Raw genomic sequence first — 144,179 nt, forward strand, 5'->3', positions numbered from 1 at the left:
AGTTTATATATATATATATATATTAAATGTTTAATTTATATATATAAAACATGAAGTTAGTAATAAGTTTGTAAAAAGGTATAGGTTGCGTATTGCGAACGTATAGTCAGGTGTTCATACGTATGAAGGGTATTGAGAGCACATATTCATGATAGTTTGTTCGTAAAAATAGGTGCGGGCTCTATGTAAGACGAATACATATCGAAAAGTAATTAATTAGAATATAAAACAAGTATGATCATTCGAAGTATGAAAATGATCAGGTTTTAATACGATAAAAGTGACGGTTTATAACGGCAATGTGGTTTCGAAAGAAGACGAGTTTCCATATATGGAATACGTGGCGAGCTTTCTAAATAAAGGAAGTTGTAAAAAAACACAAGGCGTTACACACAATGTGGACACAATCGGTTTGACATCTATATGTTGCATGCTAGTTTATGTAATTTATGCCTTAATATACATTTTATGCCATGTTTGGATTGAGTCAAATTTCTATACATATGTTAGTAGAAAACTTGTATGCTCACCAATACTTTATGTGTTGACCGTTACTCTAATATATATCTCATGAAATTGATGTTGAGACATTTCAAGAAATATATTAGGATGAACTTAGAAACGCACTTAATTTCCTATGTTTTGTATTTCCTTTTGTTTGATTATGTTATGAACAGGTTGTTGTAATTTCTTTCAAATGTTGTACCTTTGAAATTAGTAATGAAATGAAATATCATTATTTAAAGTATTGTCACTACTAGTATGTTATGAAGTCTCAAGCAATCTCATTTCGTCTCGCTCCGATGTTTCCACCATCAGTTGGAGTGTGACAGGGACATCCATCTTGGAACCCGTGAAGCCAATTAATATGATGACATCACATCATTCGAAACCACTTCACCCCTAAAGGTTAGGGACATCTATCTTGAAACCCATTTGACCCATGCATATATTAATAATTAAAATAAATAAAAAAACATATTTTCATTAAATAAAAAAATAATTATATTAATTAAACATAAAAGAAAAAAATTACCTATATATTAAAATTAGAATAGAATGAATAGTAATATCACCTATATATTAAAATTAGAATGGAATGAATAGTAATATCACTAAGAGATTAGCAAATGTTATCGAGTCTGGTATTGATACCAAATTTATCAAACCGGTGTATTTTTTGTACCGGTTCAGCACCGGTATTCACCGGTTTTTACCCTCAAATACCGGTGGCGCATCAGTATCGACCGGTACCGAACTGTACCGTACCGTACCAGGTATATTCGTTACCGGTACCCACTTTTGGGGATTTCAGTAATGGTAATTTCGGTACCGGTTGGTACCGAGCTCATCAAATCCTGTAGCAACGCAACAATGCAAGTAATTGCAGCGTTTAGATTGTTTTTCATACACACAGTAAGTAAACTGTATTTCGTTTGAATGAGGTTTTATATACACAACAATTTATTTTGCTTTCCTTTTTGTCTTTTTCTGCAATGAATGAATTGTAGCATGTAAAATTAACTTGGATATTTAGAATATTGATAAGCAAATCGTATCAAATCCTGTAATCAAACCGGTATAGTATCGGTACCAAATTTACTATACCAAATCATTTTCGGTACCAATTTGGTACCCACCTTTTGGTGTTTTCAGAATCGTTACTTTCGGCTCCACACCGGTCTAGCACCATACCTGTATTTATTGATTTTTACCTTCAAATACCATATCATATTGTACCAAGCATTTTCGGTGCAGGTGCATAATTTCGATGATTTTCCGGATCGGTACTTTCGGTGTTGTTACCGGTACCGAGCTCCTCCATATTTTAACGTGTTAGCACCATAATAATTGAACTGAAAACCATCGAATTTCCAACATGTAGGACGTGTGGGTCCTATTATTATATATTAGATTATTTAAAATCGCTTTTTTTGGACGGAGTGACTATCCTTACCACGTCATTTTTATTTATGTTTTGATATTCGGTATCTGCTTGCCGTTGCTGACACGCCTTTTGTAGTCATTGGGTCCCGCCGCAACACGCGGGCGGAAAATCAACTAGTAAACTTAAAAACTAAAAAAAAACTAAAAGTTGCAAGGCCAAATCCCATTTTTTCACTATTTAATCTTTCTATACAAATAAATGAAAATCTTTTTTGGACACGTGTCGCTTTCTAGTGTTTTCTCACCTTATTTTCCTATTTATCTCTCATATTAAATAATAATAATAATTTTAAACAAAAATATTAGATAAGAAAATATTTAGATAAGGATAAACATTTGTTTTTATTATAACCATATTAAATAATAATAATATTTTTAAACAAAAAAATTATATAAGAATATAACCGATTATTTTTATTACGATTATATTAAATAATAATAATAATTTTTAACAAAAAATTAGTCAAGAATACATATTTAACAAAGTAAAATGTTATAATATAAGTAAATAGTACATCAATGTTCATTTTTAAAAAATAAATCTTGATGGCTATTTGTATTAACATATGAGATTATATTTTATTCAACACGTGCAATATACGAGTTTTTTTTTAAATATATCTTTTTATTATTTATTATATAAAATTATATTTATGCAACCCGTGTAATACACGAGATTTTAACCTAGTGAGTACATTGTAGCAAAATCGTCAAATACGACTCAGAAATATATTATGCGGCTTCATAAAAAAATGACATTGTGGTCGTTTGCTTCTTCCTGTATAGATAAACTTTGTAACTGTATATTGTATTACTAGCTTACAACCCCGTGTATTACACGGGATAAATGACGAAAAAAATATAAATTATAAACTTGTATATAATCCTTATTAATAAAATGACTTATTTAGATAAAATAGTAAAACAAAAGAACAGTTATATTTTCGCTATTCAAAATGATTTTCTAAGTTTTCACTTCTCTTTTGAGATACTATAATCCATTTTATTATGTCTTAAAAAGAAGTAACACTAAAAAATAAAAAAATAATGATAATAAAATTGTAAGTATTTTTAAAAATAATTATAAGTTATCAGGTTATGTTATGGTAAATGAATTGTAATTAAATTCTAAAATGTATATTAATGATATAATAAATACTTTGATATAAATACTATTTTTAGATATATGGATCATGAGACAAGATACGAATATCATCATTACATAGAAAATATTACATATTAAAAAATCATATTAAAAATAAAGTATACGTTTAAAAAAGTAGGACTAAAGTTTTTTAAACTATAAATTTGAGCGTCTACAACAACTTTTTTAATTAGTAGTTGACATTTAAATATTCAAATTAAAATTTTTATAATATTATATAATGTCTTTATTTAGCATGATGATAATGTCTTTAGTTGCGTAATACGATTGAAATTAAGTTTAATATTTAAAACTCAATGTTATTAGGAAGTTGGACCATTTTTTAAGATGAAAACATATTGATAGTAACATAAATTTAAAATTGGAAGAAAATTTTGAACACGTGTATTACACACGGCTTAAGGAAATATAATGTTATATACTTAATAACAAAAAAATAAAAAAAAATAATGTCTTTTAAAAACAATTTAGTGTTCGTTTTAAAGATAATTTGGTATTTTATTTAGATAATCCACTTGTAATTTTAGTCTTCTAAGTTATATACTATAAGTACTTGTACATGTCATTTGATACTTTATTAGTAATTATTGTTTATATCCAAATAATATATTTTATCTTAACAAATATATATGGTTAGGGTAAAATGAAAATTTCAATAAGTTGTGAGAACTTAGAGAACTTGGCCATACAAAAGGTTTTTTGAATTTTTTTTACAGGGGGTGTGAATGAGCGGTTAGAGACTCAGGACGCCAAACTTTTTGATTTTGGATTCAAATGGTTAAAACCAGTAAAACATAGGGGCTCAAAAAGTAATTTACTATTAATTAAATTTGAAGTTATACGTTTGATCTCTAACTATATTAAATAATATTATAATTATTATATCATTTGATACATTTGTATTTGTTATAGATAATTATTAATTAAATTTGAATTTATACGTTTATCTCTAACTATATTAATTAATATTATATTATATTTTGTGTATAAAAATTAATATGTAATACTATTATTAAAAGAGAGGAGGCACCAGAGAGTGACACGTGTACAAAAAGATTTTTGTTTATTAGTATAGGAAGATTGTAATTGATAATAATAAATACATCAACTATATATAGATATAATAGTTACATATAGAACCCTCTAGTATGATCTAATTTATAAACAGTATATAAACTGTCTAGTATTCCCTCGTAAGCTAAGGTCAGGACGCGAGCCTTAGCTTAGACCTAAGCCATAGAAATCTCTGTGAAGGCAATGACTTCGTAATCACGTCAGCAACAATCTGATCATCTGTCTTTATAAATTGTAACCGAAGTTTTCCTTGAGCAACCTTCTCCCGAATGAAGTGAAAATCAACTTCTACGTGCTTTGTACGCGCATGAAAAACAATATTCGTTGACAGATACGTGGCCTCTAAGTTGTCACACCCTAACATGGGAACTGAAGTCATTGGAACACATAATTCTCGCAACAGTGTTTCAAGCCAAGTGAGCTCAACAACATTATCTGCTAATGCCTTGTACTCGGATTTTGTAGATGACCGAGATATAGTTCATTATTTATGAGTAGACCATTAGATGGGATTTGACCCAAGATAGATGGCAAATCCCTTGGTAGATCGACGATCATCTGAGCATCCAACCCAATCTGCATCTGAAAAGGCTTGCAAAGCATTAAACGAAGCATTTGTATACGCATGTAAAAGCGACCTGGAGTCATCTTTAAGCCAAAGACCATAGTTCGAGGCACCCTGTAAGTAAGTAATGTAATATCCTTTTAACCACCGAAGATTAAGGGGCCTTTAGTAACACAATAAACTTGGTAATTATAAATTGTAAATTGTATTATTGTAATTGATAATGATAAATAATATATCAAGTACATATAGATATAATAGTTGCATGTAGAACCCTCTAGAATATGATCTAATATTTAAACTGTGTATAAACTATCTAATACGCATCATGTTCGCACACATTTCATCTCTTTTTAGTTTTGATTCTTGCCAACTTTGCCCGAAGAATTTTTTTTCTTTTTCCATCATTTTTAGGGACTTGCTATCGCCAAACTCTCCTTCCTTAAAACTTGCTAGACAACTTGCCACCTTTCTTCCCTTTTGGTTGTGGCATTGTTGATGTGGTGTCCTCGTTAAAATCGTCAATGTCTTGAATGTTGCTTCTAAAACCATTCTTAGAGCTTGTATAATTTCCCGACTCAAATGTTTTTGTTCTTAATTTGTTGGGAATGGACTTCAAACTCCAAACAAGGGGTTCCAATTTGGCATATTTTCTCACAACCTCTCATGCCGACAAATGGAGGAAACATTTGGCCGTCACGTTTTCTTGTAGTCATTTAGGGCCGCCTTGATAATATCAACATCCAGACTTCCACTTGGCCAATTTCTGAACTATATAAAGTTTAAAATAATAACTAATAACTTGCACACAACATATACAACATCAAAACAACAATGTATGAAATATTCTCTCTTGTACACCTAGCCTGCTCAAAGGGAGTCATGTGACACCAGAGAAAGTGTTTTGTTAGGCTTCTTTATGTAGAAGCATTTTTTTCTTTATATTGAGATGGCAAAAAAAAAAAAAAAAAAACAATTTCAAGTGTTTCTTCAAAAATTTTGTTTGCTTGCCATCTAATTATTGGATAATTAACCTTTGTCTAATTGTGGGAGTTGGTCATTGTACAACAACAATGAGCTAATGAAGGGTAATAAGTGTGGAACCATCCTATGTTGTTCTTGTTCATATCCAAATGTTGCCTCTCTTTTCTTTTGGTCATACCACATGACAACACATGTTTCCAGTTATGAAGCTTAATTAATAGGTTGCAGAGCTTAAAATTTTAAGGATAGAAGTTGTCCAGTCATTATCATAAAGCTCTAAACTAAACTTATTTATAGAGCTCAAGCCACTGAACTATTATTACGATCTTGAACTTGAATAATACTAGTGTTTATGTTTCTATAAAACTCCTACCTGACCCGAATCTAGGGCTGTTCAAAAAGCTCACGGCTTGGAGCTCGCTCGTTATGGCTCGATTTGAAACTGAGGCGAGCCGGCTCGGTTAGAGAGTGAGCCTAGCTCGGCTCGACTCGGCTCGTAATGAGCCATATTGACTCGGTTTGGCTTGCTTGGTAGCTCGGCTCGGCTTAGCTCATACTATTTTACTTGTAACAAATTTTTTTTATACATTATAATATATTACAAAAAATTGATTATTAGTGTAATTTGATATATATGACACATTTGAAGGTTGATTACCATGTTAATGAACTAATATTTTCGTTGAAATTTAAAACTTATTTTGTGTTGTTAGAACATAATTTTGGCTTGTAATGTATTAGATTGAACTTATTTTAGATATGTTCTTTTGAACTATTTAATCATATTTTAGACTACTGAATTATGAGAGCTGTGTATTAATTTTTCTTTTCACAATCGAGCCAAACCAAGCAAGCCAGCTCCTTTTAAAACCATGCCGAGCCCGAGCTTAATTTCAGCCCGGTTTCAAATCCAAGCCGAGCCGAGCCGAGCCAACTCGATTTATAATCTAACCAAGCCTGAGCTTGCCCTGGCTCGGCTCGGCTCATGAATAGCCCTATCCGAACCTAAGTATATGTTTTCAAGTTGTTAGATATCCTAACACCGAATATCAGTGACGCTATGACAAAGGATCTTTTCGCCGCTAAATTATATTATGCGATGCAAAATAAATGCAAGGACGTGGCATGCAACAACTTCAGAAATTCATAACCGCCCAAGTAGCCATTTTTGCGATTCTACAAGAACTTTGCAAGTGCATTTGATTCCCGAAAAGATCTATATTCACTGGGCTAGCCTTTCTTTTTCTGCTACCCAAAAAAGAATCAAGATCTTTGAGTATATGCCTTTCAATCAACTTGGTTTGTTGCTTTTTGAAAGGAGCATAAAATTGGCATTTGAGTGTGTCAAAACCATGCAACAATAAGAATATAACTTCATGGGTCATCTCTTCTATTGGAAAATCAGGCCCCAAATGGCCAAAAAAAGGAAGAAAAAAATCGGTTTTATGGAATAACCCTTCCAAGACTCTTATATATTTATCAATGAAAGCACACAAGATACGACGATACCATGACATCTCTATTTATACTAATACATAACTTGCTAACCAAAACTCTTAACCCTGCTCTAATACATAAACAAATCATAAATAAATCTCTAACCATTCTCTATATCAAAACATATAAACTCAACATTATTTCTCCTAGCCTTCGTATTGGTGAATCTTTCGAGATCTGTTGATCGAAAGATAAGGATTTAACACGAAAGATAAGGATCTTTCAAAAGGGAATCCTTCGTGTTCTTGAGTCTTTCGAGATCATTGTTCGAGAGTCAACAGTAATCCTTCGAGTACTGTTGATCCTTCGAACAAGATTATATCTTTCGATTGTGATCTGTTTATTGTTAACAACTTTCTGTGATTTCAGATCCTTCGACCAGGATCCTTCGGCTGTGTATCTTTCTTACTTAGCATTTATTTTGCTCATCTATCATGAATCCGAGTTGGTGGGGAAGTCCGGCTCCAGACAGTGGAAAATACATGAATACCAGTCAATCTCCATCATGGGCCGAATCTCCAGTTTCTATATCCTCACAAGCAAATGCCACTCCAGCTGGTCAATGGGCGTTTGTTTCAAATCAAACTCCGAGTATTCAAAGTCTTCTACTAAGCGAAAGTGAAACCGGAAGTTTGAACAGGCCTCCAAAGTTGATGCATCTTCATGAATATCCAGGATGGGTTGATCGTTTTCATACATACATTCTTGGTCAAAATACAGAGTTGTGGTTGCGGTTCATTACGGAATTCGATCAAACTATCGAGGTTGCTGCTTCTTCGACAGCTACATTTGCCGATCTTCCTGATGATCAAAAGAAGACGTATGACTTAGAAAAGAAAGCATACGCTATTCTCACTCAAGCACTGAGCAAGGATATTTATCATCAGTTCGTCAGTTTCAAGACTACGAAGAAGCTGTGGGATGCATTGAAGACAAGAGGAGTAGGTAATGAAGCCACACGTCAACTACGACGAGATCTACTGAAGAAAGAATTCGATGGCTTCACATGTATGGATAAGGAGTCCTTGGGAGATATGACAAGCCGTTTCTATCACCTACTTACTGAGCTGACCAACTTTGAAGTCACAACGACTCCAACAGAGGTGGTAAAGAAGTTTGCTGATGCATTGCCTCCTCAATGGAATAACTTCCTGGAAATCTTGAAGTACAATGGAACGTTGAGAACTACAAATATCAACGATTTCGTGCAGCTTCTGGAGAACAAGGATCAGGAAGAAACGTTGAAGGCAAAGAGAGTTGCAGTGCCACAGAATCCAGAGATGTATTATGGCACCTCCACTACTTCATCTGCAAAAGGCGGTTCACATGCTCCACTTCAAACGGCGTTTGTCACAAGCACGGATATGTATGGCAATCCAGTGCAAGTTCCTGTAAAGCCGCCTCCAACCACAGACCTGTATGGAAATCCAATACAACCTCCTCCTCCTCCTGCTCAACAACCTCAATATGCGTGTTATGGAGGAACATCATCTGCTGCAGGTCAACAATCAAAGTCAAGTACAGTACAGCTCGACACGTCAAGCTTCTCTAAAATCAGTGTAGAAGTAGCTAAGGAACACATGGAGCTGCTTAACACTGTAGTGAGCGCGTACTGTGGGTTGATAGAAGGTCAGATTGGAAACATTAATCTGACACAAGAAGATTACAGGCAGATTGATAAGGAAGAGATGGACTTGATGGATATCAAGTGGGCCTTTGCGAGTGCTGTGAGAAGAGCAAAGGATTGGATGGAAAGTACTGGCAGAACCAGCTTGGAAAGTAAGCGAGACACCAAGTATGGGTTCGATAAGCAAGCTGTTAAGTGCTTCAACTGTGGTGAACGGGGCCATTTTAAAAGGGAATGTACAAAGCCAGCACAGCACGGGAATCAAAATCCCTTCAGAAACCGAGGCAACCAGCAGAATCAGAACAGAAACACTGAGCGTTCATTGGTGCCTGCAAATAACCAAACCAACCGAGCACTTGCAGTTCAGGTGGATGAAGGTTGTGACTGGTCAATCAGGAGCATCACCACCCAACTGGATTGACCAGTGGTAGAGAATCTTCTGCCAGTGGTGGTGAATCGTCTGAAGATGAAGACTCTTCTGGTTATAGCAGGAGTGCTGATGAAGAATCATCCAATTCTGGTGATGATTATGTGGGTGAGACATCGAATGCAACAGTCAATGCAGATATTGATGAACTCTTGGAGGAAGATGCAGCAGAAACTCAAAGAAGATCTATTCTGGTGGATCAAGCTGCTTATACTTCGTCTTCTCTCCATTCAGCCTTTATGGCTAATGTCGACGGTTCATCAAGTCAGGTATGTGTCGATGAACCCACTGCTGTTATTTGTGATGAATGTGCTAGGTTGCATGCTAGATGTGCTGAAATGGAGAAAAGTATGTCTGAGTTGCAAGACAAACATGATGCTTTACAAGCTAGTTTGTTTGACTTGCAAGACAAACATACTACTGTGAATGAGAATTTGAGTGACTTGCAAAGTAAGCATGACGCTTTGCAAGAAAAATATGATGTGACCTTTCTCCACAATCAGAAATTGACTGTGGATCTCTCAAAATGCACAGAAGCCAACATGTTTCATGAAAACCATGAAAAAGAATTTAAGTCAATGATTGAAACATTAAAGAAAGATAAAACTGAATTGACAAAAATGGTTTCAAGAAAACAGACGGACATTAATTTGTATATCTCTCGTCTTGAAACGATGCAAAAAGAAATGGCTTGTGTGAAAACCGAAAGTGATGCGATCCGACTCAAGCTAGACAGTTATTTGAGTTCTAGCTATGTGTTAGATCACATCATTGACGTTCAGAAGGAAAAGAGAGATGTCACATGTATAGGCTACAAGAAGTGTCCACCACCAGTGAGACATAATTATGACGCCATGCCTGATGAAGAGGACAGGGTTTTCTTTGAACCTTCTGTGCCTCTAGATGTTAAGGAGTTTGCTGCAGGACTCGGATACCAAAAGGAAGTATCCTCAGATTCAGATGTGTCAGCAGATACATTTGTGAGTGCTGAACAGAATCAAGATCCTCCAGTTGTGATTGAGGATGCTGATTCGTCTGATGATGAATCTGACGATACTGTCCCAGCAAAGTCTGATGCGGTAGCCAAAAATGAGGACATACCTCTTGAGAATCACATTCTATGTGATCCCCCTGTCAAACCCGCTAAGACTGTTGCAACTGAGTCCTCGTCTGAGAAGGAGTCGGAGAGTGTGAATTTGCTGTACACTCTAGTTGGTGATGATAAAATTTACTCAGACAAAGATTTTCCCATTAAGAATGTTAATCAATCCTTAATCTGCAAAGTCTTTGAGAATTCGACGAGTAAGTTCTTGGGAAAGGCAGGACCTAAAGTTACAGTTACACAGTGTCCTCCTATTCCAAAGGCTGAAATTCGAAAACAATTTGGCAACAAGAAATTACCAACAGTGCCAACACAGCAAAATCACACCAAACCCAAAGGTAAAACACCGGCTCAAGCTAACAAGAAGCCGAACCAAAAGAAGAAGAAAAATGTTAACTTTGTGAAATCGACGGGAACGGACAAAATTGAAAAGTTTGAAAATCAATCTAACTTAGATTTTGTCAAGAAAGCTATTGTCGAGAAAAGAAATGAACCAAGCAGTTCAAAACCTAGTACCTCGGGTTCACAAAGTTCAACATCATCGGCTAGACGATCACATGATTCTTCGGGGTTTGTAGAACGAAGATCATGTTTTGAGTGTGGAATCATTGGGCACATTATTAGAAACTGCCCATATCTTCATAAGCAGAAAGGAAAGGTTGATGATCCCCGTGGCAAAACTGACCGTAAGCCAACTGTTTCCACAAAACAAGATCCCCGCCTTGTAAAAGAAAGGGAAAAGAAACAGAAACGCCAACAGGTCAAAAGGATTGAAAAAGCAATTAAAACCGATGTGGTTCAAAAACAATCTGTTGTTGTAAAACCAGAAAATTCTAAAACTTCAAATCAACAAGAAGTTAAAATTTTAAAGAAAAACACTGGTGAAACCAAACAGACTTGGAAACCTAAATCGGTTACTGAATCAGGGGGACCATCACAATTCACCAACCATCAAAGACAAGAAGTTATTGTCATTGATGAAAATGGAAGACCCAAGACCACAATGGCTTGGGTCCCCATCTCCAACTAATTCATTTGAGTTCATGTGCAGGGTACTTCAGGAGGAACTATCAGTAGTCATTGGATTGTTGATAGTGGGGCATCCAGGCACATGACGGGCGACATGAAGCTTCTCTACGACGTTAAATCTATTAGAGGAGGTTATGTTGCTTTTGCTGGAGATAAAGGTGGATACATTACAGGTGAAGGAATGATATCTAACGGGATTGTCAGCTTTGACAAGATCAATTTTGTGCAACAACTTGATCACAATCTTCTTAGTGTTTCTCAAATCTGTGACAAGAAGTTCTCAGTACACTTTGATGCTAATGGATGTTATGTGCTGAAACCCGGCTTCAAAATTCCAAAAGAATGGATTCTCTTGTCGGCTCCAAGGATAAATGATTTGTACGTCCTTGACATGAGCCAAGCTATTACTACGTCTGCACAAGCAACTTGTTTCGTTTCTAAAGCCACAGAAAAAGACACTATCTCTTGGCACAGACGAATGGGTCACATTCACTTACGAAAAATGAATCATTTGGTTTCAAATGAATTGGTGAATGGTGTTCCCCTCAAAAATTTCCATCTTCAAGACGTCTGTGTTTCGTGCCAGAAAGGAAAGCAAACAAAGAAGAAGCACCCTACAAAGAAGATCAACACAGTGGCAGTTCCTCTTGAACGTTTGCACATGGATTTGTTCGGTCCTGTCAAGCACAAGAGTATTCGGGGTGATCAATACTGCCTCGTGGTTACTGATGATTATTCAAGATTTTCTTGGGTTGCGTTCATGGCACACAAGAGTGAAACCTTTGGCATCATCAAAAACTTGATCATTCAGATTGAGAATTTGTATAAGTTGAAGGTTAGGCGGATACGTAGCGACAATGGTACTGAATTTAAAAATCATTCCATGACGGAGTTCTGCACTTCAAAGGGTATTCTTCATGAGTTTAGTGCAGCTTATACTCCTCAACAGAATGGTGTCGCTGAACGTAAGAACCGCACATTGATCGAGACTGCTAGGACAATGTTAGTAGAGTCGCAGCTACCCATTCCTTTCTGGACTGAAGCTGTGGCCTCTGCATGTTATACATTGAACCGAGTCCTTACAGTCAAAAGACACAACAAGACCTGCTTCGAGCTTCTTCAAAAACGGAAACCAGACTTGTCTTATCTAGAACCGTTTGGAGCTCCTTGCACGATCATCGATCCTAATGGAAAGTTTGGGGCAAGAGCAATTGATGGATACTTTCTTGGGTATGCCACCCCTAACTTACGAGTCTGGAATCTAGAGACTAAAAGGGTCGAGGAATGGTCTGAGGTCAGAGTACAAAGGCACACTTTGCCAGTCAAAAATCCGGGTCAACCTTGGATGTTTGAGTACGATGACTTCTTCAATTCGATCAATGTTGAAGCCGTTGAAGAAAATGCTGCGGCTAGGATGTTTTTCGAGAGTGACAATGCAACAGTTTCACCGGTGGTTCGTCCAATTCTTGTTAATCAAGAACCATCTTCTTCGGTGAACAATAATACTCTCAACAATGAGGATTTTCATGATGCAAACGAATTGAACGAATCTTCAGAGGATGATGAATTTCTAGATGCAGATCAAGAAGCTCCTACAACAGCAGTTCATGGTACTTCAGAGGGTACTCCTCCAGTGGATACACATAGAACAGCTGAGACTACTGCATCATCCTCTTCGTCAATTCCGGGTCTTGAATTGGTTGTTGATCTTAATCTTAACAACCTGGGTATAAATGTTCCAGTTCCAGATAATCCAGAAACAAGGATTCATAATACCCATCCTCAACAAAACATCATTGGAAATGTGCAAAGTGGCGTACAAACAAGAAACATGTTGCGAAACAACAACAATGCAGGCTTGTATGCAGCTATTCGAGAATCCGGGCAACAAAACGATTGGTCCTTCGCGTGTTATGTCTCACAAGAAGAACCAAGAACATGGAAAGAAGCATTGAAAGATAGCGCTTGGGTTGAAGCAATGCAGGAAGAACTGCAACAATTCCAGAAGCTGGGTGTCTGGAAGCTTGTAGAGAAACCTGCTGGATACAAGAAGATTGGTACCCGTTGGGTTTTCAAATGCAAAAAGGATGACCGCGGAGTTGTTATCCGAAACAAAGCTCGTTTAGTCGTTCAGGGTTTTCGTCAGATTGAAGGGATCGACTACAACGAAGTCTATGCACCTGTTGCACGTCTCGAAGCAATTCGAATCTTTCTAGCCTATGCGTCCTTCAAGGGATTCAAGGTCTATCAGATGGACGTGAAAAGTGCATTTTTACATGGTGTGGTTGAAGAAGAGGTGTACGTCGAACAGCCTCCAGGTTTTGAAGATTCTATCCATCCCGATCGGGTTTGGTTGCTCAACAAAGCTCTTTATGGTCTTCATCAAGCACCACGAGCTTGGTATGCAACCTTATCTCACTATCTGCTGGAGAACGGTTTTCGTAGAGGTCTTATCGACTGTACTCTTTTCATCAAGGAACAAGATGGAGATCTTCTTCTGGTACAGGTATACGTTGATGACATTATTTTTGGTTCTACTAATGATGTCTTGTGTAGGGAATTCGAGCGCATTATGCAGGATAAATTCGAGATGAGTGCTATGGGGGAAATGACCTTCTTTTTGGGCCTACAAGTACAACAAACGGAGTCTGGGATATTCATCCATCAGACTAAATATGTTGGTGACATCTTGAGCCGATTCCAGATGTCTGATGCAACGCCCATTGGTACCCCATTGCCAACTAATCACGGAATTACTCCAGACTTGAAGGGAGAAGCTGTTAGCCCTTCAATCTATCGCGCTATGATCGGATCTCTCATGTACCTCACAGCATCAAGGCCAGACATAATGTACCCAACGTGCCTGCTTGCTAGATATCAAGTTAACCCGAAGGCCTCACATCTTGCTGCTGTTAAAAGGATTTTTCGTTATTTGAAGGCGTACCCTGACACCGGTCTATGGTACCCTAGGGATAATAACTTTGAATTGGTAGCTTTCAGTGATTCTGATTTTGGCGGATGCAAAATCGACGGCAAGTCCACAACGGCTGGATGTCAGTTCTTAGGAAATCGCCTAGTTACATGGCAGTGCAAGAAGCAGACGTGTGTAGCTACATCAACATGCGAAGCTGAATACATTGCTGCCTCAAGTTGTTGCTCCCAAGTTCTTTGGATCCAACAACAGATGCGGGACTACGGTTTTGAATTCCTAACTACTCCTATTTACGTTGATAATTCTGCTGCTTTAGATATCACTAGAAATCCTGTGCAGCATTCCAAGACCAAACACATCGAAATCAAATATCACTTCATACGTGACTGCTTTGAGAAAAGGCTAATCGATGTTGTTAAGGTCCACACCGATGACCAACGTGCCGACTTATTTACCAAAGCTTTTGACAAATCTAGATTTGACTTCTTATTATTGGTAAACGGCATTAAGGTCAAGCAAGAGTAAAACCAACATCGGAAAATCATTTTTTTTTGTAAATATCTTTGTGTGTTTTTTAAATTTGTCTTAGTTTGTTGATTTTAGGGGGAGTAAATCCAAAAATCTGAAAATCCAAAAACATCGAAAAATTTCAAAAGCACAAAAACAATAGAAAAACAAAAATGAGTTTCCTGGCGAGCAAAAGAGAAAATGATAGTACATCAGTGGTCTATCCAAACCTTTTTAAACCTTAAATGAAAAACGATAAGCAGCTCTATATAAGATGTATCGGTAGGCTCACAATCATTTTAAAGTGTGCAGGGTGATATAAATCTTAATCGACTGAAGACCAGGTGGGAACCATTCATTGGCATATGGTCTTAGTACCGAAATTTCGTTTGATAGATTGCCGAGGTTCTGAGATATTCGGTCTTTATGCTGCTTATCATCTGGGTATCATGGTTGTATCTTTTACCGAAAAATAACGGGGACGCAAGTCTAGATCTTCCATGATACTATACATACGTGTACATATTACATACTGCATTCGACCTCAATAAGTGATAAACAATCACATGTCCATATCAAATAAGTGATAAAAATATCACATCTATCCGGGTGTCAAGTTCGTCTCTCTGCTGTACGGAAGTACTGACCTGTTCACGGACTTGCACCTGTGCCCTCATGCATATGAAAATTAAGTTCCTCATCAATAAGTGATTATATCACATAGGACTTGTTTTCAAATCAAAATAAGTGAGTATCTCACAATTTATACGGTCAAACAGATGATAATCGGTATACTCACCGGTAAGATGAACCCTCGTGCATACCTTGATACGGGAATGTGTCGTGATGTGGATGAACACCGGTCGGTAAGTATAAATCATACCTTAACGTATCCCCTAAACATGATTACATCTGATAAGTTGAGCTTAAGTGGACAACAATACCGATAATTGTTATAGGATGCTTATCTTAATGTTAACTAACTGAACAACAAGAGTGTTTTGGCATGACCGTACACTGATATGATTCTCTTACCCTCGAAACTCGCAAAAAGAATGTCTGTATATATTTATTTACTGCTTAATCTTTATTATTTCTTTTAAACAGTTTCGTCGTTTGGTGCATATCAGCACGACATTAGCGGTGATGTCGTTTGATAACACTCAAAGGACTTTAAATTGTTGTCTTTTAACTTTAGAAAAGCCAAAAAGATTTTATTTCTGCTTTATTTTCGATCGTACGATGTTGGAGCTCGAGTCTTCGTTACCTGAAACCTGACTGAAAACCGAAATGACTAAATCTTCATAAACGGTCAAAAATTTGCAGATTTTGAAAGTTAGAATTTAAAAATTGATAAATTTATTAAACTTTCAAACTGTCGGACGGTGTTTGATTATGACATGGTCTTTCGTGTGTCATTTGTTTATACTATATTCCAAGCAGTTGTTCTCATTATGCGTTTAGATTTCTTGCATGTGCAGATTCTAAAGGCTAGGAGAACATGGTCGATGACAAGCATTGGAATGAAGACACGACGAGAAGGCGCTCAAAAGATGAAGATGATCGAGTTGCCGCTGGCCATCATCAACACCACAAGGATCTCACTTCATAAAGATAAGGTCTTTTCACGAGCATAACTCAAGGGGGAGCTTATGTTAAGGGGGAGTTTGTCAACACACTTTCTACATGATACGGGTAGTTTGTTGATACACTCTCTGCTTTCAAGACGTGAAGACTTTGAAGATCCTCCGACATTGAAGACTTGAAAGGACATCAGAGTTTTGGTAACTCGAAGACCAAAGACCGTCGAAGTTCGAGACGCGTCTACAACTATGGAAGATAAAGACAAAGCTACAGCCAAGGGGGAGTTTGTTGGTGCACTTGTGTCTGTACTTTGTCTGTATTCGGTCTATATGTAACAATGTCCTGATTTGTGTTGTAAGTTGACCAAGTCAACCATCCTCCGGTTTGACTTGGACAACAGTTGAAAGATGTTCTGATCGAAGGATAGCCTCGAAGGATACACCTGATCCTTCGAGGTGATCGAAAGATATGGTTCGACCATGGTTCGACCATTAGACCTCGAAGGATGATCCTTCGAGGTCCATGCTGATCTTTCGTGTGAACTATGATCGATAGATGATCCTTCGGACCATCTATCAGATCCTTCGATCTGGCATCATAGGCTGGGTATATATATACCCATGCAATGTAAGTGTGAGTTAGTTCTGCCATTTGCACATCCGAGAGATAGAGAGTTTCTTTGAGAGCATTCTGTCGGAACTCACACACACACACACTTGAGAGTTTACATGTTAGATTTGTAAACATTGAGCTTGTAACCGAACCCTCATTGCATTAATACAAGTTGTGTTAATCGGTGAACTTGTGTGTTTGTTTCTCTACTTGCTACTAACTTGGTTTGCTTGCTAGCTTGGATTCCGCACTCGCTAGTAGGTTTGTATAACAAGGTTTAGGTTCGTAATCCTCCGCGAAAAGGGACCTACACTTTCTTTCTTTCTTTCTTTCTTTCTTTCTTTCTTTCTTTCTTTCTTTCTTTCTTTCTTGGTTTAACCCATTTCATCCTTTAACTTCTTTATTTCAGCCAAATAAACCCTTGAATTAGGATTAAATCCTTCACCCTCTCCATGGTTGCGCCTAGGCATGTCAATTTCAACTCATTTGCTTATGAATCAGTCAATTTGAGTTATTTTCTTTATTTCCAGAGAGTCAAAACACGTAAGATAAAAATATAATTTACCTTAAAAAGAAACAAGCAAAACATGTTAAAAGTAACCCACACTGTAATCTTATAAAATAATCTTCACAAAGTTAAATATCTTAAAATAATAGAACATTTTGTTTAAAGCATCTAGTTTTAGGGTATGTTTGGCAAAAGTAGCTGGTGGTTTGTGACTGGAAGCTGGTAGCTAGTGGCTGGAAGCTGGTAGCCGTAGCTTTTTAAATATATTTGGTGTTTCGCAGAGTAGCTGAAGCTTCTAATAAAATGACCAAAATAGACATAACTAAAAATTTAAAGAGTTTGTGCATTAAAAAGTTCATTATCTTTAGAGGTTAAAATAGTCATTTTTCCCTAAAAGCTTGTAGCTTCTTCTAAATGCTACTATTAGGAGCGTTTAACCAAAAGCTTCAAGCTCCTAACCTAAAAGCTTCAAGCTCCTTCAACCAAACAAGACTTTTTATTGAGTAGGAGCTTTTTCTTAAAAGCTTAAAGCTAGAAGCTCCTAAAAGCTCCATGCCAAACATACAATGTAACTCTTTTGACCCGACCTGTGTTCACCCCCACCTATTGATAATCTAGATCCGTTTTGCATTCAAGAAGCTTTATATGAAAGGAGTATCAATAAAGAAGCAAGTTTATACCAAACCTCTTTGACCCGACCCATGTTCACCCGCCCAATGGACAATCTGGATCTGTTTTGCATACATGAGGCATTATATAAAAGGGGAATATGCAGATCAATAAAGAAGCAAGTTTGATGAAGAAGCTAAGCGCGAGCAGGTCGATATTCCATGTCAATCTTTGTGGGGACTTTTTGAAAAAGGAAATTATTAGAAAAGAATGAATGAAAATGAAAGCTTGAGGCATTGAATTCCTTTCTTTATGTAAAAGCTGAGAATATATCTTTTATAAAACCTTTTTAAAACACAGGTAGGAATCTGGGAGATTCGATTTATTCGTTACAGATAACCACTTTTGAGTGTCGGGATCTGATCAGTAATCCGTTTGAGAGTAGCCTATGTAAACAGTAAACTGATTCCATTGGCGGACTCACCCTTTGGCCAAGGTGGGCGGCCGCACCCCTTGAAAAAGAAAATTAGTGTATCTTTTAGGCAAAAAACCCGACCGCATTCCTTGGAAAATATGGTTGAACACCTCATCCGCATCCCCAGCAAATTAGGGCTGGCAAATCGCGTCTTATCGGGTTTAACAGGTCTCTAGCGACACGTGTGACACAAGTATTAAACATGAATACAACTCGTTTCACTACTTTATATCTCATGTTTATAACACAGTTTTACGTTTTATGTATCAAGAAGAAGAAATGATGAATCCTAACATCATAATTATATTTATTTTTAAAAAGTAAAAAAATCACGCTGTGTACTTTTCCGTAAACAGGTCTAATCGTGTCTTATACAGGTATCTATTGCCAGCCCTACATCAAATAATTCCTGGGTCCGCCACTGACTGATTCTGATTATATCATTTCCCACAATTGTTTTTTAAACAGCAATTTGAAATACCCTTTAAGTGCTAAAATTGATGTTTGTAACCTAATGAAATGAGTCAGCATCCCCATATGTTAGGTACAGCCATGGTATGCAATATCATAGCATTTTTTTTCAGGAATGCACCACAGGTACAGCCATGGTATGCAATATCATAGCATTTTTTTTTTCAGGAATGCACTACAATGAAAGTATTTTTTATTGTAACTTTACACCACAAAAAGCTGAAACCATTTTTAAGGGGGCACTAGAAAAGCATTTCTTCTTTTTACACTAAATATAACTAGGTGACCACACACCATGGAAATAATTAGGTTTTGGTTTGTCATATATAACCTGTTTTATTAATCAGGTCGACCCATCAACCTGTTTAAAAATAGAAAAAATATATTTTATAAGGCCAACCTGTATAGATAAACAGGTTACGCGAGTCATGTTTGGGTTACACGATTATAAGTGTATCCACGTTATCAAAGATGGCATTTCCCTTTTTCTTTTAACTTCCGTTTGAAGTTCTATATGGCACACACACACACACACACACACACAAAGGTTAAGGCTCAAAACTCCAAATGGATTCTGCAAAAGGTTGAAAACTGTGAGAACATCAAAAGAACGCGTTAACTTAAATCCAATTAAGTCTGTTCACATGTGACTATTGGCGAAGGTTCAAATGAGAGATGTGAACGAATCAAACACGTGTAAAATCACACATAAGTTTATGGCTTATAACTTTCTTTTGTAATTACTTAATAAATAGAAAGGTTTGAGGGCACTAGATAATGTAAATAAGAATCAGATTCATATGAAGGAAGGATACACATGTAATCATTACACACTTGTGAAACAGATTAAAACAGCTAAAGTCTTAACCTAAAAGCCACTAATGACATTATCCTAAATTTAAAATCTAATTAATAACTTCCACTAATAAAAACTATGCAAATTAGTCATGGTCTTGAGCCAAACTTATTTCTTCGATTTTGCGAGTAGACATTCTACGCGAGTGTCTGATATGGCCTGAGGAGCGGAATGAGAGCACCACGGAGGTGGAGTGACATCACCTCGTTGGTAGACCCCACAAGGTTACCCCCTATGAACACTGCTGGCACAGGGGGGGAGTTGCAGCCCAGGTTCACAAGGGCCTTCTCAATCTCCCAACCATTCGGATCATGATCCAGCTCATGTACCAACGGCTCGACCCCAAGTTCTTGGAACAAAATGGTCACAGCGTAGCATAAGCAACACGTGCTCTTGCTAAAAACGACAATTCCGTTCTCTGATGTCAATGTTTGTATCTTGTCCATCTTATGAAACTACCTTAACAACCACAGTGTCACCAACCAAATTCTAAGGAGAGTTTGGGAGATGGGTTGAGGAGGGAGATATGAGATTTGGTTTACCTTTAGACTTCTCAGGCTACTTCTATTTATATAAAATAACAGGCAGCGTTTCAACTGTTTCCTCGAAACAAGAACATTCAAATGAGATATGCTTTTTATTTAGATGCTTGATAACTACTAAAGGTACTTTTATATATGGATACTTTTTCTCCTTTCCACACTCCAAGGAACAAGTACAACTTACATTCCTAATTAATTGTATTTGCATAAACCTTCATTTTAAACATATTATAAAAAACCTCCTAAATAATTATAATTTTAACAAAATAGATTATACCGGAGTATAATTATCATAATCATACTCGTCACACTAAGTATTTACAAATATGATAATAATAATAATTTTGGACAGAGAATTACCCGTTATGATCCGAGCCTGAGTTGATTAGTTATCCAAACAAACTTTAATTTGCTCGACGTGTGTAAGCTATGGACCATGACTTTGATTCCTGCATTTCTAAGGATCCCAATAAATAACCACAGAAGTCCACAAATAAACGTTAAGATTCTAAGACAGTTACATTTCTAAGAGATTCCTTTTATCATCTTAACTATATTCTCAGGGTCGAAAGATTTAGAATGAGATTGCTTTCGGTGGGCTATGATTCTTGATAACATGCCCACCAACTTGCATACATTCTATATAACACTTGTGACTCTTGTACGCGTGAGATTTTTTTCAAATATTTTTCTTCCAGTAATAATTTAATATAGAATCAAAACAACAAAAAAAAGGATCCATGAATTTTGATTTTCATAATTGACCTAAATAAGGAAAGCAGTTCCATCTATATATACAAACAGGAAAAGGGCATAGCAGGGCACGCATGATGAGTAACGGGTCAAAAAACGGGTTCATGTTGTAACATGCCATGTTATAACAAAGTTGAAATAGGACGGCTCGAACTTGGATTGACTTGCAAACAATGTTTTGACCATCTTTAAACTTGGTACAAAATAATTAATGCAGTAATTAAAACTTTACAAAAACAATATTGCTATAAGATCTAAATCTCTATATAAAACGATTTAAGAGGTTCCGTGCACTAAAAATAGACTTTACTCACTTTAGGCTACTTTCAACCAGTTTGACCCGTTTTAACTTTTTCCCTTCTAGTTCTAGCTAACTTTTTTTATTGGGTCATTTGACTCGTTGAAATAAAACACATCTTACAAGAAATACAAGCCTTCAGGATCCTAGAGGCCCGTTTTGAATTTGATCAGTTTATGGTTTCAAGATTATCCATTTTCCTCTCTAATAAAAGCTTTAATGTTATGATAGTTGAGACAATATCCATAGCTCCTAATAGAAGAATAATAACAAATAATAAGTAACATAGACATATAAGTTACTTCAATAATTTCATCATTTCAACTTAGTTAAACAATCAAATAGACAAAATTAAAGATCAAGAAACAAAGATAAATAAAAAATGATGAACTAAACAAAATTAAAAACAATAACCAAACAATGCAAAATTAACAGCAGCAGCTGCTTGGTGTGGACAGCCTGAAAATAATAAAAGTGACTTTTTTCTGAATGTGTGCCCATATGCATGGCTGCTTCTATTTTCATTTTTCAGCAAAGTATAGCCTCACATACCTCTGGGTAGGGCCATTAAGAAAAAAAAATTTGAAGAAGATTTTTGGGCCTGTCATGCTATACCATACATACAATCCTAAGACTTATATAGATGTGTCAATTTTGATCAACTCACTTATGAATAGATTTATTTGGGTTACATAAAAAACTAGCTATAAAGGGAACAAGTCAAACAAATTAGAACTTTAGAAGTCACTCACAATATATATTAATGCGTAGAATCTCATAAAGTGCTTAATTCAAAGATTAAGATTACTAAAGTAGTCATTCATTAATCATTATAGAAAACCCAAAATTTTGAAGAAAGTTTTGTCAGCTGACAAGCCCATTTCTGCATGTACTTAAAAACTGACCCATTCCAACCCAAACTCATCAAACCTCGTCACCGGACCCGCTCACCTTGCCGCCTCTAACATAGATCCTAACCTCTTGTAGTAGGTTTTATCAGTCAGATGCACATCTCTCACCAGAAAACGCATATAAGATACAAAGGACAGGTAAGGACTCATGGTGAGGGCTTGAATTTGACTATTGATATCCAAATTAACGATATTTAATATACGTAATTTGAACTTATAGATGAATTATTTACTTTTTGGAAAAGCTAATAAGTTAATAAGTCATTTAGAACAGGCACTATTTGAGGCTTTTTGAAATGAGTTATTGACTTATTGGATTTTTCAAAAAGTAAATAAGTCAATAAGCCATTTCCAAACTCAATCCTAAACACCCTCTTAGATGTAGGACACATAGGCACTATCGAATAATATTGCAGTAGTAAGATGGGCATTACGGTCCGTTTGCTTATAATAAGTTGATCTGGGTTGTGTACAGTTTTGTGAGAATCGATAGGCACTAGTCCGTCGTTGAGGTACCGACCAGCAATTAATCCGGATTAATAGGGATTAATCGGATTGGGATTTTCTTATGTACACACCCATTTTTATAATCCGGATTAATAGGGATTTAATCGGATTGGGATTTTCTTATGTACACACACATTTGTATATGTAACTGTTTTAAATAGACATGTTTTAACCACTTATTGACCCATTTTTTTAGTAACGGAAGGGAATTTATAAGGTTTGGTAGAAATTTGGCCGGAATCTGGCCAGAATTTGGTCGGAATAGGACCAGAGTTGACCGCCTAGCGATTAATCGGCAATGAAACTCCGATTAGTGATTAATATCCTACTAATCATAGCATAGACGGGATTTTTCCAACCATGGTTGTGTTGATCTCTAACGGGCCAGGAGGTTAAGAAAGGAAATGGATCAAACAAGCCTAATGGGTTAAAATTCATACGAAGGGTACTGTATTCAAATGCATAAGAATCTCTTAGTCATTTTACATTTAAAAGTTCGGTTGTTTCTGTATTAATACAACTTTAGCACCTCATATAGAAATCTTAAAGAAAAGGGTAAAAAAAATGTTTGTGGATCGGCCCAAACCGACTCGACCAAACTTAAAGAAAAGGGTAAAAAAATGTTTGTGCTCTGGCCGGTGGTCCTCCCTGCCCACCCCCAGGGCCGGCCATGCTTATTAATCCATATTGATGTTGCATGGAAGTATACCATGACAAAAAAAAAAGTAACATAAAGAGAAACCAAAAATATCTACAATAAGTATGTATCTTGAAGCCCAGGAAGTCAAAATCAACAAGTGTGACTCCTTTATGTACAGTCAAGAGAGCATGCATAAAACATCAGCTCTTATTAGGACACTTACAGTCATGTTATTCTAACATGATGTTGTGCTTAAAGCTAGTTACTTTTATTTTCTGATAATATATACTATACTAGCTAATTAAAACCAGATAGCTTTTGCTTCAATAAGCTTTTGTTTCAGTGATCCATCAACATGAAGAGAAATGACATCACGGGCCGAGCCTACATATTTACCACCTATAAACACTGCTGGGATAGCCGGATTACAACCTAGGCGTTGTAGAGCCCTCTCCATGTCAGCATCATGATCAACTTCATGAATTTCAGGACTCGCACCAAGTTCATAGAATAGTGTTTTAATACTATGGCACATGCAACATGAACTCTTGGTGAAGATAACTGCAGCTTTCTTAGATGCCAAATGGGTTACTCTATCCATTAACTATAAGTTGCTAAAATGATGGATCAAATGTAAGATGTTGTAGTAGACTTTGAAATATCATTGCCTCTTATATAGGGGATAGTGAGAAAGAAAAAAATAATACTATAGATGAAAAGTTCCTTTTGGATATTTATCTGGATAAGCACAATGCTCCTGAGATTTGTATGAATATAATTCATGCTATAAACAAGTTGACACATGGTATCTCTTCCTATGCAAGTCATATAATCATCGAAAAATATAAAGTAATCTGAGGTCGTGTTTCTTGCATATTATATATGTATTGGGTGATGAGAGGTGGAAAATTGGGGATATATTCTGTATATATAAATATTAAATTTCTTGAGGCAGACCTTAGGGAAGTAATCTTTTAAATTAAATTTCTTGAGGCAGACCTTAGGGAAATAATCTTTTAAAATAACACTGAGTCAATCCCTCAACATAGGGAATTTCTCACCAGCTATGCAGTTTTCGGTGATCGTCCCGTGTAAAATATCAGTGTCAAATATCGGTACTGTTATATCACCAACTTTCCCGATTTCAATACCTTTCTTCTTAGTTCTACCGTTTATCTTTCTTCTTATTGCTGCTCTTAATGTTTTAAGTCTTAATTGTTAGTGTTAAAGGTTAGTGTTTTTAGTCTTAATCACAGTGGCGAAGCTTGACCCGAACGACGCCGGGGGGGGGGGGGGGTCGAAAACGTATATACCCAAAAATTTCTATACTAAAACTACATATATAACACTACTGAGCGAAAAGTTCGAGGGGTCGCCCCCCCCCCCCCCCTCTTATACTTTGCCCCTACTTAATCAGTTCCTACTTGTTACAATTGTTAGTATTTGCAAGTTGCAAAAGGTTAATTTATTAGTAGTAGGAGAGTATACTGTATTTTAGTGTTAAATTGCTATATATATAAATTCTGCATGATATTTAAATTACCTATACCTCGCTAACCTATATCTCAAATATTGGCCATTGACCAATATCCGATTTTTACCGCATTAACTGCATAGCGCTCACCAGCACTATAGATTAGCTAAGTCAAAAAACAATATTAATAGACATGACTCAGTTCTAGTAATCAAGGTTTCTTATATGATCCGCATCAGCCAAATTTGGTTGTATTTGATCTTTTTGTTTTCAAATTCATCCTGTGAGTACTCATTGGATGTTTCTTTGTTGTTGACATGTGAAAAAGAGAATTTATCCTATTCCATTCCACTTTCTGCATCGGCCTCTGTCAATCAGAAGAGAAAAAAACGAACCCGAAGAGCCAATCACAAAAAAAAAAATAGTTAAAAAATAAAATCTAACATATGTTACAAAAAGAAGTGATTTGTTAACAAGCTAAAGTTTGAAGTAAATAATGGGACTCTATGGAAGGTATAGTAAGTAGCACGGGGTATGAACATGTTCAGTGGCGAAGCTTGAGATTTCCGACGGGTCGAAAACGTATATATCCAAAAGTTTCTATAGAACCGGGGGTCGAAAACCTATATACCCCTGCCCCTTCTAACCTGCACCACTGAACATGTTGACAAAGAAAATAGCAATCACCACCAACGACAACTTTAATTATGCAGTCACTATCCATTACAGTGGCGAAGCTTGAATTTTTTGGCCGGGGGGGCGAAAACGTATATACCCAAAAATTTCTATAGAACCGCGGGGGGGCGAAAACGTATATACCTACAAATTTCTATACGAAAACTACATATACAACACTACTGAGCGAAAAATTCGGGGGGGCGGGCGCCCCTCCCCGCCCCTCTTATCCTTCGCCCCTGCTATCCAATAAAATTTCTAGCGAATAAAAGGTTCTATTTCATTATTCTGGATGACGATTACTATTTAAGAAAGAGTAAAGATATTAAGAATTTTTAAAGTATTCTCTCCGAGAAAGATACGTACGGCTAATCGCAATGAGCCACCGACTCTTCTAGACAAGTGCTGATCTGTTAGTGTGTCACAGGTACTGAATATTGCTCACTTGTATCCATCCATAAGTAACCTTTTAGGTAGCGTTCGTTTCATGGAATGGAATGGAATGGAATTAGGAAGTTTTTCTTTGTAAAATTGATCTTGGTTGGGGGAGGGATGAATTTGAAATCCCATGAATTTCTTTAATCAATGAAATTTGTGACTATTTCAACATTCCATTCCATTCCTTCATTTGAGTGAAGGATTTCTAAGGAATGTTGAAATAGTCACAAATTTCATTGATTAAAGAAATTCATGGGATTTCAAATTCCTCTCTCCCCCAACCAAGATCAATTTTACAAAGAAAAACTTCCTAATTCCATTCCATTCCATTCCATGAAACGAACGCTACCTTATAGTTTAAAAACTTGAACTTAGAAAACAAGTGCAGATCATTAATATATTTGTACCATTACTAGTCATAACCAGCAACATTTTCGTTTTCATGGACAATAGATTTATGAAAAATAGGTGACACGCTGGCGTGTATTATTGATGTAAGAATAATATGATGTACATATCATTCCTGAAACGTCTTTTCCATGCTGATTTTCCATCTAGTGCTCAAGCATAGATGCAAAATCACACAAAGTGTACAGATACTACACACAAAGTGAGATGTGGAAAAAAGGAACCAATCAAATTGCAGCAAATGTATATTATCAAGCCATTGGTGTGTATATGTAATAAACGTATATAGCAACGTGGCTATGTGCATTCCAGTGACAAAATAATATTCTGCCTCGTATATTATTTTTCGGTTTTTTATCTGCCTAAATGCACCCAAATTAACTGGAGATCAATATCAATACAGGCCTTACACTACAAGAAAACAGGGCAATAGAGGCGACGCCTGTCGCCGCTAATGATCCAGATGGTCGCGGTAATAGCGGCGACATATCGTCGCTATTGTAACGCCGCTATTGATGGGACGCTATTGACCACATGTCGCTGCTATTGGTCCGTGTCGCCACTATTAGGATTCTAACTGTGAGAGAATAATGTGATGAGTGTAGCAACAGAAATTAAATGACTCTTCGCTTCGTTTCGAGCCAATTATGCAAATTCTTTCTGCAGAATATTACCACAGATAAAAGATTATTATGCTTGGTTATTAAGGCTGCCAAAAAAAGATGCCAGTATCTAATACTGTACTTGTACTGGACATGATATTATTTTTTTTTACAATAAATATAAAACATAAATTTGCATCATCTACCCCCATTTGATGGATTAAACTCATCATGTAAAAGCTAGTTTTTTACATTGGATGACACAAGTCCTAAAACAGGTATTGGTTTCTAAGTGTTTATAAAAATAGTACGCGAGATATTACTTCTTGTATATTAAAGCCGGCGGACCCAAGATATATTTTCCAGGAGTGCGAATGAGGGGTTTAATCAATTTTTCAAGGGTGTGATCGAGATTTTGCCCTATAAAATACACTAATATTTTTCAAGGGGTGGGCCCGCCCACCCAGACACCTAGGTCCGCCCCTGATTAAAGGTGTTCCTAACATTATTCATAAGTTAATGACCTGCAAACAAGTTAAAGGGAACTGTGAATCGACATTATTCAGTTAAACTTATGTAATTACAACCAATTCGATGCCTAAACATGAATAATTCACAATGAATCATTCGAACATGAAAGAAATTTTTGGGCACATTTTGTATAGTGTCTCTGAGCCTAATAAATAAAGTAAATAGTGTTAGGTATTTGTTGAGCGATTTACATAGGTTCATGATATTTTCCATGCACATCTACTTGATCAGAGAACTTATTTTAAAATTCTCCCTTTGGTGGTTGGGCACTTTTCACTTTCATCCTTTCACTTAGAATCTTACAATGAGAAAGGGGTGGTGTCTACCCAATTTGGAAAAACATCTTCCAGATCAGCAAATGCTATGTGATAGAAATACGAAAAAGAAAAATATTTATGTTATGTACATAGTTACCAAACTGTCCTTGCATTTATAACTGCATCAAGGAGCTTCTTAAATGCTCTATCAAGGTTAAAGATGTGTTTCTACACGATGCTGCCGTACATATCAATATACGGAAATACAACTTGTTATACGACACTATAGTAGTGATAGCGAACAGTTTGCGGAGCCAGATAAATGATAATATAGTATCTTATTTTAAAAAAGGAATCTCTCCTTTCCAATGTCAAAACCTACTATCTATATATAGCATAAGCAAGAGCTCAGTTTAGTCACACCAAAATCTAAACTTTCTCTTACCATATTTACTCTTGCTTTTCTGATTTTTTTATTGCTTTAACTTTAAGAGATGGCTATGGTTACAGCTTTGGTGAATGACAGGTCAGTGGTTATATTCAGTAAAAACTCTTGCTGCATGTGCCACACAATTAAGACACTGATAAGCAGTTTTGGAGCAAATCCCACTGTTTATGAGTTAGATGAGCATCCAAAGGGGCATCAGATAGAGAAAGAACTCAAGGGGTTAGGGTTTAAGCCAAGTGTCCCAGCTGTGTTCATAGGACAGAAGCTGATTGGTGGAGCCAACGAGATAATGGCACTTCATTTGAAGGGTCAGTTGGTGCCATTGTTACTTGGGGCTAATGCTATATGGGTTTAGTGAAACTTGTTCAAGAAGATGTTAGTATAGAGTTAAGAGTTATGTTAATACAACTACAGGAGCAGTTTGATGCTTCGGCAGTTGTTCGAGCAGGAAAGATGAGAGTTGTTTTTGGGCCGTCTTTTCCGTTGGTGTTCGTTTTCCTTTTTCTTCTTTTTTTGTCCATGACAATGTATGCATGTGCCAACTTCCACATGTAACTTCCTACTTTTTAAAGCAACAAGAGATGCAATGTAATTTCCTAATTTTGTTCATGCATTAACACTTTTTGTATCCATTTTCTGTTTTTCTAAATGGGGATTAATGCTAATTGCAAAAGATAATGTGAGACAAATAAAATGAAGTAATAACTTTGGTATGTATGTATCTTGTGTAAATTTACATCAAAGAGGGAACATGTATACATAGAAGGGGAAACCACCTCTATAGTAAATCCAAGGGCCCATCAGGGTACATACTAGGCTAATAACCTAATATATTAAAATAATCTAAATCTTTGAATAAATTGGTTTAGGAGGTTGTATATATTAAATATAGACTTTGGGATACTTGCAACCTAATTGGCTTGTTCAACCCATTTGACCCGTTTTGAGATATGAAAAACAACCCAAACCAATTAAACGATAGGTAAATGGATTGAACAGCTCCCAAATAAAATGGATTATATCCTGGAGGCACTTTCAGAGATCTTTTCCTCAACAATGCCACAAAAGCGTGCCATATATGGGCTTTTACTATCTTTCAGCTGATAATATGCCAACTCACACAGGACTGTTGAGAGGCACGAAATTACTCATTTCTGTAACTGATTCAATTTTTTAACCATTTATATGCAATTCAATTATCTCAACTATGGTTACGGTGATAAATTATTGGAAAAATTACATCTTTTGTCCTTTATCTTTATACCACTTTTCAGACGGTGTCCTTTTTAACGAATGTTGACAGGCGGTGTCCTTTACTAGGTATTTTGTTGCAAGTTTAGTCCTTTACTCCCAACCCAGTTAAAAAACCCTGTTAATTGTTGGGTGTAAAGGACTAAACTTGCAACAAAATACCTAGGTAAAGGACTAAACTTGCAACAAAATACCTAGCAAAGGACACCGCCTGTCAACAATTAACAGGGTTTTTTAACTGGGTTGGGTGTAAAGGACTAAACTTGCAACAAAATACCTAGTAAAGGACACCGCCTGTCAATATTCGTTAAAAAGGACACCGCCTGAAAAGTGGTATAAAGATAAAGGACAAAACTTGTAATTTTTCCTAAATTATTTAATGGATTGTCTTGTGGTCACTAACGAATAGCATACTCCCATGCTTAATTATAACTGAAGATTACACGCACAACCTGCAAGCTAATGATAACCATCACTAACTAAGTCGCTCAATCTGCTCTGTCCTTACGTTTGTATTTCTTTATGTTGTCTGTGTATTGGAGATAAAAGTGAAACAGACAAAAGTGCCTCCTAAATCATATAAAAACCTTGAACGGACAAAGAAGTGTTTGCAAGTGAACCCAACCCGACTCGCGGCCCATTTCGATTTGTACTAAAAGTGACATGCTTCAACTCAAACAAGATTTTTACCAATTACTCAGCCCACACCACCTGCCCATCTTGGCGCCTCTCAAATTTATACCTAGCAGGATCATTTTAGGACTGTCAGAGTGTCAGTAAATGTCAGATTTGTTTTCTTTTTGAACTTTGGGGAAGAAGCACTCACACCTCAGTATTTCTAGTTACATTATTACATGTCATTCATTGACAACTTGAAACAATATTTAAGATTGTTACGTGCGCGGGTCCGAGTAGGTGCCAATTCGAGATCGTGCAACCATGGGAAGAGTTCATGGAATGCAAAGTTATTTTAATTGTTTTCTTATTTTGGTTTAAATGTCTAATTTAGCATGTGGTGGGAATAATGGGAAATACTTGGCTGCCCATTATTGATTATCCCATGTAGTGTCATAGATTTAGGAGATGGTGGTTAGTGTCAGTATTGTTTGTTTTCGTTGTTTTTGTACTCCTTAAAAGGAGAAATGGTTTTTCATTAATAGGGGATCCAAGAAAATTATTCAAATATCCTTCCTAAATTGCTTTCTAGGTTTCTTCCTATTTTCTTTGGCCAATCAATTATTGGTTGGAACCACATCAAAGATCTACAAAAAAGCTGATTTAAATGTCATGTCCCTTCAGACATTTGAAGCTTGTTGAGAAGAATATCGTATGGAAACTAATTTATATATAGAAATAAAACCGTTTAATGGTAATTACTTATAAATTGAAGTAAGAGAAACAACAGACGAATAACCTACATTTGTTAACATTACAATTGGTATATAATCGCAAGTTGGACACAGATTAAAAAAACTAAAGCGCATCTCAGTAAATCACTTGCATAAAGCAAACATACCACTACTTGGTGACAGAAAACAACACATCACCAAAATGCCTATTAACATCATGATAACTAATGCTTAAATTTCACTAGTTTATTGCTGATTCTTATCCTAGATTTCGAGAATAGCTAACATGTTTTCATATGTATGTTATGCGTGCTGTCTAGCCACTTTTTCTTAAGAGGATTTTTTCATACGCGTGTTATGTGTGTTGTCTAGCCACTTTTCCTTAAGAGGAATTTTTCATACGCGTGTTATGTTATCTCACCCACATCTATAAAAGAATATATAAAGCATTGAGTCAGCATCCTTTGTCCTTTTCTGGAATTGGGAAAAGTGAGGGAATAACAAGCCCACCAGTCTAAAAAATCAAAAAAGAAACGTGATGCCAGGACTCGACTACGCATTCCTATTTACAACCTTATATTAACTTTATTTGATAAATACCAAATAACAAGTAGAAATGTAGATCTAGCTGTCATGTGTCCAAACCAATTGTTCTTATGAAAACTCAAACATAAAAATTTATACATCTATTAGCCAAAGAAATAGCTAGATTACTAACTTCATAACTTCCAAAGAACAACTTTGAGCAGCTACAGTTTCGCATACAAAAAAAAAACAAATGCCAATAAATGTAAAGGCAAAGATTAAAAGAAGAAGAAGAAGAAGAAGAAAGCCAGATATGTTTGATATATAGTGTGGTGTCTAGGTTAAATGAATTGTAGATATCATAAGTGTCCCTTAGCTTTATCTATGGCCAGTTCTACAAATTGATTCCAAACTTCAGAACCCAGCTCATCCTTTTCTTCTTTTATTTTGACCTTTGGAGCTGAATACCTAGTGAAATGTTAACTGCAATGATGTAACAGCTTGCATGTTGCCATGTTGGTACAAATGCAATAAAATGATGAGACCCTTCTTACTTTTGCTATTCTGATTCCTTAAACTAGTATAGTGTGTAGAGAAATTACTTAATGATAAGCACAATATTTTGATTAAACACTCAAAATCTATAAGAATATATTCACATCCATAACTTTTCATTCTACTTGTAAAAATGCCATCTGATTTAATCATCACAACTATATGCTTTATCACCCCTTAACTTATAAGCATGTCTATCATCCAAATATTTGTTCCTTCTTAACTTTCGGAAATTTAAATTAATCTATCTAGGTAAGTGGAGTCAAGGACTATCCCTTAGGTTCTTATAGAAGAAAAACAGCTTAACTAAGAATCAGTTGGTAATTGGTATCCCCATATAACAAAAGATATCAAGATTGAAGATCTTAAAAGATATCTATGGCCACCTTTAGAATATTATTCAATCAAATTGCAAGCTACCTCCTGTGGCATTCCATTTAAGATCAACACAAAAGGGTAATCTTGGAAATTACCTCGTATCCACCTTTTCCCTCCTTTATTGTCCTCTAGTTCAGCTATATATAGCCTCAATGGCAGTTCAAGTTCCTAAAAGCAAACCACTTACCATAAAACCATCTTACAGTTATCCATCAGAGAAAATGGCCGTTGTCACAAGATTGGTGAAAGATAGAGCAGTGGTTATATTCAGCAAGAGTTCTTGCTGTATATGCCACAGCATTAAGACGCTAATATGTAGCTTTGGGGCAAACCCAACTGTTTATGAGCTTGATGAACGCCCAGATGGTCAGCAAATTGAGAAGGAACTCATAGCCTTAGGGTGTAAGCCAAGTGTCCCAGCTGTTTTTATAGGACAGGAGCTCGTTGGTGGATCCAATGAGATCATGAGCCTGCATCTCAAAGGAAAGCTGGTCCCAATGCTCATTAAAGAGAGAGCTATATGGCTATAGTACAAATGCTATAGCCATAAACACAGCATTTTCTTAAGCTCCGGTGGTAGTCCGGTATACTTGCCAACAAATAGGAAAGTATGAATAAGAGAATAAACAGAAAGTCAAATGGCATTTTATCTAGCCATCGATGTATGATATATGTAATTTGTTTGGCCTTAACCCTTTTCTCGGTAAGGCATTACAAACATGAGAACGATAATGAATACGAATTACAGAATAAGTAGCAACTCAGATCGCATTTTGTGACATGCCATATATGATATGTAAATTTTACTTTATAATGATGTACATTCAAAATCCTTAATCGTTTGGCATTTCAGGTAAGATATTCCTAGCACTAAATCTCAAATTTAACTACCACAAAACAGCTCTAACTGACAAATTTTAACTGGAATATATTGATGTTTTCTAAACTTATGGCTACTTCATAAATTTTCCAAGTGAATCGTGCCTATCACTATCCACTATCCACCACTATCAAAAGAACAAAGATGAATCTACGTTTCCTTTCGATACTCAAGCAACTAAAACTCAAGTTAATAGCGTCCGTATAACAATTAACATAGAAATGAAGACACAAACTAACTATTTTGAAATGCACACAACAGCTATATGAAAATAAATGCAATTCAACAGATAAACACACACAAATGCGTTTAACCCACAGTAATACATGCACATTGGAAGCAGATAATACCTAAATAGTCTAGAATAAGGAGCGAGATACCTATTACAGGGATTGTCACATCGATGATGGAGATGGAGATCAATTCGATTTGAAAAGTTGATTCATGTCCACGGATGGTTTTTGTCTTTGGTGATATTAAAAAAACTTCTCCACTCAATTAATATATTAATTTTTTTTAATAGTATATATGAATCAACAATGGACATTAGTTTTTTTTAGAAGGACGACTTTCTTGTATTAGGCTACCATACTTTCCAAATTGGAGAGCCTTGTTGTCTCGCTCCTGTCAGACTATGTTGTCTTAACCGGGCTCACGCTGGCTTCAGAGTTTAGCTTGGGTGTTCCCCCAGAAAACCATACCGCCGACTGCCACTTGACAGCCGTTGTGTCACCACAAGAGCTAAACACTCTCTGACATAACACACAATAGGACAAAAACCCGGGTGGGTCAGATAGAACCCGACACCTCTACAAGGAGGCTAGGCTCTATCCATCATTGTCTGATCCACCAAAGTGACACAAGTGGGATTGAACTTGGGTCTCCGTTGGAGAACCCAAGCCTTCCTACCACTAGGCCACAAGCGGTGGATATAGACATTAGTTAGTGGCACAATCACATGATATTTTTATCAACTTCATGTACTCTTCACTGTCATGAGACTTTAACTCACCAATTTGTGATCGTTTTAAATAAAAATTCATATAATCTTATATGCTATGCTGAAAAAAGAGTCATGAGACATTAACTCGTCAATTTATGATCATTTTAGATACAAATTCATATCATCTTATATGCTTAAAAAATACAATTTTCTTCACTTAATCAAATTTTGACAATTTTTTTTATTTCACAAGTTCAACAACAACCGTACATAATATAATCCCACACATAGCAAAGTTATTGGTTGAGTTGTTGGGTTAATCGGTTCAGTTTAGGGATAACGGGTCGACACGTTATCGGGTCACGGGATAATGTGTTAGATTGTATTAATTTGCAAAGTGGAATGCATGGAATAATAAGTCTTCACGTATGGAGGTTGCATGGCTGGTTGTTGAAGACTAATTCATATGGGTTTTATGTTTAAGGTTTTATTTAATAATATTAATTAGATAAAATTTGTAAAAGGGTTGACCGAATTATATGGTAGTTGGTGGTGCACGTTGGAAGGTGGTCAGTAGCTTTTACCGATTCTTTAGGTTAATATTCTCACGTTGGTTTAAGTGTATGGCTATATATAGCCTAGTTGTTTAATGAATATGTACCCTTTTCTTTTATTATTGAATACAAGTCTGCAAGTTTCCTTCCTTCTTTGCAAGTTACATATCCCACACAAGTAATACATACATTCGTGAGTTTTTGTTTGAGTGTATAGCTAGTGTGTTGAGGGGCCTGTAACCAACATTTGGTATCAGAGCCTAGGGCTCGTAGGAAGCGGGTTTGAAGATCGGAGGAAGCCTCTGCCACCGGCGGGTGTGTCGGTCGGTGGAGGGCAGGCGTAAAAAAGGGTCTAGCCCGTCGTTGCGGGGCAAACGCAGCAGGAAAATGGGCTGTTTCGGGACAGCAGGTGGCTGTTCGGGACTGTGTTGCAGCGTTAGACGGAAGCGTTAAGGTGTTTCGGTAGGCCGTTGTTGTGGTAGACGTACCGGTTAAGACGACGGGGGTGACCGGTGATAAACACTTGTGTTTCGTGGCTGTTAGCGATGTTCAAAGGAAGAACGGGGCTGTTCGGTTGTTAGTTGCGGGTTTGCGCGGCTGGTATACAACCGGTGATAACAGTAGATGGTGAGAATGGTTGCCTTGATCGGCTTGGTTCGTGATAAGAGGAGACCGGCGTAGTGCGTGAAAAGCGGGCAGAATGGATCCGTCAAAGCAGGTGGCTTTGGATTCGCCTCGTTTTGCAAGGTGAGAAAACGTTAGAAGCGGGTGGCTTGTTTTCTTTGTCGGTGGAGAGCCTCTTGAACAAAGGTGATCGGAAAAAGGTAAAGAATGGAGAAAACACGGTGACATTATGGCGTTGGAGTTCAATCGGGTGGCTTTGGATGTGACCGGGGAGAGGTCGTTGATCCGTGATAAGTCGTGATGTTAGTGAACGGTTCCAGCGGGATGCCATGTTACATGTTACAAGTGTGGTGGTTTTTAATTCGGGCTGAACCGAGAAGGCTTTGGACGTGACCGAGGTGAAGGTCGGGTGTCCGGTAGAAGTCGGGATGGTTCGAGAAGAGATGGTGATTCGGGTGTCGTGAACGAGTGGTATGAACAAACCGATTAAGGGGGTGAATGTTGGGTTAATCGGTTCAGTTTAGGGATAACGGGTCGACACGTTATCGGGTCACGGGATAATGTGTTAGATTGTATTAATTTGCAAAGTGGAATGCATGGAATAATAAGTCTTCACGTATGGAGGTTGCATGGCTGGTTGTTGAAGACTAATTCATATGGGTTTTATGTTTAAGGTTTTATTTAATAATATTAATTAGATAAAATTTGTAAAAGGGTTGACCGAATTATATGGTAGTTGGTGGTGCACGTTGGAAGGTGGTCAGTAGCTTTTACCGATTCTTTAGGTTAATATTCTCACGTTGGTTTAAGTGTATGGCTATATATAGCCTAGTTGTTTAATGAATATGTACCCTTTTCTTTTATTATTGAATACAAGTCTGCAAGTTTCCTTCCTTCTTTGCAAGTTACATATCCCACACAAGTAATACATACATTCGTGAGTTTTTGTTTGAGTGTATAGCTAGTGTGTTGAGGGGCCTGTAACCAACATGAGTCTGGGGAGGGTGGGATGTAGGCAAGGCTTATCTCTATCGCAAGGAATAAAAAGACTACTTTGAATGACACCCCTAGCTCCAAAGACACATCCAACCATAAGAATCAAATGAAACATAAAAAGGCAAATAATTATAAAAAAAAAAACAAGATAACATAGGGTACTAAAAAGGTTCTTTTTAACGCTAACAAACAAGAAATATGCGAGAACGTGTAAAAGAAACATATTTAACAATATATAGACACACACACAAGCAAGCAATAACATGCCTAGGACACCAAAAAAAATTGAAAAACTAGGCTCCTAAGACAAGACTAACTGCTAGGATGCTCTCCACTTACACCATCCAACCTAGACATAGTGGGCTACATGACTATCTACCTCCCCATCTCTATCTCTGAACAAATGATCCTAAGTACTTGAACTTAGTTGCATGCGGGACCACTTGTTCCTCAATGGTGATCTAAGGTGGTGTTTGTTTTTTCAGAAAAAACCTCTTCTGGCCTCTTATGTCTGCGCCGCGCAGATCATGCGCAGACGTTTAGCTCTGCAGACCATTTGTTTTTTAGAAGACATTTCATTAAAAATTGTCTTCAAACCTCTGCGCGTCCTCTTCCCCACGCAGACATGGTCCAATGTCTTCTCACCTCTTCCAACCCTTCTAACCTCTTCTTCTTTCTCAAAACACAAACATCTCTTATCAAAACCCTAGCACCTCTCCTCCACCCCTCTCCTCCTCCCAGCCGTCACCTCCACCTCCTCCGCCACCACCTCCACCTCCTCCGCCACCACCTCCACCTTCTACTACAGATGTCTGCAAATGTGGTCCACAGACTGCAGACGTTTTACCTTTGAAAAAACAAACAACACCTAAGTGTCATTTTCATCGCCCGCGCCATTAAAGTCACAATAAAAGCACCAAGTCTTAGAGCGCCTAATCCTTAAACCTTTTTCCCTCCAAAGTTGCTTGCCACTCCTCTAACCTTGTATTCAGGCTCTGTTTACTTTCTGCAACTAATACAATATCATCCGTAAAAAGCAGGCACCACAAAACTGTCTCCTGAATTAACTTTGACAACTTATCCAAGACAACCGCAAAAAGAAAGACTCTTGGTGGAGTTCTACCTCCACGGAGAAAAAATCCGTATCTCCTACAGACGCACGAACAGTAGTTTTCCTAACATACATATCCCTAATTACGTCTATATACTTTTTAGTATTGGAGGAGCCCTATCCCACATCGAAAGAATAAGACCTTCCGGTTGTATTAATAAGATCTTGGGTTACTCCCTCTATCACCAATTGGTTTTAGAGTGGAACCCCATAGACTTCAATATGGTATCAGAGCCACGGCTCTATGTCAGCTCCGGTTAAGGCCACGTGTACACCTCTTGATAGACCAGGTTACACGTGCGGGAGGGTATTGGAGGAGCCCTATCCCACATCGAAAGAATAAGACCTTCCGGTTGTATTAATAAGATCTTGGGTTACTCCCTCTATCACCAATTGGTTTTAGAGTGGAACCCCATAGACTTCAATATTTAGAAACCCCTCTATCCTCCAAACTCTCACAAATTAGTCTGTGTGGCACATTGTCATATGCCTTTTTCAAGGTCTATGAACACCATGTGTAGATCTCGCTTCTTCTCCCAATACTTTCATCAATCTCCTTAAAATGTATTGGGTCGATGTAACCTTTTGAACATGTACTTTTGGGGTCTTGTAACTCTTAAAATTATTCGGTATCAATGATTACATTTTAATCACATAGTAGTTTGCTTAATTGAATGCTTGAAAACCTTTCGTACATCGCACCTCGCTTGGTTTCCGCTGCGGCGGGGTGTGACAGGGAATAAAAGCAATGTGTTTGGTTGATCAAGGTAATGGAATCACCAATTACATAAGACATTTCATTCCCTCAAATTCATTCCATCCACCCCCTTGTTTTTTTGCATCTCATTTCCTCTCTCACCCTCCACCAACACAGCCCACCACCATCACTACTCGCCACCCACCAGTGGCACTGCCACCGCCGACAACCATCACCACCACCGACTACCGCCACCCATCGTTGTTGGCACCCGCCACCACCTGTCGCTATCGCCCCCGCCACCGACATCACTACCACCACCCACCGACACCCCACCTCCGCAATCCACAACCCACTACCATTGCCCATCGCCAATTTTATTCCATCATCTTTTGCTTTTCGAGCCTACCAAACAACACAAGGTAATGATTCATTCCATTTTCACATGGTAACGAAACAAGACCATGATTTCATTCCTTTGTCCATTCCATTACCTCATATCAAACAAACCCTTAGCTATTCTGATTCTTTGCATAGCTGTTAAACTCGCATGGTGTGCAGAGAAATTCTTTGCATAGCTGTTAAACTCGCATGGTGTGAAGAACGAATTTTAATCAAGTCCATCCGAGAAGAAGAAACGGTTTTCGGGCCGGTATCGTTTTATTTATTTGTTTTAGTTTATAATGGGTCAAAACAGTTTATGTCTATATTATGTATTTGGGCCGGAGGCCAAGTCTAGTGGGTCGAACAATGTGTCAAGTCCGTTAGGTTAATGTAGCGATTAGAGAACAAGTGGGTTTGGGCCGAGAGTTTCATGAACCGGTACGTCAAAGTTAATAACCGCATGAGCGGTTATCATGGGAACGACACATCCCTTCGTTTGAAGCGTTGTGACTGTTGAGACGTATCCGTTCATCGAGTATAAAGCCGGCTGCAAATCCCCCTTTGTTCTTTGTTCGGTTCAGTTATTCAAGTTCCTGTATTTACAAGTGATTGTTATTCAAAGTTCAAGTTCGTTACAAGTTATATTCGGTTAGTTTCATTATCATTCACAAGTTAGTTTTGTTCGATTCATAATGATGCACTGTGATTATTGTGGGTTGTATGAAAACGATTGTGTGTGCGGTCACAACACCGTCCGTTCCGAATGGTCCTGGGTTTCCGATGACGATGATACCAACATTGGTATCAGAGCCAAAGGTTTAACAGGAAGCGGAAGGAGTTGTGATCAAGATGGGAACCGGGTTTGTGGAAACAAAGGAAAATCGGTGGAAACCGATCACGGTGAAGATGTTATTGTTCGTAGTGGAAAGTGCGGCCGGGCGGCGGAAGAGGATGAGTACGCGCAGGGGAAGCCAACCATGCGAACCGGGAAATCACCAACGAAGAAGTTTCCAAGGAAAGTGTTTCCAAAGGGTTTCGTGAAGAAGTCAGGTAAGAAATCAAATGCACCAGTGGGTAGACCGAGGAAACCGGGAGTCCGATGTTTCAAATGCAAGGAATTCGGTCATGTCGCATCGATTTGCCCAAGTAAGTATATCAAGTTATCACCGTTACCAATTGAAAGTGATTATGTTGTGAAAGATACTTACGGTGGCAAATGGGATTCAATATGGGTTGTTGATCCCACGTTCAAAATACATATGACGGGAAACCGGAATATGTTTAAGTGTTTCAAGAGACACTTTGGGGTTGTGACAAACGAAAGTAGGAAAGATTTTTCGTTTGTGCATGGAATAGGAGAAGTGAGAGTGCCGGTGGACGGCAAAGACAAGACGATCCCGTGCGTAAGTTATGCACCAAGTCTAGACAAGAATGTTCTAAGTCTAGAACAACTCTTGTTTCAAGGGATAGAAACGGTTACCATGGGGGATACGTGTGTGTTAAAGAAAATGTTTGGTTGTCGGTCGAAAGGGTTCGACATTTATGAGGACAAGTCGGAAGTCGACTTGGAACAAGATTATCTCAATGCGTTCTACGATAATCTTGGCATTGACAACGGCTACAAGAAGGAAAAGAAAGAATTCCAAGAATGTTTGGGTGAATACTACGAAAGGGAATTCGAGAAAGCAAGAAACAAGAAGAAAGTGTACGGTGAAAATTCAAAGGCTAGAAAGAAAGAAGTTGTGTATTCCAAGAAGGCGAAAAAGGCACTTTTGATCTACATCGAAGGCGAGAAAGATAACCCGCGTCAATCAAGAGAAACGCTTCGGGAACGAGCGTTAATTCTCTCACAACTCGAGGAGGACGTCGTTGAAAGAAACATGATTATGGAAAGTTGTGTGGAACCGGGAGATCTTATTACATTGCACGAGGAAATAAAGAAACACCAAAGGTTATTCGATGCACCGTTCGAAGAAGTCTTGGTTTGGTTCATTACGGATTTCCTCGGGATCGTATGTGAGAAAGCAATGCCGCCAGAACTGATCGATGGCCGAGACCTTAGTCTCATATTATTACACCGCATCGTGAAGCACAACGGAGGGTTCAAAGAAGTGATGGAGAAAAATATGTGGGACGTGATTGCGGCCAAATACGGTTACGAACCGGATGATGCATACGAGATGAAAGTCGCCTACATCTATTACTTGGAACTAGTCGAGTGGTACTTCGACTACATGAAGAAAGAACGTGAAAGAAAGGAAGATGGCATGGCTGGAAATTCAAGTAACAATTGCGGTTGGCTCGACGAATCAAGCGACGACGACGTGGTGGTCAAAATAGAGGTCACCAACAATCGCAAGGAGTGATCACGGCCGGAGACTCGGATGTTCTTGCTTAGGGCGGTGAATGAAGAACGAATTTTAATCAAGTCCATCCGAGAAGAAGAAACGGTTTTCGGGCCGGTATCGTTTTATTTATTTGTTTTAGTTTATAATGGGTCAAAACAGTTTATGTCTATATTATGTATTTGGGCCGGAGGCCAAGTCTAGTGGGTCGAACAATGTGTCAAGTCCGTTAGGTTAATGTAGCGATTAGAGAACAAGTGGGTTTGGGCCAAGAGTTTCATGAACCGGTACGTCAAAGTTAATAACCGCATGAGCGGTTATCATGGGAACGACACATCCCTTCGTTTGAAGCGTTGTGACTGTTGAGACGTATCCGTTCATCGAGTATAAAGCCGGCTGCAAATCCCCCTTTGTTCTTTGTTCGGTTCAGTTATTCAAGTTCCTGTATTTACAAGTGATTGTTATTCAAAGTTCAAGTTCGTTACAAGTTATATTCGGTTAGTTTCATTATCATTCACAAGTTAGTTTTGTTCGATTCATAATGATGCACTGTGATTATTGTGGGTTGTATGAAAACGATTGTGTGTGCGGTCACAACACCGTCCGTTCCGAATGGTCCTGGGTTTCCGATGACGATGATACCAACATGTTATGCGTGCTGTCTAGCCACTTTTCCTTAAGAGGAATTTTTCATGTGTATGTTATGTGTGCTGTCACTTTTCCTTAAGAGGGATTTTTCTTATCTCACCCACATCTATAAAAGAATATATAAAGCTTTGAGTCAGCATCCTTTTTCCTTTTCTGGAAGAGGGAAAAGTGAGGGAATAACAAGCCCACCAATCTAAAAAATCAAAAAAAGAAATATGATGCCAGGACTCGACTATGCATTCCTATTTATAACCTCATATAAATTTACTTTATTTGCTAAATAACAAGTAGAAATGTAGATCTAGCTGTCATGTGTGGATACCAACCGTTCTTATGAAAAGTCGAACATAAAAGTTCATACATCTATTAGCCAAAGAAATAGCAAGATCACTAATTTTATAACATGCAAAGGTTATATACAACTTTGAGCAGCTATAGTGTGACATACAAAAAAAAACAAATGGCAATGCATGTAAGACAAAAGATGATAAAAAAACAAGAAGAAGAAACTACTAAGGATTGTATGTTTAATATTGGTGTGGTGAAACGGTAGATACCCCTAAACAAGTATCCCTTAGCTTTATCTATGGCCAGTTTTACAAATTGATTCCAAAGTTCAGAACCCAGCTTATCCTTTTCTTCTTTTATTTTGACCTTTTCAGCCAAAGATACGTGGCGTAATCTAATACCAGAAAATAAGAAATGTGAATACCCTGCTGTACGGTTTTATACGTTATCCTTCCTTCGAATTAGATACCCTGCTGTATCGATCCCCATGATTCTGAATTAAAGAAAAAGATGGGAAGAGAAGAGATGTGAGAATATTAGAATATCGATAAATAAGATAGCCTAGGATTTTCTAGAGACATCAGAGTGCCTGCTGAAAAGGAATACAATGAATTGTAATCACCAATCGAATTGTTAAGCAAGTTCTCAAACATGATACTATTTTTGACTTGTGACTACTCATTGACATGTCAACTGCTATGATATAACAGCTTGCATGTTCCAATTTTGGTACAAATACAAAAGTCGATGAGACCCCTCTTACTTTAGCTATTCTTATTCCTTGTATAGCTGTTAAACTAGCATGGTGTGTGGAGAAATTACTTAATGATAAGCACAATATTTTGACTAAGCACAGGGCCGGTCCTACGTTTTTGCAGACCCTAAGCGAACTATAAAGTGGGGGCCCTAATTTCGCCTGACAAACTCTCCTCCAATCCCGACGCCATGGGTGATTACCCTTATATTTTTCGGCTAGTGATAGCCGATAGCCTAGAAATTGAAAGCAGGTTGCTATGGGAAATGAGAATGATGATTGCGGCTGTATTTTGGCGCTTTAGGCCGCTAAATAATGATGATTAGGTCGATGGTGGTTGTGTTGTAATAGCTGGAAATCAAGGCGAAATGGGCTTTTGAAACTTGGCCTTTTTTTTGCCAAACAATATTTATTTTAGACTCCTTCAATGAAAAGTTTTGAAATAAACGTATTTATTTGGGTCTAATACATATAACTCTATATAAAAACTTTCTAAAAATTTGTACGCCCTAATTTTTTGGTGGCCCTAGGCCCGTGCCTAGGTTACCAAGCCTATGTCTAAGCAGTACTCAAAGATAAAAATAAAATCCATAAGAATATATTCACATCCATAACTTTTCATTCTACTTGTAAAAATGCCATGTGATTTAATCATCACAATTATATGCTTTATCACCGTGCATATCTTTTATCCAAATGTGTGTTTCTTCTTAACTTTTGGCACAATGAGTAGACGTGCATCTAGGTTACTGGAGTCAAGGACTATCCCTTAGGTTCTTATAGAAGAAAAACAGCTTAACTAAGAATCAGTTGGTAATTGGTATCCCCATATAACAAAAGATATCAAGATTGAAGATCTTAAAAGATATCTATGGCCACCTTTAGAATATTATTCAATCAAATTGCAATCTAACTCCTGTGGCATTCCATTTAAGATAAACATAAAAGGGTAATCTTGGAAATTACCTAATACTACTCGTATCCACCTTTTCCCTCCTTTATTGTCCTCTAGTTCAGCTATATATAGCCTCAATGGCAGTTCAAATTCCTAAAAGCAAACCACTTACCATAAAACCATCTTACAGTTATCCATCAGAGAAAATGGCCGTTGTCACAAGATTGGTGAAAGATAGAGCAGTGGTTATATTCAGCAAGAGTTCTTGCTGTATATGCCACAGCATTAAGACGCTAATATGTAGCTTTGGGGCAAACCCAACTGTTTATGAGCTTGATGAACGCCCAGATGGTCAGCAAATTGAGAAGGAACTCATAGCCTTAGGGTGTACGCCATGTGTCCCAGCTGTTCTTATAGGACAGGAGCTCGTTGGTGGATCCAATGAGATCATGAGTCTGCATCTCAAAGGAATGCTGGTCCCAATGCTCATTAAAGAGAGAGCTATATGGCTATAGTACAAATGCTATAGCCATAAACAGAGCATTTTCTTAAGCTCCAGTGGTAGTCCGGTATACTTGCCAACAAATAGGAAAGTATGAATAAGAGAATAAACAGAAAGTCAAATGGCATTTTATCTAGCCATCGATGTATGATATATGTAATTTGTTTGGCCTTAACCCTTTTCTCGTTAAGGCATTACAAACATGAGAACGATAGTGAATACGATCACAGAATAAGTAGCAACTCAGATCGCATTTTGTAACAATGTACATTCAAAATCCTTAATCGTTTGGCATTTCAGGTAAGATATTCCTAGCACTAAATTTCAAATTTAACTACCACAAAACAGCTCTAACTGACAAATTTTAACTGGAATATATCATGTTTTCTAAACTTATGGCTACTTCATAAGTTTTCCAAGTGAATCCTGCCTATCACTATCCACTATCCACCACTATCAAAAGAACAAAGATGAATCTACGTTTCCTTTCGATACTCAAGCAACTAAAACTCAAGTTAAATAGCGTCCGTATAACAATTAACATAGAAATGAAGACACAAACTAACTATTTTGAAATGCATACAACAGCTATATGAAAATAAATGCAATTCAACAGATAAACACACACGAATACCGCAAGCGTTTAACCCACAGTAATACACGCACATTGGAAGCAGATAATACATAAATAGTCTAGAATAAGGAGCGAGATACCTATTACAGGGATTGTCACATCGATGATGGAGATGGAGATCAATTCGATTTGAAAAGTTGATTCATGTCCACGGACGGTTTTTGTCTTTTGGTGATATTAAAAAAACTTCTCCACTCAATTAATATATTAATTTTTTAATAGTATATATGAATCAACAATGGACATTAGTTTTTTTTAGATGGACGACTTTCTTGTATTAGGCTACCATACTCCCTAAATTAGAGAGCCCCGTTGTCTCATTCCTGTCAGACTATGTTGTCATAACCGGGCTCACGCTGGTTTCAGAGTTTAGCTCGGGCGTTCCCCTAGAAAACCATACCGCTGACTGCCACTTGACAGCCGTTGTGCCACCGCAAGAGCTAAACACTCTCTGACATAACACACGGTAGGACAAAAACCCGGGTGGGCTCAGATAGAACCCGACACCTCTACAAGGAGGCTAGGCTCTATCCATCATTGTCATTGTCTGATCCACCAAAGTGACACAAGTGGGATTGAACTTGGGTCTCCATTGGAGAACCCAAGCCTTCCTACCACTAGGCCACAAGCGGTGGATATAGACATTAGTTAGTGGCACAATCACATGACATTTTTATCAACTTCATGTACTCTTCACTGTCATGAGACTTCAACTCACCAATTTGTGATCGTTTTAAATAAAAATTCATATAATCTTATATGCTATGCTGAAAAAAGAGTCATGAGACATTAACTCGTCAATTTATGATCGTTTTAGATACAAATTCATATCATCTTATATGCTTAAAAAATACAATTTTCTTCACTTAATCAAATTTTGACATTTTTTTTTTATTTCACAAGTACAACAACAACAACCGTACATAATATAATCCCACACATAGCAAAGTTATTGGTTGAGTCTGGGAGGGTGGGATATAGGCAAGCCTTATCTCTATCCCAAGGAATAAAGAGACTACTTCCAGTGACACCCCTAGCTCCAAAGGCACTTCCAACCATAAGAATCAAATGAAAAATAAAAAGGCAAATAACTATAAAAAACAAGATAACATATGGTACTAAAAAAGTTCTTTTTAACGCTAACAAACAAGAAATATGTGAGAACACGTAAAAGAAACATATTTAACAATATATAGACACACAAGCCAGTAACATGCCTAGGTCACCAAAAAAAATTGAAAAACAAGGCTCCTAAGACAAGACTAACAACTAGGATGCTCTCCACTTACACTATCCAACCTGGACATAGTGCGCTACATGACTATCTACCTCCCCATCTCTATCTATGAACAAATGATCCTAAGTACTTGAACTTAGTTGCATGCGGGACCACTTGTTCCTCAATGGTGATCTAAGTGTCATTTTCATCGCCCGCGCCACTAAAGTCACAATAAAAGCACCAAGTCTTAGAGCGCCTAATCCTTAAACCTTTTTCCCTCCAAAGTTGCTTGCCACTCCTCTAACCTTGTATTCAGGCTCTGTTTACTTTCGGCAACTAATACAATATCATCCTTAAAAAGCAGGCACCACAAAACTGCCTCCTGAATTAACTTTGACAACTTATCCAAGACAACCGCAAAAAGAAAGACCCTTGGTAGAGCTCTACCTCCACGGGGAAGAAATCCGTATCTCCTACAGCCGCACGAACAGTAGTTTTAGTCCTAACATACATATCCCTAATTACGTCTATATACTTTTCAGAAACCCAATATCCTCCAAACTCTCACAAATTAGTCTGTGTGGCACATTGTCATATGCCTTTTTCAAGGTCTACGAACACCATGTGTAGATCTCGCTTCTTCTCCCAATACTTTTCATCAATCTCCTTAAAATGTATTGGGTCGATGTAACCTTTTGAACATGTACTTTTGGGGTCTTGTAACTCTTAAAACTATTCGGTATCAATGATTACGTTTTAATCACATAGTTGTTTGCTTAATTGAATGCTTGAAAACCTTTCGTACATCGCACCTCGCTTGGCTTCCGCTGCGGCAGGGTGTGACGGGGAATGAAAAAAAATGTGTTCGGTTGATCAAGGTAATGGAATCACCAATTACATAAGACATTTCATTCCCTCAAATTCATTCCATCCATCCCTTTGTTTTTTTGCATCTCATTTCCTCTCTCACCCTCCACCAACACAGCCCACCACCATCACTACTCGCCACCCACCAGTAGCACTACCACCGCCACCGTCGATAACCATCACCACCACCGACTATCGCCACCCATCGTTGTCGGCACCCCCACTACCTATCATTATCGCCCCCGCCACCGATATCACTACCACCACCACCCACCAACACCCCACCCCACCCCACCTCCGCCATCCACAACCCACTACCATCGCCCATCGCCGATTTTATACCATCATTTTTTCCTTTTCGTGCCTACCAAACAACACAAGGTAATGATTCATTCCATTTTCACATGGTAACTAAACAAGACCATGATTTCATTCCTTTGTCAATTCCATTACCTCATATCAAACAAACCCTTAGCTATTCTGATTCTTTGCTATTAGACAGTTTTTAAATATTAGATGGTATTTAATATTAATCATTGTATAGGGTATTGAATTGTAATATCAAACTCTATATATAGTGGTTATTATTGTATTCATTATTCATTCAATTCAATAATACAGATTTACTTTATTCTAACTTGGTATCACAGCCAGTTTTTTACCGAACCCTACTTGCCGTCAGCCTTAACCCTACCTGCCGTCAGCCTCTTCTTCTTTTTTTTCTCCGGCGGCTCAACCCCTTCTCTACCACCTGCACCAGCTATCCATGGCCACCCTCCCTCTATTTACTACTCGAGAGAAAACTAACCACAACTCCCATAAGTTTGCCTTCACTCTTACCCATACTAATTATGGGTATTGGAAGGCTATGGTTGAACCGTTTCTCATCTCAAACTCTCTGTTTGGGTATGTTGATGGCACTATTCCCTGTCCGGCGGCTAAAATATCCGAATCATCTTCCACCGATAACCCTAACCATGCTCGCTGGGTTGCGAACGATGCCCACGGTCGCATGCTAATTATCTCCACTGTTTCTGAATCCTCATTCCAGCATGTTCAAGGCAAAACTTCCCGCGAGGTTTGGCTCTCTCTTGAACGTGCCTATGCCCCGTAAACAGCTTCCCATGAATACACTCTAAAATCCCAGCTTCTTAAACTTACCATGAAGGGCGATGAAAAACCGGTTGATTATTTAAGTCATGCTCAGGAGTATGCTACAGCTTTTGCCAATATTGGTGAACCGATAAAGGACAAGGATCTGGTCATGTTTGCTATCTCGGGTCTTCGCGAAAAATATAATGGTTTGAAAAGTAACCTTTTGGCTCGCTCCCCTTCGGTCCAGTTTCAAGAATTACATGGCCTTCTCACCGACCATGATTACATGTTAAACAAGACCCATGACCCCACCTCCCCCCGGTTCCCCAAGCCTACAACACTACTGCCGGTGTCTCCCCTATTACCAACCTTCAATCTCAACTTCAAAATTTACAGCTTCTTGCCACCCAACTTGGCTACCACTTGCAGCCGGTTAACCCACCGGCTCCGCCCACATCTGTTCTTGGCCAACCCCCTCCTCAAGCATATTTTGCCCCGCGTTCCTTCAACAACAACCGCGGTTCTCGACGTGGCAACTCCCGTGGTAATTCTCGTGGCCAATCCAATAATTCTCGGGGGCGTGACAATGCATATCAGAACTGGCAGTTTGGTTGGGCTTCTACTCAGAACACTGTTTATGGTCATTGCAACCGGTGTGGTATTGGTCATCTACCAACCCAATGCCCCACCCAATCAGGCTCCTCTCGCTCTTCAAATCAGGCGAATTTTGCTACTTTTTCAGATGGCGGCTCGGCGTACGAAGCTTGGAAACCTGATACTGGGGCTAATGGTCATGCTTCTCCGGATTTAGCGAGTCTTGACAACTCTGAAGCGTATCACGGTAATGATTCTCTCCATGTTGGTGACGGTACTCCTTTACCCATTTTTCACATCGGTTCTAAAACCTTCTTTACACCTCATATAACGTTTAACCTTTCTAATATTTTGCATGTTCCTGCCCTTAAACAAAACCTACTTTCTGTGCAAAAATTCTGTTCTGATAATGACGTTTTCTTTGAATTTCACTCTTCCTTTTTTTTGTTGTGAAGGACGAGTCTACATGCACTACCCTCCTAACGGGTCCAAGTGAACAGGGTCTATACACAATTCGCCTACCTCACCTCAAATCACTTCCCAAAGTTGCTTTCACTGCTGTCAAAGAATCTTCCACCATCTGGCATCATCGACTTGGTCATCCCCACCGGCGTGTTTTGCAGTCTATTATTTCTAGTTATTCTTTACCTATTTCTACAAAACTTTCTTCTTGTTTATGTACTTCTTGTCAGTTGGGAAAATCATCTAAACTACCTTTAAAACTTTCTACTTTTCATAGTTCTAATATCTTTGATGTTTGGGGACCGTCTTCTACTTTATCTTTTGATGGTTATCGCTATTTTTTATTATGTGTGGATCATCATTCTCGTTACATGTGGTTTTACCCTTTAGCACAAAAATCAGATGTCTATTCCACTCTTAAAAACTTCATAACTATGGTTGAACGTCAATTTAACACTAAATTAAAAACTATTCAAACCGATTGGGGCGGTGAATTTCGCAACCTAACACCCTACGTTACTTCCCTTGGCATCATTCATCGGCGCTCTTGCCCTCACACTAGTGAACAAAACGGCATTGTCGAACGCCGTCATCGGCATGTTGTCGAAACCGGCCTTGCCCTCCTAGCCCACTCCAATCTTCCTCAACGTTTTTGGTCTTTTTCTTTTGAAACCGCTACGTATCTTATCAACCGTTTACCTTCTCGCACCTCTTCCAACACATCTCCTTTTCTTCATATTTTTCATCATAAACCCGATTATTCCTTTCTCCGTGTCTTTGGTTGTCAATGCTTCCCTTATCTTCGTCCCTACACCCGTCACAAAATCGACTTCCGCTCAACTCCTTGCATTTTCCTTGGTTATAGTCCTTTTCATCACGGTTACCGGTGCTTCGACCCGGTCACCGAACGTGTCTATGTGGCACGTCATGTTCGCTTCAATGAACATGTTCTTCCGTATCGTGACTCTCCACAACCCGCTCCTCCTCCACCCATCTATACCTCAATTTTTCCCCAACCACCACCCCACTCGACCCTTCACAGCCCGCTGCCACTTTTCAAAACTCCACTACGGCTGTTCCGCAATATGAGCAGCCTCCACAGTCTCAACCCGAGGTTGCCCCACCGCCTATCCCACCTCAGCCTCCAACCACTGGTGACCCTCAATCTATACCTCAGCCTATACCCCCTCCGCCACCTCCTCCTCCACCTCGGCCCCGCCCCTCCAATCTACGCCCTAACCCGAAACCTACTGATCGTTTCAGCCCTTCGGCCTATTATTCTCACACTTCCACTGATCCACTTATCGAATCTACTTCTTTCACCGTTGCTAACAAGTCACCGGAGTGGCGTCTTGCCATGAACGAGGAGTTTCAAGCACTTCATAAAAACGGGACATGGTCCTTGGTCCCTTGTGTCAATAATACTAACTTGGTTGATTGTAAGTGGGTATACAGGTTAAAACGAGATGCACAGGGAAACGTAACTCGCTATAAAGCTCGTCTTGTCGCCAAGGGGTTCCATCAACAACATGGTGTTGATTACCATGATACTTTTAGTCCGGTGGTGAAGCCTACTACTATTCGGGTGGTATTATCTCTTGCGGTTTCTCATAAATGGTGTATGCGACAATTAGACGTGCAGAATGCCTTTTTACATGGCACCTTGCAAGAAACGGTTTACATGAAACAACCCCCGGGCTTTGTTGATCCACAGCGGCCGAACCATGTTTGTCTCTTACACAAGTCCCTCTACGGGCTTAAACAAGCACCGCGGGCCTGGTTTACCCGGTTATCCACGGCACTTCAACAACTTGGTTTTCATGGTTCTAAAACTGATCCCTCTTTGTTCATTCTCAACTCACGGGGCTCAGTTGTGTATATTCTGGTCTATGTTGATGATATTATTATTACCGGGAACAACAACCAAGCTATAGATCATATTATCACTCGTCTCAGCTCAATGTTTGCCATCAAAGATCTCGGCCCCTTGCACTACTTTTTGGGCATTGAAGTTGTGCGTAGCGGGCTTGACCTTATTCTGTCTCAAAAGAAGTATATTTCGGATCTCTTACATCGCTCTGGCCTGTCTGACTGTAAACCGGTTTCTTCTCCGATGAGTTCTTCTCAGGTTCTTTTACCTAATGACAGTCCGTTATTCTCTGATTCAACCAAATACCGTCAAGTTGTTGGTGCCTTGCAATATGCCACATTAACACGTCCTGATATTGCCTTCTCGGTCAATAAAGTTTGTCAATTTATGCAAGCTCCATCTGAAAATCATTGGACAGTCGTTAAGCGTATTTTGCGGTATTTAAAAGGTACGGCTGACTTGGGCCTTCGGATCCGCCATCATACGGACTCGGTTCTTCATGCTTTTACCGATGCTCATTGGATCGACTCTGTCCAGGCCTATTCTGACTCTGATTGGGCTGGGTGTCCTGTCGATCGTCGATCCACGGGGGGATTCGTTGTCTATATTGGATCTAATCTTGTTTCATGGTCAGCCCGAAAACAACGCACTGTGTCTCGTTCATCTACCGAATCCGAGTATAAAGCCCTTGCGGATACCGTGGCAGAATCAATCTGGTTAAAGGCCCTTCTTCATGAACTTGGTGTTACTACAAAATCCTCACCTACACTTTGGTGTGACAATTTGGGAGCCACCTATCTTTCGGCAAATCCGGTTTTTCATGCCCGCACAAAACATGTTGAAGTTGATTTTCACTTTGTTCGTGAACAGGTGGCTCAGGGGGATCTAAGTGTTAAGTTCATCTCTACTAATGATCAAATAGCTGATGTGTTTACTAAGCCGTTGTCTTCTCAACGCTTCTTGTCTCTACGGTCCAAGTTGCAGAGAAATTACTTAATGAAAAGCACAATATTTTGACTAAGGGGTTGTTTGGCAACATCTGAATCAATAAGTGTTGAATGAATAAGAGGTCTGAATGGGTAAGAGGCTCTAAACCAATAAGTGTTGAACCAATAAACTGATGTTTGGTTGCACCTCTGAATGACGGTGTAAAATGACATTTTTACCCCTCTGAACTCCTTTGTAAAAATCAATATACCAATCTAACCAAACAATTAACAATCTATTTCTAATCATACATGTATATAATATATATAAAATAATACTAGGGGTTTAATCGATACTCTTATCAAATTTAACATGGTTCACATTCCAATATCACCAATTATCTCATGCTGCCTACCCTCTGTTACCAACTGATTTAACTGCAAAAATAGGTCCATAAAAAGATTAGATTGGTAGCAAGATGTTATGGATTAGGTTGCAATACTTCAAATAACATACCCAGCCGACAATATTAAGGCCTTTCTCTATGACCGAAGCATCGGTGGAGGGAGGAGGCCGGTGGATGGAGGAGCCGGTGGAGACGGAGGGCGGCGGAGTGGTGGAGGACGGCGGAGGAGAACGGAGGCTGTAAGGGCGCTGCGATGGAGGACTGTTGCGACGTGGATGGAGGGCGGCGAAGTTGTGGAGGAGAGGAGATGATGGCGGCTGTGAGGAGAAAGATGATGATGTTGGCTGTGGAGGAGAAAGATGATGTCTCTGTGTATTGAGGAGAAGAGGGGTTGTTTGTTTTGTTAGGGCAAGGGTATGGGTGTCCAATGTTTTATTCAGATGTGAAAAGTAGCTGAACCATTCAGAGCTGAATGGTTCCATTAAGAGGTGAAGTTTTTGTGAACCAAACAGCCTAGCCTCTGACCGATTCAGAGGCTTGCCTCTTAATAGAGCCATTCAGATGTAAACAAACAACCCCTAAGCAGTACTCAAAGATAAAAATAAAATCCATAAGAATATATTCACATCCATAACTTTTCATTCTACTTGTAAGAATGGCATGTGATTTAATCATCACAGTTATATTCTTTATCACCCTTATAAGCATATCTTTTATCCAAATATTTGTTTCTTCAAATATATATATAGGGGCAGGATTTAGGGAAAACAGTGAAAAGTGTGAAGGACTGTTAGTAAATGTCAAATTTATTTTCGTTTTAAACTTTGGGGAAGAAGCAATCTTACCTCAATATTCCTAACTACATTATTACATGTCATTCATTGACAACTTGAAACAATACTTAAGATCTACAAAAACCTGATTTAAATGTCCTTTCAGACATTTGAAGCTTGTTGAGAAATAAAACCTTTTGATGGTTATTACTTATAAATTGGAGTAAGAGAAACAATAGATGGATAACCTATGTTTGTTAACATTGCAATTGGTGTATAATCGCAAGTTGGACGCATTAGAAAACTGAAGTGCATCTCAGTAAATTACTTGCATAAAACAAATATACCACTACTTGGTACAGAAAACAAATTATAAGTGATGACATTATTTGATTACGATGAACTCTATATAAAGAATATGAACATATGTCTGTTAACATCTTCTTTTATGGTCCAAGTTGCAGGTCCAAAATGGTAGACATTTGAAGCTAGTTTCACTCAAACACCAAAATACCTATTAACATCATGATAACTGATGCTGAAATTTCACTAGTTTATTGCTGCTGATTCTGGTCCTGGATTCTTTTAGAATAGCTAAGTTGTTTGAGTGAAAAAAAGAAGAGTTAATTACTGTTTTCGTCCATTTGGTTTGTCAAAAATCACTATTTCAGTCCATTAGTTTAAAAATTGCGATTTCAGTCCCTGTGGTCTCACTTTCGTAACCATTTCAGTCCACCTCGTAACTATTTCAGTCCCTGTACTTAATAGAATAATGGATTGAAATGGTTACGAAAGTGAAACCACGGGGACTGAAATGGTTACGAAAGTGAAACCACAGGGACTGAAATCACAATTTTTAAACTAATGGACTGAAATAGTGATTTTTGACAAACCACAGGGACGAAAACAGTAATTAACTCAAAAAAGAAACTCTTGAATAACTAAACGTGTTTTCATAAGTATGTTATGCGTGCTGTCTAGCCACTTTTCCTTAAGAGGAATTTTTCATGTGTATGTTATGTGTGCTGTCACTTTTCCTTAAGAGGGATTTTTCTTATCTCACCCACATCTATAAAAGAATATATAAAGCTTTGAGTCAGCATCCTTTTTCCTTTTCTGGAAGAGGGAAAAGTGAGGGAATAACAAGCCCACCAATCTAAAAAATCAAAAAAAGAAACGTGATGCCAGGACTCGACTATGCATTCCTATTTATAACCTCATATACATTTACTTTATTTGATAAATAACAAGTAAGAAATGTAGATCTAGTTGTCAGGCATCGAAACCAACCGTTCTTATGAAAAGTCGAACATAACATTTTATACATCTATTAGCCAAAGAAATAGCAAGATCACTAATTTTATAACTTGCAAAGGTTATATACAACTTTGAGCAGCTATAGTGTGACATACAAAAAAAAAAAACAAATGGCAATGCATGTAAGACAAAAAATGATAAAAAAAAACAAGAAGAAGAAACTACTAAGGATTGTATGTTTAATATTGGTGTGGTGAAACGGTAGATACCCCTAAACAAGTGTCCCTTAGCTTTATCTATGGCCAGTTTTACAAATTGATTCCAAAGTTCAGAACCCAGCTTATCCTTTTCTTCTTTTATTTTGACCTTTTCAGCCAAAGATACGTGGCGTAATCTAATACCAGAAAATAAGAAATGTGAATACCCTGCTGTACGGTTTTATACGTTATCCTTCCTTCGAATTAGATACCCTGCTGTATCGATCCCCATGATTCTGAATTAAAGAAAAAGATGGGAAGAGAAGAGATGTGAGAATATTAGAATATCGATCGAAATAAGATAGCCTAGGATTTTCTAGAGAAATCAGAGTGCCTGCTGAAAAGGAATACAATGAATTGTAATCACCAATCGAATTGTTAAGCAAGTTCTCAAACATGATACTATTTTTGACTTGTGACTACTCATTGACATGTCAACTGCTATGATATAACAGCTTGCATGTTCCAATTTTGGTACAAATACAAAAGTCGATGAGACCGCTCTTACTTTAGCTATTCTTATTCCTTGTATAGTTGTTAAACTAGCATGGTGTGTGGAGAAATTACTTAATGATAAGCACAATATTTTGACTAAGCACAAGGCCGGTCCTACGTTTTTGCAGACCCTAAACTCTCCTCCAATCCCGATGCCATGGGTGATTACCCTTATATTTTTCGGCTAGTGATAGCCGATAGCCTAGAAATTGAAAGCAGGTTGCTATGGGAAATGGGAATGATGATTGCGGCTGTATTTTGGCGCTTTAGGCCGCTAAATAATGATGATTAGGTCGATGGTGGTTGTGTTGTAATAACTGGAAATCAAGGCGAAATGGGCTTTTGAAATTTGGCCTTTTTTTGCCAAACAATATTTATTTTAGACTCCTTCAATGAAAAGTTTTGAAATAAACGTATTTATTTGGGTCTAATACATATAACTCTATATAAAAACTTTCTAAAAATTTGTAGGCCCTAATTTTTTGGTGGCCCTAGGCCCGTGCCTAGGTTACCAAGCCTATGTCTAAGCAGTACTCAAAGATAAAAAAAAATAAAATCCATAAGAATATATTCACATCCATAACTTTTCATTCTACTTGTAAAAATGCCATGTGATTTAATCATCACAATTATATGCTTTATCACCGTGCATATCTTTTATCCAAATGTTTGTTTCTTCTTAACTTTTGGCACATTGAGTAGACGTGCATCTAGGTTACTGGAGTCAAGGACTATCCCTTAGGTTCTTATAGAAGAAAAACAGCTTAACTAAGAATCAGTTGGTAATTGGTATCCCCATATAACAAAAGATATCAAGATTGAAGATCTTAAAAGATATCTATGGCCACCTTTAGAATATTATTCAATCAAATTGCAAGCTACCTCCTGTGGCATTCCATTTAAGATCAACACAAAAGGGTAATCTTGGAAATTACCTCGTATCCACCTTTTCCCTCCTTTATTGTCCTCTAGTTCAGCTATATATAGCCTCAATGGCAGTTCAAGTTCCTAAAAGCAAACCACTTACCATAAAACCATCTTACAGTTATCCAGCAGAGAAAATGGCCGTTGTCACAAGATTGGTGAAAGATAGAGCAGTGGTTATATTCAGCAAGAGTTCTTGCTGTATATGCCACAGCATTAAGACGCTAATATGTAGCTTTGGGGCAAATCCAACTGTTTATGAGCTTGATGAACGCCCAGATGGTCAGCAAATTGAGAAGGAACTCATAGCCTTAGGGTGTAAGCCAAGTGTCCCAGCTGTTTTTATAGGACAGGAGCTCGTTGGTGGATCCAATGAGATCATGAGTCTGCATCTCAAAGGAATGCTGGTCCCAATGCTCATTAAAGAGAGAGCTATATGGCTATAGTACAAATGCTATAGCCATAAACAGAGCATTTTCTTAAGCTCCGGTGGTAGTCCGGTATACTTGCCAACAGATATGAAAGTATGAATAAGAGAATAAACAGAAAGTCAAATGGCATTTTATCTAGCCATGCGATGTATGATATATGTAACTTGTTTGGCCTTAACCCCTTTTATTGTTAAGGTGTTACAAACTTGAGAAGAATATATGATATGTAACTTTACTTTATAATGATGTACATTCAAAATCCTTAATGGTTTGGCATTTCAGGTAAGATCAATACCTACCACTAAATCTCAAATTTAACCACCACATAACAGATTTTAACTGGAATATATTCACGTTTTCTATACTTATGGTTAATTCATAAGTTTTCCAAACGAATCCTGCCTATCACTATCCACCACGATCAAATGAACATGTATGAATCTGCATTGTGCTCCTTTCGATACTGAAGCAACTACAACTCAAATTCAATAGCTTCGGAATAACAATCAACATAGAAATGAAGACACAAACTAACTATTTTGAAATGCACACAACAGCTGTTTGAAAATAAATGCAATTCGACAGATAAACACACACGAACACAGCAAGCGATTAACCCACAGCAATACACGCACATTGGATGCAGATAATACCTAAATAGTCTAGAATAAGGAGCGAGATACCTGTTATAGAGATTGGCACATCGATGTTGATCGAAGATGGAGATCAATTCGATTTGAAAACTTGATGCACGTCGTTTGACGGTTTTTGTCTTTTTGGTGGCAGTTGTATCACTGTATCATAGGAAATATAAATAAATAAACAACTACCATTTTCTCATTTTATATTTCAAAAACTTCTCAACTCAATTAATATATTAAATTTTTTTAAATAGTTTATATGCATCAACAATAGACATCACTGTCATGAGACATGAACTCACCAATCTGTGATCGTTTTAAATACAAATTCATATCATCTTATATGCTATGCTGAAAAAAGAGTCATGAGACATCAACTCGTCAATTTTTATCATTTTAGATACAAATTCATAACATCTTATATGCTTAAAAATATAATTTTCTTCACTTAATCAAATGTTGACAATTTTTTTTTATTTCACACATACAACAACAACAACCGTACCCAATATCCCACACATAGCAAAGCTATTGGCAGGGTCTAGAGAGGGTGGGATGTAGGCAAGCCTCATCTCTAGGGATAAAGAGACTGCTTCGAGTGAGACCCCTAGCTCCAAAGACACATCCAACCATAAGAGTCATATGAAACATAAAAAGGCAAATAGCTACTTGAAAAACAACAAGATACCATAGGATACTAAAAAAATTCTTTTTAAAGCTAACAAACAAGAAATATGTGAGAACGCATAAAAGAAACATATTTTACAATATATCGACACACAAGCAAGCGATAACATGCCTAGGCCACCAAAATAAACTGAAAAACTAGGCTACTATTACAAGACTCCAATACCCTAACATACCACTCTCCTAAAAGTCCTTAACCCTAATCCTACGTCTCCACGAACACCTATCCTCGACCATATCCTCATAGAGGTGCACGTCTATCAAATCCTACCTAATCCGCACCTCCCAAATTAGTTTCAATCTTACCTCTACTCCTCTTTCCCTCCATAGTAAGAGTTTCCACGGTTCTAACTATGCCCGTCGTTTGTCTCCTCCTAACATGTCCAAACCATCTCAACATCCTCTCCCGTATCTTATTTGATATACTAGCTACCCCTAATCTATCCCTAAAAACTTGATTTCTTATCATGTCCAACCTGGTGTAGCCACACATCCGCCTCAACATTCTAACTCTACTACCTCTTGTTTACGTGCTTGTGTTTTCTTGACCGCCCAACATTCTATTTCGTATAGCATAGCAGGTCGACACAATGCCATATGCCTTTTCAAGGTCTTTTAACACCATGTGTCGAACTCTCTTCTTTTCCATCAATCTCCTTAGAGTGTGTATAGCTTCCGTAGTTGATCGCCCTGGCATGAAACCAAATTGGTTTACGGTAATCTGAGTTTCTCTTCTAAGTCTAGTCTCAATTACCCTTTCTCATAAATTCACAGTATGGCCTAACAATTTAATCTCTCTGTAATTCCGTAGTTGATCAGAGAACTTATTTTAAAATTCTTCCTTTTTCATCACTTTGATGACTACCAAATCTATTCTTGGTTGTTGGGCACTTTTACTTTCTTCCTTTCACTTAGAATCTGGCAATGAAAAAGTAAAGGTGTATACCCAATTTGGAGAACATCTTCCAGATCAGCAGATGCTATGTGATAGAAATATGAAAAAGAAAATTATTTGTGTTATATACATAATTACCATACTGTCCTTGAATAAATAACAGCATCGAATAACTTCTTAAAGGCTCTATCAAGGCTAAAGATGTGTTTCTACATACAAGATGCTGCCGTGCGTATCAATATACGGAGATACAACTTGTTATACTACACTATATAGTTTTTTTTTTTTTTGAAAAAGAATCTCTCCTTTCCAATATCAAGACCTACTATCTATATATAGCATAAGCTAGAGCTCAGTTTATTCACAACAAAATCTAAACTTTCTCTTAACATATCTACTCTTGCTTTTCTGATTATTTATTGCTTCAAGAGATGGCTATGGTTACAGCTTTGGTGAATGAAAGGTCAGTGGTTATATTCAGTAAAAACTCTTGCTGCATGTGCCACACAATTAAGACACTGATAAGCAGTTTTGGAGCAAATCCCACTGTTTATGAGTTAGATGAGCATCCAAAGGGGCATCAGATAGAGAAAGAACTCAAAGGGTTAGGGTTTAAGCCAAGTGTCCCAGCTGTGTTCATAGGACAGAAGCTGATTGGTGGGGCCAACGAGATAATGGCACTTCATTTGAAGGGTCAGTTGGTGCCATTGTTACTCGGGGCTAATGCTATATGGCTTTAGTGAAACTTGTTCAAGAATATGTTAGTATAGAGTTAAGAGTTATGTTAATACAACTACAGGAGCAGTTTGATGCTTCTGCAGTTGTTAGAGCAGGAAAGATGGGAGTTGTTTTTGGACCATCTTTTCCGTTGGGGTTCTTTTTCCTTTTTTTTTGTCCATGACAATGTATGCATGCGCCAACCTCCACATGTAATTTCCTACTTTTTAACACTTTTTTTATCCAATTTCTGTTTTTTTAAGGGGAGTAATACTAATTGCAAATTATGTAATATGAGAGAAAAAATTAAGTAATAACTGTGGTATGTATCTTGTGAATATTTACATCAAAGAGGGAACATGTATACATAGAAGGGGAAACCATTTCTAAATTAAATTCTAGGGCCCATCAGGGTGCATGGGTTAATACCTAATATAATAAAATAGCCTAAATCTTTGAATAAATTGGTTTAGGAGGTTGTATGTATTAAACATAGACTTTGGGATACTTGCAGCCTAATTGACTTGTTCAACCCATTTGACCCGTTTTGAGATATGAAAAATAGCATAATGAACAGCTCCCAAATAAAATGGAACATATCCAGGAGGCTTTCAGATGTACTTACTTATCATTGCTATAATAAAAAAGCCAAGAATGCCACATCAGCATGCCACATATGGGTTTTTACTATCTTTCAGCTGATTATATGCCAACTAAGACAGAACTGTTGAGTGGTATTAAAAAAACTCCGTTCTGTAACTATATTTCAATTAATATATGCATTTCACTTCTCTCAATTATGGTTACTATGATAAATTATTCAATGGAGGTCTTATGGTCACTAACGAATAGCATGTTCCTATGCTTAATTATAACTGAAGATAACACGGACGACCTACAAGTTAGTGATAACCATCACTAAGTCACCCATTCTGCTCTGTCCTTACGTTGGTATTTCGTTATGTTGTCTGTGTGTTAGAGGTAAACTCTGTTATTTTCTGAAGAGTTAATTACTGTTTTCGTCCCTGTGGTTTGTCAAAAATCACTATTTCAGTCCATTAGTTTAAAAATTGCGATTTCAGTCCCTGTGGTTTCACTTTCGTAACCATTTCAGTCCCTGTGGTTTCACTTTTGTAACCATTTCAATCCATTATTCTGTTAAGTACAGGGACTAAAATGGTTACGAGGTGGACTGAAATGGTTACGAAAGTAAAACCACATGGACTGAAATCGCAATATTTAAACTAATGGTCTGAAATAATGATTTTTGACAAACCACAGGGACGAAAACAGTAATTAACTCTTTTCTGAATAATCCATCGATTTCAATGTCAAAAGAGTAGGGTACATATACAACAATACAGAGATAAACATAAGGAAACTAAATCTCCAAAACATGCAGAGATATACAAAAATAAATACAGAATAATACATAACATAATACAAATAATAATATCCGCTAATACGCCCCCGCAGTCGAAGCAGTAGCTGGCCAAATGCAAAGACTGACACGGGCTAACATGTTAAACTGATAACCAGCCCAAACACCCACGGATACCAATTCAAAATTTAGTGCTAAAACAGGTTTGTTGCTAGAGGATGGTTCGATTTACTGCAATCTTGTTGGAGCAATACAGCATTTGACATTTGACATTTACTAGACCGGGGATTACTTGCTTATGCACGCTCCTTGTGAATCACACTTCAATTTCCTAAAACGGATTTTAAGGTACATTAAAGATACGCTCGAAATATATAATATCTAAAGGTAAATTGGGTTAAATATATAATAGCTAAAAGTGAAATGGGCAAAAGGGCCTCCTAAGTCGTATAAAAACCTTGAACAGATATAATTATGGACAATGAAGCGTTTGCAGGTCAACCCAACCCGACTCGCGACCCATTTCGATTTGTATTAAAAAGTGACATGCTTCAACTCAAACAAGGTTTTGACATTTTACTCAGGCCGCACCATCTCGCCGCCCCTCAAATTTATACCTAGCGGGATCAGTTTAGAAGGACTGTCAGTAAATGTCAGGTTTGTTTTCTTTTTAAACTTTGAGGAAGAAGCAGTCTCACCACAGTATTTCTAATTACATAATTATATGTCATTCATTGACAACTTGAAACAATATTTAAGATCTACAAAAAGCTGAAATTTCACTAGTTTATTGCTGATTCTGATCCTAGATATTGAGAATAGCTAAGATGTTTGAGTGAAAAAAGAAACTCTTGAATGACTGAACGTGTTTTCATATGTATGTTATGTGCGCTGTCTAGCCACTTTTACTTAAGAGGACATTTTCATATGTGTGTTACATGTGCTGTCTAGCCACTTTTCCTTAAGAGGAATTTTTCTTATCTCACCCACATCTATAAAAAAGTATCAATAAGAATATATAAAGCTTTGAGTCGGAATCCTTTGTCCTTTTCTGGAAGTGGGAAAAGTGAGGGAATAACAAGCTTACCAATCTAAAAAATCAAAAACAAAACGTGATGCCGGGACTCGACTATGCATTCCTATATAGTATGTATAACCTCATATATACCATTCACTTTATTTGTAGATCTAGTTGTCAGGCATCGAAACCAACCGTTCTTATGAAAACTTAAACATAACATTTTATACATCTATTAGCCAAAGAAATAGCTAGATCAGTAATTTCATAACTTGCAAAGGTTATATACAACTTTGAGCAGCTACAGTGCGACATACAAAAAAATAAATGGCAATGCATGTAAGACAAAAGAGAATAGAAAAAACAAGAAGAAGAAACTAAGGATTGTATGTTTAATATTGGTGTGGTGAAACGGTAGATACCATGTAAGTCAGTGCCCCTAAACAAGTGTCCCTTAGCTTTATCTATGGCCAGTTTTACAAAATGATTCCAAATTTCTGAACTCAGCTCATCCTTTTCTTCTTTTATTTTGACCTTTCAGCTGAATATACGTGGCATAATGTAAAATCAGAAAATAAGAAATGTAAATACCCTGCTGTACGGTTTTATACATTATCGATTCCCATGATTCTGATTGAAAGAATAAGATAGGAAGAGAAGAGATGTGAGAATAATAGAACGTTGTTAGTCTGAAATAAGATAGACCTCGAATTTTCTAGAAAAAATCAGTGTGCCTGCTGAAAGGGAATACAATAAATTATAATGCTAATCAAATTATTAGGCAACCTCTTAGACATGATAGTATTTTTGACTTATGACTACTCAGTAAAATGTCAACTGCTATGATATAACAGCTTACTTTAGCTATTCTGATTCCTTGCATAGCTGTTAAACTAGCATGGTGTGTAGAGAATAACTTAATGATAAGCACAATATTGTGACAAAGCAGTGCTCAAAGATAAAAATAAAATCCGTAAGAATATATTCACGTCCATAACTTTTCATTCTACTTGTAAAAATGCCATGTGATTTAATCATCACAATTTTATGCTTTATCGCCCTTATAAGCATCTTTTATCCAAATATTCATTTCTACTTAACTTTCGGCAAGTTGAAAAAATCCAGGCCATTGGAGTCAAGCACTGTTCCTAAGGTTCTTATAGAAAAAAAAAAGCTTGAGTAAGAATCAGTTGGTAATTGGTATCCCCATATAACAAAAGATATCAAGATTGAAGATCTTAACAGATATCTAAGACCACCTTTAGAATATTATCCAATCAAATTGCAATCTACCTACTGTGACATTCCATTTGAGATCAACATAAAAGGGTAATCTTGGAAATTACCAGATACTACATGTATCCACCTTTTCCTCCTTTCGTGTCCTCTAGTTCAACTATATATAGCCTCAATGGCAGTTCAAGTTCCTAAAAGCAAACCTCTTAACCATAAAACCAGCTTACAGTTATCCAGCAGAGAAAATGGCCAATGTGACAAGATTGGTTAAAGATAAAGCAGTGGTTATATTCAGCAAGAGTTCTTGCTGTATATGCCACAGCATTAAGACGCTAATATGTAGCTTTGGGGCAAACCTAACTGTTTATGAGCTTGATGAACGCGCAGATGGTCAGCAAATTGAGAAGGAACTCATAGCCTTAGGGTGTAAGCCATGTGTCCCAGCTGTATTTATAGGACAGGAGCTCGTTGGTGGATCCAATGAGATCATGAGTCTGCATCTCAAAGGAAAGCTGGTCCCGATGCTCATTAAAGAGAAAGCTATATGGCTATAGTACAAAGACTATAGCTATAAACATAGTATTTTCTTAAGCTCTGGTATACTTGCCAACAACTACGAAAGTATGAATAAGAGAATAAGCAGAGAGTCAGATGGCATTTTATCTAGCCACGCGATGTATGATATTTGTAATTTGTTTGGCCTTAACCCTTTTTATGTTAAGGTGTTACAAACTTGAGAACAGTAATGAATACGAATCATAGATTAATTAGCAACTCATGGGCTCCTAAATCACATAAAAACCTTGAACAGATATAATTATGGACAAACAAGTGTTTACAAGTCAACCCAACCCAACTCCGACCCATTTCGATTTGTATTAAAAAGTGGCATGCTTCACTCATCTTGCCGTTTCTCAAATTAATACCTAGCGGGAGCCTTGGTTTTAAATTGCGTGATGCGCTCCGATGCGTTAGGTCCAATAATCTGATGCGTGATGCGCTCGCGCATCACGTATGCGATGCGCTTTTTATATAAAAAAATACTAAAAAATTAATTATACATAATAACAACTCTTAAAAACACACATAAGCTAAAAAAACACACAATAATAAGAAGATAAGAACTATGCTTTTTAGTCCAATCAAGCAGACAAAAATATATCTAGAACCACAAAAAAGAGTAGCAAGTAGCAACCATAATGGTCAAAATCAGACATACTAAGAGTCTGTAATTCTGTATCTAGATATTAGTTATAGATATTGGTCACAACTTCCTTCTTAAATGGTCTCTACTATCTCCTCTAATCAATAATCACCCTATCTTCATCACCAAGCACCGTTTCACCATCCTCACCATTGAACACTCCAACATCTTCTTCAATCTCATCATCTTCATCATATTTTCCCGCCCAAAAAAACCCTATTGTATCACCCAAACAGCCCAGCCCATAGCAAACTCTTTAAAAAAACAAAAAAAACAATATTGCACGCATCATAGCGCATTTTGCAATGGTCGCATTATGCGAAATTGTCGCAATATCACCGCATCATGTAAACGCAACGCGTTAGGTGTTGCGATGCGCTCTTACTAGCGCAACGGGCGCATCACGCATTATGCGCGCATTTTAAAACCAAGGGGGAGCGGTTTAGAAGGACTGTCAGTAAATGTCAGATCTGTTTTCTTTTTAAACTTTGGGGAAGAAGCAGTCTCAAGGCAGTATTTCTAATTACATTATTACATGTTATTCATTGACAACTTAAAACAATATTCTTGAGATCTACAAAAAGCGGATTTAAATGTCCCTTCAGACATTTGAAGCTTGTTGGGAAGAATATCTATGGAAACTAATTTATTTATAAATAAAAACTGTTTGATGCTAATTACTTATAAACTGAAGTAAGAGAAACAACAGATGGATAACCTACAATTGTTAACATTACAATTGGTATATAATCGCAAGCCGGACACAGATAAGAAACTAAAGTGTATCTAGCCGCTTTTCCTTAAGAGAAACAACACATCACCAAAATGCCTATTAACATCTGATAACTGATGCTGAAATTTCACTAGTTTATTGTTGATTCTGATCCTAGAATTTGAGAATAGCTAACATGTTTGAGTAAAACTAAGAAACTCTCGAATAACTGAACGTGTTTTCATATGTATGTTATGCGTGCTGTCTAGCCACTTTTCCTTAAGAGGATTTTTTCATATGTGTGTTATGTTTGCTATCTAGCCACTTTCCCTTAAGAGGAATTTGTCTTATCTCACACACATCTACAAAATGCATTAATAAGAATATATAAAGCTTTGAGTCAGCATCCTTTATCCTTTTCTGGAAGTGGGAAAAGTGAGGGAATAACAAGCCCACCAATCTAAAAATTCAAAAAAGAAATGTGATGCCGGGACTCGACTATGCATTTCTATTTATAACCTCATATGTACCATTTACTTTATTTGATTAATACCAAATAATATGTAGAAATGTAGATCTAGCTGTCATGTGTCGAAACCAATTGTTCTTTGAAAACTCAAACAAAAAAGTTTATACATATATTAGCCAAAGAAATAGCTAGATCGCTAACTTCAAAATTTTCAAAGGTTATATACAACTTTGAGCAGCTATAGTTTGACATACAAAAAAAAAACAAATGGCAATAAATGTAAGACAAAAGATTAAAAGAAGAAGAAGAAAGCCTTAGGATTATATGTTTAATATATGGTGTAGTGTCTAGGTTAAATGAATGGTAGATATCATGTAAGTAGCTGCCCCTAAGCAAGTGTCCCTTAGCTTTATCTATGGCCAGTTTTACAAATTGATTCCAAATTTCAGAACTCAGCTCATCCATTTCTTCTTTCATTTTGACCTTTTCAGCTGAATATACGTGGCATAATCTAATACCAGAAAATAGAAAATGTAAATACCCTGCTGTACGGTTTTATACATTATCCTTGGAACATATGATGAAAAAATGTATCAATACCCATGATTCTGATTTAAAGTAAAAGATGGGGAGAGAAGAGATGTGAGAATAATAGAATGTCGTTAGTCTGGAATAAGATAGACCTCGGATTTTCTAGAGAAATCAGAGTGCCTGCTGAAAAGGAATACGATGAATTATAATCACTAATCAAACTATTAAGCAACCTCTTAAACATGATAACAATTTTGACTTGAGACTACTCATTGAAATGTCAACTGCTACGATATAACAGCTTGCATGTTGGATGATGAGACCCCTATTACTTTAGCTATTCTGATTCCTTGCATAGCTGTTAAACTAGCATGGTGTGTAGAGAAATTACTTAATGATATGCACAATATCTTGACTAAGCACTCAAAGATATAAATAAAATCCATAAGAATATATTCACATCCATAACTTTTCATTCTACTTGTAAGAATGCCATGTGATTTAATCATCACAACTATATGCTTTATCACCCCTTATAAGCATGTCTATCATCCAAATATTTGTTCCTTCTTAACTTTCGGCGATTTTAATTAATCTATCTAGGTAAGTGGAGTCAAGGACTATCCCTTAGGTTCTTATAAAAGAAAAACAGCTTAACTAAGAATCAGTTGGTAATTGGTATCCCCATATAACAAAAGATATCAAGATTGAAGATCTTAAAAGATATCTATGGCCACCTTTAGAATATTATTCAATCAAATTGCAAGCTATCTCCTGTGGCATTCCGTTTAAGATCAACATAAAAGGGTAATCTTGGAAATTACCTCGTATCCACCTTTTCCCTCCTTTATTGTCCTCTAGTTCAGCTATATATAGCCTCAATGGCAGTTCAAGTTCCTAAAAGCAAACCACTTACCATAAAACCATCTTACAGTTATCCATCAGAGAAAATGGCCGTTGTCACAAGATTGGTGAAAGATAGAGCAGTGGTTATATTCAGCAAGAGTTCTTGCTGTATATGCCACAGCATTAAGACGCTAATATGTAGCTTTGGGGCAAACCCAACTGTTTATGAGCTTGATGAACGCGCAGGTGGTCAGCAAATTGAGAAGGAACTCATAGCCTTAGGGTGTAAGCCATGTGTCCCAGCTGTGTTTATAGGACAGGAGCTCGTTGGTGGATCCAATGAGATCATGAGTCTGCATCTCAAAGGAAAGCTGGTCCCACTGCTCATTAAAGAGAGAGCTATATGGCTATAGTACAAATCCTTCAGCCATAAACAGAGCATTTTCTTAAGCTCTGGTATACTTGCCAACAACTACGAAAGTATGAATAAGAGAATAAGAAACTCAGATAGCATTTTATCTAATGTGATATGCGATATGTGTAATTTGTTAGGCCTTAACCGTTTTTATGTTAAGGTTTAACAAACTTGAGTAGAACAATGAATAATAGCATAAGTAGTAACTCGGCTCGCATTTGTAACATGACATATATGATATGTAAACTATGGTGTCCACCTTTTCACTTTACAACAATGTGCGTCCAAATCCTAACTCGTTTCACATTTCAGATATAATCAATTGCTAGCACTAGATATCAAACTTAACCACCACAAAACAGCTCTAACTGACAGATTTTAACTGGAATATATTCATGTTTTCTAAACTTATGGCTAACTCATGAATTTTCCAAGTGAATCATGCCTATCAAAGGTGTTACAGACTTGAGAACGATAATGAATCATAGAATAATTAGTAACTCGGCTCACATTTCGTAACATGCCGTATATGAAATGCAAACTTTGGTGTCAAACCTTTTTACTTTACAAGTTATAACAATGTGCATCCAAATCCTTAATCGTTTCGCATTTCAGATACGATCTATAGCCAGCACTATATATCAAACTTAACCACCACAAAGCAGCTCTAATTGACAGATTTTAACTGGAATATATTCATGTTTTCTAAAGTTAGGGCTAATTCATGTATTTTCTATGTGAATCATGCCTATACCGTCCACCACGATCAAATGAACATATATAAATCTGAAACTCAAATTCAGTAGTGTCAAAATAACAATCAACATAGAAATGATGACTCAAACAAACTAATTTGAAAAGCACACAACTATATGAAGAAAATAAATGCAATTCGAGGGATAAAATACACTAACACAAACACAGCAAGAGATTAACACACAGTAATACACGCACATTGAAACCAGATGATACTTATTCACTTAACAACAATGTGCATCCAAATTCTTAATCGTTTCGCAGTTCATATATGATCAATAGCTAGCACTAAATATCAAACTTAGCCACCACATCACAGCTCTAACTGACAGATTTTAACTGGAAGAAAGTTTTCTAAACTTAGGGCTAATTCATGAATTTTCTAAGTGAATCATTGCCTATCGCTATCCATCACAATCAAATGAACATATATAATTAACAGTCAACATAGATACGAAGACGCAAACTAACTAATTTGAAATGCACACAACAGTTATATGAAAACAAATGCAATTCGACAGATAAACACACATACGAACACAGCACGCGATTAGCACACAGTAATACACGCACAATAGAAGCAGATAATACCTAAATAGTGTAGAATACGGAGCGATATACCTAGATTTGTTGCAGAGATTTGCACACCGATGATGAAGATGAAGATCAATTTGATTTTTGAAAATTTGTGCACGTTGATGAACGGTTATTTGCCTTTTTGGTGGTAGTTGTGTATGACGGATTTATTGTAATTATTATTGTTGTTGTTGCAACGTATATGGCCCAGCCCAAACATCGTCCTAAAGCCCATTTCTTTTTTTCAAATAAGCCGACTTCGTTTAATATGTTAAAACTAGTAATAAGACCCGTACGCGTTGCGGCGCGTGTACATCGCAAACGTCAAACGGATTAGTCCAAGCGTTATGTGATGTGCTAATCATATAATAATGTGCGTTTCGACGTAACTGACTGAACTCAATGTAACCTATAGGTGTGTTGCAATTGGATTAAAATGTAAAGCAAATCGAGTTTATACTGTACAATCATAACGTATTATATGCGACTCGACTAACTCGAATTTATACCATCAAGTCAAAACGTATTATATGTGACCCGATTCATATGTAGGAAACATACAAAATAAAGGCCGAAAGCGTATACCAAATTTACGTCAAAATGTAAAAAAACAAAGTTCAAAAGTTAAGAGGTCGGTATAAAGCATATGTGCCAAAAACGTAAAACACCATGATAATTTCTTGATATTGGATCAACATTTTAGTGTTTGAATGAAACATTGAATTGTTTGTTTGTTTGTTCCTTTTTAAAAACCTGATGCAACTCTATTGAAATGATGATATTGATATTTGTCAATTACGTGGGAAAATGAACTGATGGTATCCTGAAAGGTAAATAAGCAATGATGGTCTATGGTGTGATTATTTGTACAACTTGTCAGAAAAAAAAATCTATTAGTATATTTATAACACCCCGATCCAATAGCAGAGAATTTTTCAAGCACCCGCTGCATCGCGGCGGGATACCTTTCTAGTTTAAATATAAATTAAAACTAATGGGTGATAGTACATTTATATTATGGAATGATACCAATTGAATTTCTCTCACATCCTTGTGGCAATTCACGGATTGAATTCTGGTATTTAAAATTAAGTACTAAAATACGTTTTAGTTTTATCAATGTTGAATGCAATGTTTTAAAATCCTGTTTTTATACCGTACCGGATTTGATTCAGAAACGGTTTAACCAGGTGTATCGGACGGTTTAACCGGCAGGTTTGAACCGGTTTTTAAAACATTGGTTGAATGTTATATATGTAAAAAATACTACTAAAAAAGAAAACTTTCAGGAAAAACTGGTTTTTCCTTTTGTATCTCTTCAAGTGTGATATACAAATTTTTTAGGCTTTTATTTTTGTATATTACGAAAAGGTTAGGTCACTTGTCAGCCTTATTTGAGTAATGAAGGGACCATGTCTTTATCTCTTTCAGCTTGTCTAGCACTTTTCTTTTACCAAACCAAGTACCACACCTTCCCTTGAGCAACTTCCACCACAGACCAACCATTCGCTACCAACCCGAAATCACACCACCACCAAACCCATTCACGATTTCGACCACCAGAAATCAACAAATATTATAGAATTTTCCACGTAGAGAGAGAATGCGTGTGCAGCCATGGTACCGTACAAATCTGCATCAAAATCATCAGTGTTGTTACCTTCCTTACGGTGCTCTCTCAGCTCCTCCTTCAGTATCCTAGGCTAGTGAGGAACATCAACCAGGACGACAATGGTCGGTGCCAATTTCATCTACATTCAACAAACTGTTACAAATTTAAGAAGCTCCGGTGACGCCTTGTTGTTCTGGTCGTCGAGTTCGTTCCAGCCAAATATCAAATTCGTTGCCGTATGCCTTCTCTTTCGCTGGAGAAGTAGCGATGCCGATGGTTTCCTCCAACTCATGTAGAGTGCCATTAGGTTAAGTGTGTGTGAGAGATAAGTGTGAGAGAAATTAAAAAAAAAAGGAGGATGTACCGAGGCTAATAATCAAAGCAAAGTAGAAAGGTTAAAGTGTAAATTGTCGGTGGCAAAGGCCATCGACTTTGTACTTTAAGATAGATAGTAACTAGTAATATGATTCGCGGGCGATGGGCTGCGGACCCATTGCAAACATCGAATGGATTAGTCCAGAGGTTATGTGATTCGTTAACAATATGAAACCGCGCATTTTAACGTATCTGATTTAACTCGACATAACTTATATAAGCATTACATTTAGATCAAAGCATAAAGTAAACTGAATTTGAACCATATGCATTTATTTATTGTCTGACTCACACATAGGAATCGTACCCAAAAAAAAAAGAAAAGCATAAAAACGTGTATAAATAAAAAATTGACAAGCATAATCAAAAGAAATTAGTTAGAGCTTAAAATAAACCATAAAAGTACAAAAGAAAACACATTCACATCAATGGGAGAATATAAGTCTTTTGCAAAGAAAAATTGTACCTGTCGCGCGTTGCGACGGAGTCGAAACGTAGAGTAACTCGAATTTATATTGTTGAACACAAACATAATTTGACCTCACTCGTTTTGAAACAAAATTTGCGTTGAAACGTAGACCAATCAAAACGTACATAAAATAAACACAAAAATGTATTATATTTGACTTGATTCGTTTTGAAAAAAAATAGCCTCAAAACGTAGGCTAACTCGAATTTATACCTGCACGTACGTAAAAATACGGATGTAAAAAATTAGTTTTAAAAAAAGTAAAGGAACAAAAAAGGTAAACTCAAAATTCTAAAAACTTAAGAGGGTCAAAATGATATTTTATAAAGTTTTGAAACTAAATCACAAATTAGTTTTTTAAAATGGAAATTAACAATCAAATGCTAGCGACGAAAAATTGAATTAGTTAAAAGTTAACAGGTTAAAAATTTCGAGGGGTTATTATGCCAAGAAAAACTAGTAAAGAGTTAGGAATGCCATATGCAAAAGTTAAGGGGGTTTGACGAAAAAGCACACCGACATTATACTTTAAGATTATGTATAATGTATACATACATATATATATTTTTTTCAAATAAGCCGACTTCGTTTAATATGTTAAATATATATATACACACACACACACACATATATGGTCAGGATTTAGAGAAAACGTGAAAAGTGTGAGAACGGTTATGATCGTCCGATCAAAACAATCTATGGACTAGACTGGCGCGGTGGCGTTTTCGTAAATAACACTAATTCCATTATGGGAACGCGCTTCATTAAGTAAAAAGGGTCTTTAGACTTCTCTACACAAAACACCAAACTCATGAATAAAACGTCATTACGGGCCAAAACACATCCTATATAAACAAACATCTCAGACATTCACTAAAAACACCCCCGAACCACAAACACCAAATTTACTACTAAATACCACTCATCTTAGAACGCCAAAAAACCCAAAACATCAAACACACCAAACTCAAAACGCCATATTTACTATATATCAATCATCTTAGAAAACACCAAAAACTCAAACATCAAAGATTCCAATCGATGTTTCTTTTAGATACACTGTTTTCTTAGTAAAACGCCAAAAATAGCAAACATCGTTTATTGTTTATTCAATATTGTTCCACGCCAAGTTTCGCAGAATGCATTCTTAGCTGAGGGGGTGTAACACAATAACATTTTGCTGAATGAGATGGACAAATCTTCAAGAAAAAGATGCTGATGTTAGACTTATGTCATTTTCTGTGCTTTGTTCTTGATGAATATTTGAATGGCATGAAGAGACAGATGACACTAATGAGTGAGTTGAAGATAAAAATGAAGATAAAGATAAACTTCAAACTAAAAACTCACCTCATTTGTGCTTCCAAACGGCCACAAAAAAGCTACTTCAACAACAAAAAAACAAAATGAAGCATACCAAAGTCAAACTGCCAGTTAACATATTTCATAGAAGAAAGAGAGTGATGACAGTGAAGATTTGAAAGATGAATTGTTTCTATTTTTATTTTTTTGATTTTCTTTTTCTATTGTTTGTTATGTATTTTTCAGCTAAAAACAAAATACATTATTTTAATAAAAACGCCACACAGACAAAATGCTTGTGAAACGCCATCATGCCATAAACGCCAAAAACTCCCAAACTATAATAAAATTAATTTTAACAAGTATTATTAAAAACTCAAAAAAAAAAAAAAACTATGTAACACAATTAAAAAACGCCAAACTTGGAAGATGGCACGTCTATCACCCTAAACTCATAAAAAGCTGAACAAAAACAGTAAAAATACACATTGTAACTGAAAAGACGGTTACTTTATTAATATCATTTATTATAATAAAATCCCGCCTAAACTACGCGTCAAAAACATCCTATAAGAGAGACGTCTCTGCACAAACACCCAGAAACAACGCCATGTTTCCTAGAAACCAGTCACTTTAAAAACGCCAAAAAAATAGTTAAAAAACCACAGATGGGAAACCTCGTTTCTTCTATATTGAGTATTGTTCTGAATGAAGTTTCACTGAATGGATTCTTCTCTGATGTGGGTATCTCTATAAGCTTTTGCTGAATGAGATGGACAAATACTGAATAAAAAGAGACTGATGACACTGATATGTCATCATGTCACTTTGTTCTTGATGGATATATTGATGGCATGTAAGGATCAATACATTCGAGCAGACGTTGATCTTCAACATGTATGCCACTAAAAATAAGTTCTTCTAAAGACGGGCATTATGTAGGAAAATTAGCATCTAGGTAAGGTATTCAAAAAGGTTCAAAACGCCAAAAAAGTTCAAGAAGAAGAGGCTGATGACAGTGAAGATTTGAATGAGAAATTAGATTAGAATTTTAATTTTTTTTTCATTTTCTGTTGTTTGTTATCTAATTCTCTGTTGTTTATCATTTAATTCTCTACTAATAAAAAAATTGAGTATAAAACGCCAAAAACTACAAATACCAAAACACCTGATAGTATGAAAACTGGGAGAACGGATGCTATCAAAGCACGTTGTTGCTATATAAAACGTCAAAAAATGTCAAACAATGTATTATTGGAAAACAACACTAATTGACAGATGAAACTGAACGAAACAGTAACTGCAAAAGAGTAAAATGAAGAAACGGTAACATTATTGCTAAACATTTATTATATTAAAAGCCACTATAAGGGAAATTGAATTTATTTATCTTTTCAAAACACCATAATTGCATGTCACATTATAGGTCTGCATCCTACATGGCACAACAATTGATAAAAAAAAATACACATCAAGAAAATTACTGATGTTTTCTACCGCCAAAAACAAAAATCTACCTGGCCAAAAAAAATCTCATTATATAAGTACAACAGCTAAACAAAAGCTTCACACTCCACACATTCACTAAAAAACGCCACATCTTGTCTAAAACGCCATATAATTTAAAAAAAAAATGGTTCATGTTATTGCATGGAGGTTTGAGAGGTCAGAGGACGTTTCGTCATTAAATTCTCTGATAGAAGAAGGGTGAAAGTCAAAACAATCAAAGCCAAACTTAGTTAAAACGCCAAAAAATTTACTAGGCTCCTAATCTAAAAAAAACAATAAAAACGTCACGTATTTGTTAAACGCCAAAAAATGGAGAGGTGTTGTGAGACGCGTTTAAAAAAGAATATAAAAGGACAAAAAAGCCCCTCCGCCCTTCACTATGTCACGTGACACGTGTTACGCCAGGATCCGTTCTCACACTTTAGGGCGTTTTCTCCTGATCTCGTACCTATATATACACACACACACACACACACACACATAATATAAAGAGTAAATTACACTTTTCGTCCTTTATGTTTGTACCGGACTGCAACGGATAGCCTTTAACTTCAATAATTATAGTCACAATCCTTTATTTGGAAAACTCGTTACGTCTTTCGTCCTTTAGCACTAACTATGTTAAAAATTTTAGTTAAGTTTATTTGTATATGGGCACTTTGGTCTTTTTACCAATCTAATTAAAATTAAATTAAATTAAAATATATTATAAATAACAAACAGTCCCTACAAAATATCCATGGCAAAGAACAGACAGTCCCTCTTTTGTGGGGACAAAAGCAAGTCAAAGTTTCGCGCATCCAGATCTGGGCGATTTTCAACACCAAAATGTACAAATCTCTCCGGATTTCAAGCTTAACAATCAAATTCCATCAAAATCGAATGTGTATGAGGCGGATTAAAGCACTAATCTTAGTGAATCACAAATTAAAGCAAAAATAGAGACTGCAGGATGGAATTTCTCGGGTACGGCGATTAAATTCTCAAGTAATGCTGAAATTGAAGCTGCTATTCGAATTTTTGGTATCAAATCATCCACGGATCTGGTTTTTAAAATTGAAGCTGATGTGAGAAGCTGCAGAGTGAAACCTCTAAGCAGGATATGGATATTAATGTTCTCAAATCCTCTGGTGGTAAACAGTCTTCTTATGCTAAAGCTATATCAGGTACTCTATCTCAGCCTTCACTTGAACCTATTGTGTTTTGTCCTCTTACTATGCTGGAATCTAGAGAAAAGATAGTGCTTATAAAACTAGAGTATGTCGAGAAAGTTAAGCAGATATTCCAGAAGCATTTGTATGGATTTTTTGTAGGGACTGTTTGTTCTTTGGCATGGGTCAGGGTGAATTTGTATAAGATTGGGATATGGTCGTGGTGGTTGCGGAGGTTGGTTGAAGAGAAAGAGGGAGAAAGAGATGGTTGAGAGAAAAGATAAGGTTTTATATATAAGAAAGTGAAATTACCAATTTACTCACATGTGCAATGCACAGTTTTGACTTAACTTAAAAGTTTTAACCTTGTTAGTACAAAAGGACGAAAGATGTAACGAATTTTCCAAATAAATGACTGTAAGTGTAATTATTGAAAGTTAATGGCTATCCGTTGCAATCCGGTACAAACAGAAAGGACGAAAAGTGTAAGTTACCCTAAAATAAAAAAAATAAAAACTTCTTTTAACTTAATTTTAAAAAAAATCAAATTACTAAATTTTTTAAAATACATGTGCGTATGAAATCAACTAGACGTTAGTCAGCAGGACGATCATGATATATTTGAACGATATATTGTGGATTTTTATTGACGTGGATGTCATGTAGGTTGTATATCGTTGTGAGACAACTATGTCTCTTTTAAATAAAAACTCATGCCATCGTATATAATAATAGAATAATACTAATAATAATAATAATAATATTAAAAATAATAATTATTATTATCATCGTTATCCACACTAGTATTTATTTTTATTTTTTTTATTTTATTTATTTATTTATTTTTTTTTGACATTGGCATTAGGAAATCATCCGGATGGATGTGAGTGAACTAGTTGGTAGACAACTTTTTGACTTTGCTCCTATATATTATCGTAAGCAATGAAATCTGATTTCTGAATAACTTTGCCATTATAGTTTGCTGCAATGGGAATTTAGTGAAACTCACCCAATAACTACAAAAGGCGTGTCAGCAACGGCAAACAGATACCGAATATCAAAACATAAATAAAATGACGTGGTAAAGATAGTCACTCCGTCATAAAAAACGATTTTAAATAACCTAATATATAATAATATGACCCACACGTCCTACACGTTGGAAATTCGGTTGTTTTCAGTTCAGTTATTACGGTGCTAACACGTTAAAATATGGATGAGCTCGGTACCGGTAACGGCAGCGAAAGTACCGATCCGGAAAATCATCGAAATTAGGTACCGGCACCGAAAATGCTCGGTACAATACGGTATGGTATTTGAAGGTAAAAATCAATAAATACAGGTATGGTGCTAGACCGGTGTCGAACCGAAAGTAACGATTTTGAAAACGCCAAAAGGTGGGTACCAAATTGGTACCGAAAATGATTTGGTATAGTAAATTTGGTACTGATACGATACCGGTTCGTTTACAGGATTTGATACGATTTGCTCATCAATATTCTAAATATCCAAGTTAAATTTACATGCTACAATTCATTCATTACAGAAAAAGACAAAAAAAGAAAGCAAAATAAGTTGTTGTGTATATAAAACCCCATTCAAACGAAATACAGTTTACTTACTGTGTGTATGAAAAGTAATCTAAATGGTGCAATTACTTGCATTGCTGCGTTGCTACAGGATTTGATGAGCTCGGTACCAACCGGTACCGAAAATACCGTTACCGAAATCCCCAAAAGTGGGTACCGGTACCGAATATACCTAGTATGGTACGGTTCGGTATCGGTCGGTACTGGTACAGCACCGGTAATTGAGGGTAAAAACCGGTGAATACCTGTGCAGAACCGGTACCGAAAATACACCGGTTTGGTAAATTTGAGACCAGTACCTATACCCGATACCATCTAATTTTAATTTAATAATAAATCACTATTAATTCTAAATAATTCTATTTCTAATTTTAATTTAATAATAATAAATCACTATTCATTCTCTTTCTTTTTTATCATATATAGATTGGCTATTATAATGTAATGTAATGTAATGTAATGTAATGTAATGTAATATAATGGGATGGGATGAGAAATTATGACCAAATAAATTCAAGTTATGTAAAGATATGTTATTAGGTGTGACTACATGCACCTATAAGCCTAACTAAATCCAAATATTTTATTGAGCAACATGAATCTTTGTGCGTCGGCATGACTTTTAGGTCAACAACAACAAAGGTTGGTGAGGATTATTTTATAAGTTAGCAAGAAGAAATAAAGGTCAATAAAAGTTGCTGTTGCAACCGAGTACCGACCATATATTCTAGTTCCCAAATGTGACCTTGTAACAACCAATAAACTAATCTTCTATCTTCTAACTTATAATAAAAGACTCCAAATAATGCCACATGGCATTCTCTACTTCACCTCATAAATTTTATTTATATTTGTTTAATAAATTTCTTTTAATATTAATATTAATTGATAACCAATATATAGATATCACTTATTTTTATCTTTATCTTTATCTAATATTTTCAATTTTGGTCCACCGTACTTTTCATCTTTCCCAAGTTTTTCGTCTCGTTCTAAATTTTGTGAGTTAACGCACCGCAACGTGCGTGTGAGTTCAACATTTTTTTCGTATATCTTTCCCGTTTGACTTGCCCGTAGCGTCAAATCTATTTTTTTTTTTTGCGTTTGACAAGTTCGTCCAACACGCGGGTCCTAGATGGACTTTGTTATTTTTCTATGTTTTACGTTCGGTTTAATTTCTCAGCAACGAGCGTGCGTGATTCAAAGATTTTATGTCTGCTTTTCGCTTGGCGTTATTTTTTCCCGTTTTTATTTATTTTGTTTTTACGAGCTTTTCCGGTGTTGGTGGTCGCTGACAATGGTATAATATTGCTACTACTTAACACAGTTTTATAACAATCGCTGCAACGCAGGGGCTTAATACTAGTAATAACTAAATAAGTAATTGTTATACTATAACTTCAAACGACAGAAAGACCTTGAAATTGAAAATAATAATAATAATAATAATAATAATAATAATAATAAAAATAATAATAATGAGGAAAATAACTACTATTAGTAAGGATTAACATTATTTAAACTTTGATTTTTAACTTTTATCTGCATATATCGAATTAAAAGGGGGGATGAAAGTCTAAATATTATAATTTATAATAACAACAATAATCAAACCCAGTAAATCCCACAAATGGCAGAGTTACTGAAATCTAAGGTCGTATGTAATGGGGCGCGGTGAAGGCCATAGCGCCAGTATGGAGCCCCCCACACCGCCCCCCCCCCCCCCAGCGCCATGATCAAAAAAAAAAAAAACCGGCGTGAAAAAATTCGCGGCGCGAGGAAGAAGGGGATTTGTTCTCCATTTTCCACTTTGGTCCCTGCATTTTACAATTTGGTCCCTGCATTAAAACACTTTGGTCCCTGCATTTTACACTTTGGTCCCTGCATTTTACACTTTGGTTATGATGAGGTAGGGCTTTATGACTACGGCCTCAAGCCCCGGGGTGACGTGGCATGCCACATGGCGCATAACGCCTCTTTGGGGGCTTTATGACTACACATGGACTAAGGAGGGTTACATGTAGACAAATTTTACCTCTATCTCTAGAAATAGAAAGGTTGCTTTTAAAGAGACCATCTGCTCCAAAAACAAACCATAGATGGAAAAGCACAACTAAATACAAAGAAATAAAGAGGTGCCAAAAAAAAAGGAAATGTGGAATAGTAGCATAGTGAACGAGAAAAATATATACAACATGATTAAATGACATTTAGATATATTAACAAGCATACAATTACATGCAAAGTCCATCTAAAAGAAAGAAACATCTAACCATGAGACAAAGCTAAAACACACACCTATACCCTCCCCTAAAAGTCTTTAAACTTAGTTCTACGTCTCCACACACTCCTATCATGAACTGTGTCCTCGAATAGGTGCGACTCTAGCAAATCCTGCCTAATCCGCTTATCTCATATCAATCTAGGTATGTCTCGACACATGCTCCCCTCCACAATGAGGGTTACCACTACTCTAATTGTGTCGTCGTCTCTCTCCTTTTCACATGCTCGGACCATCTCAATCTACACTCCTTTATCTTGTCTGAAATACTAGTCACTCCTAGCCTTTCTGAAAAGACCTCAATTCTTATCCGATCTAGCCTTGTCTACCCACACATCCACCTCAGTATCCTTATCCCTAGTACCTCCATTCAAGAGGATTAAGAAAATATTTAAAACTCAAATTTATAATTATAAGGTTCCTCCCCATGTTATGCTTAATCAGTCTTTACATATTGCTCACCATCCCGTCCATTTCAACTCTTCGATCTTTACGTATCCACCATTCAAGAAGGACATCAAAGTGTAGTATGGCTACGTATTTAAAGTAGAGATAAGCTCTTATTCTTACTTTTATAGTATTTATATTTTTTTCTTTATCTAATTGTATGAATAGTTTTACTGTTTTGATACGCATCGTTTGACCTTCGAGGATTATTGTAAATCCTGTTATGATTTTTAGTTTTTGAATCTCGATATTTGTTTCTGATAATTCTTATGACATGATAAGTTTTGAACCCTAAGGTGAAGAGTACTTTTGATTTGGCATTACGTTTTATGTTTTGAAACCATTGGAACGTCTTCCTCTTTTACGTGTTTGTTTGTTTGTTTCTCTTAATAAATGTTAATTAGGTTATAACCCCGTGTAATACACGGGGTTGAATAAATAAATTTTATATACTAAATAATAAAACAATATATCTTTAAAACCTCATTTATTGTACGGGTTGAATAAATATAATTTTATATATTAAATAATAAAAAATTATATCTATAAGAACTATATTGTAAAAGTTGAATGAGAATAAATGTAATTTTATATATAAAATAAAAAAGTTATATCTTTAAAACCACGTGTATTACACGGGTTAAATAAATGTAATATTGTTTATCAAATAATATTATAATCCATCTTTAAAAAACCTCATTTATTACACGGGTTGAATAAATATAATTTTATATACCAAACAATAAAAAAATTACATCTTTAAAAATATGCGCATTACACGGTTTGAATAAATGTAATTTTCTGTACTAAAAAATAAAAAAATATATATCCTTAAAAACCCCCGTGTATCGTACGAATTGAGTAAATCTAATTTTATATATCAAATAATAAAAAGTTATATCTTAAAAAACCTCATGTGTTATATGGGTCGAGTAAATGTAATTTTATATAATGAAAAAAAAAATATTTAATATATTAATACAAAGTTTGGTTTTCGTGATTAAAATAGATTATTTTGTTGTTGCAAAATTTTGTTAACGAATTCTCAATAAATTTAAACCTTTATTTAAAACTCCGTAAATGTATAAATGATAAATAGTATTAGTTAATTTTATTTTAAGTTTCGTAAAATTTATTTTATACCAAACTAAACAAAATGTTCAAATATAATTAATTCAAATAAATAATATTATAAATGAGAAGGAGATTAAACTAAATGATAATTATTCATAAGATATTATACTAATAATATTTAGTAGGAGAGTTATCTATAATATAAGATATTAAATTAAATAATATTTTGTAGGAGGATTATCTATAATTAATTATAAGAGATTAAATTAAAATAATAATTATCTATAAGAGATGACCTAATATGATGACAAGTGTCCCTAAAGTGGTTTCTTTTATTATAGTAGTTAGATTATGTGTCTTGAGGTGTTTAGATCTACCAAAGAAATGATACATCGTCTCAATTTGCATGCAAGTTTGTATATAAGTATCATGTATGAATGTATGTCTAGAGACGTATGAATCAATACTAGGACGAGAAATATTGCATCAACCACATTATCGGGCATCCTTATAATCTCGTTTTTAAGTCATATAACTGGCCGGTAATTACCGCTTTTTTTTATCAATTAGACGGTCAATCATAAAAACAGAGATGATTACAGACTAGTGGCAGGTAGACGAGCAACAAGTTGCGCCGCTACCCCCTTCTGAATAGCAAACCCTACCCTGCTAAATATAAAATTCTGCCCCTTAACATGCGCGGTGTTACTGCTTACCACCTGCTGAACCCGCTTGAGAAACCGCACCGCGTCAGGGGCAAGAGCGCCAAAAGTATCGAAAGCGAAAGGGACGAACACGTGCTGATTCTCGATGCAAGCTTTCTCATGCTTAGCTACTTTGGCCGCCTCTGCCTTAGTTATTGCTTGACCCGCCACAAACCCGTGGTCCCTTAGCCCAACGAGGGGGGACACACCTGTCAAATCAACACACGCGTGTTTTCCTCCTTCCCATCCAAAAACAAGAATGTTAGCGGGCCGTAAGGTAGATCTTCCTTCTAATGGATCGGTCAAGAAGTTCACCGGAGCTTCCTTTATCACCGAGATCCCTGCCCGCTTAAGGACATCATAAAGCACATCACAAACTAAATCGTGTCGATATTTAAATCCTGGTAATTCTTTGCAATGGATTGCATGCTCCCCAAAAGAATCCAAGCAAGACTTCCGACATACAGGACACGGGTCATCAACCGGGAAAAGCGGTACCATCAGCCGGTACTTGAGGATAGCCCGGTATTCCACAGCCGACATACATTGCCCTAAACCTTCGATGGGAACAACAGACAGGAAATCCTGAGCATGGCGGGTCGCAAACACTCAAACACGGCTCGCTGCCGCAGAGACAAAGCAAACTTCTCTTCAACTGTCTTGACGATTTCGCCATATAAGGCATTCGCCAGAATTTTCTGGGCTTCAATGGGGGCGGTGTCTTTAATGTTGAAACCGCCGAGATCAAGATCGGGAAGAGAACTATGCAAGTTGTCCAACGCACCCGTGTAATCAGAGTCCAACAACCCACCACCACATTCACGAAGGATGTGGTCTTGAAGAACCCAAGATTGGGCTCTTGAAGCCACAAAAGCGTAGGAAGAGGCATCCTCAGCTGAGCAAATCCCAAGCCCCCCAAAACGGGTCGGGAGGGAAGCTAACCTCCATTGTAGGTCCCCGAAAAAGGCACCCCCACAAACAACAATGTTCTCGATCGCATTCCGAAGCCCCTTGTCAAAAATAGAGACGACTTCCCCAACAAAAGAAGGCTGACACGTCCTTAGCCCAAACAGTAGTTTAGCAACCCCCATACACGAACGAAGCAGGAGTAGTTCGCTCTGAGGGTCACGAAGACGTTTGAGGCATCCCATCAACTCAACCGCACATTTAGCTCTTTTAAGGGCCAAACCACTAATAAACTCCCCATCTCTGCTGACAGCACCACCCAAGAGTTTCACACCATGCACCGGCCTACCAATCTCCCGCGGAAATAAACCCTCTTGAGTCTTCACCCCGTCGCATGTAGGCCAAAAAACTTCAGTTTTTTTAATGTTGAGAAGGAGGCCCAAGGAGGGGCCCTCCACTCTAATGATGTCTAAAGCCTTGGCCACCTGAGTAGCATCTCCAATAAGGGTCCCATCATCTAGGTACCAGGCGTGAAAAAGGAGCTTGCAACGATCTCTGATTCGGAAAACAAGAGGGTGTAAAACAAGGGCAAAAAGGAGAGGCCCTAAAGGATCCCCCTGTTGAACCCCCGTGGAAGACCAAATGTTATCATTCCCCACATAAAGCCTAGCTGGTTGCCTGTATAAAAAATCAACCCAAGCAGAGATGGATGGACACATTTTCCTTACCTCCTTTAAAAGGGCAGTTCTGTCCACAAGATTAAATGCATTCGAGAAATCAACGGTAAGCATAGCCAACGACCCGTCTTGGTGGTGCGTATTTAAGAGCCTGTTGGCACTATGAAGAACCGCCTCAGCCCCGTTTGGAACCCCGACCCCAAACTGAAAGTCGCCAAGATATTTGGCCATATCCTTCCCCACTCCCTTCATCGCTACCTTGGAGACCACTCTCCTCCAGATCGAACCCACTGCAATAGGCCTAATCCCATTATCGGGCTTGAGAAGGGGCGTAAAGGGAGCAGATGCAACAAACTCCGCCAAACTCCTTGGGCATCCCCCCTGCAAAAATAAGTTAACCACAACTGAAATCGCCTTGAGGAGACTAACCGCAATCATGGACCCTTCCCCACAAAGGGCGTCCAAAAGGTGTTGAGCCCTCAAACCATCTCTCCCACATGACGTCCCTTTAGGGAAGGATTTGATACACCCAAGCACACTGTCGGTCTCCGCTATAAGGTGAGGCTCTGACGGAAGGAAAGCGGGCATGGTCGGAGGGGGCATGCACGGGTGTTTATCCACGAGAGCCTTCATAGTTTTCTTATCAAGTGGTGCGACTCCAGAAGAACAAAGGACCTTAACCGCAGCGGTAAAATGACCATCGGCAACCTTACGTAAACACTGCTTGACATTAGAACTCCCATCCTCACTTTTTTTATTAGAAATTTTCTTAAATCCCTCCGGACCCTCCTTCACAGGTTGAGCAAACAAAGACTGAATGAGAATGCCAAACCCCTCACGGTCACCCCATTGGGACAACGCCCGCTGTATACTAAGACATTGACCATTTTTCCTGTTGCCCGACCTCTTATCCTGGCGGCTAACCGGCGTAAATACACGCAAGGTACAACGAGGTAATAAATCCATGCATCAACCGAATCAGGCATAGCCACCACATTACCCAAAGCTATGGTTAAGGCTTGGGCAAACGCCATGCGACAACTAAAGGGGATGCTCTTAACAGTTTTAATAGGAAGAGAGAAAACTCGGTCAAGTAAAGCAACATCAACACATACCTCTCCAGACGGGGAAACCTCCGATGCGACACACGGTCTAGGGGCCCCCACAATAAACCCCACTTCACCCACTTCCGTTGGCACAAACCGAACAACCCGATCTTCATGGTGACACCCCCGCCGGAAAGAGTGAAGGCACATGCACTCCCAACACAACCATTGTCCAGACAACCTAAGGGCTTCACAAACAGAGGTAAAAAGATTAGGGTCTTCAGCAATGGCACGCCTCAAAGTATCTTTTCTATCATCCGAACCAAAATGGTGACGTTTAATATGAGTCATAAGCCTTGGGATCCCCTTAGACCCAGCAACCCCATCGGGGCAACAATGGAACCCCTTGAAGGGGCAAGGCCAAAAACCATTCGACATGGCATACTAAGTGTCATACTCATACCATAATACAAAATAAATGCAAATATGAAAACTATGAAATAAACATTAGATGTATGTGAAATGACTCAAACCACATTCTTTAAAATGTATAGTCTTTAACTTTATTGGGTAATGATGACGGGGGTAGCTCAAACCTTAATAAACTGATTAGAGACACAGTAGCTTAAAAGGTTAAAAGGTTAAAAGGTTCGGAAATGGTCCAACGGTCATGAACAGTAAAAAGGACAAACACAGTGTCTGGTCACATCAACACTTAACGTGTGAAACCTTCTGCCCAGCCGCAACCAGAACATGTGGGAGAGCACACCCTTTTGTCCGCAGGTCCAAACCCTTCAACCCCCAAAATGGGCAAACCCCTCACTGCAAGCACAGATTCACTAGTCACGGGTTTCTCCTTTGAGAAACACCTTCCCCTATAAAATTACGGGTGTGAATTTTTGACACGACCCGAAAACACGACATGAACCTAACACGAAATTCGTGGGTTTAGGTTTAGTCTAAACGGGTTCGGGTCAGTTTCAGGTTGAACCCGCGAACCCGTTTAGCTAAACGGGTCAGGTTCGGGTCAACCTGGTCGGGTTGGCGGGTTGACCCGTTTAACCCCTTTATATTATATTATATTTTTTACAATATGTTTTATGTTATAAATTAAATTGGGTATGTATTTTATGCTATAATTATAACAAAGAAAAAGAAATTCATTTAAGATTTTATAATTTAAATGTAATTGTATTATATATATTTGTGTTTTTTAAGTAAACTTTAAATTTAATACATTAATTTGTGTAAAAAAAATAAAAAAAATAACAGTTTTCGGGTTGAACGGGTCGTGTTCGGGTCAACCTACGAATATTCGGGTCGGGTTCAGGTTCATTGGTATGACATAATTTTCGGGTTCGGGTCGGGTTTGGGTTCGTATAAAATTTTCGGGTTCGGGTCGGGTTGAACCCGTCAACCTGCGAACACGACCCGTTTAGCACCCCTATATAAAATACAGGCCATTCCACCATGCCATTCACTCCAGGATCAGCAGATATGACTCTAACTCTTTGATTCTCCTTCTCCCTCTTGAGAACTAGCTTCATGCTTGCTTCTCTTCTTCACACTAAATAATTCATCTTCTCCAACGATCGCTTTCTGGGCTGATTTCTAATCAGCTCAAGATCTAAGGAAGATAAAAACAATACTAGTGAATCTCTCTCCACGTCTTGCAAACGTGGGGGGACCCCACGACCAGCGTTAGGCTAATCAAACCCCTGAACCCTTTTACCCCAGAGATATCGCTACAGGCCTTGGTCTATTATTTGTTGCATCAACAAGTTGGCGCCTACCGTGGGGCTACGACGCTAACTTTATTTTAAAGACCAGTTGTGTAGCTCCATTTTCTCTTTACATCATTTCTGAAAGCGAGTCTCCCGGTCAGGTAAATCAGGTTCCTAACAACACCGATTTAACACCAAGTTCCGGTCGGATCTCACCGGTCAAATCTACATTTCTTTCTACTCCCGGAAGTACTCCACCGGGATATGTTCCCGGAGTTCACTTCTTTTCAAACACCAACCCCATCTCGGTCAGGGGTTGCACCTACTCAAATCGATGCAATGCATACACCGGAACGCATAGATCTAACACCCGAGGGAGTAGCTAGAAATTTCTTACAACTGAGATTTCTTCTCAACTAGCATGTGAGCTTAGAAAGGGAAAAAAGGGTGAGAATAAGACTAAATTATGAGAAGTCTAAACCCTCATTATCACCTGGTCGTCCATCTCTTCCTTTTAGCAGCTCACGTTCAGCCACATCTTACCTTGAAGCTGGTCCTAGTGTGACAGACCAACCACTCAAGCCTTTAAGGTTTTGGGAGGCCAAGTCCAACCGTTTTTCCCTTATTTACCTCCCAACCCGTTACAACCGGTGCACCTATGGGGCATAAAATCACTCTTGATCAATTATGGCAGTCACCAACTTCAAGTGTTCCCCCTCCCATTGCTACTTCGTGAAAACAAGCCATGGCCACCTTGCCTTTGGCTCGAGGTGCGGTCATGAGGACATACATGGGAATGACTTATGCAGTAAGCCTTTAAGGCTTTAACCTTATGACACAGATAATAGCATCTTTTATGAGTACCATCAGAAAGCCTTTAAGGCTTTAACCTTATACCCTAGCTGATGACACGGATGATGAAACAAATTTCCTTTGCAGCACGTGAAAAGTGACACAAAAAGCCTTCAAGGCTTTGACCTTAATTTCATGAACCAAGTGCCAACCACTCACCAGGGTACCTCAAGCGGTAACCCAGCTTCAAGGGTAGTAGAAGACCTCTCAAAACCCTACAAGCCTAACAAACTTGTCTTGCTTCTCCCAACAAATCGTTGATTACAAGTTTTAAACCCAGATAAAGATGCCATCACGGTACTAAAGACTACCTCCAAATCTTCGCCAAGACTGCAAGAATTGAAAAATGACCCAACTCTGAATGTTGTCTCATGTTCATGCAAACCCTTGAAGGGCCTTCTGGCATATGGTTCAATGACCTTCCTGGACGAAGCGTTCAGACCTTTGACGATCTTAGCAAAAGTTCCCTATAACAACAGAGGCATGTCAATGACGCCACGATAATCTTCCAGACCAAACAACGTGATGATGAACGTCTTAGAGACTTCATCGAAAGTTATAAGAAGAAAGATTTAACTTACGCCAATGAAAAGATTAGGGTTGCAGGGTTCATGAATGCTAAATTCCAAATATTTCACAAGATACTTCAATAAATGTCTGCCCAAAACCCTTGAAGAAACACTTGAAAGGGCTGAAGCCCACATTCGAGGAGAATAAGCCGTAGACATCAAAGAACAAAATAAAAGACTCTTAACTGGAGCTTCCAGTATGGCTCTTATGACAAACGGTTCAAAGGTTCGGATTCCAGAAGGCCCGAAGGCCGGAACCCTCCAAGCCAAGAAAAAACCATAAACTTTACAGCCTTAACCAAGGCTACATAAGAGATCTTGGCAATCGAAGGGGAAAAACACAGCTTTCGCCCTCCTCAACCTTTGCCAAAAAACAAAAGATTGGAATAATCAAGCCAGTATTGTGAGTTTCACGAATAGAAAGGTCACCATACCAATAATTGCTTCCAACCCAAAAAGAGGATCGAAAAAGCCGTCAACTTCGAACTGGCTCACTTGGTTAAAGGGGTCAAGGACAAAATGGTTGAAGAATAAAAGTAGGAAGTGAACATGATCGACCTTTAAAACAAAGCTTTAACCCTCTCAGCTGATGAAAAGCTTGAAACGCTTGAACCCTCTCAGCGACGATGAGCGTTCAAAGCTTCAACAGTCTGAATCCTCCAAAATCATGCTTGAGAAATGCTTTAACCCTCTCAGCTGATGAAAAGCTTGAAACGCTTTAACCCTCTCAGCGACGATGAGCGTTCAAAGCTTCAACAGCCTGAATCCTCCATCGAAGGTATCGCAGACATACCTACCAAGCCTTTAGGCCAAATAACCCCTAATGTTTGTTCAGCGAAAGAACAAAAGGACGAACCGAACAACTCACTTTTACGGTGATCAATATCCCTTCCGACTATAATATCATCATAGGAAGGCCATGGCAAAGTGTGTTCGGAATGACAGTTTCAGTTGGCTAAGGCGCTGTGAAGTTTCTCATTGAAAAAGGGATAACAACCCTTCAACGTACCCAAGAAGCTTTTGTGGATGAAGGGGAAAGCTCAAGAAAAGGACGAAGACGATGAACATGGGTTGGACATAAACCCAAAATATCCTCAACAGGGGATAAGGGTAAACACTAACCTTTCCAATGAAACCCTCTCATACCTTGAAAAGTTGCTCTTGCACTATGTATTCGCTTGATGCCCCGAAGACATGACCGACATCCCTCATAGAATTGTTGAAACATGAGTTATGGATCCCATCTGATAATAAGCCCATTATACAAAAGATGGAAAAGCTTGTTCTAGCCGGAATCCTTCGAGAGGTCAAGTATCAATCATGGGTAGCCAATCCGGTAATGGTTCAAAAACCCGACAAGTCTGGGAGAATGTGTATCGATTTTAAAGACTTGAACAAATCACGCCCAAAGGATTGCTGCCCGCTACCCGAGATAGACCTCAAGGATAACTTGCTCACAGGCTTCCCATTCAAGTGTTTTCTTGATGCCTAAAAGGGTTACCATCAGATCCTGCTAATAAGAAAAAAGATGAAGAAAAAACCACATTTCACACTAATGAAGGTATATCTTGCTATCAAAAAAATATCTTTTGGTTTAATAAATGCATGTGCCACTTATCAACGTCTGGTTGACAAACCGTTTGCCAGACAAATCGGCAAAAACATTAAAGCTTATTTTGACGATTTGGTGATCAAGAGCAAAACGGAATACAAAATGCTCGATAATATACAAGAAACCTTCCAAAACTCGAGAAAGATCAACATGAGGCTTAATCCAATCAAGCGCTCGTTTGTAGGGCATATCATTGGGAAACAAAGCATAAAAGCTAACCCTCAAGGGATATGCTAACAAGAAAGGCTTTCGATAGAAAGCTTACAGCTTTAAAGCGTTTTACCTCAAAAGGAAGCCTTCAACCAAATGAAGCAACACTTGGCTTCACTCCCAACCATTTCAGCTCCGGAAACAGGAGGAACGATCTCTGTCCACCTTTCGATTGCTGAAAAAACCATAAGTACGACTCTAATCATTGAACGAAATAAAGTTCAGATACCCATTGACTTTTTCAAAACTTCAAAATTAGCAGAAATCAAATATTCTTCTTCGAAAAAACTTGCTCTAGCCCTAGTCCAAACGGCTAGAAGGCTTCGAAGGTACTTTCAATCACACCCGATACAAGTGGTCATTGACTAACCTATTAAGAATGTACTTAAAAAATCACCTATGTCCCGAAAAAAGCTGTCAAAGCCCAAGTCTCAGCTGACTTCATCATAGAAGTCCCTAAAAAAGTCACAACGGAAGTCAATACAACCTCCACTGAACCCTCTGACCGCCATACCTGGAAGCTCTTTACCGATGAAGCTTCAACCATTGAAGGGTCAGGAGCAGGGCTAATTCTAATTGATCCTAATGAATTGGAATTCATGTATGCCCTTCGTCTTGAATTTCAGACTACAAACAACAAAGCTGAGTATGAAGCAATGATTGCTGGGCTCAAGCTTGCAAAAATATGGGTGTCAAAAGGCTTCAAGTCTTCACAGACTCGTTTCTTGTTTCAAACCAAATAAGTGACAACTACACAGCCAAAGAAATGGGGGTTCAAAAGCTTCAAGTCCTCACAGACTCTCTCAAGCCAAGACAACAACAACTACATAGCAAAAGAACCCAACATGAATAAGTACCAAAAGAAATAAAAGGAATTGATGAACATATTTCAAACATGTGGCATCAAATAAATTCCAAGATCTCAAAACAAGAGAGCCGATGCACTAAGAAAGCTTGCATCTCTTACGTTTTCCCACCTCACCAAGAAGATACTAGTTGAGGTATTAAAAACCTCATCCATCCAAAAAACACGAGGTTCAAGATATGATCACCAAAGAAGGGCCAAATTGAATGACTCCCATTGAAAAGTTCCCCAAAAACGATGAGTTACCTAATGACCAGACTAAGGCTGAAAAGGTTCGTATCAAGTCAAGGCAGTATGTGTTACAAGGATATATCCTTTACAAAAAAGGATACCTTGCACCACTACTTCGATGCGTTGGCCCAAAACAAAGCCAATATCTGATCAAAGAGGTTCACGAAGGGATATGTGGAGCTTATTGTGGCCCAAAATCGGTGGTGTCAAAGTTGATGAACCTCGAACACTTTTGGACTTCCATGCATCGAGATAACTCCGAACAACTGCGAAAATGTGAAACTTGTCAGTTACATGCTCTGGTACCCAAAAGCCCCAAACATGACCCCGTTCCCATCTCCTTGGCTTGGCCATTTCACAAGTGGGGTATAAACATTGTTGGTCCATCCCCACTAGCCAAATAAGGAGTCAAGCTCTTATTGGTAACCGTGAATTACTTCACCAAGTGGCCAAAAGTAAAACTACTGGCAAAAATCTCAGGGAAACAGGTCATTGATTTCGTTTACGAAAACATAATCTGTCGTTTTGGGCTCCCAGGGGTACTAGTCATGGATAACGGGAAATAGTTTGCCAAGAAACCTTCTAGCTCCTGGTGCAAGGAGTTCAGAATAACTCAAGTATTCAGCTCGGTAGCTTACCTACAATCCAATGGCCAGGTTGATAGGATAAACCACAATATTGTTGAAGGTATTAAATCTCGATTAGGAAGATACGACAACAACTGGCTCGAATAGCTTCCCAATGTGCTATTGGAAATTCAAACAACCAAGAAAACGAGCCACAAAGAAAATACCCTACAACCTAGTGTCTGATCAGAGGCTGTAATCCTAGTTGAAATCAGAGCAACAACACAAAGAACAATTAACATCGACCTCAAGCCAAATAAGAAAGAGACGATGTTGAATTTGAAACTCCTCGAAGAGGCTCGTGATCAAGCAGCCATACAAAATGCAAGGTACAAGCAAAACATGGAATTATATTACAATACACGGGTGAAGCATGAACGCCTCAAGCCGGAGGACCTTGTGCTTCGAAATAATGATGCCTGCAAGAAAGAAAGCCAAGGAGAGCTTGGCCCTAAGTAGGAAGGGCCATACACTATCCTTAAAGCCTACAAAAGGGGATCATACAAGCTGGCAGGCCCGCAAGGCAAAAAGCTTTCCCACCATTGGGATGCCAAAAACCTTAAAAGGTTCCATGTTTAACCAAAACATGTTACAAATAGTTCCAAAAAGTTGTTCTATTCCCCTAGTAATCAAAGTACTTTGAAATGAATGAACAATGAATCAAAATTTGTCTTTCTATCCTATAATCAGGTTGAGAAACTAGCAAGAAACTCCATGGCAAGGGCCATGTAAGGGGATGAGCTCCCAGGCCACATCGCTCAATAGGTTCAAGGGTTGAATGGACCTATATAAGGGGTGAGTTCCTAAATCAATACAACTCCATGAGACTCATAGAAATCTTGAAAAACATGTCTCATAGACGGGTTTGAACAGCCTACACCAAATGTTCCTTAAGCCCCAACATTGGCTTACGAACCAAAAAGACTCTAAGTGAATGTCATACATAGGATAGAGGTTGTATCTTCTTGTTAAAAATATCCTAAGGCTAAGTGACTGCAGCACTGAACCCTTTAAGGTATAAGTAACATAAGATGCACCACCCAAAACAAAGGCAAAAATACAAAACCAATGAAAACACAAGGGAGTAATCAGAACAACACAATAAACATAGCAAGATAAGTTAAAAATAGCAAGGGCCATACTGGCCATCAAACATAAAACATTGTCCACAAGCCTTCCAGGCTTTAACAACCAAGGGACCTATACGGTTCCCTTAAAAAAAAAATGTTCAAACAAACAGCCCATAGCATTGTTCGACATGCTAAGAAAGCTATGAATTAAGGTTTCTTCTTCACTTAGCAACGTCAGGCATGGTAGACTTTGCTGCATCATCCTTCTTCGAACCTAATCATCTTGGGTCTTTTTAGCCTTCCTCTTTTACCTCCCTACTGCACCCGCTGCCTCGGAGGCTTCAAGGCTTGAACCCTTTGAGCCCTCACCACCTTCAGAACACATTTCCTCGCTATCTCCGGAGCAAGGACGTTTATTCGAGAGAGACTTCAACACTTTGTTACAAACAGCCTCATTAAGGCCCTTGGGTTTTAGCTCCTGCAAGACAGGCAAAGGTTTACCAAAACACTTAGAGACTTCACCCACATAAGGGTAAATAATATGCCCTACCTTCAAAACAGTTTCCTTGAAGGCTTCAAAGGCTTTGGGTTGAAAAAGAGAAGACTTTTCCTAAGGCTCCCCAGGTTCACAAAGCTTTGTAACCAGCAAACAAACCTTGGTGTCTCCCATGAGCAAGAAGCTTGGTGTACACATCACCCAAGACTTTGTTGAACTCCGACGAATGGAGAAGATAGGTAACCACTTGCTGGAATCCATGCTCAATGAGCCATTCATTATCAGTAGTTGCCTGGGCAAGTGAAGCTTTTAACCCTTCTTTCTCCTCTAATAAGGCCTTTTTTTGAACAACCAAGGCAACCTTATCGACCCTGACTTAAACCTTGTCAGCCTCCAAGCGTTTTTCCAACTCAACCATATCAGTCTTGTGCGGGAAGAAAACTCCTCAAATCTTCAAACAGCAATGCTTTCTCCTTCTCAGTGTAGCCCTCAGTTTCTTTCAAAGCAACCATTGAAGCTTTCATCTAATCCCTCTTCTTCGAAAAGACTTCATATTCTTGCATCCTTTTGCGAAATTGGGATACGCCCTATAGAAGCAAGGCAGCAAGGTTGCAAGCACCCATCATCATTTTCGAAATCATTAGTTCATTGTCCATACACGAGCAAGAACCTCACACAGTTGGAGGAGAAAAATGGGTAAGAACATCCTCACAAACGGACGAATACTTGAAGCCGTCACCAACTGTGACCTTCCAATCCGGCACATAAACCTCTTCGGGATTAACATTGGTGGAACCTTCACCACCTTTCCCGAAACCCTTCAAGCTTACAACCTTCTTACCCGCTGCTTTACTCTCCTTACCAATCACCAAGGGCAACTCCTTATCTTTTTTTTATTATGTTCTCTCAACCCCAACTTCCAAGTCGTCCGAAGCCTCTATATCATCACTCCATTGCACTGGCTCGGAGGCCGATAGTTGGTCAGCTCTCTTTAACATACGTTAGGTTAAACAATGGGTAGAAGCCTTGGAAGCACCGACCCTAGTAAAGCCTTTGACATTTGGAAGGTTCACATAACCTGAACCCTCGAACCTGTGTTCAGCACCTCTGGCAACAACATCTTCACCGGGGGTGGCCTCAGCATCCCCAAACACAACATCAGAGGTATCATCACTCTTGATAAAGCATAAGGCAAAACATCATACCCTGATCATACCTCATGGGCACAGGGTCACGATCCGGCCTGTCCCACAAGGTGCTCACACCCATCAACACTAAAAGGTCTTCAGGAAAGGGACGAAGCCTTGAAGGACACTTCCTAATGGCTTTTAAACAATCTAGTTTAGACTCAAATGGCTTAAGCTTGTTTAACATAGCATCAGGGTGCCTCCAAACAAGCTTGAAGAAAACAATGGACTCAGAAATCCAGAAAATTCGGTCCTTCCAAGAACAAACGGTAGTAACAATTAAGGAAGTCAAACAAACATCAACTTGGGATGTCTCAAACGTGACCCAATCGTCGTTCTTGGTCAACCGTAAGAAACATTGAAACAACAATGATGGGTCATACCATATCACAAGACCTCAAAGTGTAAAATCCCAGCAAGACCTTGAGAACGCAACTAACCAAGCGACACACAATAATACTCTAAGATATTCAGAACAAAGACCAAAAACGAATGACACAAGTTGGAAAACTCGAAATGACAGCAATAAAGAGCAATCGAACCAGCGGGACACTGATCGATCGATTTATCTAAAACCCGGAGCCACCGGATTAAACTTTAGATCGATCCCCCATTATTTACAAAAAGCCTCAACTTCCTATCTAGTGAGACAAGAATAACTCACATACAGATCTTTGCTAGCACCCAGGAGAGGCGATCAAAAGAAAAAAGAAAGTGAAGAATAGGCAGTTATTATTACGCAAAAGGCAAAAAACTGCCATCCATCACATTAACTGTCATTTCAAAATTCAAATCCAAAAAACTTAGACGCCTGATAACCTTTCAAGCCTTGAAGCCTTTAAGCAATAAAAATCGTGTACAAAAGTCAGAAGCATTTGAGCTTACACCCCAAATACCTCTGACTTGGGGGGCTGATGACGGGGGTAGCTCAAACCTTAATAAACTGATTAGAGACACAGTAGCTTAAAAGGTTAAAAGGTTAAAAGGTTCGGAAATGGTCCAACGGTCATGAACAGTAAAAAGGACAAACACAGTGTCCGGTCACATCAACACTTAACGTGTGAAACCTTCTGCCCAGCCACAACCAGAACATGTGGGAGAGCACACCCTTTTGTCCGCAGGTCCAAACCCTTCAACCCCCAAAATGGGCAAACCCCTCACTGCAAGCACAGATTCACTAGTCACGGGTTTCTTCTTTGAGAAACACCTTCCCCTATAAAATATAGGCCATTCCACCATGCCATTCACTCCAGGATCAGCAGATGTGATTCTAACTCTCTGATTCTCCTTCTCCCTCTTGAGAACTAGCTTCATGCTTGCTTCTCTTCTTCACACTAAATAATTCATCTTCTCCAACGATCGCTTTCTGGGCTGATTTCTAATCAGCTCAAGATCTAAGGAAGATAAAAAACAATACTAGTGAATCTCTCTCCACGTCTTGCAAACGTGGGGGGACCCCACGACCTACGTTAGGCTAATCGAACCCCTGAACCCTTTTACCCAAGAGATATCGCTACAGGCCTTGGTCTATTATTTGTTGCATCAACAGGTAAATTACTTTTTGAGTCACTGTGTTTTATGGGTTTTAACTAGTTGAGTCCAAAAGCAAAAAGTTTAACGACCTGAGTCCCCATAAGCATATTCTTTAACCATTTGAGTCCAAATTTCTAACTCCATCTACCAAGTATGTTAACTATGATGGTAATTTGGTCATTTACACACAAAGTACAAGTCTTGTATGCACATAAGTATAAGGAACAAGTCTTTAATGCATTAACTTTTACTTTTAATATATAATATATAGAAAAATAAATTATCTACCTTTCTCCAGCCACCAACACCGTCTCTCTCTCTCTCTCTCTCTATCTTTCTCCGGCCACCACTAACAACCATCCCCAGCAACCACCCTCAACCACCAACAACTGGCCCAGCCACAAACAACATAACAGAACCGATACACATCCAAAAACTCAGACAAGAGAAGAATAAACACCCTACAAAACCCAACCCCAATAGACAACAAACACTGCTCAAACTCAATTCTTCCTCTGAACACGACCTGTAAAAAAACCCACATTAACAAACACCCATCATCTCAAACTCTGACCCAATTCAATTAATCTTCCTGCTTTTACACCTCTGCCACAATGAATACATTAGCAAATCAAATTAAAAAACATAGCATCAATTCACCATCAAAAAACTCATTTCTTCACCATCAAAAACTCATTTCTTCAAACTCAACGACACCGTTTCGATTTGTATCTTTATTTTCTTACTCTCATCTGCAGTATTCCTCTGTTTTTTGCACTCACAATCTATCCAATTTCGCCGATTACACCGACAGACATTCCATCTTCCTTCTCTGCAACGGAATACGGAGATTAGATGAAATCTATACAGGAATTGGCAGCTTTGTGAACTGTAAGACCCTATTCACGGATTGACCCAAAACGACGCAGCGGAAAATGAACCGCAAAATTTCTTTCTTTTAACTATTCTAACATACTTAAATACTGTTTAGGTCAACCCTTCTAACATAAATACATCATTTATATTTAATGTAACTATGTTAACAAGTTATTACAAACAACGTGACCGCTTTCCCGTACAATCCATGATCTTCAACTTGATCCTCGTTCACATGTCCATCATGAATATCTGATTAACCTGCGGTCACCATATATAACCAACACGTTAGTACATGGTAACATCATATATAATTTAATACATATACCTAAAAGGCTATATCACATTCTAACTACGTAAGGTATTCCATTGAAACATCCTCTCAATTTTATTTACTCGAGTCCGACATCAATTCCTCAAGAGTCCGGCGTTCCCATACCTGCACTCCATTTATTTCATTCTCAATAGTAACATGGTTAGGAGTACGTAATCTCAAACATATTGAAAACCCACATCTTCACATATACGTATACCAGTGATCTACAATCATTATATTACAACACGTGTATGCACTTTCATATATCTAAGTACATTCACACGTATCCCATTCATATGTACGTACATACAAGTTCACACTACTTACACACGCTACAGATCCATATCTACATACATACATACAAGTCACATTCACTTATTTGTAAGTTGAGTCTTATCTACAATTATATCAACACAAATTAATGCAATTACAAACAAACGTAACCGACTAACTTCCAACAAACATGATGAACATTCCATTAACACGATGAACATTCAGCAACATAATGAACATTCCACTAACACGATGAACATTCAGAAACATAATGAACATTTCATTAACACGATGAACATTCAGCAACATAATGAACATTCCATTAACACGATGAACATTCAGCAACATAATGAATATTCAATTAACACGATGAACATTCAACAACATAATGTACATTCCATTAACACGATGGACATTCAGCAACATAATGAACATTCCATTAACACGATGAACATTCAGCAACATAATGAACATTCCATTAACACGATGAACATTCAGCAACATAATGAACATTCCATTAACACGATGGACATTCAGTAACATAATGAACATTCCATTAACATGATGAACATCCAGCAACATAATGAACATTCCATTAACACGATGAACATTCAGCAACAGAATGAACATTCCATTAACACGATGAACATTCAACAACATAATGAACATTCCATTAACACGATGAACATTCAACAACATAATGAACATTCCATTAACACGATGGACATTCAGCAACATAATGAACATTCCATTAACACGATGAACATTCAGCAACATAATGAACATTCCATTAACACGATGGACATTCAGCAACATAATGAACATTCAATTAACACGATGAGACTATCATCTTATTACATTAAGGATAGACGAAGTTCATATGAACTTACCTTGGTACTTACGCTTACCCATAAATTCTTACATGGTTCCCTATATACAACATACCAAACTTCATTTATAAATAAGAAGTGATTCCGGAAATCACTTACCTTAAGTGTCCGTATTCGCATCCGTTTCCTCGCCTCCTTTTGACCCGTTAGCCTTCCATGCTTCCATCCATCTTGACATGATCCCTATACTTTCATGTCATCGCATTCACATTCTTGTTAGCATCCATGATTGTACATATTAACGATCATATCAAATTCATGTTTCACATTTGACTTTCATTAGTCAATTCCAACAAGCATAAGGCATATTTCCACAAGTCAATCTTTTCAAGCTCATATAATTTATCACGTCATGACATATAACACATATGGATATAACATGCATCATATGACTTCCTATAATATTACAATTGTGACAAAAAGTCTAACATTGCTACTTATGCACAGTTGACTTTCAGAAAGTCAACGATTTATCATATGAACTTTCGACTTAACCTTATACATCTATGTCATTATAGTAGACTATACTAATGACACTATATACATTTCATACTCACGATGCAATATGCATACAACCACATGATCATCTAGTTATATGCACACACCAAACATATTCAATTCTGTTCATTCTAGTACCATAATTCTACAACTAACACCATGACCTATGCTTAACAACCCAACATCATTCTAACTTCATCCTGTTCTAATGATCTCATATGCTTCACATTTAGAGTACTTTTACTTATCAATTTTGATTAAGCAATTATTCAAACATGTAGTAAACATCATACCACTCCAACATAGAGTACAATATTCTAATGCATACTTTTACCAAATAACATGGCCAACCAAATCCTACATGAATTCCATCTAAAAATAGATTTCTCATGTTTATTTATCATCAAATACATCATATCCCTATATTATATGATTTCATCAATTATTTGCATACCATTTCATCTATTAATCTCACCTAGGTATTTCATCAAACACTTGGTGTGCATGCCACAATTTATGCATAATGTACAAGTGTTTCATGTTTTAATTCCTACTTCATGATTTCATTCATCAATTAACACAAAAACATCAACAAATTCATATCACATTCAATCTGCCTAACAAGAACGCATTACATACAACATAGCACAACAAGATTTGAACAAGGATTGGACATGGGTGACACACCCATGTCACCATCTTCACCACTAGAAGTGGGTTTCACCTCCAAACATCAAATTACCCCAAACCACGCATAATCCATGTCCTATATGATGATTCTAACACATACTCATACTCATTTCATACAATTTCGCGATTTCTAACATAACCCACTTCGTGCATAATCACCAATCTAAATTTTAAGACATACCTTATGATCCCCTTGTAAAGGTGATCATTAATCCATGTTCGGTTGTGAATTTAAGCCTTGATTCACCCTTCAATTTGATGGTTATAGTTGAGTTAGGGTTTTGGCTCTTTGGAGCTCCTGAACGTTCAAGAACACACACGAAGTGTGTGTTTGTGTGTGGTGATATTTCATTTTAATAACCCAACTTCCATCTTGTTCCATTTAGCCCCTCGTGTTTGTCTCTTAACATAATTTGCACTACTTTCGTCATTTAATACTTTTAACCACACACTTAACTAGGTTAAATAGCCTAGTTATTTATTTCATGCTAAGTCATATAGGAACATACGGCAAATATAAACATTCGGGTTTTGGGGTGTTACATGAACAAACAAAGAAATGTGATCAAAACGCCTAATAACATGAATAAAAAGATTATGCAATGGTCACATTTTTCCCACCTCTGCATCTTGCATCTGGCTAGAGAGCGATACCTGTCTGAACGTCCCATTTCGCCGTGACTATTGACTGAAATCCTGAATCTCCATCGGTTGCATATGGACCCCATCCGCAGGGTGACCTACTGTTGAACGAGAATTCGTCTCTTCAAATGCTCGGAAATACGCATATGGACCCCACCCTGAAAAATAAAGGTATATGAACTGTAACTTTATAATCTGTTCCAAAACTAACATCCAAAAACCGAGGTGGTGGGTGTTGTGGAGGTGCGGCGGTGGTGGGTGTTGTGGTGGTGACGGTTGTTGGACCGTTCCGATGACCTTAAACGTCAGTAGAAGTAGTTCATCTCAGTTTACAAAGGCGGAAACAAAGTAAACTAAGTCAAAACAACTTGTTCCTTCCAATTTCTATTCTATTACTGATTGCGAGTCTTTACAATGATTCTGATACAAATCCGACAGCACCTCGACTCACAAACACACACATCGATCACTACTGTCCGTTTCAAATGACTTTCTATTTATAGACCCATGACCTTCCGTTTGAATCATGTTCAAACGATCAGGTGACTTCAAACGGCCAGGGTTCAAACGACCAGAACCAGTTCAAACGGCCAGGACCCTTTCAAACGGACAGGCATCCTAAAACCTATACAAACTCTAATTTAATCATGTTTGAATAATTGTTTAACCTATCTAGACATAAGACTTGATAAGACGTAGTCAGCAGACATTTAGTGCACCAACAGACTCCCCCATGGATGTTGACGAAGTCTTCGGCGTCAAGTCTTTAGTCTTTGTCTCTTCACAACTTTGTCTCCTCATTGTAACAACTCAATCTTCACAGGTTCAAAAACTTTTTCTCGCTCCATCTTCAGTCTTCCCTTTTGCTGTTGTTCCAGACTCCCCCTTTCACAGACTCCTCCTCTCAGTATGTTGGGATCTGAGGTCTTATTCTGGATCAAGCTTTGACAATTAGCTTCTATGGGAATGATGAAGTCCAAAACCTGTTTAACCTACACATTCTCTACCTCAACATAAGTTTCACAAATTTATAACACTAAGCTTCCTGGTAGATATCATTAACACATATATTAGTTACATCAAGTTCAAATGAATGACCTTGATTAACCAAATATACAATCTTTCAAACCATTTATATATGTCATTCAAAGAATTTTCAACACAATTTCCCAATCCAATTCATCATGTTTAGCACTTAGAATTTTGAATATCAGCTCTTCAACATCAGTTGTCGAACATCTTTTTGACTTTTCAAAAATTTTATACTAAAACACTCCGAAAATCTTTTTGGATTTTTGTTTTTGAATAAAATGCAGTAAACAAATATATACAGATAATATTTTTGTGAGTTTGTGTAAGAGGATCATATCAGTTCATGAGACAAATCACTAGCACCATTAAGCTTTAATCATATTACGTTCTAAACGATTCACATAGATTGACGATATAGTTGTCCTCTTAAATTTTCACACAATTTTCAATCTATTCAGGATACGATTTAGATGTTTTAGGAACTTAACTCATTCATGCGTCCCACCTCTTGAATATACTCCCGTATCCAGAATCTCAATATTCAGTCTTACAGGTGAGTATACTACAATGATATCTGTACATAAATTAGGGGGTTAAATGCGAGGACTGAGGGATCTCAGGTCGATACTTCCGTATGCACAGAGAGATATCAGTTTCGACTTTGCAGTATGTCCCCTTTAGAGGATCTTTTCAGCTACAACAGATGATTATCAATTTTATTGTCTAATCAGCTGAGGGCTTTATGCTATATTTCAAGCATTTGGGGAAAGTATTATCCAAGGACTAGGTCAGAACTTCCGTTCAGCAGAAGTCCCGGAATAATACCCCAGACATCATAGAGTATAAACGCCTAGTATATCAGAATACGAGACCTTTCAAACGAGATTTCAGGGGTTACCTATATATCCAAGTAGTGTTCCCCACGAATTTCGCAAGTTTGAAATTTTAGGTTTATATCCCGAATAAATCTACTAAATGTACGAAAACCTATCGACACATCGTTAGTGAGACTGTTTAACTCATTTTGTCTTTCCAAATCTTTAGCATACTGTAATTGTCTAGCTGATGTACTATCATTTTCCCTATATACACAAGCTCTTTTTCAGATTTTATCATGTTTTTGTATTTTTCATGTTTTACTGTTTTTGTATTTTCTAAAAGTATAACTATGTACAACTAACTATCTCCCCCTAAATACCAAAACACGTAAAAAAAACGACAAACCATTGCAGATTGTTTCTCGTCTTCATCCGCAACAGTACTCTCATCAACGCTCACAACCCCATCCGACAATGAAAGCAATTTCATACCATTAAGTTTTAACAAATATTGAAACCGATTTTTATCAAAAGCTTTGGTATGCAAATCAGCTTTTTGTTCGTCAGTGTGGATTTTCTCAATTCGTATCAACTTTTTCTCGAAGCAATCGCGAATAAAGTGATGACGAATTTCTATATGTTTAGTTTTAGCGTGATGTACTGGATTTTTAGTTATATTTATTGCGGCCTCATTATCAACAAACAGAGGTGTGTTAAGAAACTGCAAACCGTAGTCGCGCATCTGTTGCTGTATCCACAGGATCTGAGAGCAGCAACTGCTAGCAGAAACATACTCCGCTTCACATGTAGATAGCGCCACAGATGTTTGTTTCTTACACTGCCAGGTGACCAATCTAGGACCAAAAAACTGGCATCCTGCAGTTGTTGATTTTGCGTTGACTTTGCAGCATCCGAAATCTGAATCGGAATACCCTTCGAGCGTAAAATCGCCTTTCCTAGGATACCATAACCCCAATGACGGAGTACCTTTCAGGTAACGTAATATTCTCTTGACAATAATCATGTGCGATGCTCTCGGGTTAGACTGAAATCTTGCTGCGAGGCACGTTGGGTACATAATATCAGGACGTGAAGCAGTCAGATACATCAAAGAACCTATCATGGAACGGTAAAACATTTCATCAGCCCTGTCTCCGGTGAGATCTGGGTGAATCCCATGATTAGTCGCAAGTGGGGTAGCAGCTGGAGTAGAACTTGGCATTCCAAATTTCTCTAGAATATCATGTACGTACTTCGTTTGATGAATGAAAATTCCCTCAGGTAGTTGTTCAAATTGTAAACCCAGAAAGAATTTCATCTCCCCCATTGATGACATTTCGAATTTCTTCTTCATCACCTGTTCGAAATCTTTACACAATTTCTCATTCGTTGACCCAAAAATTATATCGTCCACATAAATTTGTACTATCAGAAGATGACCATCAACGACTTTAGTGAAGAGAGTGGCATCCACTTTTCCACGTATGAACTGGTTAGCGAGTAGGTGTTGAGACAAAGTCTCGTACCAGGCTCTCGGTGCCTGATGTAGACCATACAACGCTTTGTCCAGCAAATAAACTTTGTTCTTGTGGATTGGGTCAGTAAAGCCCGGCGGCTGACCAACATAAACCTCCTCTTTGACCTTCCCATAAAGAAACGCTGACTTTACATCCAACTGATATACTTTGAAATTCTTCCAAGACGCAAATGCTAGGAAAATTCTGATAGCCTCTACTCGAGCTACAGGAGCATAGACTTCGGTAAAATCAATCCCCTCCTGTTGACTAAAGCCCTGAACAATGAGTCGAGCTTTGTTCCTTACAACCACTCCTCTATCGTCCCTCTTACATTTGAAAACCCATTTTGTATTGATTTTCCTTTGACCATCCGGCAAATCAACTAACTTCCACACCCCCAACTTTTCAAACTGACTTAACTCTTCTTGCATTGCTATGACCCAAGAGTCTTCAGTAAGCGCCTCTTTGTAAGTTCTCGGTTCGACCTGCGAGATAAAACAACTTAATGAAAATTCAGTTTGTAAAGGTGCTACTGTAGAATAAAAACATGTAAGGCCCTGGTCAATTTGACGTCTCGTGCGAACGCCTGATTGCAATTCTCCTATGATCAACTCCTCTGGATGATAAGACAGAGTTCGCGGCATCACTTCGCTTGGAACATCTACATTTCCCTCCAGATTAGTAACATTCTGCTCTGCATCTTGTTCACCAACTTGGTTTGTTTGACTTGACAACTGGATCTGCTCCCCCTCAAGATCTGAATCACCATGGTCAAATACTGGCATGTTATCAGCTTCTTGATCATCATTCACCTCCAACTGATTACCAGGAGTAACTTCATCATCATGTTCACCAGCATTACTAGGACCTGCTTCATCGTCATTTGAAGTTTCCCGAGGTCTTCTAGAATATTCCGCTGGGAACCTGAGATGCGACTCATACTCTCGCAAAATATCCAGCTCATCAAAGAAATCTTCTTCTTCCTCTGATTCTTCTCTCATGTCAAACGAATCCCAAAGTTTGTCATAATGATAACGCCATGAATCACCAGGATTCTGTGGCGGCATAGTGTAACCTTGACATTCAACATTCGTTGCATCAATAATCCTCTTCTCGCTTGGAACAAAGACACGCCGTGTAGGACTTGAATATCCAACAAAGATTCCCTCAATGCTCTTTGAACCAAACTTGCCATTAGGCTCTATCACCGTACAGGGTGACCCAAACAGTTCTAGATACTTCAAATTCGGCTTGCGTTTATTGAGTAGCTCAAAACACATCTTGTTGAACTTCTTTACAATAAGAACTCTGTTGATAGTATAGCATGCAGCAGAAACAGCTTCAGCCCAGAAATTAATTGGTAACTTAGAATCTGCAAGCATCGTTCTGGCTGTCTCGATTAGCGTCCGGTTTTTGCGTTCTGCAACTCCATTCTGCTGCGTAGTGTACGGAGCACTAAACTCATGCAGTATACCTCTTTCATCACAAAATTCTTCCATCTTACTGTTTTTGAATTCAGTACCATTATCACTGCGAATTCTACAGATAGGCCTCTGGTACAGATTCTCAATTCTTTTAAATAACGCCATCAAGCCGTCAAACTTTTCGTCTTTCGATTTCAAGAATGAAACCCACGAAAATCTGGAATAATCATCAGTCACGACCAAACAGTAGGAATCCCCTATTATACTCTTGACATTCACTGGACCAAACAAATCCATGTGAAGTCGTTCCAATGGTCTTAAAACTGAATTAACTTGCTTTGTAGGGTGTGAATTTTTCTTCTGTTTGCCTTTGACACAACTTATGCACTCCCCTTCCAGATGAAAACCTTTGACATGCACTCCTGTGACCAAATCGTTATGTACCAAGTGATTCATTTTCCTTAGGTGAATATGCCCCATCTTCCGGTGCCATTACCTCAACTCTTTTTCCGTTGCTCTGGACACAAAACAATGAGCCTGACCCGTGGTTGTAGTAGCGACGCTCATGTCTAACACGTACAGATCATTGACTCTTGGTGCCCTCATGATGATCCACTCTTCAGGTATCACAAATCCCGGTTTCAAGATCAAACATTCTTTGTCGGTGAAATGAGTAGTATACATCCTGTCACAGATCTGGGAGATACTTAGCAGGTTGTTCTCCAGCTCAGCGATGTAGTTAACTCTCTCAAACGTTACAATGCCATTCGATAACATTCCTTCACCTATGATCCTTCCTCCTTGATTACCCGCAAAACCCACGTAACCACCATTAATGTTATTCACATCATACAGCAACGCGGTCTTCCCTGTCATATGCCTTGACGCTCCACTATCCATTATCCACCAGGATACAAGTTTTGGAAGATCCTGCACATAACAAATCATCACTTAAACAACTTCAAGAAAAATGCCGATTCATGCTTCGCGAACCAGGAAGCTCCGGCAAGTCAGGGTTTTTCATTTGAAAAGATCCACCCAAGCCTGACCATCCTTGGGTGTTTTTGACACTTTTACCTCAAAACTTGGCTCTTCTGGTTTTGACGAACCAGAATCATTGCCTGAATGTGGCTTGTCTGACTTTGATGAGTCAGATTCATCGCCAACACGTGGCTCCTTTGCTTCCGAAGAAACAAATTCCTTGCCGGGAACTTTTTCTTTCTTATTTAACCTGTCTGTCCTCAGATTTGTATCTGATGAACTCAGTTTGCTTGATTTGTCAGTCTTTGATGAGCAAACTGGATTATAAGAACTCTTTTCTGATTTTCTTGTTGTATCCGAGGACAAAATCCTTTCCAGATACTCTCCGGCCTTCTTCCTCTTCTTTCGCAGTCTGTCTTTTTGCCCCTGAGACAGCTTTACTTTTGTTTCCTGAACTTTAGGTTCTTGAACCTTCTGTTCTTTGGGCTTGACACTGACTGGTTTCTTTGCCATTCTTTGAGATTCAACCCTCGATCTTCCCATCGATCTCCTCGGGCAATCTCTGGCAATGTGACCTCGAATTTGGCATTCATAACACCTTCTCGTTTCAAATCTCTGACTTTGGCAGTTAACAGCTATGTGCCCTTGATAGCCACAAGAGTAACACACTCTGTTATCATACCTTTTCTTTCTTTCATATCGTACACCATTTTCATACCACATACTTAGATCATAGCATTGAGTTGCCTTGTGGTAGTCATTTCTCTTCTTGTATCCTTGATTTGGCATTTGAGTACTGTGGTCAAACCTGCACCACTTATTACCAACTAATTTTGAATTTTCATTTTTAAATTTTTCTGATTTTTTAAAATGATTGGATGACTTATCTGATGAGCTTTTATTTTCTTTTTTAAGATTTTTCAAATTTTTATCTTTTTGTTTCTGTTCTGCATTCTTCTTAAAAGGTTTTTGCTTTGAGCATTCACCTATTTCAGTAGATTGCAAAACAGTATTTTGGAATTTTTCTTGTAAATCTAAAAATATTTTTCTTTTCTTTTTCTTTTTCTTTTTCATCATCAGATATTTCATCACAATCTTCAATTTTGACTTTGTCAAAATTTGTGATATTGTCACTTATTGGAACAGAATTGATTGGTTTTGGACAGGAAAACTTCAAACTGCCTGATGCAGTCACAAAACCCTTCAATTTCTTTTCAAGTTCATCAATCTTGTTTCTTGAATTCTCAGCTTCATTTTCAAGCTGAGATATTCTTTCAAGATGAGACTTGATAGAATTTTCATTTTCAATTTTAAGATTTTCAAGAACAGATTTTTCATTTTCCAAACTTTTAACTGTTCTTGAAATCTTGTTTCATTTTCTTTTAGATTTTTGTTTTCCAGTTTTATCCAAAAATCTCCATCTTCTGAAGATTTTCTTTTACTTTCAAAATCTTTTTCATTTCTTTCAAAATTTTGTTTTCTAATGACAAACTCTCAACAATCTTTAAAAGTTTGTCATTATCAGATCTCAATTTTTCGCAATTTAAACGCAAACTCAAACTCTGTTCTTCATCAGCCTTCTTCTCGATCTTCAGAGTATTGTTTTCCAATGTCAAACTCTCCAAATCCTTCAAGAGTTTCACACTGTCTGCGTCTGATTTTTCACAATTCAAGCATTTTCTTCTTTTCTCTTCCTCTTCTTTTTCCTTTCTCTCTTTTTCTTTTTCTTCTTCTATCATTTTCTCAGCTGGAGTTCCCCACCATTTATGTTGCCAATACTCATCATCTTCTTTGTATTCCTTGATGATGGCTTCAATATTTAGTGTTTTGTCGTCGATGGCAATGTTTCCATATTCATCAAGATAACACTCCCTTTTCGAATCCCATCTTCCCGCTCTTTTTGCATCCCGATAAATGCAAGAAATCCTAAGAATTTTGTATTCGGCAAGCATTTTCCGATAGCAATACTTCTGCTCTTCAGTACTTTCATCTTTCCACGGAATAGGTTCATCTTTCGCCATGAACTTATATTTGTGAATTTCCTGAAAAATCAGCAAACACTTAGAAACATTTTCGATTTAGAAAAATATCAGATTCAAACGGAACCTGTTCAAACGGAATGGTTCAAACAGTGATTCAAACGAGCAGGTTATTTTCAAACGGAATGGACTTGTCCGTTTGAAATAACAATAGTTTCAAACGACAGATATTCAAACGGAATGGACTTGTCCGTTTGAAATAACAATAGTTTCAAACGACAGATATTCAAACGGAATGGACTCAAACGGTCACGCTTCAAACGATATGATTCTAATTCAAACGACAATTTCAAACGGTCTTCATTTTCAAACGATCAGTTCAAACGATCAGTATGTTTTCAAACGATAGGACTTGTTTTCAAACGACCTGTGTCATTTTCAAACGGATGACGTCATTTTTCTTCGAACAATTTCAAACGGATAAGATGATTTTGATTAGTTTTAGATCGACTTTTGGTTCCAAATTGTCAAGGATTAGTTAATAATGAATTTCGTTTGATATGTGAATGTTTCAAGCCATTTAAACCGTGAAAACTAGTTCAAATCAGAAAAGAAAGGTAGAATTGAGATAATCCGGCGATTTCAAGCTGAATTTGGTATGAACTCCTCGTCCTGAGCTCTGATACCACTTGTTGGACCGTTCCGATGACCTTAAACGTCAGTAGAAGTAGTTCATCTCAGTTTACAAAGGCGGAAACAAAGTAAACTAAGTCAAAACAGCTTGTTCCTTCCAATTTCTCTTTCTATTACTGATTGCGAGTCTTTACAATGATTCTGATACAAATCCGACAGCACCTCGACTCACAAACACACACATCGATCACTACTGTCCGTTTCAAATGACTTGCTATTTATAGACCCATGACCTTCCGTTTGAATCATGTTCAAACGATCAGGTGACTCAAACGGCCAGGGTTCAAACGACCAGAACCAGTTCAAACGGCCAGGACCCTTTCAAACGGACAGGCATCCTAAAACCTATACAAACTCTAATTTAATCATGTTTGAACAATTGTTTAACCTATCTAGACATAAGACTTGATAAGACGTAGTCAGCAGACATTTAGTGCACCAACAACGGTGTAGTGGTGGTGGTGACGGCGGAGGTGTAACACCCTGTGTTACGGAAGTCAAAGTCAAGGTTGAAGTCAAAGGAAGAAAAGATTGCTAATTGCGATCTGTCACTCCTTGCTTAATTATTGATTTGATCACTTTGACTTGTAATCGAATCTTTCATTTTAATCGCTTTAGTTATATTATGTGGAGTATTTATTAATAATCGAGGTTTGATCGATGTTTATCGCATGTTTTATCGCTTTATCGCTAATCGCATCGCGATCGCGCTCGCTCCTTGATTGGTAGATTCTGAATATTGTTTTACGTGTGTGTGTTACTTATGTGTTACTTGTGCATGTTTACTTTATGTTTGTAGTGATTAATCGGAACGCAATCGCATATCTATCGCATCGCAATTTAATCGCAAACGCTAAACGCAAGTTAATTATGATGATTGTATGTTATATATAGTATTGTGTGTTTATTATTAATCTATCGTATCGTAAAATCAACCCTCGCTCAAACGCATCGCAACGCTCAGCACGCAACACAAAACGTCGAAACGCAACTCGTCGGAGCCACTCGATCGAGTGATCCGATCGAGGTGCCTCCTGATTTGACACTTGCCACCCTTTCCCTTTTTGGCAACCTATAAATACCCACCTGTCACATCAGTTGTGATGTGACAGCTCCCTCACTCGACCAGCCGCACTCAAGCCTTCATTTCTCTCGATTTCTCGCGATTTTTATAAGTTTTCAACCTAAATCTTGTACTTCTATAATCTACGCGCACTTCTTCATCATTTTCTCTTTTGAATCTTAACTTTTAACCGTGAAATCAGCGGATTTAAGGTGTTCTAGGGTGATGTCATCATGGAGTTCTTATGAGCTTCAAGGTTTGGCTTCATTCCACCAAGAACAACTCAGATCTGAGGGATTTCCACAAGATTAAACAATGTTTTCACATAGATCTACATATTTTCATGATTAAAAGGATTGAAATAAACTTTTCCAACTTTCTTTCAACTCTTTTACACTCAATGCACTCAAAAACCGATAGAATCAGAGCTCATTCAGGCCTTCTACTTTTCTCTAGTGATAGGTCGGTTTGAGATCTGGATTCTATCAACGAGACAACGATTTCAGGATAAACATGAACAACTGTCAAGGAACAGTCAACTGATTAGATTAGGGTGATCCCTGTTCGGTCGAACGACTTGGGACTTGCCGAGGTTCCGTTGTTTAGAACGTCGTCATACCGTCTCGATCAAACTATAAAACTTTCAAAAGAAATCAAGTTCAAGATGATTTGGTTCGTTGGGGATGGATTACCGCCCGATCGGATAGCCATTCGATCAAACGGCGAGTCGATCTGACTACACTTGGTTCCATACTAAAACACCTTTCAAGGTATCTGAACGTCGAACGGATTGTCGTCCGATCGGATAGCCATCCGATCGAACGCCCATCTGATCATGTGACATTTGGAACTTCGACACTTAATCATTTTCATAGTTTTCAAAGAACATCAGTTTCCAATGGATTGCTATCCGATCGGATTGCCATCCGATCGAGCGACAATCCTACTGAGAACTTGTTCTCACTAAGTGTCCTGCTAATCGGATCGCTATTCGATCGAACGACCGTTTGATCGACGACCTGAAAGGTAGAGATACTTCTCCGTTTTCAAAATGCTACAACTAAAACTTCAAAGCCATCATACACAAACACATCCTTACCAAATGAATGTCAGTCCAATCGAATGGCCATCCGATCGGATGACCATCCGAACGGATTGACATCCGATCGAATGGTCAACCGATCGGATAGCCATCCGATCGGGTTGCCACTCGACACTTAGCCACTCTTCACCATTTTACGCGTCGTTCATCGCTTATGCTATCGTTAACTGTTCAGGCTAATCTCTCAGCGCTCCGTTCAATCCAAGACAGTGTTTACTTGTTAAACGCCATCTGTGAGTATACTCGAACCCTTTTTGCTTTACGCACTTTTGGGTGTTACATACGTTACTTATTCAAATCAGAATCGACACACAACGCAAACACTATTTATACGCTAACCGTTATTGCATGCTACGTGTTATTCAATGAATGCTTGTATGTTATGTTAACACAGCGATTGTTGCCTGACACCTTAGCAACGATAGTACTATAGTTTGGACTCAGCACCTGTCGTGGACAGGGGTTGTTAAGGGCTTTACTTCACGTGTCCCAGTGGGGATATGTGTTGCGTATTCTACAACTCGCAGTCAGGTCTGTGCATATTTCTCTATCGATAACCTACTTGCCTTCACTTTGTATATGTTACATGTTGGTTATGCGTAAATGATTTCGAACTTTACTATACTGTCAAACTTGTATGATCACCTTGACACTATGTGTATTGACTTTTATTTTAACGTATGTGACAGGTGCTTAGGATGCAGTGCTTTGCTTGCTTTTCATGGAGTCAAGTAGGATTGAGAGTCTAGAAACAAAGACAATTTATTTTATTTAAATCTGAGGTGTCAGAATATGTTATTCGTCTTTGAGATACCGCGGTCTGTAATAATTTACTTGCTTAATAGGTTATGGTATGGGACATAATATTAACTATTCGGTAAAGTAGTTGTTATGGAATTTCTCTCGGACAATCTGTTTCGCTCAGTGGCATGCCCCAATGTTTCCGTCATCGGTTGGGGTGTGATAGGAGGTGTAGTGGCGACAGTGTGGTGTTGATGGTGTGGCGACGGTGGTGTTGATGGTGGAGATGTGGTGGGGGGATGGGTGGAGGTGTGGTGGTGGGATGGAGATGGTTTTGGTAGAAAGAGAGAAAGTTCTTGAGAAATTTGGTATGACTTTTATGATCTGGATGGATTTGATCTACAGAATGTGTATATATATATTTAATAATAAAATGGTTTTTTAATTAAAAGGGTAATTTGGTCATTTAACAAAAGTTAACAGAATAATTTTAACAATGTTAGAAATTTGGACACAAATGATTAAAGAAAATGCTTATGGGGACTCAGGTCATTAAACTTTTGGCTTTTGGACTCACCTAGTTAAAATTCATAAAACACAGGGACTCAAAAAGTAATTTACCCAATTTTATTCTTCAGCAAGGTCTTCTGGTAGTTTCCTTGGCTGCAAGAATAAACAAAGTAATGTTAACGGTTGTGGCTGAGGATTCGTGTTCAACACGAGTCCCTTAAAACAGTTTGTGTCTCTACTTAGACAACACATCTGTCTCCCAAGGTACAAAAACATTGAAAACATCAAAAAGGACAAAAACAAGATAAAAACAAAAATAAGTTTCCTTGCAAGAAAAAGAGAAAATGATAGTACATTAGTGGTCTGTCGAAACCTCTTTAACCTAAAATGATAAACGATAAGTAACTCTATTAATGATATATCGGTAGGCTCACAATCATTTTAAAGTGTGCAGGGCGATATAAAAATAATGTACTGAAAACCATGTGGGAACCGCTCATTGGCATATGGTCTTAGTACCGAAATTTTGATAGATTTCCGAGGTTCTAAGATATGTGTTCTTTATGTTGTTTATCACCTGGGCTTCATGGTTATTCTTTTACTGACAAAACGAGGACGCAAGTCTAGAAATTCCATGACATCATACATACGTGTACATACTGCATATGGCCATCAATAAGTGATAATCTTATCACATCCACCTCTGAATAAGTGATTTATATCACATCTATCATACGAGAGTCAAGTTCGTCTCTTTGTCGGTATGATGGTACTAACCTGTTCACGGACTTGATCTCATGTCCTACATTCATTTGAAAATCAAGTTCATTACAAATAAGTGATTTCATCACATAGGGTGTGTCTTCATTCTCCAAATAAGTGAGTATCTCACATCTTATACATCAAAACAGATGATAAACAGTATACTCACCAGTAAGATGAACTCTCTTGCATACCTTAATACGGGAATGTGTCGTGAGTGGATGAACATCGGTAGGTAAGTATAAATCATACCCTAAGCGTATAACCAAGCTATATGAATTACATCTGATTGTTGAATTTAAGTGGACAACAATACCGATAATTATTGTATGATGCTTATCTAAAATGATAACTAATCGAATAACAAGTGTGTTTGGACATGACTGTATGCTGATATGATTCTATTACCCTCGAAACTCGCAAAAAGATTGTCTATGAATATTTATTTATTTATTGCTTTCCATCTTTACATTTGAGAATTTTAAGAATACCAAAAAGATTTTAGGTGTGTTTTAATATAAACTTTATAAAAGTCAAAAAGGCTTTATTTATATCTTATTTTTATGGATCGTTGTTGGAACTTAAATCTATCCTACCTAAAACCTGATTGAAAGCCAGAAAAAATTGTTTTATCTTTTACATCTTCATAATGGTCAAAGTTGATGAATTTTGAAAGTTAAAGGACTGAAACTGAACATTTTTAAAACTTTCAAAGTGTTATCTGTTGGTAGTTGAATGAGAGTTGGTCTCATGTGTGTCGCTTTTGTTAACATTGTTTGAAAGCAATTCTTAGTGAGGTTTTCAGTTGAAAATTTTGTAAGATTGGTTAAAGTCCTAACTACTGTTCTCATTACACGTTTGACTTTGTTGTGTGTGCAGATGTGGCATCCAAGCAAGCTAAAGGCAAAGAGAACGTGTCACATGATAAGCAATGGGAGTGACGACACGACATGAATGCAGTTAGTGGATCAAGAGGATCAATTTGTAGCTGACCGCTCATCAACATCTCGAGGATCTAAAGATTTGAAGATCAATGAATCACAAGCTACATTCAAGGGGGAGTTTTTTTGATACACATCTTGCCTGTAACAAGTGATGGCTCATGAAGATCCAACAGTGTGAAGAACGTGAAGAACGAAACAACACAAGCAACATCCAAAGGGGAGTTTGTTGATGCATATTGTGTATGTCGCTATTGATGATTCGTTCGCAACCATTTGTTCACGACCATGCATTCGCGACCGTTCGTTCGAGAGCGTAGTCGAACGACATTCCTCTGACGTTCGACACGAAGAACATAACAAGATTCAAGTAACATAGAGATTAAATATGTTACACGATATCGATGTGGACTATTGCTTGAATATTATACAACATGAAGGAGACACCACAACATTTAACCATCGTTCAAGTGTGTCCACTGTTGTGTAACCTTCGCATGAGACGTGGCACCATTGCATGATATATGTAACTTTCGCATGGAACAACACAAGACCTTCGCATGAATGCTTTACAAGCTAACCTTCGTTCATTATGAAACAAGACCTACGTCTAAGATAGTCCACCTTCGTTTTGTACAAGTTCACCTTCGCTTGGAGCATTTAACCTTTGTTCATTATGTCTCTGTTAGTATAAATATGTTCATGTCACTTGAATTTATAAGAGTTTGCAAGAACTAGAGAGAGAGTTATCAGAGTGCTTATTTGTAGGGGTGTGTGATAACCGAACCGAAAACCGACAAAACCGAACCGATATTAACCGAAACTGAATTAACCGAAAGTCGGTTAACGAATATTTTTTTACTATCGGTTAACTGAACCGAAACATTTATTTTTTTATATATTTCTAGCTTTTATACCTCTATTTCATGTATTTCATGTTTTATACTTTAGTTTCATGTAATAATACATCTATTTCATTTATTTATGCCTTCATTTCATTTATTTATACCTTCATTTCATTTATTTATACATCTATTCATGCATTTATACCTCCATTTCATTTATTTATACATCCATTTCATGTATTTATACATCTATTTCATGTGTTTATACCTCCATTACATGTATTTCTAAGCAAAAAAAAATTAGCCCTTGTTTGAATTGGTTATTAACCGAAAATTAACCGAACCGAACCGAAAAAGGACAAATTAACTGAAATAACCGAACCGATTAACCGATGACTTCGGTTATGGTTATGGATAATGCTAATAACCGAACCGAACCGAACCATGCACACCCCTACTTATTTGTGTATCATTTTGTACCAAAACTCTATCGAATCGTTACATGTAACCATTAAACGTCGATATCTTCTTGTATTGTTCACTCCCCCGCTCGGTTTATGGTGTAACGTGGATTCCGCACTCGTTACACCATCCAAAACAAGAAATCACTGTGTTCGGAGATCCGACATCGGGACCTACAGTCACATCACCTAAGTCTTGACCTTTGAACTTTTCCAACTACGCGAATTTACTTGACATGTCACAAAGAAATCACTTAAATCCATGAAAATAGTTTGTTATTTGTTTGTGAGATTAAAGAACAGGAACAAGAAAACGATTCATATGCAACTTGGACTAAATAAAGAGTCGTGAATCAATTAGAACAAACTATTTGTCAGTGCAATCAAAAGTTTAAACGGATTAAACTTTGTTTCTTTAAGAATCAAATTTGTTGAACAATTTTAGAGAATTTTTGTGGTACCTACAAGAAACTCCGACTATATAACAACCCTCCTAAAATATTTCCGACACCCATAAAATATTTAGAATGACCCTATATGTCTTAAAATACACCCCATATACGAAAAATCGGTCCCGAATACCTTTATTTTTGTAAAAATTAAATAAAGTCAAGTTTTAAGGGTCGCTCGCGGGCCACGAAGACCATCTCTTCGTCCTACGCGGGCCGCGACGGCTAACCCACCAGGCGGCACCCTGAGCTGCCACGTGGCACAATTCGTGTCGAAGCTAAGCCCATGACCGGGCTAAGCTATACCCTATGTCGCGGGGCGCGAAGGCCCCCTTGTGTTCTTACGCGGGCCGCGAGGAAGCTCAGATCAGCTCCTATAAATTAGGAGCATCGGCCTTCAGTCCCAACTCGTTCACATTCACTTTCTCTCTCAAAATTTCTCCATAGTAGACATAATACCGGGCGTTATAATAACAAAGTTCTGCCTCGTTGTAAGTATCATAACCCCGGTTACATATTAGATACGCTGCCCGATTGATCTAGCGCTTTGTAACGGCTGTCGAGGTTCTGCCCAACGTAGTCGTTGGAGTTCTGTCTCGGGGAGGGTATAACTAATGTAAATATTGGGTTATTATACTAACGTGTGTGCATTGTTTAATTATTAGATAATAACCAGGAAATCACAAAGGAAAACCCTAAAGTAGCAATGTGAGTAATCTCCTTTTTATAAACTTTTTTGTAAACTGTTTTTATAAAACCTTAATTATTTTAAATTATAAATAGCAGTGATTGAGTCTTTGTAATTCTTCAATTACTGCCGGTATGTTGGGGTTTTGTATACAAAATGTGGAACACGTTACCATTGGACAACGAGATAGCCAATGTGTAATATGACCCACCAGTCAGGATTGACAGTTCTGAATGAGTAATTGTGTAGATATAAACATTGTAATCGCTCTCAATACTAGTAAATGATAAAACTCTTCTTGATTAAATTGGGATTCACTCACCAGTATTTCCCACTGACAAAATGTTTTTAAACGCGTTTCAGGTAACAAAATGTGAAAGCCAAATAGAAGCCAGCTGGACAGCACTGAAGGCTTGGAAAAGTGGCTACAAAAGTTACCTAAATAAAGAAGATGTTTTATTTCAATAAAATAGGTTTATCCCTATAAATTTATTTGGAAAAAAAACTTGGATTTTATCCCAAGATAGTTAATATTATAAAATGTGATGTTTTACTCTGATAAAATATTTCCTAACTACGGTCCTGATGAAATTTCCGCTGCCAATAAACATCGATACCACCATCTCTGAGTAGGTCGCGGCTGCCCGCCTCCCGAGGCAGGGGTCGGGGGCTGCGATAGATTACCCCCCCCCCCCGGGCCGTGGTGTATCCCGCAAACCGTTTGACGATTTTTATCCTTTTCAAATCTTTATCCAATTATTCATCTTGAATAAAAATAAATAATTGTTTTCCAAATTTATACACCTTAGGGTGTAAGGGGTGCATGCCTAATGAGATGGGACAAACTTTCCACCCACCCAATTATATTGTGTCATGTCATTTCCCTTCTCATTCTCCCTTCTTGCCCAAAAAACATAGGGGGTGGTTTCCCCCAAACCATTTAAAAAAAACATCATTGCTTGAATACTAGGGGGCCTCGCCCAACATTCATGTCCAACGTTCACCTTTTCCCTTCCCGCATGCGGCAACAACTCCCCAAAAACTCTCCTCAAAGCATGTGTCGGCGGTGTTTGCCGATCGGCAAAAGGGTTGCCGCGACCACCTCCTACACCCTTAGTTAATGTAATAATCATCCAAGTTTAGAAAATAATCACAAATAATCAGTCCATATGTTTGATATGATAAACCCAAATAATCGACCCATATGTTCGATATAAAATATAAATAACTCCCACTAATAATAATAACTGGCCTAATACACAATATTTTATTTTGAAAATCGAGCTTGTACTCTTGTATCATCTAACTCAATTAATAAAAATAAAATCGGCTTGATCGACAAGATAATTCAATGTCACTACGAACATTGATTACACTGAAATTACCAACAACTCCATTGTTACATGTCAACCTGTTTTAACGCATCTAAATAAATGAGCTAAACATTACGTGTTTAGGTTACTTAATTTTAATATTAGGTGAATGTTTTAACACGAATAAAAATTCAATATGTGTTTTGACCAACCAACTCAACTCGTTAACCCGTCAAACCGACAAGATTGACACCGTATATTCAATCCCTACTATAACAAAGGATTAAGTGGTTGTAAACGAACCGAACGAACACGAACAAGGCCTTGTTCGTGTTCGTTCGTTAAGGAAATAAATGTGTTCACGAACGGTTCATGAACACTTACCAAACGAGATTTTATGTTCGTGTTCGTTCATTAAGGAAATGAGCGTGTTCGTGAATGGTTCACAAACACAAACGAACACAAATAAATTTGGCGAACGCGACGAAGGATAAAGATAGATGGCCCAGAGAGTAGCACTCGAACTTGAATCCCTTATTGTGGAACGGAGGTCGATCGTATTCGCCGATGTAAATAATGAGAAATGAAAGGGAAATGATGCATAAACAAGGTGAAAGTGAGTTTTCTAGTTCAATTGTTAGGGTAATAAAATAAATAAAAGTTTAATAATATACAAAAGGACAAATAAAATATAAGAAAGTACAAAGATCTTCAATCAAAACACAAACATACGAACATAAACGAATGGAAATCAATGAATGTTCACGAACACCTTACCGAACGTTCACGAACACCTTACCGAATGTTCACGAACACAATCGAACGAACGAGACCTCTGTTCATGTTCGTTCATTTAACTAATAGAACGAAATTTCTTGTTCATGTTCGTTCGTTTATTAAACGAATGAACATAAACGAACTTCTGTAACATCCGTCAAAAAACGGATATCCAAAATACGACCCGTTTTGAATTTCTGGATCCTAAACTTTAATTTTTTTTTTTTGCGAAATAAATAATCGTCTAATGATTTTATTCTTTAATTTAATCATCGTTATAGTTATTTAATTAAATCAATTAATTTATAACGCAATATAAAACTTTTTTTAAAACTAACCTAGTTAGTTTGATAGGTTATATAATGAGAGTTTTAAACGAATTAAATTACCATTAAGAGGTTTTCGATTACTTAATTAAGTAATTTATTTAACTAAACATTTACAAAATTAATATTCTTTTATGTTATTTTAAACTAATTAATTAATCGATTTTATTCACTAAATTCCATTTAAAAATCATTTTTTAAGTAAGCTAATAATTACACCAACCTTGGTTAGTTTATTTAGACAATGTAATAGAAACATTAACTAAACTCATTTAATAGTTTACAGGGGGCAAGTTTGCAATTAGTGAAAGTTATTTCGGGTAAGTGATAAAAACTTGAAACACATTATGAAATAGACATGAAACCTTAGGGACTAAAGTGAAAATTGAGTCCTTGTTGTAGTACTAAATTGCCGCCACAACACTTTCATGTTTCCATGTTTTTGCTTGATTGAAGGTTTCCATTTTGACATAATTCAATAACCAATTACAAATCTAGACCTTAGTTCCATCTTTTGAAACGAAATCTGGCGCCAAACTCGTTAACATGTGCAACACCATTTTCCTTCCTTTCTGGTTGACTGCCTTCCTTTCTCCACTTCGACAGTTAAGAAACGACAGCCGGACTTACCATATTTCGATCCAATTAAGGCCTAATTGATTCCTAATTTTTTTACTCGGTCAATTAACGAGAGTTTCCAATTCTTGGCCAACTTTCCAAACCACCGAAGACCCATTCGACCCCTATAAAAAAACCGAAGCCTTCATCATTATTTCTACAACCTCTCCCACTCTACTTACTCTCAAAACCCTTTCATACACACCCACACACACACCGGAGATATACGGCTTGTCGAACAACGTTGCACTTCGCCGGAGGAATGGAGAAGACCGCTCGATAACACCATGTTCGCCGGAGAAGATTAGTCGTCACCGGAGTTCACCGGAGAAACCCCAAAGCCCTCGGAGTAAACCGTTTCGCCGGAAAACAATACGAGTCCATCACTTTCGTTTCGGTATGAACTCTTTCCTTAACTGTTGAAAATCTATTAACCAAAGAAACAACAATGATGTTCTGTCCGTTTTGGTTATGCGAGTGAAGAAGATGACGCGAACCGAGCTCGCCGGGACCGGAATGATGCCGAAGTGTTACGTCGGAACTAGACTCGAGTCGTCACTATTCGGTATACCTTTCACCTTGAATCCTATCGATTTATTCCTCCACGTATGAATCAAACAAAATGTCAAACATTGATATTAATCATGACAGTTCACGAATGGTTGGGTATTTGTAAAACAACCAGGAGGTCGCAGGTTCGACCCTGCACCCCTACAAATTCGCTGCACATATTTTTTGGGTATTTATCCTAAAATTCAGTTTATTTCTTTAAATCCTTAAATCCATATTAACTTTAACAGTTTTATATATTTTCTATTTTATTCTTTCCCCTTTACAAATAAAAGTGTAATTAACAATTCAATGTAATTTTTTTTCAACATTAAAGGTTGTTAACCTATAATAACTAAATAACTAATCTATAAACAATAAGTATTAAGATATCTATTTAAGCTCTCCCTTGTTATTTTTCATATCTAGGATAAACATATCATTTGGATTCTCCATCTTTACTCGTGCGTTATTACAAGAAATCGCAACGCAATCATTGTGAGTATACATGACCCATTTTCTATTTTCCACTTTTGGGTGCAATATGTATTATATATCAAACATCACAATCACATCAAACATTTTATGCACACTCTATCCTTACTCTATGTGATACATTTTAATCATGTTAGACATGTTATGCTAATGTAAACATTCATGACTATGTGTTCATTAACTTCGTACAAGCCTCCCCTAACAATGGTAGCGCTATAGGTTGAGAAACGCCCCTCTCGTTCTATGAACGAGTATTGTTAGGTCAAACTATGTTAAAACCACCCTGTAGACTTTGGGTTGGACACTTTGATTGCGTTAAACTTTGGTTTGGACACGTAGAGTAACATCGTTTCGAGTATATACTGTCAACATGGTATTGTATTCACATTTGGATATGAGCAACATTTTAAACACGTACTATGCTATGTATGAAAACTTGTATACTCGCCAACATGCTTTTGTTGACTTTATTTTAATACATATTGCAGGTTGATTGATCAAGATACAAGAAAACAAGCTAGGATGGCTTAGAAACTCATTCTAGAAATAAACTATTGTTTGAATTTATATTTGGATGTTTGAAACTTTGTATTACCCTTTAGTTTTAATAAAATGATTTAATTCATATTATCACATTTAGTGTTATGTTGTTTTGAGCAATTTGTTCGTCTCATCCCGATGTTTCCGCCATCGGTTGGGGTGTGACAGATTGGTATCAGAGCCATAACTATAGGGAATTAGGTAGGATTGTTATACTTTTCCCTAGTCTATAGTAGGAATACTCTGATACCAGATTGGTATCAGAGCCATAACTATAGGGAATTAGGAATGCCTTGCCTAGTCTATAGTTTAGGAGCTTTCTCACTATGTGTTGCTTAAAACAACTTCCTTTCTACCTCACTTGTTTCTCTCTATTCTTTGGACTTCTAATGTACATGCCTTTCCTAAGGCTAACACAATACACACTTGGAGGCTATGAAGACACTCTTACAACACAATCGAAATGACTTATCAAGATAGGGGTGATTCCCACACTTGGTGATGATTTTCACTCAGCTATACTTTGATTTTTGCACGAAATCCACCCTCAAGTTAGGAGTGATATCCAAACCTTGAGGGGAGTTTTCCATTTCACATTCTAGTGGACCCTTATCTTTTGATAAGTACCAACCACATTAGGGTACGATGTTATCAAGTTAGAGGTGATACTCGCATCTTGTTAACTAGTCCCACTCCTCGATTTTCGCTCTCGCCAAAGTTTCGATTTTCCCAATCGATTAAGGACGTGTAGTAACTGGAAGGACAAATATCGTTAATCGCTCGTCGACGAGAGTATTTGTCTATTAGGCCAAAGCACGTTTCCTTGATTCGAAAAGGACTTCGATTTACTTTGGAGTAGTCTTATGTTACGTTCCGTGACAATCCATGTTTTACGTTAAACCTCTTTTATACGATCTCAATTTTCATGTGTTTTACATTTGTACGATATATATCATTTCAATCTAATACATGCATGCTAGTATACTTGATTCGTGATTACTGGGTTATTCTTATGTGATGAACTTGTCCTTTAACCCACACCTTAACATGTATAGCACTATGCGTAGTGCTATAGGAGTAGCGCCCGCCCGTATTCTAGTGGTCATGTTAAATTAACAACATTACACCCTCTTCGTTGCGACGATGTTGGGTAGTCAACTTTGCGGTACACGATGGGTTGACATGTTTATTCACATGCCAGTGATACGTTAATCTTGTTAACTAAGTGTGTCATGTGGATTGTTCTAAATTTTATGCTAATATCATCAAGATAGGAGTGATTTCCTTACCTTGACGATTAGCTTCGCTCAATTTTCAACTTCACCAATGAGCTAGGGGTGATTTCCTTACCTCAAAGGTAGTTGCCAACTCTTTTTCGTTCTCAATGAAACTTTATATTTGAACGTTACTTTCATTTCAAGTTTGGAGACACGAATCGCACTATCTTCACAATCTAAAACAAATAATGATAATCTCTTGTAAACACACTAAATTTACGATGCTTTCATTATCTATGTTACACTACGTGAAATTCATGATATGCTATGTGAAACTAGTTGAACCTTTTACATGCTATGTGAAACTATATTCTATGTGAAACTATTTGAAACTATGTGCTATGTGACACATTCATGAAAACAATTTTCTTTAAACAAAACATTATAATCAAGTCTAATCTATTCCTTCTTTTGAATCTTTAGAAGTCTTTCTCTTAGATTTCGAGGACGAAATCTCCTAAAGTAGGGGAGACTGTAACATCCGTCAAAAAACGGATATCCAAAATACGACCCGTTTTGAATTTCTGGATCCTAAACTTTAATTTTTTTTTTGCGAAATAAATAATCGTCTAAAGATTTTATTCTTTAATTTAATCATCGTTATAGTTATTTAATTAAATCAATTAATTTATAACGCAATATAAAACTTTTTTTAAAACTAACCTAGTTAGTTTGATAGGTTATATAATGAGAGTTTTAAACGAATTAAATTACCATTAAGAGGTTTTCGATTACTTAATTAAGTAATTTATTTAACTAAACATTTACAAAATTAATATTCTTTTATGTTATTTTAAACTAATTAATTAATCGATTTTATTCACTAAATTCCATTTAAAAATCATTTTTTAAGTAAGCTAATAATTACACCAACCTTGGTTAGTTTATTTAGACAATGTAATAGAAACATTAACTAAACTCATTTAATAGTTTACAGGGGGCAAGTTTGTAATTAGTGAAAGTTATTTCGGGTAAGTGATAAAAACTTGAAACACATTATGAAATAGACATGAAACCTTAGGGACTAAAGTGAAAATTGAGTCCTTGTTGTAGTACTAAATTGCCGCCACAACACTTTCATGTTTCCATGTTTTTGCTTGATTGAAGGTTTCCATTTTGACATAATTCAATAACCAATTACAAATCTAGACCTTAGTTCCATCTTTTGAAACGAAATCTGGCGCCAAACTCGTTAACATGTGCAACACCATTTTCCTTCCTTTCTGGTTGACTGCCTTCCTTTCTCCACTTCGACAGTTAAGAAACGACAGCCGGACTTACCATATTTCGATCCAATTAAGGCCTAATTGATTCCTAATTTTTTTACTCGGTCAATTAACGAGAGTTTCCAATTCTTGGCCAACTTTCCAAACCACCGAAGACCCATTCGACCCCTATAAAAAAACCGAAGCCTTCATCATTATTTCTACAACCTCTCCCACTCTACTTACTCTCAAAACCCTTTCACACACACCCACACACACACCGGAGATATACGGCTTGTCGAACAACGTTGCACTTCGCCGGAGGAATGGAGAAGACCGCTCGATAACACCATGTTCGCCGGAGAAGATTAGTCGTCACCGGAGTTCACCGGAGAAACCCCAAAGCCCTCGGAGTAAACCGTTTCGCCGGAAAACAATACGAGTCCATCACTTTCGTTTCGGTATGAACTCTTTCCTTAACTGTTGAAAATCTATTAACCAAAGAAACAACAATGATGTTCTGTCCGTTTTGGTTATGCGAGTGAAGAAGATGACGCGAACCGAGCTCGCCGGGACCGGAATGATGCCGAAGTGTTACGTCGGAACTAGACTCGAGTCGTCACTATTCGGTATACCTTTCACCTTGAATCCTATCGATTTATTCCTCCACGTATGAATCAAACAAAATGTCAAACATTGATATTAATCATGACAGTTCACGAATGGTTGGGTATTTGTAAAACAACCAGGAGGTCGCAGGTTCGACCCTGCACCCCTACAAATTCGCTGCACATATTTTTTGGGTATTTATCCTAAAATTCAGTTTATTTCTTTAAATCCTTAAATCCATATTAACTTTAACAGTTTTATATATTTTCTATTTTATTCTTTCCCCTTTACAAATAAAAGTGTAATTAACAATTCAATGTAATTTTTTTTCAACATTAAAGGTTGTTAACCTATAATAACTAAATAACTAATCTATAAACAATAAGTATTAAGATATCTATTTAAGCTCTCCCTTGTTATTTTTCATATCTAGGATAAACATATCATTTGGATTCTCCATCTTTACTCGTGCGTTATTACAAGAAATCGCAACGCAATCATTGTGAGTATACATGACCCATTTTCTATTTTCCACTTTTGGGTGCAATATGTATTATATATCAAACATCACAATCACATCAAACATTTTATGCACACTCTATCCTTACTCTATGTGATACATTTTAATCATGTTAGACATGTTATGCTAATGTAAACATTCATGACTATGTGTTCATTAACTTCGTACAAGCCTCCCCTAACAATGGTAGCGCTATACGTTGAGAAACGCCCCTCTCGTTCTATGAACGAGTATTGTTAGGTCAAACTATGTTAAAACCACCCTGTAGACTTTGGGTTGGACACTTTGATTGCGTTAAACTTTGGTTTGGACACGTAGAGTAACATCGTTTCGAGTATATACTGTCAACATGGTATTGTATTCACATTTGGATATGAGCAACATTTTAAACACGTACTATGCTATGTATGAAAACTTGTATACTCGCCAACATGCTTTTGTTGACTTTATTTTAATACATATTGCAGGTTGATTGATCAAGATACAAGAAAACAAGCTAGGATGGCTTAGAAACTCATTCTAGAAATAAACTATTGTTTGAATTTATATTTGGATGTTTGAAACTTTGTATTACCCTTTAGTTTTAATAAAATGATTTAATTCATATTATCACATTTAGTGTTATGTTGTTTTGAGCAATTTGTTCGTCTCATCCCGATGTTTCCGCCATCGGTTGGGGTGTGACAGATTGGTATCAGAGCCATAACTATAGGGAATTAGGTAGGATTGTTATACTTTTCCCTAGTCTATAGTAGGAATACTCTGATACCAGATTGGTATCAGAGCCATAACTATAGGGAATTAGGAATGCCTTGCCTAGTCTATAGTTTAGGAGCTTTCTCACTATGTGTTGCTTAAAACAACTTCCTTTCTACCTCACTTGTTTCTCTCTATTCTTTGGACTTCTAATGTACATGCCTTTCCTAAGGCTAACACAATACACACTTGGAGGCTATGAAGACACTCTTACAACACAATCGAAATGACTTATCAAGATAGGGGTGATTCCCACACTTGGTGATGATTTTCACTCAGCTATACTTTGATTTTTGCACGAAATCCACCCTCAAGTTAGGAGTGATATCCAAACCTTGAGGGGAGTTTTCCATTTCACATTCTAGTGGACCCTTATCTTTTGATAAGTACCAACCACATTAGGGTACGATGTTATCAAGTTAGAGGTGATACTCGCATCTTGTTAACTAGTCCCACTCCTCGATTTTCGCTCTCGCCAAAGTTTCGATTTTCCCAATCGATTAAGGACGTGTAGTAACTGGAAGGACAAATATCGTTAATCGCTCGTCGACGAGAGTATTTGTCTATTAGGCCAAAGCACGTTTCCTTGATTCGAAAAGGACTTCGATTTACTTTGGAGTAGTCTTATGTTACGTTCCGTGACAATCCATGTTTTACGTTAAACCTCTTTTATACGATCTCAATTTTCATGTGTTTTACATTTGTACGATATATATCATTTCAATCTAATACATGCATGCTAGTATACTTGATTCGTGATTACTGGGTTATTCTTATGTGATGAACTTGTCCTTTAACCCACACCTTAACATGTATAGCACTATGCGTAGTGCTATAGGAGTAGCGCCCGCCCGTATTCTAGTGGTCATGTTAAATTAACAACATTACACCCTCTTCGTTGCGACGATGTTGGGTAGTCAACTTTGCGGTACACGATGGGTTGACATGTTTATTCACATGCCAGTGATACGTTAATCTTGTTAACTAAGTGTGTCATGTGGATTGTTCTAAATTTTATGCTAATATCATCAAGATAGGAGTGATTTCCTTACCTTGACGATTAGCTTCGCTCAATTTTCAACTTCACCAATGAGCTAGGGGTGATTTCCTTACCTCAAAGGTAGTTGCCAACTCTTTTTCGTTCTCAATGAAACTTTATATTTGAACGTTACTTTCATTTCAAGTTTGGAGACACGAATCGCACTATCTTCACAATCTAAAACAAATAATGATAATCTCTTGTAAACACACTAAATTTACGATGCTTTCATTATCTATGTTACACTACGTGAAATTCATGATATGCTATGTGAAACTAGTTGAACCTTTTACATGCTATGTGAAACTATATTCTATGTGAAACTATTTGAAACTATGTGCTATGTGACACATTCATGAAAACAATTTTCTTTAAACAAAACATTATAATCAAGTCTAATCTATTCCTTCTTTTGAATCTTTAGAAGTCTTTCTCTTAGATTTCGAGGACGAAATCTCCTAAAGTAGGGGAGACTGTAACATCCGTCAAAAAACGGATATCCAAAATACGACCCGTTTTGAATTTCTGGATCCTAAACTTTAATTTTTTTTTTTTTTGCGAAATAAATAATCGTCTAAAGATTTTATTCTTTAATTTAATCATCGTTATAGTTATTTAATTAAATCAATTAATTTATAACGCAATATAAAACTTTTTTTAAAACTAACCTAGTTAGTTTGATAGGTTATATAATGAGAGTTTTAAACGAATTAAATTACCATTAAGAGGTTTTCGATTACTTAATTAAGTAATTTATTTAACTAAACATTTACAAAATTAATATTCTTTTATGTTATTTTAAACTAATTAATTAATCGATTTTATTCACTAAATTCCATTTAAAAATCATTTTTTAAGTAAGCTAATAATTACACCAACCTTGGTTAGTTTATTTAGACAATGTAATAGAAACATTAACTAAACTCATTTAATAGTTTACAGGGGGCAAGTTTGTAATTAGTGAAAGTTATTTCGGGTAAGTGATAAAAACTTGAAACACATTATGAAATAGACATGAAACCTTAGGGACTAAAGTGAAAATTGAGTCCTTGTTGTAGTACTAAATTGCCGCCACAACACTTTCATGTTTCCATGTTTTTGCTTGATTGAAGGTTTCCATTTTAACATAATTCAATAACCAATTACAAATCTAGACCTTAGTTCCATCTTTTGAAACGAAATCTGGCGCCAAACTCGTTAACATGTGCAACACCATTTTCCTTCCTTTCTGGTTGACTGCCTTCCTTTCTCCACTTCGACAGTTAAGAAACGACAGCCGGACTTACCATATTTCGATCCAATTAAGGCCTAATTGATTCCTAATTTTTTTACTCGGTCAATTAACGAGAGTTTCCAATTCTTGGCCAACTTTCCAAACCACCGAAGACCCATTCGACCCCTATAAAAAAACCGAAGCCTTCATCATTATTTCTACAACCTCTCCCACTCTACTTACTCTCAAAACCCTTTCACACACACCCACACACACACCGGAGATATACGGCTTGTCGAACAACGTTGCACTTCGCCGGAGGAATGGAGAAGACCGCTCGATAACACCATGTTCGCCGGAGAAGATTAGTCGTCACCGGAGTTCACCGGAGAAACCCCAAAGCCCTCGGAGTAAACCGTTTCGCCGGAAAACAATACGAGTCCATCACTTTCGTTTCGGTATGAACTCTTTCCTTAACTGTTGAAAATCTATTAACCAAAGAAACAACAATGATGTTCTGTCCGTTTTGGTTATGCGAGTGAAGAAGATGACGCGAACCGAGCTCGCCGGGACCGGAATGATGCCGAAGTGTTACGTCGGAACTAGACTCGAGTCGTCACTATTCGGTATACCTTTCACCTTGAATCCTATCGATTTATTCCTCCACGTATGAATCAAACAAAATGTCAAACATTGATATTAATCATGACAGTTCACGAATGGTTGGGTATTTGTAAAACAACCAGGAGGTCGCAGGTTCGACCCTGCACCCCTACAAATTCGCTGCACATATTTTTTGGGTATTTATCCTAAAATTCAGTTTATTTCTTTAAATCCTTAAATCCATATTAACTTTAACAGTTTTATATATTTTCTATTTTATTCTTTCCCCTTTACAAATAAAAGTGTAATTAACAATTCAATGTAATTTTTTTTTCAACATTAAAGGTTGTTAACCTATAATATCTAAATAACTAATCTATAAACAATAAGTATTAAGATATCTATTTAAGCTCTCCCTTGTTATTTTTCATATCTAGGATAAACATATCATTTGGATTCTCCATCTTTACTCGTGCGTTATTACAAGAAATCGCAACGCAATCATTGTGAGTATACATGACCCATTTTCTATTTTCCACTTTTGGGTGCAATATGTATTCTATATCAAACATCACAATCACATCAAACATTTTATGCACACTCTATCCTTACTCTATGTGATACATTTTAATCATGTTAGACATGTTATGCTAATGTAAACATTCATGACTATGTGTTCATTAACTTCGTACAAGCCTCCCCTAACAATGGTAGCGCTATAGGTTGAGAAACGCCCCTCTCGTTCTATGAACGAGTATTGTTAGGTCAAACTATGTTAAAACCACCCTGTAGACTTTGGGTTGGACACTTTGATTGCGTTAAACTTTGGTTTGGACACGTAGAGTAACATTGTTTCGAGTATATACTGTCAACATGGTATTGTATTCACATTTGGATATGAGCAACATTTTAAACACGTACTATGCTATGTATGAAAACTTGTATACTCGCCAACATGCTTTTGTTGACTTTATTTTAATACATATTGCAGGTTGATTGATCAAGATACAAGAAAACAAGCTAGGATGGCTTAGAAACTCATTCTAGAAATAAACTATTGTTTGAATTTATATTTGGATGTTTGAAACTTTGTATTACCCTTTAGTTTTAATAAAATGATTTAATTCATATTATCACATTTAGTGTTATGTTGTTTTGAGCAATTTGTTCGTCTCATCCCGATGTTTCCGCCATCGGTTGGGGTGTGACAACTTCCCACCGAACGGTTCACGAACTGTTCGCTGACCGTTCGGTTCGTTTACAGCCCTAGGATTAAGTGTCGCTAATTTTAATTTAAATATTGATTTTTATTACATTCTAACTCTTTATATAATAACTATCCCTATCTCTTTTCTATCTATATCTCTCTATATATTATTATTTATTTATATTTATTATACCCTATACGGCTATATCTAATATACAAAAATTTTATGGGACACGTGGCACAATTCTAGGCAATCTTAATTTTTGTTTTTCGCCTAAATCGTATATCCATTTAACTTACATGCATATCCTTATCGTTTCAAATTTACTCAATTTTCTTTTCGATACTACATTTAATACATTATTTATTTCGTTTTCATCAACCTTGCATGTTTCTCTTTATTTAAACTTTACCATTTTTATCACAAAATTTTAGTTCACGTTATTTATTTATATTTTTCTAAATTTAAAAGTTGTGGTTCTCATTTTCTGCTATTGCCTTTTATGATCTTGCATATTAAAAATTACAAAATTAAGTTTCACTAATTTAAGCAGTGTAATATACGGGATTTTAATATAATAATATTATATAAAAGTTAATTAAAAATATCAATATACAAGTTACTACATATGATATTACCTATTACCTATATAGACAATAACCATAAGCGGGAATGGTAGATGCTTAGACTGGCTCCAATGCGCACTTGGAGGGGATGCATTTGATGAGTTCGCATGCTGCACTTGGGAAGGATGGAGTGGAGTGAAGATGAAAGTGGGGTGCACGTATGTGGGGAAGTGCATCCAAGTGCAGAGAGAAAAAGTGGGCTCATTCGTTAATAAATCAATTTTAAGCTAAAAAAAAAAAAGAAAAATAGAGGAGAGAGGATGCATGTGGGAAGGATAAGTTGGAGGTAAAAAAAGGAGAGAGAGTGCATGTGTTAAGAATGGGTAAAAAACTGATGTGGCAGCGATGACTATGATGCATGTAGTAAATGCAGACCGATGCATTGGAGACGGTCTTATAATTGGTTGAGAAGGATGACTGGCAATCGGTGGATGCCACATGGCATCCACTAAGATAGATTTTTTTTTTCTCCAAGTAACATCAGTATATATACATGTGAAAACTATTGTAACACAAAAATGAAAATGGTGTGGTGAAAAAGAGTGTAGATGCTAAACATTCAAACATGGGTGTGATCCCGGGTGAAGCAAGTTGAATTACTTTTTTTTCACTAAATTAGAAGTGTCTAATAAGAACCCTGGACTTTAATAATTTATGTTACAACCCTTAAACTTTAAAGCTTAGTATACAGTCCGCAAGAGTTGAAAAAAGTCCTTTTTTCCTTTAGTTTATTTGCATTGTCCAAACTTTAATAAAGTTTAGATGTACTATAATGAAAAATGCAAAAAAAAACATACGTAAAATACGGCACATCAATACGCGCCGAATAAAAACTAGTTGTTATATATGCAATACACACGAGGATTTTTAATTGGAGCTATAAAATTATTTGCAAATAGAATATAAGGCTGGACGGTATGGACCCGTCGTCCAGCCCATCGAGCTCCGTCGCCGTCCCCCTCTCCATGCCGCCCCCCCCCCCCGTTCCGTCGAGTCCGTCGATATTTGGCCGTTTGGGACGCGCACAAAAGACAAAAAATATGGGGTAGGTTTGTGGGATGGACCAATAAAAGGGAAAGATTAAATAAAATAAAATAAGGAATCGGATTGAATCGGAGTTGCCGGAGTTGCAGGAATTGCCGGACGGTCAAGACGGAGAAGGTGATGATTGATGAAGACGGTTCTTTATTTATTTATTTATTTATTTATTTTTTGAGTGGTGGGCCCCCCTGATTTAGACAGATTCTTTCTTTATTCTTTGTAAATTTCATATATGGTCCCTCTGATTTAGATCAAATTCTGGTTTGGTCCCTAAAGTTCTTTATTTTTGAATTTAGAAATTATTTAAGTCTATTTTTTTTATTAAGTCATTGTTTTTTTTTAATATTAATGAAAATATTTTGTTACTTTGTTTGTTAAACTAGGATTGCCACCCGCCGCAATGCGGCGGGGATTCTTTAGTTATAACTAAGTCAATCTAGGACCCGCATGTTATGTTAAACATGTCAAACTGGGAAAAATAGACGATGTAAAAACGTTCACCCACACACGCACGTTGCGTCGTGTTAACTCGCAAAATTTAGAACGAAACGTAAAAACGTTGAACCAAAGACACACATTGCGATGTGTTAAGTCACAAAATTTAGAACCAAGCATAAAGCGAAAAATTTGCGGAACATGAAAACTATAAAGGACCAAAGTTGAAAGTAAAAAAAGTTATAAGGATAGATTGCAAAAGATAAAAAGTTTTGGGTTAAAAGTAAAAAAAACAAATAGTTTTGAGTCAAAAATAATTTATGAGAAATACTTTTGGGTGAAAAGTAAAAAAAAAAAAATCATTTTTTTTTGGAAAACCCCCAAAGCCAACGTTACGACAACCATATGCATAACCATTTTTTTCTTTGAAACCCCCACAAAGCACACCCCGCGTTGCGGCGGGGCGTAAAATGGTGTCAGATAGTACTAATGTCACACAACCGTAATCGACCACCAACATTGACTCGACCTAGGATATGCGTGTCGTGACAAACCTGTCAAACATGGAAAAATAGAGGTAAAAACATTGAACCACACATGCACGTTGCGTCGTATTAACTCGAAAAATTTAGATCTATACGTAAAACGAAAATTTGCGAAAGATGAAAAGTATAAGTGAGAAAAGTTGTCAAGTTAAATTGCAAATAATGAAAAGTTTTGGGTTAAAGTTAAAACAACAAATTATGTAGGGTTAAAATTGTAAAAAGTAAAAACCTTTGGGTTGAAAATAAAAAATCAACTTTTTTTTTTGAAAAATACACAAAGCATCATGTACAAGTGATAATGCATAAAAAAGTTGTAAAGTTATATATGGAATAATGTTAAAAAAAGTAGAAGATTAAAAAAAATAAAAAAAAAACATAAAAGTGGTGGAGAGGACTATGACTAGGACGATCCTCCCATACCTTCTAGTTTTGGGTGATGGAGCATCCTTGGGAGGACTATGACGTGGCGTCTACGTGGCAGATGGTTCTCTAAGGATGGGATGTCACCATACCCTCTAGCCTAAAATCGTCTATGACGGTGGGTGGTGGCTTCCTTGAATCATGAAAACACAAACCACGTGGTTATTCGAGGTCAAAGTATTTTCTCATACTTCAGGAATTCATCCTCATTCCTCACTACACGTTGCGTAGCCCATAATATTTCAAATTTTTATTTATTTTATCAATCTCGACGAATCTAGAAAATAATTATAGGGATAATATTTAAAAAAAAAAAATTCTAAAGTGGTAACGAAATCGAAAAAACATGCAAAAATTTACCCTATCGACTAGCATTTAAGGGTTAGTAGAGACTACCTCTTGTTATATGATATGTTTGCCACTGTATCTATATGCAAGCGTACAGACATGTTTACACGCATAAGTTTGTGTTATGATAATAAATAAAGGGTTAAGTTATTCGAGGCTCCTAATTGTAAGAAGTGTAAGAAGAATTTATACAGTGACAAGTGTCTAATAACCTAAAATTAAACCCATTACATCACCACCCAAAACCTAAACACCCACTCCCACCCCACCACCACCCAAAAACCTAACCCCACCCCCCCCCCTAAAAAAAAAAAAAAAAAAAAAACCCTAACCTCACCCCCTACCCCATAAAAACCTAAAAAAAACCTACCCCCCTCTAAAAAAAACAAAAAACAAAAAAAAACTAAACACCCACCCCCACCCAAAAACCTAAACCCCCACCCCCTCGGCAAAAAAAAAAAAAAAAAAAAAAAAAAAAAAAAAAAAAATGGGTGGGTGATTGGGGAGGGGGTGCATGAGGGTGGGGGTTTAGGTTTTTGGGTGGTGGTGGATGTTTAAGTTTTTTTTTTTTTTTTTTTTTTTTTTTTTTGTGTTGTGGGTTTTCTAGGAGCCTTTGTACCCTTTTAGTTCTTACAATTAGGATCATTTGTATTTGATCCTAATCCAATAAATAAAATATTTTATTATTAATAACAATGTTTTAAAATTCGGTTTTTTACCGTACCGGATTGGGCTAAAAAATGGTTTAACAGGGTGTATCGGGTGGTTCAATCAGGTGTATCGAACGGTTTAATCGGTTCTATCGGACAGTTCAACCAGTACAACCGGCCGGTTTAAACCGGTTTTTTAAAACATTGATTAATAATATAAAGAAAGAGAGGGAACAACAACTCTACCAGACCAAGAGTGTGAGTATTTGACTATTTGTTGCTAGAAAGTAAACAAAATATAAAAAGAAAGAAACTTGGAAAGTTTATGAAAATAGTTTTTTTTTTTAAATCAATATTTTCAAGATAATGACTCTCAAAAATAAAAAAAAGAAATAAGTAAGCAACGACACAACCTCACCAACTTCAACGTGCATATCATATGAAGTCATGTCCATCATCGGTTGTACCTACTTTCCCAAAGTAGGTACAAAGGGATTTATGTTTACCAAGTCAAAATCTTTATTCTTTTCCATTTTGTGAATTTAATATAAAAATATGTAATTTTTTGTTGGGCCAGCTAACTTTATAAGGAAATTTATTTTTTATATGCAACTGTCTTAACGATTAATATTTTCCATTTTACAGAAGATAAATATCTCAAGTTTGAATTTGTGATCAACTTTTTTATGGATCGAAACCATTGCAACGTATGTGATTTGTCGTACATTGCTTGTATAAGCAACTGATAGTATATATACCAAATAGGTTCTCTCACCCACCAAACTAGTCTTTTGGGTTGAGTTCTCCTAACATTGGTATCAGATCAAGACTCAAAGTGGTAGTCTGGAGAGAGCCAAATATTTGTTATATACAAATGATAAAGCAAGTTCATCGAACACATATTACAAGACGAGAGCTTAGGCCCAAGCCTCCTAAACGTAATACTCGCAAGAAGAGCATAAACAAATGTTTCTCTTGACTCTTAGGTGTTGTTTGTTTTTCAGAGGTAAAATGTCTGTAGTCTGCAGACCACATCTGCAGACATCTGCAGCTGAAGAGGTGGACCAAAACTCTGCAGTCTGCAAAAGAAGACTGTTTGTTTTTTAACCACATAGTTTCATCTTTCACAACCAAAATCAAGAAAAAAACAACAAAAATAGTTTCATCTTTCAGTTCAGACATCGAAATGTTCAACAGATTGGCTTTCATATCATACAACTGTTTCATCTTTCATAGCCAATTAACGTATCTTAATCGAAAATTATAACAAAGAAAGAAAGTAGAGAATAATATTTCAAGCCAAAATCACCTGTGTCGGCTGAGATGGTTGAACGGCTGGAGGGGGTGAACGACGGAGAAGGTTGAACGGCTAGAGGGGGGTGAACGACGGTGGAGGTTGAAGGACTGGAGGGGGTGAACGAGGTGAAGGGGGTGGCGGAGGTGGAGGGGCGACAAAGGAGGTGGGTGTGGCGGAGGAGATAGGTGTCGCTGGAGAAGTGAGATGGGTCCTAGGGTTTTGAGGTTTGAAAGAGAGAAGTGTTTCGAAGAGTTTTGAAGAGCCTGATCCAGATCTGCACCAGGAAGACATCTAGAAGAGGTTTTTTAGTGAAATCTCTTCCAAAAAACAAACACGCTGCAGACCCAAAGGTCTGCTCGTGGTCTGCGCGACGCAGACATAAGAGGTCAGGAAGTACTTCTTGCAAAAAACAAACACCCGCTTAGTCAGGACACGTTTGGAAAATTCCTAATTATCTAGAAAACCGGTTGATAATTGGGGTATCTGAAGGGGTATGGTCCCAGATCTCGCGTCAGCATCGACCGCGAGTGACCATTACCTTTATCAAAACCCCCACTAGCTAACAACCTACATGTGTCCGTGCGGGAACGCGCCGACACAGCGGTTAAATCCAATCTGCCCAATGATGGAGGAGGACTCACCTGGAATATGAGAACGGTATAATGATGCGGCATGGCACCACATCTGGTGTATGAAAACGGAAGCGTTCACAGCGATGCGGCCTAGCACCGCATCCAGTGAACACTTCTATCAATACAAGGGAGCTGGATAACATCAACAGTCACCACGGACGACGTTGCGGCTTGGCACCGCATCTCGCGTATTTCTTGATCAAAGAGTGAGAAGCCGGAACGTCTACAGTTACCGCAAACAGCGATGCGGCCCGCACCGCATCCTGTACACTAAGCAAGTGGGACTGACACCACAGAGCAAGTAGCACAAATGGCAGCAGCCTGTCAGGTCTACGTAAGCGACAGACTGACGTGGCGTCACCTCCACAGCCGACATGCCTGACACACCTGCAAAGGTGCAGCATGCCGTCAGTCTATCCATCCACCTCCTCCTTCACTTCTCGGCTATAAATACCAACCCCAAACCAGGTTTGAGGTATCTCTTCACAACTCTCTCACTACTACTACTATCATACTTTGCTTCCCAAGCAGACTACTGATTCTCACGCCGGAGAGTGGTAACAAGGAGCACCCCCCACCCCATCCTCCTTGTTACGAGTCACGGTTTGTTTCCTTGTGCAGGAGATCAACCGGCAGGCGATCCAGCTAGCGATCCTCGAGAGGAAGGGATTAACCCTTCTTAACGAGACCAGTGTGTTAAACCTGCCCGGTTAACCATTGTTTCATCAGTATCCAAAACAAGACAAAGTAAATGCAAAATAAACAATGGACACAAATAGCTCACTTATAACTTCCTAATAATGGTATTATTCAGAAACATAACAAATTACCACCATAAATGATGTTAACAAAGTAAAAAAAAAAAAAACGGCTACAACAGTGCCACACCGGTATGTTAAATGTCACACGACAACACAAGCAAAGTCGTACACCTACAGGCGACACCAACAAGCATTATATATGGTAACGAGCTAAATATTGTTGCAACATTGACCAAGTTTCATAAACTTAGCAGGACATGGATACACCAAAACTAACTTTACAAGTCATTTTGCATTTCTAATGATTAAACAAAGTAGTTAATGACTAAAAGTAATTATTCATGTTGTTAACTAGGTAAGTAAAAACATAACACCCTTGACTTGGTGGATTAGTGGTATAGGGGTTGCCCCCATAAAAATCGTGTGATTCCAAATACTTGTAAATGCAAGGTTCAGTTGTATTTAGGTAGATGTGTATTTACGGGGATATCCTGGTGGTTTAATGGTCTGCTTTACAAGATCACAACCAAAGATACACTAGAGTGCATGTATTAGTACATTTAACATAAAAAAATCTTACAATTGCTGTTAAAAAATGGTATTCAAATGTAAAAAAAAATTGTTCAAAAAATAAAAACTAAAAACATAGGTGTTGTGTCCCCAAGGAACATGATACATTGATAAAGTGTCTCCTATTTATATATGTCACACTCTCAATTTCAACATGTGGAGTTTTACGGTGAGGCGTGTGAAAAACAAAGATCATTGTCATTGGTTACATCGAACGACCTCTATTAAAGTTTTAGAGAAATGTTGTTGCTCAATTAAAAGAGAAGACACTTGTTTTCAATGTTCAAGTGAAACGTAAAGTAAAAGTAAAGTTGAACCAACTGCGCAAAACAAACGCGCCCAAAAAGTAATGCAATGATGTATACAAAAATAAGTTCAAAGGTTTAATAATGCGACTCCATGAATGTCCCTAATTGTGTGCAATACCTAGCGACATGCGAAAGTATGCTAACAAGTGTCAACATGGGAATGGTGAGTTCATAAAATGTAAATGTAATAAACAGAGTTGTAGGATAAAGTAAATTCCAATTATATCTTAGATAGCTAGCCTGTTACAAGTTTCTAAACGTTTTGAATCGAAGCTCACTGAATGAGTTTGTGCCTTCCACCACGTCATATCAAACGATGGTGCATATGTTAGGTCAATATTACACCAGTTCGACCTCCAGTCGTGCTAGCACAACCAATCCGCGTGGGGTTTGTCAAACCCAGTAGTACTACTCAAGATTACCTCGCTAACTTCCTGTATTAACGGTTCAGGTGTGTAAGGAATTTCATTATATGTGTAGCGATTAGCAAACATGTGATATAAATGAATTACCAAATCTAAAGAAAAGTCGCATAAGTGTTTCCCTCCAGGAAAGAGTAGCGTTTTAGTTTCCTACCAGGAAAGTGTATATAAAAGAAGTAGTGAACTCTATGATATATCCAACCAAGAAAATTGAATAGAGAACCGCCTACGGTAACTAGATTACGTTGTAGGGTGCCGAGAATTGATAATGTCTAAAGAATTACAAGATCCAAGCTCCAAAGATGGTGATTAGGGTTTGTATATGTGTGTGTGGGTTCTTGATCATAAGAGAGAGAGAGAGAGAGAGAGAGAGAGAGAGAGAGAGAGAGAGAGACGTGTGTGTGTGGGGGGGGGGGGTTGGGATGGTAGGTTGGGTTATGTTTTTTTTTAAAACTCTAAGGGTCTGTTTGGTATGGCGTAATGGAATAGACGAGTGAATGGAATGTACGAGGTAATGGAATGGACGATGTAATGGAATGGATCATTACCATTCCATGTCTTGTTTGGTTACCATGTGAGAATGAAATGAATCATTACTTTGTGTTGTTTGGTAAGAAAGAATAGACGAAGGAAATAAAATCACTGATGAGTGACGATAGTCGATGGTCATGGGTGGTGATAGGTGGCAATGGTAGCGATGGTTGGAGGTGGTGGCAGTGGGTGGCGGCGGTGAGTGGTGGGTGGTGGCGAGTGACGGCGGGGGTGGAGGTGTGGATGGTGGGTGACGGTTAGTAGCGGCGGGGGTGGGTGACGACTAGGGTTGAGGTGGGTGGTGGCGGGAAACAGCTGGGTGGAGGTGGGTGGTGGTGGTGGCGGCGGCGGCGGAAGTGGGTGACGACGGCGACGGTAGTCACGGCGGCAGCTATGGCAGTAGTGGTGTCGCCCGTGAGTGAGTTATTAAAACCAATAAGAATAATAATAATAATAATAATAATAATAATAATAATAATAATAATGGTAAATAATAATAATAATAATAATAATAATAATAATAATAATAATAATAGTAATAATATATCTTTCCATTCCTTGAAGGAATGAAAAAAAAAACACCACCATACCAAGGAATGAAAATTATTATATTTGGAAGGTTTACATTTCTTGTGGAATGCTCCATTCCATTACCACTTGACAACCAAACATGTTTCTTTTCATTCCAATAGAATGATCCATTCCATTCCGCTTTCTATTCCTTCGTACCAAACGCTACCTAAGGGAACCCATGAGCTTTAGAATTAGCTATTGTAACCCCTACTACCCCTTTATTAATTAAAACAAACCTTTTAACAATAATTTCACATGGTTTCGTTTTTTTTTTATAAATTGCCACAACGTAATAAAAGACAAAACCAATTAATTACGCGTAAAAAGCACACAATTAACGTCATTTACACACAATGCACATAATTACCAAAAGCACATAAATTCACATAATATATTCATTTAACTTTTTCTAAAATTATATAATTATATGATAACAATATATTGATTTTTGGCAAATTGGAAATAAATAATTCCAACTCACTGTTATTGGCCAATAATAATCCCAACTCATTTAATCACCAATAATAATCTGAACTTTTCACTTTTGTTTGTAAAATACTCCGGCGTTAAAAAACACTAACTAGGTTAAAAAATGCTGATGGGGAGCGACATGTGTGGTCCGACGTGGCAGTTTAGTTATAAATGAAAGCCAGCTCATAAGCCACCTGTGTATAAATGATTTCACCCCCAAATAATTACAACTATCCCCAAAAAACAACACAGAGCATCACGATCAAGAGAAACCCTAATCACATTCGAGAGAGAAAACGATCAAGAGTATCAGGTTTGTTTTTAGTTCATTCTTCTTGTTTTTATCTGTGATTCAATCCTAATCCACTATTAAACCCATCAGGATGGATGACAAAGTCATCGTAAAAGCATGGCATGGTGGGAAGCTGAAACAAAAGCCAAGATTGCACTATGAAGGTGGTGAAACTTATATGTTTGAAGTTGAAGTAGATAAGATGTCCTATTTTGAGTTGATGGATTATGTGATTGAAGGTGGGTGTTACAAAAGTAAGGATTTTGAAATTTATTACTTGATGCCTGGAAAGAAGTTTGCTGATGGTATTGTGCAGTTGAAGAACGACAAAGATGTGATCGTATGTTGAAGAATTTGGGGGATAAAGATGCCAGGCATATACTACATCTGTATGCACAAGGTAAGTCTATTGGACTAGATGACCAACCCAATATTGTCGCCCAAAATGAAGCCCAACCAAAAGCCCATACTGTAGCCCAAAATGAAGCCCAACCAAAAGCCCAATCAGAAGCCCAACTAGTTGTGAAAGGGTTTACTAAGTCTCTTGCAAACAGGGTATTAACACCAACCAAAAAATTGACACAGTTATTCAATTGCCCTGATACAAGCACACCTCATGTTATAGCTGATGTTGTACCTGATGCGGAACTGGATGGATCTGATAAAGACAAGGTTGGATCTGATTTAGAAAGTGAAGAAGAAGATGCTGACTGGAGGCCAGATGAATCTGAAGAAGATGCTGGTACAGATGATGATGAGGAGGATGAGGAGTGGAGGGCATCTGTTGCTGCTATAAAGGAAAACAATTTATCAAAGAAACAGTTGGTTCAAAAATTATTGAAAGACTTCAAGTGCAACAACTTTGTTGAAGAAGAACAATACAGTGATGCTAGCAGTTATGAGGACTCAGATGGAGATGTTAATTCACCAGGAGAGAGTGAGGATGATGACATTAGGGGGAAGAAGTACAAGGTTGATGTTCCAGTTGTAAGTGAAAATAGTGACTGGATGATGTGTGTAAAATGCAACATATAAATCACATCAATTAAGGCATAAAACTAACCCTTTTTAAGTACTAATGTTGGAAAAAGAGTGTTTTTGTCTTCCTTTTGTATTTTCAGGATGAAATGAGCTCAAAATCACAAAAGAAGCAAAAAGACAACTAATTCTAGCATAAATACAAGAAAAGGAACAAAAGTAGACTGCCCGGACCCTCAACGGCACCTCCCAAGGCAAAGAAGAGAAAACAGAGACTGAACACGCCCCGTGTCCAGCGAACACGGGGGCGTGCCCAGGAAGCAGCAGAAAAGACAAACCAGTAGAAGCTTCCATTGCCCACCACGGGGCCGTGTCCAGCGGGCACGGGGGCGTGGTGAAAGTACAGCAGGCGCATTAATTGTAATTGCGAATTACAATTAATGAAGAGAGAGAATGTCAGACGGGCACGGGGGCGTGTCCAGCGGACACGGGGCCGTGCCCAGCCTTCTGTTCAGCCTATAAATAGGGGTGCTTGGCTTCATTCCATTTCATCCCTTGGCACACCACCTCTCTCACACTTCATCCACCACCCACCACCACCATAACACCATCATCCACCACCATCATCCATTGTCCATCATAGAGTGTGTGAGTCGTCTCGGGATCCAAGATTGATCGTAAGAGTTCTTGACAATCAAGACCATGTTTGCCTAAGTCTCTTACATCACTTGGTGAAGACAAGTGTTTAGTATAATACTTTTTATTTTTAATCTTTTGCACTTTTTATTTGGTTTTGTATTAATGACTTTAATAACTAGTTACTTATGTTGAAGGTGATCTTTCCTTATCGTTTGTCCGTGGTGTCTTGGCGTTATTTTACTGTCTATATAAAATAAAAGATTTTCACCATTCATATCTCCACGGTCTATATGGAGGTATGTTGGCTACCTGGTCGGGGGTTAAGGGAACGGTTTGGTAAGGGTCTTGCCCTTGTTCAGCGTTTAGAGGTCCTGCTTGGGACCTGGGTCAAATTTAGTAGGATCTCCTTCAATGCCCATAGGTATTGGATGGCGGGGATCCAAACTCTTTGACCCCCTCATAAGTTAACTACTATTAATACTATAACCCGGCTATTTAGGACTGTATCCCTGCTGACTCAGACTACTTAGCCGAGGGTAACGTCACCGCCGAAAGCGGGGCCTACCACAATTTGCATTAATAACTTAATTCATTATCTTTCAATAATCTTACCCTTTAGGATTGTATCCTTGCTGACTCAAACTACTGGGTTGAGGGTAACGTCGCCTTCAAAAGAGGGGCCTACTACAATAACTAAGATAATCTCTTAAACAAGTGCAAAAGTGCGAAAATAATCAAAGGTTATACTAACACACGTGTCGGATCCAAGTGATTCATCTTGTCTATCTGTTTTTATTTTATTTTATTTTTCAGCATTTAGTTAGTTTTTATTTTTCTTAGTTTAAAACATTTTTCTCACTTTTTGATTTGGTTACACGTTGAGGATAAACCGGTATTAAAAGCTCTTGTGTCCTTGGACGACCTCGGTATCTTACCAACACTATACTACGTCCACGATGGGTGCACTTGCCCATATGTGTGTTTAGTGTTAGTAAATATCGTGTTTTATAAATTTAAAACTTGGCTAAAAGTGTAAAAAGGGGTTTAAATATACATTAAAATTATATTACACTTCACGCACATCAAGTTTTTGGCGCCTTTGCCGGGGACACAAGGATTTTAAGAAAGTTAGGAATCAACGGCCTAATCATATTGTTATTTTTCTTTAATTTTTTAGGATTTTTCTTAGATTTTTAGCTTCTGCAGAGCTCAACACGGGGTCGTGCCTGCTGAACACGCCCCCGTGCTCAATCATTGGAACTGGCAATCCTGTTTTAAGTCAGACAGTAAGCTGAACACGGGGCCGTGTCCACTCAACACGCCCCCGTGCCCAAGATTCAGTTACTGAAAACAGAACCGTTAGATCCCGACGGTTGGTAATTTCTGACACAAACATGAGTGATAGTAATTCTTTTTACTTTCGGCACTCTTATGGTTTGTGGTGTCGATTATGTGGAGGCGAACATGAGGAATTAAAATGTTATTTTCTCAATTATAGGCCCCACTATATAGACCCACCGATTCCTTGTAACCTTAAGAGGGGCGAAAGTTAAAATAAGCACTATCTCTCCCTCGAATGCGCCCAGCCAGATATTCTAGGAGAAATGCTCCTTGACGAGTTATTTCAACTAGAAGAACTAATTCTCAATTGGTCAAAAGAACTTAGGAAGGATTTTATAGATCCATCCCAAGATGATGACCATGAGGAAATGTTGGAACCGCATTCCGACAACCTCGTTGCTCCCGAAAATACCTTCATACCTAGAAAAGACGTGGACGATAGTCGTCCCTGTGTCGATTGTGCCGTGAAGGACTCCCCATCGACTTCGTTCGATGCATACATAGACCTGAGCGATTCGGCATACACCTTCTTTAACGAGAGCCCGGAAAAGGGTTGGACTTGTCCACCTAGAATGAAAATAGGAATTACCCTCACCGATAACCTCTTGCGTTCTCGCCTTAGTATAGGACAATTAAGGTATCTTAGGCACTTTGGGGTTGTTCCAACAAATCAAGAGCCACCCGATATAAATTAACTCCTTAGTAAGAGACAAAACTTCATAAAACAGCTTTCCGACACGGGGCCGTGCCCGGCCAACACGCCCCCGTGTCCACCAAAAGATTCCCTTCTGATCAGAACGTCAGAATACGGACAAACTGTGTCAGAATTTCATCTGCACACGGGGCCGTGTCCAGCGGACACGGGGCCGTGTCCAGAAGGCTGTCGTTTTCTATAAATGCAGCCAAAAATCCTGCACATTTGGACCAACTTGGGACAGAGATTTGAAGGAATCTTCTCTCAAACAATCCTAGGTAAGTCTAAAAGAAGTTTCCAACAACCCATCTTGTCCTTTCCTCTTCTAGACATTTCCTTCTTTTTCATCTTTCTTCAAGAACTACCATGAAAAGTTTGAATTCTTCAACCTTTGTGGTAGGAAACAATGAGTTTTGATCATGGAATCTTGGTAAAAACATGTTGTGTAACATTTTTTAAAGTTATTTATTGCCGAAAAGTCTATATAAATTCAGGAAATAACTTAAAAACCCAAGATTCCTTGCTCCAAAATTCTGCAGAAAGATGAACACGGGGCCGTGCTCAGTGAGCACGGGGCCGTGTCCAGAAACTGTTTCGTCATATAAACTGCTTTTGGTTTATTTTTCGTAGAATGGCGAGTGAGAACAGTGAAACATCATCCGTTCATTCCTCAAACAGCCGAAGGGGAAGAAGGCCCTCCGTTGAAGCTACACTTGTGCACTATGTGATAGCACTGAGGGAAGCTCTCGACGAAATGACGTCAGTAGAGGAGGTCCTCATTGACCGTATTAACGATCTTACGATGGGACTTGAAAGCAGCTTCCATGAGATTAACCTTTTGCACCAAAGGTTAAACATTCTGGTAGCACCTCCTATGGAACCAGTCCTTCCACAACAAGACTGGAACTTGGCACTCGGGGTTAACAACCCTACCGGGTGGGAAGACTTTCCCGCAGAACCTCCCATGGAAAACCCACAAGAAATTCCAGCGGAAGTTGCAACTCCTCAAACTAATGCAAATGAGCCCTCTTTTCTCCTTCCGAGGGAGGTAGAGGAGTGGCTCGCCGACATATGAGGAGAACCACACCCGGAAGAAGGAGTTCTAAAAAGCCTTATCTAACCAAGATTAGTAGTTTCTTGGAAATTTTGCTAAATTAAAATAAAACATAGGGCTAGAACTCCATAGTTTAATATTTATGTACTTTCATCTTTAACTTTATGTAATGTCTCTCTATGTTTGCAATATTATGATGGTTTTTAAGATTGATGGTTGTTTTGAGAATAAAACACACTCATGGTGGTAATGGATGAAAAAGGGAACGAGAAAAATGGAACCATGCACGAAGAACAGAGCAGCCCGACACAAATCTCCATCACAGAAGGCTCAACACGGGCCGTGCCCAACCAACACGCCCCCGTGCTGAGCCACCTGCAGAAAAACACCCAGTTCAGGTAACTGGACACGGGCCGTGTTCATCGGACACGCCCCCGTGTCCAGGCTTCTGTTTCAATTCTCTAATTTTTGTTACTGGCACTTGACCACGGGGCCGTGCCCGGTCACCACGGGGCCGTGTCCAGGATGCCAGTAACATAAATCTTTGCTTTTTAAACCACTTTTACACATCCTAATCGACCAAAAACCTTATTTTTGGACACATTGAGGACAATGTGTAATTTAAGTGTGGGGGGGATGCTAAAACCTTGAATTTTGCAAATCCTAAACACAAGCCTTACACAAAACTCTATTGGAACCGCTAAACACCCCAATTTTTTTCAAAAACTTTTTCATTTTTTTTATTTACTTGTCTTAGTTTAAGTTGGGAATAACAAGTTCTAAAAAGGTTATATTTTTACAAGTTTACAACCGATAGCGTCGTGATAACAAAGAACCAACATAAGAAAATTATGAAACGGCATAACTAGTCTAGTTAAAAATTCGATTATATATACTTGATCACATTAAAAACCCATTCCCACAAAAGTGAGTTTTGAGCCTTTATTGAGCATAAAAATATACATATTTAGACTAAATGCTCATTTTTCGTTTCCTGTGTGAATAGCCGCTTGGTTCTTACAAATCTAGAACTTGCCACAACAATACATTCCCGGTCCTTACCAACTTAAACCCAAGTAAGTAAATGATGGAGGCATTAGGACTAACCATTTTTCTTTCAAAACCATTATTTTTCATTTTTTTTATCACCTACCCAAAATCCCCCTAGATAGCCCCTTTGAGCCTAAACCTTTCATTTCATTACCCCAAAACCCTTTTTACCCACCAAAAACCCTTTTTATTTTTCACCCTTTATTTTAGTAACAAGCTCGGTTCTTCGTAAGCTCGCCTTTTTATGTGATGAAAAAAAAATGATGAAGTCAAAAACAAACAAAAGCTATATAAAAGCTTGTTTGGAGAAATACTTCAAAATAAAAAGTCGCTAAAGACAAGGTATTTTACGAAAACCGACGCTTTTTACGATTTTCGCCCTTTTACTAACCACTAACACAAACCACCCACCTTTAACCCAAGCCTAACCCTTCACCTCAAAAGTCCTCTTGATATTTACAAAGGTAAAAAGTTAAAAAGGAGGAGGATTGATTGCTTGGCAAGCCTATGGAAGGCGTAAGTTCCATGCCGCTCTCGAGTGATTCACTAAAAATATACACCTTCGGCCGAGTGTTGAGTGATCCCCCGTGAGGTATGTGAACTTGTATATAAATGGAATTTTAATAAGGCATGCTATGCCCAAATAAGTAATTTATCTTATGAAACGTTCAAAATAAATCATAACGAATAGGATTGTAAATAAATAAAAATAAAAC

At 37.6% G+C, this 144,179-nt stretch overlaps 10 protein-coding genes and 2 long non-coding RNA genes across 12 annotated transcripts; 8 read left to right on the plus strand and 4 right to left on the minus strand.

The window, feature by feature from the left end:
* Window positions 1-19,890: 19,890 nt before the first annotated feature.
* LOC110884210 (glutaredoxin-C13) lies at window positions 19,891-20,523 on the minus strand. The gene has a single exon (XM_022131891.2). It carries the CDS (start codon window positions 20,415-20,417, stop codon window positions 20,109-20,111), a length of 309 nt encoding a protein of 102 aa, XP_021987583.1. The 5' UTR covers window positions 20,418-20,523; the 3' UTR covers window positions 19,891-20,108.
* Window positions 20,524-23,747: 3,224 nt separating this feature from the next.
* Window positions 23,748-24,283, minus strand: LOC110884212 (glutaredoxin-C11). The gene has a single exon (XM_022131892.2). It carries the CDS (start codon window positions 24,221-24,223, stop codon window positions 23,924-23,926), a length of 300 nt encoding a protein of 99 aa, XP_021987584.1. The 5' UTR covers window positions 24,224-24,283; the 3' UTR covers window positions 23,748-23,923.
* A 4,137-nt stretch (window positions 24,284-28,420) lies between these two features.
* On the plus strand, window positions 28,421-29,094 carry LOC110884218 (monothiol glutaredoxin-S2-like). The gene has a single exon (XM_022131899.2). It carries the CDS (start codon window positions 28,502-28,504, stop codon window positions 28,808-28,810), a length of 309 nt encoding a protein of 102 aa, XP_021987591.1. The 5' UTR covers window positions 28,421-28,501; the 3' UTR covers window positions 28,811-29,094.
* Window positions 29,095-32,607: 3,513 nt separating this feature from the next.
* On the plus strand, window positions 32,608-33,273 carry LOC110884214 (monothiol glutaredoxin-S2-like). Its single transcript, XM_022131894.2, has one exon. It carries the CDS (start codon window positions 32,666-32,668, stop codon window positions 33,041-33,043), a length of 378 nt encoding a protein of 125 aa, XP_021987586.1. The 5' UTR covers window positions 32,608-32,665; the 3' UTR covers window positions 33,044-33,273.
* Window positions 33,274-43,746: 10,473 nt separating this feature from the next.
* LOC110884216 (monothiol glutaredoxin-S2-like) lies at window positions 43,747-44,396 on the plus strand. Its single transcript, XM_022131897.2, has one exon. The coding sequence runs from the start codon at window positions 43,770-43,772 to the stop codon at window positions 44,145-44,147; it is 378 nt and encodes a 125-aa protein (XP_021987589.1). The 5' UTR covers window positions 43,747-43,769; the 3' UTR covers window positions 44,148-44,396.
* A 7,783-nt stretch (window positions 44,397-52,179) lies between these two features.
* On the minus strand, window positions 52,180-52,765 carry LOC110884213. Its single transcript, XM_022131893.2, has 2 exons — window positions 52,319-52,765; window positions 52,180-52,239 (listed from the first exon to the last, which is right to left on the minus strand). Exons 1-2 carry the CDS (start codon window positions 52,763-52,765, stop codon window positions 52,180-52,182), a joined length of 507 nt encoding a protein of 168 aa, XP_021987585.1.
* Window positions 52,766-54,439: 1,674 nt separating this feature from the next.
* On the minus strand, window positions 54,440-68,599 carry LOC110884221. Its single transcript, XR_002560995.1, has 3 exons — window positions 68,475-68,599; window positions 57,029-57,139; window positions 54,440-54,731 (listed from the first exon to the last, which is right to left on the minus strand). It is a non-coding gene; the product is annotated as an uncharacterized LOC110884221 (long non-coding RNA).
* Window positions 55,915-56,783, plus strand: LOC110884217 (monothiol glutaredoxin-S2-like). The gene has a single exon (XM_022131898.2). It carries the CDS (start codon window positions 55,983-55,985, stop codon window positions 56,358-56,360), a length of 378 nt encoding a protein of 125 aa, XP_021987590.1. The 5' UTR covers window positions 55,915-55,982; the 3' UTR covers window positions 56,361-56,783.
* On the plus strand, window positions 58,944-59,532 carry LOC110884219 (monothiol glutaredoxin-S2-like). Its single transcript, XM_022131900.2, has one exon. The coding sequence runs from the start codon at window positions 59,000-59,002 to the stop codon at window positions 59,306-59,308; it is 309 nt and encodes a 102-aa protein (XP_021987592.1). The 5' UTR covers window positions 58,944-58,999; the 3' UTR covers window positions 59,309-59,532.
* Window positions 63,116-63,771, plus strand: LOC110884220 (monothiol glutaredoxin-S2-like). The gene has a single exon (XM_022131901.2). It carries the CDS (start codon window positions 63,166-63,168, stop codon window positions 63,472-63,474), a length of 309 nt encoding a protein of 102 aa, XP_021987593.1. The 5' UTR covers window positions 63,116-63,165; the 3' UTR covers window positions 63,475-63,771.
* On the plus strand, window positions 66,677-67,610 carry LOC110884215 (monothiol glutaredoxin-S2). Its single transcript, XM_022131896.2, has one exon. It carries the CDS (start codon window positions 66,718-66,720, stop codon window positions 67,093-67,095), a length of 378 nt encoding a protein of 125 aa, XP_021987588.1. The 5' UTR covers window positions 66,677-66,717; the 3' UTR covers window positions 67,096-67,610.
* A 5,851-nt stretch (window positions 68,600-74,450) lies between the features above and the next one.
* Window positions 74,451-110,210, plus strand: LOC118483059. Its single transcript, XR_004869528.1, has 2 exons — window positions 74,451-74,862; window positions 110,030-110,210. It is a non-coding gene; the product is annotated as an uncharacterized LOC118483059 (long non-coding RNA).
* The last annotated feature ends 33,969 nt before the right edge of the window (window positions 110,211-144,179 follow it).

This window comes from Helianthus annuus, chromosome 10, assembly GCF_002127325.2.
Source record: "Helianthus annuus cultivar XRQ/B chromosome 10, HanXRQr2.0-SUNRISE, whole genome shotgun sequence".
In the NCBI taxonomy this organism is placed as follows: domain Eukaryota; kingdom Viridiplantae; phylum Streptophyta; class Magnoliopsida; order Asterales; family Asteraceae; genus Helianthus; species Helianthus annuus.

What these genes read in the sequence shown, in the direction of transcription:
- LOC110884214 (XM_022131894.2), top strand. Translation starts at nt 32,666, where the DNA reads ATGGCAGTTCAAGTTCCTAAAAGCAAACCACTTACCATAAAACCATCT.
- LOC110884220 (XM_022131901.2), top strand. Translation starts at nt 63,166, where the DNA reads ATGGCCAATGTGACAAGATTGGTTAAAGATAAAGCAGTGGTTATATTC.
- LOC110884213 (XM_022131893.2), bottom strand. Translation starts at nt 52,765, where the DNA reads ATGGCTCTATTAAGAGGCAAGCCTCTGAATCGGTCAGAGGCTAGGCTG. An exon ending in GCCTTAATATTGTCGGCTGG is followed by an intron (nt 52,240 to 52,318) that starts GTATGTTATTTG and finishes CTATTTTTGCAG; the next exon opens with TTAAATCAGTTGGTAACAGA.
- LOC110884216 (XM_022131897.2), top strand. Translation starts at nt 43,770, where the DNA reads ATGGCAGTTCAAATTCCTAAAAGCAAACCACTTACCATAAAACCATCT.
- LOC110884217 (XM_022131898.2), top strand. Translation starts at nt 55,983, where the DNA reads ATGGCAGTTCAAGTTCCTAAAAGCAAACCACTTACCATAAAACCATCT.
- LOC110884210 (XM_022131891.2), bottom strand. Translation starts at nt 20,417, where the DNA reads ATGGACAAGATACAAACATTGACATCAGAGAACGGAATTGTCGTTTTT.
- LOC110884218 (XM_022131899.2), top strand. Translation starts at nt 28,502, where the DNA reads ATGGCTATGGTTACAGCTTTGGTGAATGACAGGTCAGTGGTTATATTC.
- LOC110884215 (XM_022131896.2), top strand. Translation starts at nt 66,718, where the DNA reads ATGGCAGTTCAAGTTCCTAAAAGCAAACCACTTACCATAAAACCATCT.
- LOC110884219 (XM_022131900.2), top strand. Translation starts at nt 59,000, where the DNA reads ATGGCTATGGTTACAGCTTTGGTGAATGAAAGGTCAGTGGTTATATTC.
- LOC110884212 (XM_022131892.2), bottom strand. Translation starts at nt 24,223, where the DNA reads ATGGATAGAGTAACCCATTTGGCATCTAAGAAAGCTGCAGTTATCTTC.